Source organism: Adiantum capillus-veneris, chromosome 27 (genome assembly GCF_014529385.1).
Source record: "Adiantum capillus-veneris isolate H3 chromosome 27, ASM1452938v2, whole genome shotgun sequence".
NCBI classification, from domain to species: domain Eukaryota; kingdom Viridiplantae; phylum Streptophyta; class Polypodiopsida; order Polypodiales; family Pteridaceae; genus Adiantum; species Adiantum capillus-veneris.
The window spans coordinates 20,157,368-20,301,546 of record NC_140957.1 but is presented as its reverse complement, the minus strand read 5'-3'; the positions used below and the strand labels follow the sequence as shown (position 1 = coordinate 20,301,546).

The window sequence follows — 144,179 nt, the reverse complement described above, 5'->3', positions numbered from 1 at the left end:
TCAATTTTGTTGCAAATCCTCTTGGCCTATTAGTGAGTCCATGTTTGCATAGCCAAGGTATATAGACTCTCTCTTGTTTTGAAAATTCAAGCCATACCTATGTACACTCATGAAAAAAAGGCTAAGTTCCAAAAAGAATGTGTGATATTTTTAATTTGAATAAAAAAGAGAAAGGGAGAATGATCATTCCATATGGGGAGCTTGTGGGAAGTTGCAACAAACTCTCCTATAACTTACCATGCACGAATCTTTTCCAAACCCTCTTGATTGGGCATTTCTTTCTCTTAGTTCCTGGCTCTCTCTATTGTGAATTCTTCCTAGCTATTGAGGGAGAGAGCGAGGTAGGATATATTTTTGTGTGCATGGATATGGCCATGTGTGTGTGTGTGTGTGTGTGTGTGAGAGAGAGAGAGAGAGAGAGAGAGAGAGAGAGAGAGAGAGAGAGATGTCTGTGGTGCTTGGAAGAATGTGCTTCATTGATGCATTCATGGAGAGGAGTTCACCATGAAGCTACAAGAATTGGGACAGATGCTTGAAGTAGGTGGGATAAAGATCAAGAAAGGAATAGAATAAGCATAATTTGGATAGGGGAGGCTATGTGGAACTTTGGGATGGAAGAAAAAAGTAGGGCCACCATTGTCAGAGAAGCAAAGAGGGCCATATGAAAAGAGGTAGCAGAATGAAGCAGTGAACGTGTGCTAAGGGTAGTAGGTTGAAGGAAGTAAAGGAGTCTAGAAAATGAGATTTTGGCCATGTTAGCAGCAAGCAACACCAAGGAGAACAATACTGAATAAGTGAGTAGAGGAGGTAATTCTGTATGCAAGCGAAGAGGAAGTAAAAGCTAGTCTAAGCAAGTGTTGTTGTGTTGAGGCAATGGGACCTAAACATAGGAAATTGAAAATGCACACACCATGAGAAAGATTATGTCAGAGACATGAGCCAATGGACCTAGGATGGAGAAAATGTGAAGAGGCATTTAGAGATCTATCGAGAAAGCTAAGCTTGAGGAACAAAGGAAACCAAAAGATAAATGCAATCCACATATCCAAATATCTACAAAACCGAAAGATATCTTTGTTAGCGGGTCCTCTAACAAAGAAAAGAAGAGCATGAAAATAGTGAAAAGAAATCACCTTTTACACTATTCAAAGGGAAAAGCCTCAGTCAAGTACTTATATAAATGATGCACTAAAAGGGCAAACCTCAGGTATCAAATAACATAGACTAACAGTCAAATGGAAAACCTCAACATCAAACTCCACTAAATGAATTGTCAAAGAGTGAATCTCAAGTATGAATACCACAGTCATCAGCCAAAGGGCAAACCTCAGGTATGAAATACCACAATCATCAGCCAATAGGAAAACCTCAAGTAAATAGTAAAAAAATTCATCTTCTAGAGGTTTGACATGCTTTTAGGATAGTAGGAACAGAGTGGGAAAATATCTTTGGCATCCACTTGGCACTTTCAAGCCATGATTCATATAATTAATCAAATACTTGCCATGCAACATACCACTGTGTCTCAAAGTGTCTTGATGATCTATGAAGGTATCAGGTACAAGGATGTCAGAATATTCTTCTAAAAAGTGTGGATCATCAATGATAGGGAGTGATGGTAGAGAATCACTGAAAGGATGAAGAAGACTTATGTGAAATGGGTAATGAATTTTCCAAGAGTTAGAGAGAACTAATTGAAAGGAATTCACATTAATATGATAAGTGATTTTAAGGGGACTATAATATCGTGGTGCTAGCTTGATAATAGGACTGGTCTTTATGCTCTTAAGACGTCTTTTTTCGATGAGAAGCATCACAAAATATCCCTCTTTTAATTCCATGGGTTGTCTCTTTTTATTTGCTTGTTTAATGCATGCATGTTGTGCTTTGTGAATTTCTTGTTTTTCTTGCTCCAAGATTTGGGTCTGTTGTTGAGCAATGTCATCAATATGTGGTACTTTATGAGAAATGCAAGACAAAAGAGTAAGCAAAAAGTATTAAGAAAGAAATGGACTCATTTTTGGGCCTTTTAGCTCTAGTGAGAGAATGCTCCTTAGCCAATAGGAAGAAGGTTAACGTTACGTTGAAAAAAACTTTTTCCTCATTTTGAAAATGTCCATGAAATTTTTTTTGGTGAAATTGTCACTATCACCAGAAAAGTAAGGCGTTTGATAATGACATTTGGCACAAGCACCGAACGCCTTTTTATGACCCGCTGTTGCTATCCTATAAAGTGAACTACTTGTACTTGTGCATCTCGCATAAGTATCAATCACCTTTTTATGAAGTACTCGCAATTTAAATTCGAACAGATTGTACTTGATAGTGATTAATAGGTACTATTTAAGACTATGAAGGAGTTAGAACCAAGCGAATAGAGGCCCTTGAAGGGTCTCTGGGACCTCTATTCGCTTGGTTCTAACCTTATGAGGCCCTAGGATTAAGATATAGCATTTTTTAAGCCCACGGATGCATTTGGAACGTCCAAAAATCATAGGATAGCTCTTTAAAACGCTGAAATCTGACGTCTCTAGCTCAAGATATAGCATTTTTAAGCCTGGGGCCTCATGAGGTCAGTACCAAGCGAATAGAGGCCCTTGAGGGGGTCTCAAGGGCCTCTATTCGCTTGGTACTGACCTCATGAGGCCCCAGGCTTAAAAATGCTATATCTTGAGCTAGAGACGTCAGATTTCAGCGTTTTAAAGAGCTATCCTATGGTTTTTGGACATTGATGCATCCGTGGCATTATTTTTGTATTTTGAAAACAACTCTTATGTGTTTTCTCTCATCACACATCACATCACTCATTAAGATTCACAGACATGGATTTTGTGTACACTTAAGTTGGGCTCTCGAAAAGCATTTTGTACAAGCATTCATTTAAGTGATTGATCAAACTTTTACGTATGTACTATGAGAAATAGAATTCTCAAAAAAAACTTTTGTATTTTTTATAATTACCTCTCTCTATGCTGAGTTGGCATTTCTTACGGCGCCCAAAATTGAGTCCAATATTTACCATTGGCAATTTGAAATGGTGATTTTCCTATGGATAAATGAGGAGTGTTGTTCTATGAAAATTGAAGTAAGTGAATGTATGTGTCCCAAGATCCTAGCCTCTCATGAGTATATGTTTGTAAGAGATCTAAATGGTGCTATTTGTCATTTTGGTTTGTCTATTAGATTCCAAATGAAATGCACAAGTGAATTCTATTTAAGAGCCTAAATTTGTGAAAAGTAACACCCAAAAAATCATTGCAAAAAAGTTTATCTCAATCAAATATGATAAATTTAGGCATTCCACGCAAAACAAAAATATGCTTAAGAAATAATTGAGTCACTTGCTTAGCTCAGAGAGTCTTCTTACAAGGTAAGAAATAAGCTTGCTTGCTAAATCTATATAAGGTGGTCTAAATCATATCATTTTGTGCACAATTGAGTGGAAATCCAATAATAAAATCCATAAAAATGTGTTTCCAAGGAGAGTCAAGAATAGGTCAAGGCATCAATAGGCCATATTGCTTACGATGATGATGTTTGATTTGTAAATAAACATTTTGCAACATATATAACAACATCTTTTCAAAAGGAGGGCCAATAAAATTGAGATTCTACTATGTGAATAGCTATGGCAATTTCACGGTGGCCTATATAAGGTGATTTATGACACTCTTTAACACTAGGACTGTGTGAGCATGAGCCACTTTTGTGGCTAGAGCAACTCTTTTGTAAATTCTTATTCTCATGGACCACAAAAAACCTCATCAAAACCTTTAAGGGATTTGCTCTCAAGACATGTAGGGAGTTGAAAAAAAATAAAAATAAAAAATTTCATGTGAAATTAGTATTTTTTAAGGGCCATCTTTTAGGTACAATCAAACAAAAATCACTCAAAAGTTTTGATATTCCATGTAGACCCTTTAAAAACCTTCAAAGCACGTTGAAACTTTTTGGAAAATACATAAATATGTATACAGTGAGAATTTATGCATATACTATTTTTAGAAAAAAATTTGCCAACTTGTTTCAGGCCTCAAATATGTGTATGCTGTTAAATTTAAAAGTGGCTTGTTAATATTTTTAGAAAATCAATTTTTTTAATTTTACACTTTTCGAGAATAACTGGTATACTAAAATTTTCCTCTATGTCATAGGATCTTAGTGGTATCTTATGATCCATAGTTTCTTGAAAAATAGACAATCATAGAGTCAATTTTATAGAATGAGGTGGGAAGCCACTAAAGTGGCGCAAACACAAACCTAGTGTTAATCAATGACATGCAATTAAGTGTATTTGCAACCTTATTTTTATGCCCTGGTTGATATTGAATAAGTGGATGAAAATTTTGAATGACTGATGCCCACTTGATGTAACAATCCGAGGTAGTTGGTTGTGAAAGAAAATGATGAATGCTTTGTTGATCAATTTTAATCAAGAATATAGATCCCATCAAGTAATGTTTCCACAGTTTCAAAGTATGCACAACATCTAGCAATTCTTTGTCATAAGTTCCATACTTGAGGTCATTGGGTATCAACTTTCTACTTTTATATACAATGGGATGATTATCTTGCATTAATACAAAACCAATACCACACCCACTAGCATCACTCATAACAAAAAAGAAGGGTTTCTTGAAATAAAAAAATTTGTAAAATAGGGGCGTGTCTCAAAAGATTTTTGATGTTCATTCCAAGTGAAAGTTGTGTTCTTTTTCAAACCTTTGTGAGTAGCAAAGCCAAGTATCATCTATAATAACTACAAAAACCAAGAAAAGAATGAATCTCATGAATATATTGAGGTCTAGGTCATTCTTTTATGCATCGAGTCTTCTTGGGATCCACACGGATTCCTTTGCTAGAGACAATGTGACCTAAATATTCAATCTTAGCTTTGAAGAATGAGCTTTTCTTAGGATTCAAATAAAGTTGGTTTCCATTTAACAATCTAAAAACCAAATCCAAATGTGCATATAAAGGTCTATTATATCCTTACTAAAAACCAAAATATCATCAAATAAAACCACAACACAATTTTGATGCTTGAAAAAAATATAATTCATCATGCATGAAAATGTAGCAAGTTCATTTGTTAAACCTAAAGGAATTACAAGGAATTCATAATGACCAATTGTGTTTGAAATGAACTTTTATAAACATCACTTTCCATTGTATGCACTTGATGGTATCCAAACTTAAGATCTATCTTACTAAAAATGGATGCACCACGCCAAGAATAGGAAAACAATTATTTATCGTGATTTTATTAGGTTCTCTATAGTCAATGCATAAACTATAAGTATCATTTTTGTTTCGGACTAAGAGAACTAGTGCAGCAAAAGATGAAATACTTGGCTTAATTAAACTACAATTTAATAATTTCTCAATTCGACAATTTTTATTTGTCTAATTTGATTTGTATGACATGGTGCTCAATAGAGTGGTGCACTTCCTAATCTTCCACTCTAAAGTGAGGTAATCTTGAAGGTAAATCTTCAACAAAAGGTTCTTATATTTCATAAAAAAAATTTCTTGAGAAAGAGGCAATTGGTCTTCGTGTGTTTCAATTTCATTGATTAGAACCAAAAATTGTTTGTTATCTTTTCAAGCTAACCTTTTAGCACGAGTGGACTAAGAAGAAATTCTAGTTCTACTACTTTTGATTAGCTTGTATTGTGAAAGATTTTTCATTATGTGTAGCAATGAGTGTATTCTTATCATAGTCAATCTTTAAATTAAAATGATGTCTTCAAGGTATATCCAAAATTAAATCTATGATTTAAAATGGTACTACTAAGAAATTTTGTGATTCAATGAAGTCTTCAAATTAGTATTGCAAATATTTTACCATATAGACAATTTATTTTGGTTTCTTGGAAAGTGGCTTTTACTTTATAATTCATGAGAGTCATATGCAATTTCAATTTTTGTCATCTTCATGATTGCGCTCATGAAAACTTTGCTTTTGTAGCTTGTCAAGATTTTGTTGAAGAAGAAGACGTGCAACGTGCTCCTTTTCAAGCTCTTCAAACTGAACATCAATGGTTAACTCAAGCAAAAGAAAAGCTAAATTATAGATGTGAATCCAAAATATATGAAAGAGTAGAATTGAAAAAAAAGAAAAGAGATGACAAGAAAATGAATAAGATGATATTTGTGTATGTTGAGTGAGCCAAAAAAATTCCAAGAAACTTCAATTGAATATGCAAAGCCTTTGAACAATCCAAAATGGTGGATAGAAGTAGTTGAGGGAGCATCTTGTTACTTTGTTGATGATTGAAGGCACTTTGATTGCTAAATTTAAACACTTTGTGATTGAGAATTTAAGTGATACTTGAAGTGTCTTTGCTGCTTTTTTTCAATTGTCTATGTCATAATAATCAATATCTAATTCTCCTAAATGATTTTCTCATATTAAACTGATCATTTAATGTGGGGAAGTGCCAAGGGAGAAAAAGCTAGAATATTGGTTAAGTTAGCAGACCGGCCACAGTAGGGATCCAAAGGAGGGAAAATAGGGATCCAAAGGGGGGGCCATCTGCAAAAGAGCCATGTGAAATAATGGGCCAAAAAGACCCTAAGGTTCAGCCCATTAAGACTTCCAAAATGCTAAGGTTCCAAAATTCAAAGGTTGTGTCCAAAGGTCAACCCTAGGGAAAATTGGATGCTTAGTGTGTGCCCAAAAAGTCTTTCTACATCCCTACATGGGAGGGGGCGAGCCCCAAAGCTAGGGGATGAGAGAGAAAGCCACACACACACACACACAGGCTCCCTTTACACAAAGGGAATGAGGGACACATGTCAGCTCCCTAGGCCAGATGCCCACAAGGTATGCCCAATTCCTATTGGAAGACCCTTGAAGTGGACCAATGAGAATTAGGCTAGAGTAAATCTAGTTTAATTAATTTAAAAACATTTAATAAAAGAAACCAATAAGAATTAAGTGTCCTAGAAGACTATTGGGCAGTCTCCCAAGGGGTCCAATGAGCATTCAGGAGCCCCATGGCTTGCCTGATTCCTATTGGCCAGGAGGCAAAGGGGTCCAATGAGAGTTTAGTTTAATTATTTAATTATCTAAAGCTTTCACAAAAGGGGAAAGGGGGACACATGTCAGAAGGCTATCACTTATGCTGCTTAATCCCTATTGGCTTGACCTGGGGAGGTCCAATGAGGCAAAAGCCAGACTAACTTAGCAGCTAGGGCTCGCCCAAGAGAGAGAGGGGGCTGATTTTTGCTTGGCATTGACACACACACTCTCACACTTGACCATGTGTGAAGGGAAAATACTCTATCTCCTCCCAAGCTTTAATGGAGAGCTCATCACCTACTCCAAGCTTGTGAGATAGAAGCCTACATCAACACTCTCTTGGCATGTGGATGCAAATCCAACCAAGAGCCAAGCTTCAATGCATGCTCATCTTCTCTACCAAGCTAATTACTAAGCTAAGCTATGCTAATATGAGTGATTATGTGAGGAGATGTACTTCTTTCTCGTAAGATACTTCTTTTTCCTCTCAATCTACTCTCATACCCTGCTAGCTCTCACCATCTTCGAAGGTGTGTGAGGTCTTGGGTCTGAGAACGGGGATAATTCAAGTTGTGTTTGATTAAGTGTTTTGCTTGGTGTATGAAGCTTCCATCTTCATTGCACTAGCTCGTCTTGAAGGAACACAAAGAATTGTATTGTACAATGTCTCTCTTGATGGGAGAAACCATAATACAAAGCCTTTTGGAGGGGGGACCGGCTCCATGCAAATCCGGTCCTCAACTGTTGTCAATAGCTTAATTGCTCTCTCTTTTGAAAGTATTGTCGATGCTATCTAACTAGGTGTTATGCTTTTTGTTGCTCTCTCCACCCAAGCACTCTTGTAATTCTCATTAGGAATCAACTCTAATGAAATGCTCACTATGTTCATGCTAATTTCCGCTACACATAAGATTTTAGGCCATTAAATGTTACATCTACTTCATTTTCTTTGAAATAGGTTGCTCATAGTTGTGATTGAACTTATTGAGATAACTGTTTTCTTGCATTTTTAGCGAAGAGAGAGCCTTCAAAAAGTGATCTTCTTGACAATATTCATGACATAGTTTGTTTGATTTTCCCATAAGAAGCACTCTTCTTTGTTTTTACATATTATATGGAGCGTTTTTAAAGCTTTGATACAACTACTAGCTTCCTGAAATCTTCTCAATACTATCAACATAAATTTTATTCATTAAATAAAAATAACTTTAAGAAATGATTGATTGAATAATCACAACACACAAAGAGAAAGGCATAGACAAGAATCAAAACACAAGACACCATAATAGGTACCAACCACCCCCCTCAATCAAGATGATTGAGTATTTACCTTCCACCCATTTATTCATCTCATGGAGCATGAATTACAATAGTATAAATACATGACATATAAGAGAGTATGAGCTACACAATCAAGGGAGTGTATGACATGATTAACAGAGAATAACTCAAAAATTAGCATAAAAGAGAGTAAAAGTTCTCTTTCTCTCTTCATGCATGCACCCAAAAATGGAAGTGGTTTCTTTTCAACTAAACTCCTAAGAATAGTAGGTAAAGGAGAGTTCTATTTACATTAATTCTTTCGAATGGTTTTTGAGAATAAAGCATAAGCAAGGTTGATAAAATTTCCAAAAGTCATAATAGTGATAACATCGATAGAAGGCTGCAAAATACCAAGATATTACATATTATTTCATTTTTGTTTTCACTTCAAAAAAAGAATTTTCTATATTCAATGACCCTTGAAATCTAAGATGCCGGTCCTAAAGAGTGGTCTCCATTGAGAAACACGTACAAATTCATGGGTGGTAGTAGGTGGGTATATTCAAACACGCTAAAGAATTTGAGCACAACAAGGATGATGTTGTGGGTGTGTGTGGTTTATGGTAGATTTTGTGTGATGAAATTCTTCAATGTTTTTATCTTTCATTGGATTTGTTTTGGTGATCGGAGTCATGAGTTATTATTTTCGTACATTATGTTCATGAGTTTTTGGTGGATGATTCTTTTCTCCTTATATAATGTTAAGGGAGAAGAAGGTTTCCTTTAAGTAAGAAAGAGTAATTAGGAGTTCAAAGAATAATCGTTGCAATTTAGAGATGTTTTGTAGAAGTGTTGAAGTTTTGGGCTTGGTTTGAGTTGGAGTAGTTTGGAGAGACATGCAAATTATATTAAGTATATGGAATGGGGAGGGTCTTTGTTAATTTTTGTTCACGGAAGCTCACATTATAAGTTGGGGAGGAATGACAGCCTCAATTTTAATACCAAAAAGGCTACCAAGATGCAACAACAAATTTTTATGTTTATGAAGTTCTTAGGGATACATCTATGCCAAATGTACAAGCTTATTTTCATATTGTTTGTAACATCTTTTGTAAATCCTATTGGCTTTTATTAGCAGGTTTTTCTATCCAAGACAATGCATAAAATCATCTCTCCTATTGCTTTGGAAACTCAAAATCCATGGTTCATGTACATAAGTAATTGGAGGGCTAAGCTTAAGATTGAAACCATTCAAACCATGTGTAAACCTATTTAATTTTTGGAATAAAGCAAAGGAAGGGAAGTGGGTCACGAAATTTGAGAGGTTGGGAAGTTAGAGGTGGTTACAACCTCTCTCTACTTTTATCTATTATCTTGCACAAGGTATTTTTTTGAAATCATGTGTGTGTTTCTTGAGGGTTTGAAAGAGTACTGCTTGTGATTTTGCGGCTAACACATATCAATATTCTCCTCATTTTCCTTGACACAAGAGTGCCTACTTGGACACATTTTGACCTAGACTTTGCACCTCACCTAGAGCACATGGCTCGATTTCAAACACCTTCTTTCACTTTATAGATTTATTACAAAGGCTTTTCATTAAATTTCATGTGTCACTTTCAACAACAGTTTTTGATATTTAGGGGGGATTGAACATGACAAAAGATTGAACCTAGAGAGAGGATCCTCATGTTTTTGCAACATGTACACATCTTGGACTAGAAAGGCATGTGAATGTTAAGACAAAGTTGATAGGTTTGAGGTTTTGGTGCAACATAGATTTTTTTTTGAGAAAGTTGAATTGAGTTGACAAAAAAGAGAGATTACAAAAGCCTTTATGAAGGGGAATGATGGTGACTCATCCAGAAGATACATCTTGACAGATTTACCTGAGAGTGTGAAAAGAAAGAAAATGGTAATAAAAACGACATCCCATAAAAGATAGTGAGAGACTAGGCACAATCACTCTCCCAAGAGTTAGAATCTTAAAGTACAGAGACGTGAAGCTCAAACACCTTTGGAGACGAATAAAGGTTTTGAAGAATGAAGACGCTGCTAGTTTGGAGAGGCATAGGGCTAAGCTTTCCAGCTAATTGATGTACTTTTAAGGTAGTAAGAGGACTAATCTTAGGATCATAAGCATCTTGGATGGATCTTTCCTATTGGTAGAGGATTGAAGTGAATCTCCATATGAAACATTAACCCGTGTTGATAGGTTTTCTTGTCAAATAGACATCATACATCATGAGATCTTGCCAAAAAGACATGTGTTCAAGTGGATCTAGATTCTCTGTAATATATGAACTCTAACAATGTGTTGAAGGAGAATTTCTACATTATGGCATTGATTCAGTAAATTTCCCTTCCAAGTGAATGGTTGAGGATAAAATTAGAATAACCTTGTAGGAAAAACTATATTGAATGCTTGTTAGTAGCACATTGGAAAAAGAGGTCCATGTTAGCAGTGGGGCTAACACTTCATTGATTGTGCACAATCAAGGGATGTGCACTATAATCTTTTCCATTTATTTTGGACAGGTTTTGGATTCATTTGAGTTACAATTTGTATAAGCTATAGGCTAAATGACTCAATTTAATTCTATTGTAAAAAGGTTTGGAGTCCATGCCTATACAAGTAGTCTATGTTAAATGATAAGGCATTCTTGGGTGAACTTTTATCTTTGTAGCATGTTAGAGGAGATGAGCATGCATTGAAGCTTGGATCTTGGTTGGATTTGCACCCACATGCCAAGAGTGTGTCGATGTATGCTTCTATCTCACAAGCTTGGAGTAGGTGATGAGCTCTCCATTAAAGCTTGGGAAGAGATAGTCTTCTTTTCTTCACACATGAGATTGTGTGTGTGTGTGTGTGTGTGTGATAATGCCTTGCCAGAATCAGCCCCCTCTCTCTCTTGGGCGAGCTCTCTTGTTATTTGCTCTTGCTATCATCCCATTGGACCTCCCCAAGTCAAGCCAATGACTATTAAGCAGCATAAGTGATAGCCTTCTGACATGTGTCCCCCTTTCCCCTTTTGTGAGAGCTTAGGTAATTTAATAATTCAACTAAACTCTCATTGGACCCCTTTGCCTCCTGGCCAATAGGAATCAGGCTAGCCATTGGGTTGCTAAATGCTCATTGGATCCCTTGGGAGACTGTCCAATAGTCTTCTAGAGGACTTAATTTTCATTGGTTCTTTTTATTAAGTGCTTTTAAATTTTCTAAAATAGATTTACTCTAGTCTAATTCTCATTGGTCCACCTTCAAGGCCATCCAATAGGAATTGGGTACACCTTGTGGGCATCTGGCCTAGGGAGCTGAATGTGTCCCTCATTCCCTTTGTGTAAAGGGAGCTTGTGTGTGTGTGTGTGTGGCTTTCTCTCTCATCCCCTACATGTAAGGCTCGCCCCCTCCCAAGTAGGGATATGAAAAGACTTTTTTGGACACACACAAAGCATCCAATTCCCCTATGGTTGACCTTTGGACACAACCTTTGAATTTTGGAACTTTAGCATTTTGTAAGTCTTAATGGGCTGAACCTTAGGGTCTTTTTAGCCCATTGTTGCACATGGATCTTTTGCAGATGGCCCCTCCCTTTGGATCCCTATTTTCCCTCCTTTGGATCCCTAATGTGGCCGGTCTGCTAGCTTAACCAATATTCTAGCTTTTTCTCCCCTGGCACTTCCCCATATTAAATGATCAGTTTAACATGAGAAAATCATTTAGGAGAATTAGATATTGATTATTATGATAGTAGGCGTGTTAATTACACATTAGGAAAAATATGAACCCTCTAGGGGCCCTTTGGAATTAAGGTTATTTAGAGGCCAGCCAATAGAAAGAGGGTGATGGACACACTCTATACCCTCAAAAAAGTAAGGGGACAAGGTAGCCTTACACCTTTTAATGGCCTCTTACCTAGTGAGAAGGTAAGGAAGGTGGCTAGGGGGGGGGGGGGGGGGGGGGGGGGGGGGGCTCGTTTATAAGTGACACGGGGTGTCACTCGAGGGATCAATAGTGGGGAACGCGATCGGCGGGGCGGGGGGGCTTTAGGCCGTTGGATCTACGCACCCAGAGGGGGCAGGTTTTTATATGCTTAAAGGCGTAATGCCTGCATGGACGCGTGATAGGCGAGATGGATGAGGTGCGCGAGTGTGTGGGAGGAGGTCGCGAGCTCGAGTAGGGAGTGGGACGATCGACGCGTTTTTTTAATCCACCCACAACGGTGGGATGCACTCGGGCCGTTGATCCCTTGAGCACCTCGTGTGCTTTATGAACGGGGGGGGGGGGGGGGGGAGGACCACTTTGACCTCTTTTCCCCACTTTTTGGCCCGGATTTAAAAATACAATAAAAATGTCAATTTTTCAAAAAAAATTCAAATTTCAAGTTTTCCCTCCTTAAAAGGTTCCCTAACCTATTTTATGGTCAAAAAAGTATTTTTGACCTCCAAAAGTAAAAAACGTGCACTAAAAATTTTCAAAAAAATATTTCTTTCCAAAAAAATTCAAAACATTATTTTTTTCCACCCTCTTAAGTCTTTCCAAACCTACTGTATAGCTAAAAAGTGATTTTCTCTCTCTACAAACCCTTTTCCAAGCTCTCCATGGCTGCAACAACCACATGCACCCACTATAGTGCAGCATTATCTCTCTGCTAGCTTTCTCCCATCTCCATTGTAGCACCAAGCAAGCTTCTCCTCCATTCCCTTGTCCACCACATAGTTTCACACCAAGCTAGCTCCTCTCCCTTCTCTCACCTCCATTACAGCATGGAACAAGATTCTACTCTTTCTACTTTCATTCACTCGCACTACATGGAAACCTCTACTCCCAAAGGTGGAAAAAGCATGAGCTCACATGACTTGCATAACACAAGAACAAGAGGTGTGAATAGTGCGTGGGCATTGCAAGGGTTCATCTCCAACATAAAGATAGAATGGTGAGAGAAAACTATCCTTGTAGCTTACATTCAGAGCTTAACATCATCTCCATCTTTGAGTTTATCATGCTGGACAGAATTAACCTCTTTATGGTTTTCAATGTTTAGGCTTCACACCTCATAACACTGGGTGGTGCTATTTTGTTGATGGCTTTGGTACGCCATCTATAGTTGTGTAGCATGTGATTGAGTCTCACAATGCAAGTAAGTTGTGATATCTATGGAGAGTCATCAAAGTTTTTTCTTATAATTTATTCTTTGTATAGTTGTCATTAGATTATTAGAATGATATCATTTTGTACTTTATAGCTTTGTGCTCACATAATCTGTTGGTTATTAATGGAGTCAACTTGTTTTCAGAGGACATGAGCAAGAAACCATGTGCAGAGATGGAAATCACCCTACTTTTGTTCCATGAGAGGAACCTTTCACTACCATGTTAAAAGATTTTGATAAGAATAGTAGGATGTTTGTAGAATCTTGAAACAATAGGTACTCTCTAGGAGCTCTTAAAAAAGCCATCCATATAGCACTACTATCTTTCCTAGTGTCATAGACACACAAATACTCAAGTGTATATGAATCTCTAGATGAGGAAGACAAATACTTGTAAGAGAAGCCTAGCAGCAACAACATTGTCTCCGTTTGTAATTATTTTTATGAGACTGGATTCCTCTATAAATGAAATATAAATATGTCTTTTTGTTAAATGGTGTCGCATTGAGTGAAAGTATTTAATTTAGATTATTGGAGTTTCATACAGATTTGTGAAATATGTTGATCTTTATGGATATTTTGATTTTCCTGCGACATGTATCAAGTCTCAAGTCTTAATAATTCCACCATGAAGAAATTCATGCAATATTTTGATTTCAGTTTAATCATTAATGTTTATTCTTATTAAAGTGGATCAAAACCTTTGTCAAGATGTCCTCATTTGGGGATGTTGAATATATATCATGAGCAGCATTTCAAAAGTTGAGAAAGATAAATTCTTGCTTTCCAACGTGTTATTGTTTCCATACTATGTCTATGCCAAGCTTGACTTAGAGAAATGACAACTTGAGATGGAGGTGTCGATGTATAGGGGTGACTTATTATTGATTCATGTTTCATCATACATATATTGTAAAGCCTTTGAGTTTCCACATTTTTGAGTAGTGTGGACAAGTATCAAATCTTCTTAAATATCTCTATTCATTTGCTATTGGTAACTATTTCTTTGGTATTTCTAAAGATGATACCAATAGCTATCACCTTGTGAACTTAATTGTTAAATTGCGAATTTGATTTTTACTATGTAGCTCATTTGGATAGAGAAAGTGTAAACATAAACTATAGATACATGCATTGTTAACATAGAAGATATATATCACTCGAGCCTATGTACACTGCTAATGAATAAACCTTTGGTTGGATACTATAATAGTAGGGGCCACATGTAGTTTCAAATACCAAAGAAATGGATTAACCAAAACATTCCCAAGAACACGAGGTGAACACAAGGAAGTAAAAATTGGCTCCTTGTTTGGTTGATTTCTAGTGCTAAATGTTTAGTGCAAAGAATTTGTGAGGCCTTTGACCTGGGGAGTTCACTAAAGTATATGTAACATAGCACATGTGTTCAACAGAAGGGAATTTATATTCTTGTAAAGCTACAATAACATGTGTAGGTAAGGCCTATAAGGGATACTATTAATCCATTGTGGTGAACACACATGATATAGGAAAATTTTACATAGTGAATACTCCGGACATCAAACACTATTCCACTATCTCATGGCCATGCATTAAAACAAAGCCCCTATTTATCATTTTAAAACCCCAGGGACCCTCAACAAGAGGGGCCACAAGGGCGCGCAAAATGGTCTTCCAGGGACAAATAGGGACCAAGAAATTGCCAAGAACAAGGGATGGACACAAGGAAGTAAACAATGGTTGATAAGCATGATACAAGGCTTAGGTATTTGTCATTGGGGGGGGGGAGGGGGGGAGTTTGCTATGAACACATTAAACTGCCCACTTGTATCTCATGGCCATGCATAAAAAAAGCCTGTACTTGCCATTGTGGCCCCTCAACAAGAGGGGCCACAAGGGCGCGCAAAATGGCCATACAAAAAATTTTGGATGGCCATTTTGCGCGCCATTGTGGCCCCTCTTGTTGAGGGTCCCAGGGGCCTTAAAATGGCAAGTACAGGCATATTTTTGACGCATGGCCATGATTCAAGTGTTGAACTTTTAGGATGTTTTCAAGAGCTTCTAGCTTCCAATCGGCTATGAATTTGTATGGGCTTGTCTCACATAAATTTGTTTATCTCTTTGCACTCTTCGACCATTGTGTGATGCGAAAAAATCATACCTTCCTCGAATTTTCCAAAAATCAACGTGCAAGTTGACAATTTCTAAAAAAATGATGTAAAACAGACATTTCTTACTTTTCTCTTAATCTACGGGCTCGAACGAGCATTAAAACCATGGAATCTGAAAATACTCAAAGAACCAATGTTTTATATTGTGTTAAGGACTATATTTCCTACATACAAAACTTTCTCAAAATCTCGCCCTAACACCTTCAAAAGTGGCTTCCAAGGAGTGCCCTCGGTTAAAAATTGAAACTGAAGGAAAACAATCAGAATGAACTCCTAGATTGTGTACAAACTTTAAAATAACCAAAATTTAAAAAAAAATTATTGCTAAAAATTTGAAAATAGACCACCCTTGGACTTCCTACAGCGATAGAAATCAAAGGGTTCAAGGAGAGGCCTGGTGTCACAAGTGCATGGTAGGAATCTAATCGAGGTTTATTCCGTCAAGATCTCTTGTACTTTATCATGTCTTCATGTACAATCTTACCAAACAAAAACAAATCTACATTTTAAATGACTACAAATCTTATTTAAATTATCAAATAATCTAAAATATGGTAGACCTAGAGTGCTCTTACAAATCAACAAACAAAAAAGTCCAAATTTCTTCTCATTAACTTTGATAAACATACATTCGTTAACAACTTCCAAGGAGTAGTGCGGTCATAGTTCTTACATCCATTCCATGACATGGTATGCTCATGGGGTGACCTATCACATAAAAATATATTTGGTAGGAGTGCCCTCATGTTAGGAAAGGGTGTGTTGTTGCTGATGAAAAACTGTTGCATTGTCCTACTAGGGATCTCTCCATATTAGCATAATGATTTTTGGTGTAGTGGGAGCCACATTTCCACTAAGGAGAGCTTTGTGCCATCGTAAAAGCTTGATGTTATGCCAGTTCTTTGAGCCATTCTTGCAAACAACACCACTCAGCTAGCATAGTAAGAGGTCACCTTGTAAGAAAAACATATATGAATTCAATATTTGCAAGACACTTGTTAGGTATATGTTGTACAAATTTGCAAGTATTTCCATCCGGCTGGGAATAAACAATCCTAAAATATACATTAGGATGAGATTACCCACCTCTAATATAGTAATATGCATGGATTTGAAGCATCTACCTCCAAGATGTAACAAAGAAGACTGTTTTAGAGGAAAAGTGGTGACACTTGGCCTCTCTAACTTGCAGCCTTTCACTATTTGTGCACAAAAGCAACCTTTGTGTCAAGCACTACAAAACAAGTAGAGGCAACACCTTAGACTTCAAAGTCTATGATAAGAAGAACACAACCAAAAGTAAAAAGTATTGCTACCTTGCACAAAGAGGTGTTTTATTCAAATATGTGATGGTATTGGCAAGCTTCATAATGTACACATCCTTTTCCTGCAATTGTTGTTAGAGAGTTTCAACCTCCCTCTTCAAAGAGGCAATAATTTCTTTTAATGCCACTGTTTTGAGCTGAAGAGCTTGACATTCGTGCATCCACGAATGCAAAGAAGCAAATGCATCCATATACAATCAATTGTAATAGCCTAACAAGCCTACTTCTCCCCTCCCAAGATATTGAAGAACCACCAACATTCGTCTCACCGACGGTACGACGTTCCTGGGATGACCTTTGCTCACCTCATGTGCGGCCTTCGGTGCAAACGCCACGGACAAGTAAATATGTATGCATACGATTTGTGATGTCTGTGAGTACCATGGCAGTTGTCGCGTGAGGAAGCAAAGGATGAAAAGAGAGAGGGGGGAGGGAGAGGGAAGAACATGGGAGGAGAGAAGGGGGCAGTGGGGGAGAGGGAGAGAGAGGGAAGGAGGAGGAGAGAAGGGGGCAGGGAGGGAGAGAGAGGAACATGGGAGGAGCGAAGGGGGCATGGGGAAGAGGGAGAGAGAGGGGAGAGAGAGGGGAGGAGGAGGAGAGAAGGGGGCAGGGAGGGAGAGAAGAGGGAGAAAGGAGGGAGGAGGAAGAGAGAACAAAGGTTTTTTTTTTTGGGGGGGGGGAGGGGGGGGAGTTTTTTTTTGAAAATTTGAACTTTTAGTGCTTGTAGGTTTAAAAAAAGGTCAAAAAATGATGTTTTGATATGTATATATGTTGGGGGGAGTTTTAAGTAAAAAATAAGTAAAAATAACTTTCTTGAAAAAAAGTCAAATTTTGGCTCTTAGTGGCCCACGTTTTTGTTGATGTGGCCACACCTCTTTACTCCCTTCACTTTCAAAAAGCTAGAGAGAGAAGGTGACCTCTTAGGTCCACATCCTACATGTGTTTAAAAAAAAGGTTAGAAAAGCCTATTCAAAACTAGCTTCTTGAATGCCCTTGTCCCCGTAACCCTACACAACATTATCCTTAATCCCTAAATATTAGGATTCCTTACAAGGCCATGCAAGGTCCATATTTCTCCTAATGATTGCTTCTTTATGTGTGTAATTAAGGGTTGTGAATAGTGTGATTAATATAAATGCTAATGTATGCAAAGTGATCATTAAGTAGGTTTACATTTTTTATTAGAAAAAGCCCCTTCCATCGCTTCTCTCTGCAATGGACAGAAGGATCCTTTGAATCCTCTATTTTGATGCATCCAATGATGCTCATGCCTCCAAGCCCAATCAGGGTTGTCCCTCTATGGATTGATATATATTTTTTGGTTGGTGGGTTGCAAGAAGGCCGAAGCTATGATGCCTCTCAATATTTGGCATCACTATTGGAGATCGATAACCCGATCTAGTGAGAAGAGGATAATGAGAATAGAGTAATTTCACTACTAATTTCATTGGTTCTGATTGTGTGTAACTCAAATTAGTGTGACTAGATTATGTGTGTGCAAGTAATAAAAGCTCATACAAATTTCACTCATTTCATACTAACCATTACTAATCTGCTTCATTTCCATGCTAATTTTACTAACATGCTAATTTTCATCAACTTTTGACTAATTAAACTAACATAATTGCTAACCTTTGAAGTGTAATCTGTGTGTAATTCTAGAATTAGAGAATGGTTGATCACTTGATCAAGTTTTTTTGTGATAATCCATGCTTAATCTTTTGATTTGAGTGATTGATTTTTTGACCTATATGGGTTAATTTTGGAATCAATTTTATGGTGCACACAAGTGTGTGCCATGATGTGTCTTTGCGAGGAGCAAAAATGCTTCAAATGCATTGATAATATAAGTGAACTAACTTGCTCATTTGAATTCTTGATTGGTTAATGTGTACTAATCATTTGTTAAAATTAGGTGTATAAATCAAGTAACCTACACTTTGAGCCGAATTTGATTGAATTGGAGTGAAATTGATGGTCAGTTTTGACTAGTGAATCATATGTTGTCAAAATTTAGCCTAATTTCCAACAAAAGTTCATGTATGTATAAAGATCAATGTGTGCATAGTGCAAGGAAAAAAAACTGCCATACATTCAAGTGTGTGTGCACCTAATTTTGAGTGTGTGCATGCATAGAAATTGTGAGAATTGATTATATATGAGTGTGAAATCATGTAATTGATGTGAATGATAGAAAATACCAATGAATGGATATGCCTATTTGCCAAAAATTTGGGCAAAAAGTGAGTATATTTGCCTATTCAAGACCACTTGATTTTCAATGGTTGATGGTCAATTGGGACACTCAAATTCTTTTTGATTGTTGAATGTGTATCAATCATTAGGGGTAAGCTTAATTGCATTCCAATTGAGCCAAATTTTAACTTTTGTGCTTAATGTTGGAGTGTATGCATTGCTTGATTATGTCAAATTAGGATTCTTTTTTAGAAATTAAGCATGCATGCATTCATTATGCTTGATTAGGTATGCAATTTGAGCAATGAAATGTGAAATTGATGGATTGATTGCATAAAATTTGGATCTAAACTTGGGCGTGTGCCTTTTCTATGCCATTATCTATCCAATTAGAGGATGAATGGTTGGTGTCCATCACTAATCATGATGATTGCTAGACCTAAAGATTGGTGTGCACATGATTAATTGATTTGGGATTTGAGATAAATGACTCAATTGCACACAGTTGATGATGATTTTATGTATTCCAATTGGTGTGTATGCCTATTTGATTGGTAAAGGTAATTTTTTTGTTAATTCATGCATTTACAAGTGCCGTAATCAATTGTGAGTAGCTTTATAGACAAGAATGACAAATCCAATTGGGTTTGAATGATTAGGCTATTGGATTCCAAAATTGAGAAATGTTGACATATGGTTTGAAGCTTAGGCTTAGCCTTCCAATTGAACCATGGATTCTTAATTTCCAAAGAAATAAGAGAGATAATTCTATGCATCTTCTTGGGGATGTGGGGACTTGCTAACATGAGCCAATAGCAATTACTAAAGATGTTACAAATAGTATGAAAATAAGCTTCTACATTTGTCATAGATGCCACCCTAGAAAATAGATAAACATAAAAAAAAAATCAAAAATTGTATCTTCGTTAACTTTTTGGTGTCATCATTGGAGGGTTTTGATACATATGTGGTGGAAACCTATTATACAATATTCAAAGCACTTCTAGTGCTACATATGGATGTAATCTTGCTCATTTGGTAGAGCTTTAGATAATACAAATCCATTTTTGGTGATTATTTCTCTCTCTACAATCTCTTATTAGTTTAGCACATTTCATTATAAGTTTTAAAGTATGTCATAAAACCCCTTAAATATCAACTAGTATGGGGCATTTAGCTATTGGTTGAGTGTAAAGTGGTTATCTAGGGTTAGATTTAATGTGAAATGTATACCTTTGTTGCAATAGATTACCTCTATAATGTATTGTTTTGAATATAGCATTCTAAAAATCAATACATTATGTTTATTAGAAGTATTTTAATTTTGTATCTTGTAAAATTACTACGTATTTTAGAGAGAGAGAGAGAGAGAGAGAGAGAGAGAGAGAGAGAGAGAGAGAGAGAGAGTTTTGAGAGAGTGACCATAGGTAACAACCTTTTAAATTAAATAAGATATTTTTTTAATAGATAATAGTACTTTTTAAAAGAAGAAGGATTATTGGAAAAAACATTATATCCATTTGGAGTAATTGACATAAATTTCTCAATTATAAGTGTTTTCCAAGTGATTTTCTTTGTCTTTTTTTGTTGTGGATCTATAATTAGACTGTGAACTTTTTATTTAGAACAACTTGTATCTATTAATGTCAGTTATCATCAATTTAGTGGATTGTTTTTTATGTTGCAAGATCCTTCTTTTTAGATTATTTATTTGTCCAATATATAGTTTTTTATTTCTTATACATTGTAATTTTAAAATTAAAAACTTTACTTTACTTTTATTTTTTGGAGTTGTTGATATTTGATACTTAGACTCTATTAAAATGATTTTGTAGGAACTTTTATGAGTTTTAGTATAAATATAAGAGGTATTTAAAATCTATGTAAATATTTTGACATGTAGCTTATTATTTTAAAGTAAACAATAGATTCATATTTGGAGAGAGAGAGAGAGAGAGAGAGAGAGAGAGAGAGAGAGAGAGAGAAACTTGTGAGAATGTATTATTTGACTTTATATATTGAATTTGTTGGTATTTGAGTAAAATGTGAACTTTTGAAGTAGTGATTGTACCTTCACTAGTGGATGAAATATCTATAGGTATTAAATTTGTTTGCAAAGATGATTCTGCTCTATTACCTATATTCATAGCTGTAAACAATGTTATGTAATTTTCTTAGCTTGATGAATATTATGATTTACAAATAGAGAAGAAATTATGATTTTATACCATTGCTTTGATTCAGAGTAATGAAATATTTGCAAGTAGTGTCATATTGTCTTTGTGCAAAGTCCATATCTAGTGATGATGTAATGCTCTCCAAAGTGTTTGGATCTTTTTTGTTTTTTACGTTGTATAGTTTCCCGTACTCTTTTAGAATGATTGAAGCTAGTCTATTATCAAGAGTTTTTGAATATTGTAACCAAAATGCATAAGTTCATAGCCTATGCAAAAATTCCATTGGTGTGTTTATCTAATAAAGCTTGAGCTCCGTGTCGCTCAAGCATTATATCTTTGTTTAGTAAATCTTCTTTGAATATCTTAAGAGTTTGTATTGTTATACCTGCAGATTAAGTGTAGTTGAATTAATTGTATTGAAATTATGAACAATATAAATAATTTCCTTTAAACATAAGTTGTGTAATATGAATAATATAAATAATTTTTTAAAAAGAAAAGTTGAATTATGTACCATTTGCAGGAGTTCCCTAGTAGTATGTGTTTTTTCCCATTTTTGAAACATATTGTCGGTCGCATCCATATATTGTTTTAGCTCATCATCAGCCATAAATGTAATTTATTGTATCACATCTTGAGATATTTGCATATTTAGGTTGTTTGATTCTTAAGGGGAAGTTTTATTTGTGTTTCCTTCTTGATTTTTGTTGCTCTTCTTGTTCTTTTTCTTGTTGGTCTATTGTGGCTTCTGTTTTAGTTTTGATGGAATTGAAGACCTAGTATATTTTTAAACAATTTATATATTTAAGGTTATAAATATTGAAGTACGTGATTAGAGATATAGGCTTACCACCATATTGCTTATCTTTAAAACAAGGAAACATAAAAACAAATTTATTACTAGTTACTTTTATATTAATTTAGTAATCAATTACAGGATGTTAAGTTTGGTATAAAATAGTTAAGCTTATATTATCTTTGAAGTATAATTTTGTAAGTCAATGATATAATGACTTATTACCTTCGTTTAGAAATCCTTGATTATAATTAAATTCAATAATTTTATGTTCTTTTGGTCAGATGATCGAGACAACATGACATATAATATTCCAGGAGAAAAACATTTTTAAACTATTAAACATGACTTACCAAAGATAGTACAGCCCTTGATTTATGTCTAGTCATTGCATATGCTAGTGTTATTGGAAAATATGTTTTATGGTACCATGTTCCATTGTATGTCTTTTTTTTATATTTATATCTTCTAATAGTTATATTTTGTTGTGTATGATTTACACATACTATAATTTTTTTATAATAGATGTCATATTGTTATACTTAATATCTTCAATTGTTCCAGAAGTTCCATTAGCTATACCTGATCTATGTTCTGTGTAAACATTGCTAATGCACCTACTTCTACTTTTGATAGGGATTGTCATGTATCCAATGTTGTAGTTATGGTATATGATGTGCTGTTGTAGTAATATTTATATTGATTATTTTGGAATGATTGAATATCTTTAATAAGACGAGGTCATTACAGTATATGACATATTTATTATGTGTATATAATATAGTTGTATTTGTATCTAAAAATTATTTTAAATATTTCTTGTGTATAAATGTAAGTTTTAAGAATTTATCTAATTGTTATTTAGATGGTTTATTTTGTCTGATTATATTTAAGAATTCAATGAACTCTGGATCTGAACAATGCCGTATTGAGGTATTTAATGTGTAGTCTATAGCTAATTTCCAAAACATGGAATTTGTTATTACACATTTTTGGCATATTAAGTCTTTATTTTTACACTTACATATTGCAAGCAGTTGCGCTATATCTCCAAATAAAAGTAGTTTTTTTAGTGTTAGATATCTCTAGCATAGATAAATTACAAGGCTTTGAATGTAGCATTTGTGATGTCATCATTGAGAATTCATCAACTATAATTACATCAAAAAATCTTATTTTAAGTGAACGAATATCATTTGGTTCTGAATTAGAACGAAATAATTGATTTTTATTGGGTAAACAAAAAAAAATGGTGCAATGCGTGCTAATTGACTAAGTATTGTAGCTACAACTCATGTGGTTGCTGTAAAAAGGACTCTTATGTTTTTGGTTATACATCTAAATGTGAGATATTGAATTAGAAAAGTTTTCCCAGATCCAAGTGTTCCATTTATTATATGCAACCCACCCAATTTTTTGAAGATTTTGTTGTATATTTGTTTCTTGCACTCTTTAGTCAAAGTTGTATTTTCTATGTATTTAAGCTATTCTAAATGTATTATTGGATCATATTGATTCTCTCCTAGAGTTTTATATTGGTCTCTTTTTCTATAAATTTTTTTGATATTAAATGTTCTTCTAAATTATGTATAGGATGCATTTAAAGTATTTGATTTGTAATTTGTTGTTTAGATTGATCAATTAATAGATGTAATTGAGAATAATTTCCAACTAGATTCTATATCTTCATTCTTTAGTATTTGTCGTATTTGACATTCTAACAAGTAATATTTTTCTATGCTGTTAATTGAGATTAATTCTTTTTCATCACAAAAATGTATATGTTCTAGTAGAATAGTAGAAAATAATTCCTCCATTTGATGGACATGGTGAAAATCGATAAATCTTACTAATTTTTTATGCTCTTCTATTTCATTTCCAAATAAATCATGCATTTTTACATATCTTCTTTGTTGTATGCTTGAGTATTTTGTTGATTCTATAGTGACAAAAGTATGTATAAAATGTTAAGATTTTGATGCTAATGGTCTTGATGTATATAGATCAATTCGAGGTGGTGTAGAGGTTTAAATTTTAAAAAAATATTTTTGCCTTTTTTTTAGGAGGTGAAAAAATTATATAATTTATATTTTGTGATTTTTTAATGATTGGTATCTCTAGACACATCATGGCTGTTTTGATTACAATATCAATTTATTAATACATAAGTAGATATTAGTTTGAGTTTTATATTATTAATATTATTTAGTCTTAATGTTTTTGTTGTTTCTAAGTCGATATCTATGTTTCCTATAGGTTTTGATTTCATTACATATTTTAGTAAGTAATATGATAATCATGTATTGGTTACTTTTTGAATATACACATGGACTTGCCATAACAATAATACTTGTGCGTGATAAGGGACTACATTTCTGTCTTCTAATGTTGGTCTATAATAAATCCGTCGTTGAAGTTTTTCATGAATAATTGGCTTAGGATCACTTTGGATATAGTATAAAAATCCATATTTACATTTAATTTTTTTAATTTGTAACTCTATTTTACAAGATTCTCTATAACTATATATTTCATTTTTAAAAACTAAGTTATGTAATATATATTCAATTGATGTTGGAGCAAATTTATTTATTGTATGTAAATAAGTTATATAGCTATCTATTTCTAAAGATATTTGATGGATATTGATTGAATCTACCCATAGCATTATATGTGCATGTGGCGACCCTCTATTTTATATCTCATATCGTATTAGATAGTGATGCTACCTAATAATCCATTAGGAATAAATAAGTATTTACTAAAAAATATAAGTAATCGTTAGTGAAAAATTATTATGCACTCTATTGGACAATCTATCCAGTTGAGTTTTAAGTCTATCTTTTGTATAATGTTTTCTAAATCTACTATTTCTACCCATCTATTGGAGGATACTTCATCACATGTTAGGGTTAAGAATAAGTTAGGTAACTCAAATGACTCTACCATGCATAATAAATCTTTTAAATTCTTACGATACCATGATGGAAAGCCTAGCATTAAATAAGAGATATTGTGTTTTATGATATAAAGTATGGTATCTAGATCAGATGCATGCATGTGGATTTTTACGTTTGAGTCTGCCTATATCTGATTGTAGCATTGTTAAATTTGTTGAATTTGCTATTATCAAAGCTTGACGTTATTGGTACATCATCAATAAGTATGGCTTGTATAAAGTGATATTGAGAAGAATGAGTCTATTCTCATTTTATGATATACTGTATGAAACTTTCTCTATTGTGATATCTTCTAAACTAGATACTTCGTATAAACTTGCAAATAAGTTAATGATTTTTTTGTTATTCAATCTTTCATACATAACCCCACCATGAGATAACTTACCTATTTTGTATTGTGTATTTTTTATTTGATGTAAGATATGTAAATAATTTGTATTGTGTGTTATTATCATTAAGTCGTAAGGAGAAGATGATGCAGTAAAGTAATAATTGCATTAGAAGGAATTATAGAAAATGCCAAGGCTTTTTGTGGTTGTTTCATGTATAGTATATAATTTATTTACTAATGGATTATTTTTTACTAAAAAGAGCAATAGTGAGTTTATATCAAATGAGTTTCTGGTTAGAATATTCAATAAATCATTACTATTTTGGTATGAAATTAGAGGATTATCTAATAATGATCTTTTTTCTATATTACCTATGGCTATAGATGTTATCTTTTTACTAATATTTAAAGAGATATCTAAAGTAGATAGCATACTTTGTTTGTAGGTAATAGTTTATTTGTTTTCATATTTAGGGTGCCCACTGATTCAAAGGCTTGGAGGCACATTGAAGATACCTGGCCACATTTTAAGAGTGAACCACACAATTTGCGTTTGGGCATGGCAATGGATTGAGTCAATCCATTTGGCTTGAGAAGCTCGTCATGGAGCACTTGGCCTTTGTGCCTTGTCACTTACAACCTCCCGCCGTGGCTTGCCATCAAGAAGGGTCATTTGATATTAGGCTTGATTGTGCCAGGTAAGTTCAAGGCAAAAAACATGGATGTTTATCTAGCACCAGTAGTTGACGAGCTTCAGGAGTTATGTCATGGGATCGACATAGCAGATGCGGTTGAACCAGCAGGACAACAGCATGCAAGGATCCATGGACTTCTTATGTGGACTATGCATGATTGGCCTGGATACGGTGAAGCTTCTGGTAATGGTGGATGATTTACAAAATTTTCGCTATTCGCAAGCACTTTGTGTAGTACTGAATCATGCTTTAATATATGCAGGGCTTACAACTTCGGGATACAATGCATGTCCAATTTGCGGGCCGTCTTTGGATGTGCGGTATTCTATCTCGCTTCGAAAGACAATTTATCAAGGCCACCATTGTTATCTTCCAGATGGCCATCACTTGCGTGAAGGTCAGCTTGGTCGCGTTGAATGTCGTCCTATGCATGTACAAGAGTGGCGTCGCCGATGGGAGCAACGTGAGGGGCAACCTGTTCTAGGAATGAAACGTTTGTCCATTCTCCATACGTTGCCGTACTGGGATGATCTACTAATTAACCATTTGTTGGATCCAATGCATATATTCAAGAATGTGGGAGAGCTCCTTTGGAAGACAATCATGGGAATGAAAGACAATCGAGCTTCACGAAATGATTTGCAGTCAGTTGGAAAGATGCCAGAGTTGTGGCCTTTCACTAATGCAGCGGGCCAAACAAAGCTTCCAAGAGCGCCATGGGTATTGCTAAAAAGCGAGGAACGACAAGTCAAAAGGGTGATTTCAGAGTTTAGGACGTCAACAGGATGCATGTAATGTCTCAAGATAGCATTCACCCATGACGATCAACTGTCAGGACTGAAATCGCACGACTGGCATAAGTTCTTGCTATTTATTCTTCCAATTGCGATCAAGGGGTGTTTAACGGAGGAAGTGCAGTCCTGCATATACAAGATTTCAAAGCTAGTGCAGTGGATCTCTTCCAAGGAGATACGAGAGGAATCCATTACAGTCGCAAGGGCTAACTCCATTGAGGCAGTTTGCATGATTGAGAAGTATCTACCCACGAGCTGCCTAACTATCCAAATGTACTTGCTCGTCCATGTAGTAGATGAGGTTGCAGTGTGGCAGGTACAATCCACAGCCGTTGGATGTTCTTTCTAGAGTGGTTCATGAAAACACTTAAGGGTTTTGTTCGCCAAAAAGCGCGTCCAAAGGGGAGCATGGTAGAAGGATGGCTGGTGCAAGAGTCTCTTGTCTTGACGACCGAATTTCTATCCGTTTCTGACCCAGAAATTCGTCGACTATGGAGCGATGAGGAGGATGCAAGATTGGTGGGAGAGGAGCCGTAGGGGCAAGGGGTGCCAAAGAAAATGGACGACGCCATGTGAGAAAAGATCATGAAGTTCTGTATACTAAATTCAGAGCCGATGCAAAAACGGCTTGAAAGGTACGAAGAAGAGAAAGAGAGACGCAATAGGGAGCGACACAATTTTAGACAAAGCTGAACGACAAGAGGCTTACCCTTGCCAGACTGTCTTGCTCCTCTACCTGAATTCCCTACAATGGCATGGTTGGACAAGACAGTGAGAGCAGCTCAACAGATCAGAGAACCCATATCTCCAGAAGAGGAAGAGCTGGCTATTGGATGTAACTGGAGGTATCATACATGCATGGCATTGTGGTCTCATGGAAAGCATTTCAGAACACAACAAATTGACAGCAGAAGAAACACGTTTGACAGTGGGGTAATGGTTAGTTTCATGCAAAAGAGCAGGGCCAGTGCCAGAGACACTAATGAGAGCCCTAGCAACCTGGATTACTGTGGTCTGGTGTCAGATATCTTGAAAGTTAGCTTCAGATGGTTTGAGATGTTTTTATTGGATGTGAAGTGGTTCAAGGTGATAACCATTGGTCGCAATGCAACGGTATGCAGAGATGAAAAAAAGCTTGTGCAGATAGATTCTACAAAGGTTTGGACAGATGCGAGCGACACGTTTGCTCTCCCCGAACATTGCGAGCAAGTGGTCTTTGTACCGGACCCTCGAGAGTGACAATGGTGGTTTGTGGTTCAGGTTGCTCCAAGAAATAAACAAGTATTTGAAGGGCAAGAGCTCCTAGAGGAAAGTCGGCCAGACGACGCATATACTACTATGACATTAGATGAGATGGACGAAGGTATGGTAGAGGAAGCTATACGAGGGATGACGCAGACGAGGCACATATGACACTTGTAGATGAAGATGCAATGGATGAAGACAATCTGCCAGAACGAGTTGGGGCAGAGTTATGTCTGCAGTTAGAGATAGACAATGATACGGTGCAAGATCTTATCGATGATGCCTCACTAGTCGAGGCCTAAGTGTTTGTGTGAAGACGTTGATTTAAAATTAAGCTCTTTCTTAATTTAAACAAAGGTGTTCTAACGCTTTCTTTTACTTTATTTGTGAAGGACTTTAGTATGGCAGACCAGTATCCAGATCCCGCTTCTATGAGTGCGGATGCATTTATGGGCTTCATCACACGGATGACGCCCAGTCAGATGGCAGATGCGTCTCAGTATTGGATAGCCAGAGGCACGGGTACCACGCCTCCGGGCTTCACACCTGAGGGTCCGACGCCTATGGGGCGGGGGGGGGGGGGGGGGGGGGACGTCTATGGGTACGACGCCTGCGAGGTCTCCCATCACGGACGCTTCGACACCTAGGGGTACGGCAGAGACGGGTACGTCATCATCTCCGCAGCACAGGCGCACTCGCCGATCTCGGTGATCGTCAAGTGGAGGTGGTGGTTGTTGTGGAGGAGGGTCCACAAATGCTTCGACCCCTCCTCGCTTATGACCCCCGTCCTACCCAGGCACACCTCGGACACCTTGGGGGGCACACTATCCTAGTGCCTCCAAGGTCTATATTGTACAAGCAGATGGACAGGTTGACATGGATAGAGTCGGACTGAGATGAGACAACGGGTTCGCCAGCTCGCGGAGCTACAATTTTCGACCACCATTATGACGCCTTGGCCTGATCAGAATCGCAACAAAGTCAATTATACAGTGGAGACCATCATGAGAGAGTATCAGCCTGCTTCGGGTTCAGAGGAGCTTCCGAGGAGGTGGATCACGAGTGTTGCACGGGACATCGTGAAACATTGTCGAAATGCAGTTCGTCAAGCTTTCAGGACCGGCTCGCCGAAGCCTTCGGGCATCTCACACGAGACGTGGCAGTAGATTAGGGATGATGAGCAGACAGCGGACATGCGGTTTAGACAACAGCGTCAGACCGCGGAGGTACGACGGATGACCAAGGGCACATCTCATCTTGACAACAGAGGCTTCGACACCTTTTGCTATGAGTTTGTGAGTTTCTTATCTAATCTTAGCTATGGCCTTTTTTTTAAAACGCGATGAATCATGTATTCTTAATTACTTGGGTTTTTGTATAAACGCAGAATCTTGCAATGCATCAAGCCCCGACACCCCAGGAGGAGACAGATGGATATCGGAGAGGCATTTATGAAGTATTGAATGTTCTTGCTGCCGCCGCCGCAGGAGAGCCTGTAGACTGGGAGGCCTTAGAGTCTCGCCGATCGATTGAGGTGAGACGTTAATATGTGTGAGTTGATTTAATTAATTAAGTATATGTGAAGTAATATCATACTAATTTTGTGACTTGTCCTTTTATGTGCAGGTTGTGACGCGGAGTCATCAGTGGATTTTTATATATGTTTTGTGAGACACAGACACGTCTCTGTGTTTCTTTCTTGTATAGACATGGTTATGGTTATTGTTTATTGTTTATGGACGTTATGGTTATGGTTATGGTTATTGTTTTGTTTATGGTTATGTTTAACTTTATGGTTATGGTTATGGTTATGGTTATTGTTTTGTTTATGGTTATGTTTAACTTTATGGTTATGGTTATGGTTATTGTTTTGTTTATGGTTATGGTTATGGTTTTAATTTGGTTATGGTTTTGCACAAAGTTCGTTTCATTTCTTCTATCAAGTTGTGCCTTAAATCTCATGTGAGATGCTACATGGATATCATGTAGGAGGCGTATACATATGGTTTTTTTGAAAAGTTTATGTTAAAACGAAGGGAACTCTGCCGAAATTTTTTGCGGGAGCATGGTTGATTTTGGTGCTGCTCGCTTTCTTGGGCAGAGGATAGGCAGTCTGGCTGTGGCTGTGTCCATCTTTTCACTGGGCACAGGCCAGGCTGCCTGTCCTCTGTCCAATATTTTTTTTTTCTGATATGGTCGTCGAAATAAGCATCGATAGGGGCGTCGAAATATACGTCGAAAACAAAGCCTTTCAACACAGACATCTACGCGTATTTCGACGGTATCACAGGGACGAAGATTTCGATGCATTTTTCGACGTCTTGCGTCGAAATCTGCGTCAAAGGCACCTGTTTTTGTTGTAGTGTCTTTCCCAGGCCAATAATAGTCACTAAGACCAGTCACCAGCTTATATCCACCTAGGAAGTGGAAACAACAAGCCACTCCTATATACCAGCAGGAGTTAAACTACGTATAAACAGTAGCACGTGTGTGTGTGTGTGTGTGTGTGTGTGTGTGTGTGTGTGTGTGAGAGAGAGAGAGAGAGAGAGAGAGAGAGAGGAGAGAATTGTATGTGGCTTTCCTCTAAGAGCAGAACAGATTGCGAGAAGAGCAGTTTGAATAAAGTAGAAGCAATTGAACATCGGATGCAAAGAAAGATTGAGAAAGTGGGAGAGAGAAAAGTCACGATGCCTTTTTGCGCCTCTTTGTTGATGTGGCATAGCTAGCCTTTGAGATTCTAAAAAAGGTTCCTTGGGCTAGCTACCCTAACTAGATCCCAGAGGAGGTGAATTGCCAAGGGGGGTAAATTAATGATGGTGAGAATTGGGCGGGTAGTTTTTTACCAATCTCATTACGACCGAAGGAAGTTGGGTGAAAAGGTATATGGAAAGGAAAGATTATGTGAATTAAATGTGTTAGACCTTAAAGGTAGAATTTATATCTATTGATTTACCCCCGTCAATGGTAGAAACGGGGAGAGGGAAGAGAAGATAGAGAAGAAGAGAAGTAGGAGATAAGGGGTAGAGAGCAAGAGTGCGCAAGAAAAAGAGGGGTAGATTTACAGAGTTCAAGGCTAGAGAGAAAAATGTATCGATTTTGATTTACGTTGGTTGGGAATCATCAATAAGGATGGAGTATGTAGGGGTGTTGTGAAATAACTGCCAAAAAAATGGGGGAAATTGTGTGATAATATCATGGTGGTCAAAATTTTCTAAATCGAGACGTGTAATATCAAGGGGGTTTGACTTTATATAGGAAACAACAACAAAAAGATACAACCCAAAAAAAGGTGGGTGGTTGTTGTTGTTTTTTTTGGGGGGGGGGGGGGGGGGGGGGGGGGGGGTCAACTTTAAGTACACGGGTCCCAACCATGGGATCACGGGCCTTTGTGCAAAATCAAATGCGTTCACTTGTCTCGATCGTCGGTGCGTAAAATCTAAACTCAAGATCTCGAGTTTAGTTTTCATGTCGAGACCTCGAGTTAACCTTCAAATTGATGTTGTAGAAGTACATCAATAAACGGTAAGCTTGGCCCAAGGTCCTCTCCAAAGTACCAAGTCCTACTTTATTGAGAAGGTTTCTGTATCCCAAAAGGGAGCTTCAAGTCTTTGTATCTTGAGGGATTGACTCGCCTAATCTGTCACTATCTTTTATGGGGTGTCGTTTGTATTTAACTGTCTTCCATTTTGCACTCTCGGTGAGATTTTCTACATGTACCTTCTTGATGAGTCAACCTCATTCCCCTTCATAGACGCGTTCATAATAAGTATGATTTGCAGATTCTTAACTTAGCATCTCTTTTTGACTAATTCACGAAAAATTTCTCCCAAAATATGTTATGTTGCATTGAAGCCTCACACCTATCAACTTTGCCTTTGCATTCACATGTCTTTCTAGTCCAAGATGTGCACGTGTTGTGAAACATGAGTGACCCTCTCTACGTTCAATCTTTTGTCAAGTTAACTCCCCAAAAATACCAAACAATGTTTTGGAAGTAACCCCTCTTCCAATCTAGTGTAGGAATAAGCTCCTACCTGATTGCTAGTGAAAGGTGTGTAGAATCTATAACAATTCTATATAGTGAAAAGCCTATGTAATAAATCTATACAGTGGAAGGTGTGTAGAATCTAGCCATGTATTTTAGGTGATGTGTAAAGTAGAGGTCAAAAGGTGGCCCTTTCATAAAATGAAGAGAATCATAACATGTGTACATATGTGGTGGCCACCTATTATATAATTTTCAGAGCACATCTATTGTTATATATATATACGAGTACTGTCGGTCGTCTTTGGCGGCCTCTCTCGCTCTCTTTTCTGCTCCCCCTTCATTTCACTTGGTGTTTAGCCTTCATCTCGCAAAGAGAGACACGTGTAAAAGGTTATGTACTCCGTCATATTATGTTAGTGGATGGAGGCAATTTGGCTCATTTGGTAAAGCTTTAGCTAACACAAATGTATTTTGAGTGATCAAAATACATTTTGAGTGATCAAATCTCTCTCTCCAATCTCTTTCTAGTTTAGCACATTTCATTATGAGTTATAAAGTGTGTTCTAAACCCTGTTAAATTTCAATTACTTAGTACTACCTTGGCCGTTAATCCAAGAGTGGTATCAACCTAGCTACAAATGCAAGTACACTTTAGGTAATGTATCTCTATCTTTGTAATCATTTCAATAAGAGCATCAAATTATTAAGTTTAATATTTTGCCTTTATCCACCTTAGCATGTAAACTCTAATTTCTTCAGTTGCTCACCAGATTTTTCACAATTGGTATCAAGTTGAGGATTGGTTTTATGGCTAGAGAATGCGCATAGGATTACTTGAGAAAACCCAATTCAATGATATCATGCGACAAAGCAGAGAGGATACTTATAATAGGATCAAGAGTAGGGTGTAATGCACATGTAGAAGAATGGAATCATGCACTAAGTTGCATCAGTAACTCTAGCTGATGAATTATATGTCCTCATTTGTGAAAATGTTGTCCCTTCAAGGCACATGTAGTGCTTGAGGTATACTGTGTGCATTGTGCTTGGGTGTGCAGTCTGAACGACCCCTTACTTATTATCACCCTAGTTGGAGGCCAGCCTAAACTAAATGACAAAGGCTGATTTTTGTCTCATAGCTTTGGAGGTGTTCACATCTTTGGGGCATATTTTGAAGAGACAAAAAGCACAGAAGAACCTCTGTAAAAGGTTCTATTCTAGAAAGTTTAGGTAGGACACTATCACAAATTGGGTACACTATACATGTACTCACAAGCTATACACCAAAATTGGAGCTTTTGAATATTTTATTTATATCAATTTGGAAGCTATGTCGTTGTTGCCAATAATACTTCCTGATTATTTTGGATGTTTTAAGAGATTATCCTCACTTTGAAGTTGAAAATTTATGTAAAATTAGTGTAAAATTGTGTTCCTTGCTTATGAAACATAAATTTTTGCCTGTGAAATGTGGCAATTACTTGCTATTACTTTGGTTTTAAATGTTTATTTGAAGCGTTTAGTCGTCGTGATCGCATTGTGCAGATTTCTTGCATTTAGTCACTTTTGAGATAACTTTTTTTTATGGAGAAAGTGCTTGCAAAAAAATGGGGTTTAGTGTATTTTTACCTGGTAAAAGTTGCAAAATGTCGACTAGATTCCAAGCTTGCCTTGAAGGAAACCGAAAGAATTTACGAGTGTTAGTGTAAAGAGTAAAAAATGCTTCAAATTTTGCCTTAAAAATTGGAAGAGTTTTAAATGTGGCTCTATTTCCTTGGGGTAGAAAAACTGTTTTTGGCAAGCCCTGCGGGCCTCAGGGCTACTTTTTGCCATGCAGTTTACCCATTTTGGGATATTTTGGCCACCTTATATGGGTGAAAATGTGAGCCACCCTTCAAAAAATACACTAAATGCTTCTTAAAAGGCATAAAATCTTGGAAATTTCAAAAGCAAGGGTGCCCCTCAAAAATCAACCCTACCTGCCCTTGAGATGCTCTGCCATAAAGAAACTAAAAGCAAAAAGCTATCACAAAGTACTTCAAAGTCCACACATGTTTGTCAAGAGACAAAGCTATGAGTGTCAAGTACAAAAGTTTTTGGTTCTTTGCTCTTGGACATTGGCTGGAGGCCATAGTCTACTATGAAAGGATTCAACATCTATTCTATAAATTTATCATAGCTCTTCCTTTATAAAAGAGCCTTCAAAGGCTGATTTGTGTCCTCACTTACTCCATCAGTAGCTTGTCATGACAGTGAGGAATTTTATCCTTTTGGGTATCCTTTGAATATAGCAAAAGACTAAAGTCTAGAAGGAATTATGTAAAAAGAAAGCTCATGTGTAAGGATTTATAGACAGCCACCCTCAAAAAGCTAGTGATACTCTCTATAAAACTATCCATTCACTTGATTTCAAGAACAAACCTCCCAACAATTGAGTGCAATGTACAATGTCACGTCTAAGGCTGAATTCAGACTGAGCCGACGGAGGAAACAGGCCTTCCTAAATGTACCGCCGCCTATTGTGAACAGTGTGGAGGAGGAAAAGTGAAAAAGTGAAGGGGGCTGAGAGAGGCCATCAACTCTTCCGAGACGGGGGAGGGGGAGGGGGGGTCGGAAGAAAAATGGAGGGCCCAGCGGAAGAGTGCCTCAACTCCAACCTATTAGATTTTGCCATGGAGGATAGACGCCCCTTTGCATTTTTCTTCCGCCGCCTAGTGTGAACCCACCCTAATGCACTCTTGCTATAGAGTCCCCCTAATCTATAGGATTTGGAAATTTTAGAAAATAAGGGTTCCTTAGAATTATTTATTATTTTGACTATGAGCGCAAACGAGGTAGTAGCGTAGCTCAGTTGGTGAAGCCTTTGTGATGCAACCCCAAGGTTCACAGTTGCATTCTCGAAGGGTGTATCCTCCTTCCCCATTGGAGAGCTGGTTCCCATGGTATGGTCCCTTGTGGGTGTTGTATAACAAGCCCGGTTGTAAATACAAAGATGTATAAAGTTGTTCCTTTGAGAATTTTGCCTTTCCCCAAAAAAAAAAAAAAATTACTTTTTTTAGTGCTAGTGTGAAAATTTTTACACCATCTTTTATTAGCATTTGAGACTGCCACACTATGACAGAGGATGTAACATTGAACATGATTTTTTAAAATAAAAAAATCCATACTCACTCAATTGAGTTAAAGAGGAAGTGAGGATACTCGTTCCTATGGGATATTCAGGTCTCAACCAAGGATAGTTTCAATCCTCATGAGCAAGCTGTAAACTCAAATTCCTACTGCATCTTTCAAAGAAGATTGTCAGCGGTGGTAGAGCTTAGCACTTTTTTGTTCCTTGTTGCGAGGGTAAAATAAGCATGCTTATCTTGCTAGGCTTAATAAGCACGATCATTAAAAGAATCTTTAAATTAGACCTTGGGGACAGGACTTGTTCTCACCGGGCTAAAGCCTCGAGGTTTAGTGGCCGGTGAAGCAGCTTGCTAGGCAGTGCAGGTATGATGGAAAATACGGCTAAACCGTTGTATGTTGAGGCAGTGGTGGAGGTTAGGGGTCGACCAAGGGCCAACAAATCGAGGCCCAGTCGTCCGGTCCTAATGGAGGTGATTAGGAAGGCAGCAAGGCACAACAGGACAGCCACCTCAAGAGATCTTTTGAGGAGGCAAGGAGAGGTGTGTCTGACTATGTCTTGTCAATTGGAGACTTTGTCAACTTACCAATCTGGTTGTAGGATAATCTCAAAGACCTTGCAAGTACCTTGGGTATTCCTATGTTTTTACCAATACACAGAAAGTTGGGTACCAGGCAAATAAAGTGTGCATCAATTGGTATGTATGTAGGCCTCCTCCAGAGAGCATAGTTATTAATGTAGGTGTACGTCTGAAAGTGATTCCTCTTAGATTTGGGATGTTTTCTGGAGCATATTTCAAGTGCAATGGGTTTATCCACTTTGCTAGAGACAACCACCTAAATGGTACTAGTGTAATTGAAGAAGGTAAGGCAAATTAGGCACAAACAACCACATGTAAAGAACCGAATATGTTCAACGTGGAAATTCAAGTTGCAAAGCAAGGAGAAGGTGGGAGAAGTAAAAAATGAAAATAAACTACTCAAATTGGGAAAGATGGGCACTCGTGAGGACACTCCCCAAGACCATTCGATTGCTGAGTCGAGCCCAAATGTTAACAGCATTCGTGTCACGCCAAGAGCATAATTCTTGGCATTCCCTATGACCAAAACTCTAGTGAAGCCTTGTCAAAAAATTGCCATGGTCTCAATCCCAAAGAAAATGGATGCGGGTTGGCAGCAAGTCTCTATGATCAAGTGCAAGCATGTTAAAATCTTGGCACAAAGCTCGCATGAAGCAATTACCACCGCAAGGAGAACCTCCCAGATAGTTAGGAGTCCCCCCATTAAGTTGGATAACTTCTTCAAGTCTCTGCAAGCCAAAAATTTGAAGGGTCTATTCACCTTAGACATGTCTTCCTCTTGGCTGATCGTGGTGAAGGAGGGAAAAATTGGACACAAGGGCAGTCCTCAGGGTGAAGTGGAGGAGGGTAATTAAAGAGAGCCAGCTATGGATGTCTCTCTAGATACGGAGGATTATGTCCACTCTCGACTTAATGAACAACCTTCAGATTCAATCATGGAATGTGAAGGGCATAAAGTCAACCCAAAAGAGCACTTTGTTCTTGGAGGAGATCATAAAAACTACTACAAATTATTGGCTAATACATGAGCACCATCTTGATTCTTCCACTTGCAGGAAGCAAGAAATACGGAATAAGCTGGTGTTTTACGGTGATGGCGCTCATGGGTTTAGTGGGGTGCTCTCCATTACTGATAGGGAGTTGGAGCCACAAGTAGTGTTGAACCATGCCTCGAGGAGAGTCCTTGGGGTAAGAGTGAAGTGGGCAGGACACTATATTACCATTATCAACTTTTATGCTCCGTGAGATACTAAGGGGAGAGCCAAAATCTGGGTGGATCTGAGGAATCAACTTCTGGAAGGAGAATGGTGCATCATGGGGGATTTCAACATGGTGGAGGCTCAAAAGGACAAAAGGGGCTCGAGCAGCATATCGACATGTTCTAAAAAGCCTAAATAGAAAGCATGTCGTGAGAAATGGCCATTGCTTGATTTGTGGATTGTTGTTCCATGGAGCAGCTCTCTTGGTTGGACATATACGAGCCTATAGTATGCTAACATGGTGTCTTGTCTAGATAGATGCTACATCACCCATCATGCCGATTGGCTTTCCCCTTCCATGATGTTGGATACTGATAGCTCCAAAAGCTTGTCTAATCACTTCCCTTATAAGCTTCCAATAGTCAGGGCCAGTAATGACGCTTGCTTCTTGGAGGGGAAGAAGAAGAAACTAATCTCTAGGGAACATCTCTTTAAGAACTCCTTCTTCGGTCCCTAGCTAAGAAGGCTCTCTCCAAACTAGAGCGTGATGTGGATGTTGCCGACCCCCGCATCTGGTCCTCCCTAGTGTATAGCATACAATCAGCAATCAAATGAGCAGGGCGTCTAGTGAAAATTCTCAAGAGGATGCAAATAGGGAGTTGAAAGAAGAAGTTGAGGAGCTCTCCAAAAATTATGCAAAGAGGGAGAGCCTTTGATGGCTTGAGGCGAAAGTGCTACTGGCTGAGTTGCAAACTGAGGGGATTAAAAAGACCCCGATGGTGTCTAGAAATCTCACCCTCAAGATCTCCCTCAAGCTCAACTCCGCCAACCACACTCATTTCTTTAGATCTCTTAAGGTCAAAAGCAAAAGGGACTCTATTACAACAACCACTTACCTCTCATTGTGACTTGTTTACCTCTCTCAAGGCTGTCTCTCATGGACATACAGACACTTGTGCCAACAATGCATCTTATTCGGTCAAGGGAGTTGAAAATATTGTGATAATTGCTATGAATAACAGTTCTTTCACACTTGTTGATGCACTTTATGTACCTAGGATCAAGAAGAACTTTTTGTTTGTATCTGCACTTTCTAGACTTGGTCTTGTTGTCAAATTTGTGTATGACAAGTGTACAATTCATGATCTCAGTTTTGGTGATGAAATTGTTGCCATATCTACATCAGCAAAATGGTCTTGCTGAAAGAAAAAACACGTCTCTTACAGAAATGGCATGATATGTGTTCAAAATTCAAGCGTTGCCACAATCTTTTTGGCTTGAGGCTATCAGATGTGCCACTTATGTACTTAACAGGTATCCTACAAAAGCTTTGGAGTCTATGACTTCTTATGAAGCATGGCATGATAATAAGCCATCTATTGATCACATGCGCGTTTTTGGTTTTTTGGCTTATGATTGGTGCCACAAACGCAGCGCAAAAAATTGGATGATAAGACTATTAAATGCACTTTTGTTGTTTGCATTACTGAAAGCAAAGGTTACAAGTTGTGCCATCCGCAAACAAAATGTATCTTGGTTTCACAAAACGATGTGTTTGTGGAAGATTCTGTTCATCCCTTGCTGTCATGTACTAGAAACAGTAATGTAAGCTCACATGACATATATGACAGTCTATTGCCTCTTTTCAGTGGTGAAAACTTGAATGTAAATTCTAATGAGGCAAATGTGCAGCCTATGGGAGTTTCAGAAAATGCTACAGATCAACCTATTACTGATACATATGTGCATGATGTACTTGATGTGGAAAGGGTTGAGAATGAGCAGGTTAGAGGTACTATGTCAAAATGGTTGGTGCATACTTTGCGTGACAGTAAATTGGATGCATCTTTGTCTAGTCGTACTCGTTTAGGTTCTCACCATGCATTTTATGCAACAAATTGTTATGTTTTGGTTGTTTCTAGCTTATGTGATGTAGAAGAACCTTTGTCTTTTAATGAAGCACAGAATTTTGAAAATTGCATGGCTACCATGAAATCAAAATATGATGCACTTATAGAAAATGACACATGGACTTTATGTGATTTGCCTCCTAGAAAAAAGGCCATTGGTACAAAGTGGATTTACGAGCTGAAATATAAGCCAAATGGTGAGATTGATCTCTATAAGGCTCGACTTGTTTTGCAAAACGTTATGCACAGCAAAAAGGCATACATTATGAAGAGACTTTTATTCCCACTTATCGTATGACTACTGTGCGTTTTCTATTTGCATTAGCACCTCATTTTGGATGGGATGGATGCATATCAATCAGAATCTGTTACCGCTTTCTTTAATGGTGACATATTTAAGGAAGTTGCAGTCTCGCGGTTTTTTCATACAAGGATAAGAAGATGAAGTGTGAAAATGTAAGAAAGCTTTGTATGGGTTGAAGCAGTCTCCCCATGCTTGGTATGAGAAAGCTGGCACTCATTTGGTTAAACGAGGCTTTCGTAAGAGTCCAACAGAATCACTTTGTAAAGCATGAGAGTGATGTACTTCTCATCGTCGTTCTTTATGTTGATGATTTGATGACCACTCGACCGAATGAGACACATAATGTTGAGTTTAAGACTAATTTGAATGCTACTTTCAAGATCAAAGATTTAAGGCTATTGCACCATTACTTGGACATATAGTTTAAGTACACAAAAATATTGCTTGAACTTGAGGACTGCAACCTATTGCTACTCCCATGGAAACAGGTTTGAAATTGATTCTTCATTATGCTGGTGATCTTGTCGATGTCACTCTTCACCAAGCTATTGTTGGATGCCTTATTTATATATGCAACACAAGGCTTGATATTCAGTTTGTAGTCTCACAAGTCAATAGATTTATGCATAGCCCAGGGACTAAGCATTGGCAAGCTGTCAAAAGGATGTTTCACTACTTGTGTGGTACTTGCATCTTGGCTTGTTTTATCCCAAGGAGGGATCATTGCCGCCAAATATTTATTCTCTTTTGAACTCAAATTGGACTGATTGTTTTCATACGCAAGTGTCCACAAGTGGTTTTTGTTTCATGCTCCAGTTCATGGTTGAGCAAGAAGTAACCTATTGTGACTAGTTCCAGTTATGAGGCTGAGTACAGGAAAATCTTCACAGCTATAATTGAAAATCTTCACAGCTATAATTGAGTGTGTATGGCTTAGATGCCTTATGGCTGATTTGGATGTTGAATAGGACACTGCCAACATCATCTACACTGACAGTTAGAGCGCAGTGGGGTAGTTGTGAGGAACCAAGTTTTTCATGCTTACACAAAGCATATTGAGGTGCATTATCACTATGTCAGGGAGAGACTCTCAACACGAGAGATCAACTTGGCTTATGTACCAACACAGGAAAACCTTGCAGATCTGCTTACAAAGGCCCTGCCTCATGAGAAGTTCGCTTCTCGCAAATCTTTGGGCTTATCCTCCTTTGTGGATTGATCATGCACTCAGGGCATGGCACTTTTCTATACACTATGTGCAAGCTCTTGTTCACCGCATCACTCCCAGAGGGGATTTGTTACCATACAAATGTGGTAGTGATGTGTGTGAACACACTTAGGACCATCACGGTATTTTTTCCTTCACTAGGAGGTTTTTCCCCCTTGTGCATTGTATATACGCCCATCACTCTAGGACTAACTAATCTTTCCATTGTGCACTTAGCAATAACACTCTCTGTTGTGTGCCCTGAGCTTCTTCATCTTCTCCAAGGTGTGTGTGTTTCCCTACGACCCTATTTCCAACAAGCTACAGAGGAGAGAGACAACAGATTCTACCATATGTAGTGGTAAACAGATTAAAATATTTTTGTTCTTAGACTTAAAATTTATTTATATATGCTTAGATTCATTCATTGTCATACATAAAGTATGTATTTTATCCAGAATTTTAGTAGATTCCTTCAATCCCTTGTTTTCAACGTTTCCCATGGCAAGGAGTCCAATGCCATCCTTACCTACCCAATAATCAAGCCATGCTATATTTGTGTTTGATATTTGATATGTAGCAGATGAGGTCATTAATAATCCATACTTTCAAATTTGCTTTAGACCCACAGTGATTCAAAGAAATCAAATGTACTAAGTAGGTGCTCATCACCTCCCTTTTAGTAAATTTTCCGGTTTCAAAACCAAGTTATAAATTCCACTACAACAACTAATATAAAAACTACCCTTGAAAACCAAGCAACATGTCACAACCGATAAAGTATGTTAGAGAAAAGCCTGTTAACAGTCAAAATTGAGGTTGAGCTTAAGAGCCATAAAGATAATAAACTGTAAATGTCCATTACATAGACGAGATGTAAATTTGATATCAAAACACATAACATATGGTAATTTGAAATCATTGTTTGGATAAAACAAAAAATCCTATGTTTTCAAAGCCATAGAACTTGTTTGCCAACAAATTATGTATTTCAAAGAAAAGAGCAATGAAAACCATTATATACCACCAAAAAATCGTGTTTTCAAAGCCATAAAACTTGTTTGCCAACACATTATGTATTTCAAAGAAAAGAGCAATGAACAAAACCATTGTGTACCACCAACCAAAGCTTAAAAGAAGAAGCTCCTTGTCTCTTTTTTTGGAGTTTTACCAAACACTGAGCAAAGTATTTCGAGCAGCCTATAGTCCAGCCTATAGTCCAAACGAGTCTTTTAATTGGTAAGCCTCCTACATAATGCCATTATGCTTTTACACTCCCATCAACCTATTTAAACATTTTGTTGGTAAGCTCACGCAAGATCTCCCTCTAAGTCCCAACCTCTTGCAATGTAACGTAGTTCATGATGACAGCTTACCTTTGGAAGATTATGAGCTACAATTAGTCCCACACATCGTTTACAAGGATTTGAGATGTAATGTATTTCTAACCAGCTAAACTTGAGAAATTCAAAGGCTATATTTGAGCTTTTGATTAAGAAAACATTCAAATTTTACATGTTTTAGTGTAAAAGTCAGCTAATGTTTCAAATTTAACCTAAAATCAAGAGGATTTCTAGCAATATTTGAAAAAACTAGTGGTGTACTATATTTTCAATGGCCTCAATTGAGAAATCCCGAGTGGACTTGAGCTTGCCTTCAAGAAAATTACTAAAATTTTACGCGTTTGTACAAAAACAGGAAAATGCTTCAAATTTTAACTTCAAACTTGGAGGTTTTCAAGTGTGCCTTTTCTATATCAATGCGGAACATGTCTTCTTCTAACCCTACAACTTTGAAGCGTGCCCTTTTTCACATTGGTTACGGATTTTTTAATGGAAAATTCTAGAACTACCACAATAGTTTTAATCAAAACTATCTTTAAAAGTGTGAGGAGATGTGCGTTGCTGGAGAGAGAGAGCACTATGAGAGATCGTGGTGTTTACCGCGGACCATTACCGCAAAACAAGAGAGAGGAATTCAAAATGAAGAGAGAGAAACCCTTTTGTTGATCAAGCGGCATATTACCGCACGTATTACCGCGTATATTACCGCACCCATTACCGCTAAGGCCATAGACCCCCTTCCCCCTCCCTCTCCCGCGGGTTTCCATTTAAATCCAATACAACTCAAAATGTATTTACACACTACAACTCCTACACTCTCCAGAATGCTTGCTCACTTCACTTAATCTCTCTTTCACTCTAAAAATTCTATACATAAATCATTGAACTCACAACAAAACCATTACAAATACTATTCATAAGCACATAACGAAACATTTGCAAATTAATCATATACTACACCAAGTGAAAGAATGGAGAGTTTTATTAATTCTCATCTTGTATAAGATCTCTATAAGCACTAGGATCCATATTTAGACCCATAGTATTCAAATCAATAAACAAGTTTAGAGATTCTTCTTCCTCTCCATCACCTCCTGTAGAATCATCATCGCTTTCTCCCTCTTCCTCCTCAAGATGACTATTTGCAAGGCTTGGTTGACCTTCTTCAACTTCTACTACATCTTCCTCTGCATCTTGTGGTGATGGTATGATGGGATCAATTACTAGCTCAATGTCCGTCTCTGCAAAGATAGATCTACCCCGCGGCGTGACAGGAATGACATACCAAAGTCTTCTTTGATATATACATGGCACATAAAAGACCTGTACGTCACACACAAAGAATAAGCTGATATACATACATTAAATTTTTAATTTAAGTTAATTGCACATAGCCTAAATTACCTGCTCGCAACTACTAGGATACACCAAGTTGTCAGTTTTTCCCCGATGGAATTGGGGAAATCCACCATAATGAGCCCATTTTCATGTCTTTTGACCTCACCCGGAAACCATCGGCACTCAAAGAGGAATTTGTGAAAAGATCTGAAATCCACTTTGATTATTCTCTCTATAGTACCAAAATATCTGACCTCATCTGTTGTTGTGTCAAAGTTTCCCATCACGCCACAATCATTAGTGGTCCGACGCTCATCTATCTTACGGGTGCGAAAATGTCGGCCTTCGGACCAAATGGAGTTGAAAATGAAACCCTACAATCACAATGCATAAGAGGTTACATCGCATTTCATTAAGTGATTTGCATACATGCATACATAACATATACGCACTCACCTTGCGCAAGCATCCTCGCGCATACTCCCATTCTTTAGGGCTTATTTGTTCTCCTTGTGCTTTGACATTGGTCATGGCGTTATGGATCCACTCTACTTGAATCAAATCAGGATATTTTGCAAGCTCTTAAGGAAAAGGAGGTGCACGTCTACCTCCATTGGACCTCTTCCATACATCTCTATCCCTTTCTCTAGCTGCGCGGGCTTCCAAGTACATAGTGACCCATTTGGTCATGATAGTGGCATTGAGTAAACAATAGTTGTTGACTATGGCATGAAACTCTCTATCCATGACCAAGAGTGAGCCTTTTCCACTGGGAATGGTTGAGTGCTTCCTAGGATCCTCTTCTTCACTCCACAGACGAGGCAATGATGGATCCACTGTAATGAGATACTGTGAGACATACACAAATGCCTCTTGCACCACCCAACCTTCTGCCATGCTCGCCTGAAAACATTAAAACCACATATTTTTATTAGTAACTCCATAGCGTATAAATGCTATCTATATTGTATTGATTTTGCATACCTCCGGTTGTGACCTCAATCTAACAAAATCCTTTAAAGTCTTCAAGAATCTCTCTAAGAAGAACATCCATCTAGAGTGAACCACCCCACAAATGGCAATCTCCTCAACAAGGTGAAGCAATAGGTGTATTTGGCTAACAAGGATTGTACGTGGAAATGCATCCTCAATAGCACACACTGCCTCTACTGCTAGCTGATGGGCTACTGGTATGGCTTCTACTTCTATCTCCTTGGAGCTCACAAATCTAGAGGGCACAAATAATATAGTAGATGAAAAAAAATTCCATTGTTCATGCATGCACAACATGATATAGTACTTGAAAAAAATCCATTACCTCACAATCTCACCCACTTTGAATATTGTAGCCTTCACCTTAGTGTCCCCATAACCACTAATAGTTATGGGAAGTACAAACTACAAACAATAAAATATCTTAGTGAATGTCAACCTATATATAAGGACACATAGACACCACAAACCGTTCTACTCTTACCTGAAGGATTTTATGTCAATCATGGGATTTCAAACCATACAATGGAGTGAAGCCACCCTTTTTGGTTTTTGTGAAAGCACCTTTGAGTGACCGTATATATCCCGTTGGAGTTCTGATGGATGCAATAACTTGCTTTGTCCGCTCTTGGTTTGTCTTTGAGAGTATCCACGGTGCTTTTGGGAGAATCATCTTTCCCCGCTCCCCCATGCGGGGCATGGCTGAAGGGGGGAGACGTCTCATGGCTCTTAAATCTTCCGTAGCACCCAATGAATCCTTCTTGCCAATTATGTGATCCCATATAGCTTGCCCAACATTTTTGAATACATGCATAGGGTCCAATAAGTGCTGAATTTTCAACGAAGCCCAACAGGGGAGCGACAAGAAGATTGAGTACCTCGACATACTCTTTGGCAACCCATTGGGAGGCGGTGAGGTACCATGATGCTCCTCCCAATGCTTCGCCCAATCAACCATGTTCCAATGGAATGGCTGCACTCCATTGATAGGGGGAGCATATCTACGATGTGAAGGAGGTAGGAAGCGATGGTTGTTGGGTTAGATCACCTTCCCAAGAAGAGGAGGTCTCTCTGTCACAAGGGAAGGGCCACAAGTGGGACACGCACTATGTCCAGATGTTGCCAATCCTGCCAAGAGGTAAACAAACGTTACACATGAGATGATAAACCTAAAGCAAAGAGTACAATTAACATGTGCATACTTACCAGATACCTCTCCGAATCTTGGGTAATCATGCATGGTCCACATGAGGATGCACTTGATGACGGCTTTGCGGTCTCGTGGTGGCCGTGAAATGTCAATGACATCTATGCCTCTCCATAGTTCTTGAAGCTCATCAATAAGAGGCTGCAGATATACATCCATGTTTTTTACCTTGTGCTTTTCTGGAATGAGAAGTGATAGTAAAATGTTTCCCTTTTTTGTTGCCTCCCAAGGAGAAATATTGTAGTTTACAACCACCACCGGCCAAGTGCTCCATGAAGTAGAGCGGTGCCCAAATGGATTCACTCCATCACTAGCTAACCCAATCCTCAAGTGATGAGGCTCATCCCTAAACTCTGGCCATGTGTCCTCTATGTACTTCCACGCTGGTGAGTCAACTGGCACTCTCATAATACCATTTGTGGAGCGATTTTTTGCATGCCAACTCAAAAGCTCGCTCGTATCCTTCTATCTAAACATGTGTTGGATGCGAGGGATGAGTCAAAAATGCCTCAAAACTTTACGTGGAATTCTGTTACTCTGCATTCCTTCTTTGAACCTAGGCTCCCCGCACGATGGACATATGTCACAATCGGCATGCTCATTACGAAAGAGCACACAATCGTTCACGCAAGCATGAATGCGATCATAATCCATCCCTAATGCAGTCACCACTTCGCGTGATTTTCGTCTATTCTCTGGCTTGTGATTGCCAGCTGGCAGCATCTTTCCTAGCAACCTATCACAAGAAGAAAGTACATTAGAAGCTAATTTATGCACTCCAAAAGCATCCTTCACAATCTGTATACATACCTCAAAAGTGCGTCGACACTAGCATTGCTCCGTCCAAACATCGCCTGAAGGTTAAGGACTTCGAGAGATGCCCTTAAAATGGAGTAAGAGCATCTATCATATAGTGCGGTGTGTGCCGAATCGAGTAGCTCACTCCTCGTTCTTTCGGAAGCTTCTTCGCATGCACACTCTGGTTCATGCTCCTCCTCTCGTGCAAGGAGATCCTCAACCATTCTATGCAAATGGTCGTCTTCTGCATCCATGTAAGGAGATGGGATGTGTTCACTCGTAGAGGGAATAGCAGTTGGCTGATTTGATGTGCTTCCTCCCTCTCTAATGGATTCCTGGTGCATGCGCTCTTCCACCCTCCTTTTCCCTCCTCCACCAACCACACGTCAATTAGGGGTGACATCAATAGCCGCTACAATTCGCGGATCGTTTGCTTCCATCCGTGCACGCTTGCGAGGATCGTCCCATAATCCATAATCTTCTACATGGCTCAAGCATATCCGTCGAAGTCGAGCAATGACACATTTGCACCGCACGCATGGGCATGGTAATCGCTCGGCCAACCATCGTGATCTATCCGGTTCAGTGGACGGGCCAAAATCATCCCAAGAAACCTACATTAATAAATTACATACACTAATTAAAATCAAATTATCAAAAAATGTTAATAAAATATCAGTAAAAAGTAAAAATAAATAAATTTAACATGCATGGTAATTAAAACTTTTAGGTAAAAATGTCATTTTCAAAGTACTAAGAATACTTTCATTTTATATATATTTTATAAAAAAACATAGTATCAATAGATTTTGAGGATCAATAGTAATAATGTCAGAACGTGGCCATCTGTGTGTATGGGCCGAAATTGCGCCGCGGTAATAGTTGAGGTAATAAACGCGGTAATGCAGCCGGTAATGCTCGCGGTAATATAAGCGGAAATTCGGATTTCAAATTTTTTTATAAATAGGGGCACTCGCGTGCCCTGCGAAGTTCAAAACCCTAAAATTCGAATTTCATCGTCTTCTCCACAGAAGACGAGAGTGCGAAACCTCACAACCTTGAGCTCTTCCTCCATCTCTACTATCCTACTCTCCACCATCTCTACTCCTTCACCCTCCTACCTTCTCCTACCCTCTCCCAACAAGCTCTTCAATTCCATGTAAGTTTTGTTGTTATGTTTTTTTGATTTTTTCACACGGCGCATACACACACATGCATACACACACACATGCATACACACATGCATACACTCATACACACGCATGCACACACATGCATACACATGCATGCACACACACACACACTAATTAGTGCATGTGTTCTTTACACACTAATTAGTGTGTGCATTATTCTAATGCACACACTAATTAGTGTAAGTAAAGACACACCAAAACCTAAATTTGTTAATTATTAGTTACTTGCAAAATCTAAACGTGTTAAATTTGTCAAATTTGTTAAATTTATTACTTGCAAAACCTAATATGTTAAATTTGGGATTGGCCATGCACACACTAATTAGTGTGTGATTAGTGTGTGCATTGGCCAATGTGATTGGTCAATGTACACACTAATTAGTGTGTGCATTGGTCAATGGGATAGGCCATTGCACACACTAATTAGTGTGTGTTAACACACACTAATTTGTGTGTGATTAGTGTGTGCATTGGCCAATATGATTGGTCAATGCACACACTAATTAGTGTGTGGTTAGTGTGTGCATTGGCCAATGTGATTGGTCAAGGTACACACTAATTAGTTTGGGATTAGTGTGTGCATTGGTCAATGGCATTGGCCAATGCACACTAATTAAGACACACTATTTATTGTGTGATTAGTGTGTGCATTGACCAATGTGATTGGCCAATGCACACTAATTAGTGTGTGCATTGGCCAATGTGATTGGTCAATGTACACACTAATTAGTGTGTGATTAGTGTGTGCATTGGTCAATGGGATTGGCCATTGCACACACTAATTAGTGTGTGTTATTTATTGTGTGATTAGTGTGTGCATTGGCCAATCACATTGGTCAATGCACACACTAATTAGTGTGTGCATTGGCCAATGTGATTGGTCAATGTACACACTAATTAGTTTGGGATTAGTGTGTTAACACACACCATTTATTGTGTGATTAGTGTGTGCATTGGCCAATGTGATTGGTCAATGTACACACTAATTAGTTTGAAAATAGTGTGTTAACACACTATTTACTGTGTGATTAGTGTGTGCATTGACCAATGTGATTGGCCAATGCGCACATTAATTAGTGTGTAATTAGTCCAATTACACAAGCCAATGCACACACTAATTAGTGTGTGCACATTAAGCCAATTACACAAGCCAGTGCACACACTAATTAGTGTGTGTTAACACACACTAATTAGTGTGTGCCCAAGCCAATGCACACACTAATTGGTCAATTGGTGATTGACCAATGCGCACACTAATTAGTGTGTGCATTGGTCAATTGGATTGGCCAATACACACACTATTTAGTGTGTGATTAGTGTGTGCATTGGTCAATTGGATTGGCCAATACACACACTATTTAGTGTGTGATTAGTGTGTGCATTGACTAATTAGTGTATGTATATTAGTGACCAATGCACACACTAATTAGTGTATGTTAACACACACTAATTAGTGTGTGCACAAGCCAATTACACAAGCCAACACTAATTATGTTAAATTAAACAATAATCAACACAAAAACATAAACATACTTCCATGATTAAGTCGTAGGTGACGTATTAGGCCCCAATGGCTGTCCAAGTGATCGCGCAATCGATCACACTAATCATAAAAACAATAATCTCTTATTAGTCAATACACACACTAATATCTTATTAGCACTCAAGGCTTTGCAAGACTCTTTTATAGGTTGTAGACACACCTTGGATTCTTTCCACATTGGATTCTTTCAACATTGGATACTATAGAGAATCCAATGTTTGAAAAAAATCAATGTGTAAATTTTTAATCATATATTCGAATTTTTAAACCCTAGTTTAATCTTTGTCGTAATAAATGTAGACCATGTCTTCTTCTTCCACACCACGCTTTCGCAGCATTGAGGATTTCATGGCGGACGAGATGTCATATCCCGACGCTCTCTCTGCCTATCATTCACAACCGTCGCCTCAACAATCATCATCAGGGTTCGGCTGGTTTCGGGACGCTTTTGGCGGGTCCACTGCCGTACCTGTGTGACCGATCCAGATGTGGAGAGGACATTGCGTCTTCGGGTTGAGTGGTTAGGTTCGCAGCAGACCCTTACGCAGCGCTATTCACCGGCGCAGCTAGCAGCTTTTGGATTATCAGAGGTCTCTACTCCGACTGGTGGCACTCTATACCTGCAGAGTTTTCCAGCTACAGCTTCAGGTTCATCTTTTCCTTCACAAGGTCCAACACCCCAGGGTCCGACGCCGTTGGGTGCGACGCCACACGGTCCGATGCCACGGGCGTCCACCTATCCATCACCTATCCCACCTTCTGCCCCAGATTCACGTTGGCGCTCTTCTGGCAGTCAGCGCCAGGGCAACTCGCGCACTAGCGCCGATCGATCTCGACGAGGGAGCGGAGCTAGTTGTTGTTTTGGGGGGGGGGGGGGGGAGAAGTACTACAGATTCTCCTCCACAGTCACCGCTCCCTGCTCCAGCAGAAGATGAGGACCATGACATACCTTCACCAGATGCTCGCGGGTTATACTACCAGGTTCATAGAGGAGGTATGGTGGATCTCGGGACAGCGTAGGGCAGGAGATTCCGCACACACGTCAACCAATTAATCCACTCCACATATATCAATTGTTTTCTCAAATTTGATCAGCAAGATCCCTACAACCTCACATATATAGAGACAACCATGCACATGCGTTTCCCCAACCCTGAGGGGCAACAATTCTCAAGGCAATGGTTGTAAGAGCATGTCAAAACATTTCTCAAGAACAAAAAATCTAGTGTGAGGAGAGCTGCAAAGAAGACAATGGAGTCTCCAGAGCATAGCTATCGGCCAGAAAATGTCCATGATGCGGAGTGGGAGACAGCTATGGAAGAGAAAGGGCAACGGGTGCGAGGATGTATACGCGTCAAGTTGAGGCGAGATCCCATCAGACTCCTACGCATTATGGTTCGGGAGGAAAAACGGCTTGGAAAGACAAATATGTGAGTAAAAATATTAGTTTTATTGTAAAAAATCTAATGTTTTTTATTTAATTAATTGGCTGCTATTTGTTGTCAGTATAACATTCCCATGAGTCGCCCGACCAGAGATGTGCAGAGATATAGAGAGAATCATATCGAGTATCAAACTTGGTGTTGGTTTTTTGAAAATCAAATGATCTCTCGAGAGGAGTTTGAAAATGCGTGCAAAAGTCTGCAACATGTAAGTTTAATCTTATTTAAATGATCAAATTGTTGATTTTATATCAAATATTAAATAACAAAGTGTTAATTGTTTCTTTTTCTGGTTTTGCAGAGTCAAGGAGTTCCACGCAAAATGCTGCTATCTCCCCCATGAGCATCCTCTATTTTGTATACGCGGGCCCCATTTGCCCTATCCCACATGACCATACTCTATTTTGTACACGCGGGCTTTTTTTGCCCTTTATGTAAATGCAATACCTATCATTTTTTGGCTCAATACCTCCCCCAATTGTAATTCCATTTATGTGAATGAAATATCAATCTTTTTTTGGCTCAATGTATTGTCCAATTGTGATATTTTGTTGTAATTAATAATAATTTTGTAAAATATCTTAAATAAATTAAAAAATAGATGACCTTTTGGATGGTCCTGCAAAGGACAATCCAAACGATCATCTGTTTTTTTATAATAAACACGCCCGCGGTAATGCCTGCGATAACATCTTTGCGGTAATTGTTGCGGGTATCTTTGCAGTAAAGGTCGCGGTAATTGACGCGAAAAAATAGCCGCAGGCATTACCACGTAAGTTACCGCTAGACCATTACCGCAAATGTTGCCGCAATCTTTTCCGCATACGAGAATTTTCATATTACAAATTTGTTTGTTATTTTGCGGTAATGTGAGCGATAATACCGCGCATATGTTATAGTGGAGCACGTGATATATATATATATATATATATATATATATATATATATATATATATATATATATATATATATATATATATATATATATATATATATATATATATAGAGAGAGAGAGAGAGAGAGAGAGAGAGAGAGAGAGAGAGAGATAATTTTGATTCCAGGGCTCATGAAAAGCTACATTCAGTTTATTCAAAGCCTGCTCAAGCTTGCTTGGGGCCGTCTCAAAGTTAAGGGAGAAGGTTAGTGAATTTTTTTTTACCCAAAAGGCTTTAGGCATGTTCACTTCAGTTACAAAGAAAACAATAAGCTCTACTTACCTTGAGCACGCTTTAGGGTTTGACTCAGCAAGACTCCATGGTCAAGCCTTTTTACAAAGTAATTGTCCAATGGCATGAGGCCTGAATTTTGAATGCATCAAAAATCCTTCAATCTAGATAACGTACACTGTGTGTGTGTTTTCTCATGTTCCTTGGGAGGTGTTCACAAGATGCGGCGGCAACAAACCTGCACACTGCCAAGTTATGGTAGAACGTGAGGCGATGTCCCTTCTACTTTGAATAAACTTTCTTGTGTCAAGTTGTGTGGCTTTGCTTCTGTGGGTTTTTGTCCTCAAACCTTTATTTAAACATGCGCTTTTATTCTTTTATGCTAGATGTATTGAGTTAGTACTATTGCCCTTGTGTGAACAGGAGGGTGGAACGCAAGGAGAGAAAACCTCATCTGAACAGGGCCTTGAACTGCCTTTAAGGGCGCACATCGGCGTGTGATGAGAGAGAGAGAGAGAGAGAGAGAGAGAGAGAGAGAGAGAGAGAGAGAGAGAGAGAGAGAGAGATGTTGAAGCATCTAAGCAAGGTGAAGATCGAGTCTGCATCAGCCGTGGAGTTTCTAGCACAAATCTAGCAACCCCAACTGCCAAATTCTCATCAAGCACCGTATAGACAAGACCCCTCCCCTTGTCTATGTTACTTACACTAACAGCAAGGAAGAGATCAGCCTCAATGGCTCGGTCCTCAATGCTCAAGACATCCGCAAATCCATCCTTGAGCAATCGTAGGCCATTGCAATCGATGAAATGTTCAAGGAGGCTGGCATCCTCTGACATGTCATCATCCCTCTCGAAGAGGTTGTACTCGCCAAGAATACTCCAAACATAGGTCAAATCGCCAATTTTCTTATGTGCTATGTGAGACATAAATGTCTCAAATCATTAGGAAGAGAATTGGGTTTAGGAGGGCCTCTTTATTCGGCAGTTTAAAGAAGTCAAACCTTTTGTATTAAGAAATTAATCAAAGGACAACTTTTGAATTTAAACAGGCAAAACGGTTAGTTTATTTGAATTCAAAGTTTTCCCCCAAAATGGAATTTAAAATCTAACGGGTAAAACCATATCCTGTAGCATATCTATGGAAAGATCTCGACGCGTAGATTGTAGATCTATGATCTACACTCAATTGGAGATCATATGCGGGAGTTATGGAAGGCCGAAAATCATAAAACTTTCCACCTCCTTTTTGGGGAGAAAAGTGCATCCTTTGACCACTCTTACACATCTCTTACACGCCCACCATTCTTGCACACATGACGTATACCTATTTGTCAAAATGTTAATCACCTCCATAAGCTCATGGCAAATAAAGAGGCCCTCATACACCCCATCCTCTTCCTAATGGCAGCCTTTGAGGGAAGAGAGAGAGAGAGAGAGAGAGAGAGAGAGAGAGAGGGAACCAGTTCATTTGAATAGGGCTTGCATTGCCTTCACAGGTGCACATCGGTGCGCGGAGAGAGAGAGAGAGAGAGAGAGAGAGAGAGAGAGAGAGAGAGGGGGGGGGGGGGGAGGGAGGGAGGGAGATAATGTTGTAGAAAACTATCCTAAGAGACCTTAAGAGTTTCCTCAAGTGCCTTGAACTCCCTTTAAGGGCGCGTGCAGGCGCTCGGTGCTAGAGAGAGAGAGAGAGAGAGAGAGAGAGAGAGAGAGAGAGAGAGAGAGAGAGAGAGAGAATCTCTCGTTCTCATAACTTCAGCAAACTTTCATTATCAATTCCTCTGGGCGCTGGCCACTCTGCTTCTTCTGCGCTTGTTGTGCATGATGAGCTTCAAGCGTAGAGTCTGAAGCGAGTTGTGAGCTTCAAAAGCTTTGATGAGTTTCAAGTGGTGTCCAGCCACGTGGAGGGCCTATCTGATCACGTTCTATGTAAGGCTAGCGTGGGCGCAGGCGACTACATTGCCCAACTGCTTGTGTGCAGGCCTTCTAAGGAGGTAGCAACGGGCGTGGCTACGGAGGATATGGGTGCGGGTACGGGTATCAACCAAGGTATGGGTATGATAGGGGTACATGCCTGGGTATGGCAGTGGAGGCGGCGGGGCTGGGGAGGAGGTGGTGACGGTGGTGGCGGCGGAGGTGGAGGAGGAGGTGGCGATGGTGGATTTGCTGCATCTAAAGTGTTGGTTTGCTCCTATGATTGCTTCCAGCTGCAAGGCTTCTTGTTAGAGCTTATCAAGCTTGTCTCTCTTTCTGTCTATTATTAGTCACCCCGTTTGAGAAGTTTCTACTCACATGTACACATTGGCATCCATTATATATAATAAATTGGTCATTGGTCGTGAGAGAGAGAGAGAGGGAGAGAGACAGTCTCCAACATGACATTCAGAGTAGCACAGCAGCATGCCGGTGACTTGCCTCGATGTATGCTCATCCACCAGGAACATTGTGAGAGATTTACACTATTCAGATTATTCATTCCTAGAGTGATCGTGATCACACAATCTCAACACACTGAGCTTTGAAGAGCTCGGCAATAGGTGATAGCACTATTGTGGTTTTGGAATGATATCAGGGGTTGATGAAGTTGATGAAGTTTGCATTACTTTGGTTCCCACAAACTGTAGGTGCGATGATGGTGACAATGATGGTAAGGCCAATTACCGTGTGTATTCACGGTGTATATGCAAAGTAGCAGTAAACATTGGACCCTTTTTATTAGCAGCCATGACTTTTGAAAGTGAAGATAACATAAGAAGTTTAGAATTGCATAGTACAGATGTATCTATCTCCAAATCTAGCTCTAGCATGAAACAAAGGAGACATGCAAAGTGACTCCATTTTATTCACCACATTTCACAATATCAACTGGTGCATTTGAAGGTAGGCGCACTTAGAGAGCACCATCCTGAGATTGTGGGAGCTTCGCAGTCACACATAGATAGGTGAGAGACTAACACTCTAGCCGTATATGCCTCTTTTGACGCATATGAGCTAAAAATTGCCCCACCTTTTCTACCAATAGGTACTCCTAATGGATCAACTACACAATGTGATATGTCCTTTCGTACAGGAACATCCCCACACCATATCTCATTCTCTTAGTGAAGTATTTTTACTGTCATCCCTTACGCTAATACGGATGGTTCTTATAAGTTGAAAGATACAGAGAAAATAAGAGACATGATTCTTGCAATGTTTCCCATTGTAAATTCTAGATGGGCAAGGTGGATAGGTTGAAGCAATGGATAAGAGAACTCATAACTTGGGTAAGTCAAGGAGGCCAAAGCATAGATGAACGGAACCTCCTAGGCCAACAATATTGTCTCAATCTTTTCATTGCCCTTGTAGCCTCTACCATATTTTCCCTTGTAGACTTTACCTACTTCCCATCATGTCTACCTCTCCCCTCTCAATTCTATAACTTTGCGGATATTGGTAGGGATATCTATACTCATGCCTACTGAAAGCGTTCACTCACTGTGCAAGCTTACTTTGCTCTCAAATCAACTAGAATTCATATGAAACCCCTCTTACATAGTTGACTTTCAACCCCTCTTAGACTAGGGCCCTAAATACCAACGACATTAACCTGGGCCAATCAAAACTGCAACTTGAGAGCAATCAAGTCACTGCATCATGGGCAACTGCGACGGCCGTAGCTCATCCCATGGTCTGTGTTTCCCAGTTCTAAAAGCTCCTTTAGCTCTACAAAACTCCGGTCGCCCATCAAAGCGTAGAGCAGTTGAAACGTCATCAAAGGGTGTTGCAAGCTCTCCGTCCAAATGAACACCCTCTCCACTGCAGATACTGACGGCCATGCCAAGAAATTGTGCTGCCATTGCGCACGAGCTTCTCTTCCAATGAAGTCATGATAGTGTTGCACAACCCTGTGCAACTGCCTAGGGGGGTGTCTCATCATCCTCTGACAACCCCTGGCCGTCAACACGCAGCCCCTCCAGCCACTGTGTGTACTCTGCTTCCAGGACGTCATGGACACTGGATCCCGCCATGTACAAAGCTGCCCCTGTGCATCCGCTTAAATTTTGATACATGGGAGGAAAGAGAAGGTAGAGCAGATCGTGCAAAGCATCTGAAAAGTTTGAAATGCCAAAGGGTGTATGAGAATTGGTGAGAGTGGGGGTTGTGAAAGTTTCCTGTCTACCCGTTTGGGAGTAGCCGCAGAGCTAGAAATACGCGTGAAAGGACATGGATGTCTGCACGCAATGCTAGAGAAGACTAAAGTGCATACATGGATGCCGCAATTTGCTAGAATAATTTCTCATACAAGTGTTAGAGTAGACTCGAGATACAAACGCCAGCTCTTTAGATTAAAAGCTGCTTGTAGCCATCCGCGTCGGCGCGGATGGCTACAGACAGAGTTTTTTTTTTGTCAAATTGGTGATAACTGATTTCACTTCAATTCGCAAGGGGGAAGATAATAATGCTAGGCTACATTCACTATTATCTTGGACTCGGGATGCAATTGCTAGCTCCTTCAATTCAAAGTTGCTTGTAGCCATCCGCGCCGGCGCGGTAGCCCGCGGATGGCTACCGACAGTTTTTTTTGTCAAATTGGTAAGAAATCATTCCACTTCAATTTGCAAGGGAGAGATAATAATGCTACGCTCATTACTTTCTTGCTTAGGTCCATGTCACATTGGGACAGACAAAACGCAACCCATCTTAGATGGCGAGTCCACGTTGACTCCACGAAAAGCAAAAGGTGGTCTCTTGTGCAACCCTCCTCCAACAGTGGGAACGCGAATGCAGCTCATTGGATTTGAGCTCTAATAGTATTCAAGAAACGTGGATGCTTTACCACCCGCCACAGGCCGTTCGCTAATAAACTTCGCGGATGCCCCACTTTGACATGGGCCATAGCTTTATTTTGGGGTCAACATTGTTTTCCTTGTCTAGTATGGAGTCAAAGCCGTGTAGGTCATTAACTTGCTCTAATATCTCCTTTAGCCCTTTTCTAGCATGGGTTCAAAGCCATGTATGTCATTAAATTGCTCTAATAGCTCTTTTAGCCCTTTGATAGTTACATGTAGTCATCCATGCCAATGCGGATGGCTACACGCAATTGTGGAAGGGGAGCCAAATCACCGAGTTATGTTGGTGTTTTGGATATTACTGTAGCTCTTAAGTTGAATATTCTTGGTGAGGTGGTTGACCCAATATAGTTTTTGTAAATTGAGCTTTAGGTGATCATTTTTTGCATTGTTATGCTTCACAAGTCCATGATTGTGTAGCACCTCAAAAGGCTTCAAGATTAGTTGTTTCATTTTGAGCTTAAGTACTTGTTATGAAGATCACGTGCTAAAAGAACACAACTTATTCCTATCATCATCATGCTTGATGTATCTAATTTCATGTAATGCCCTTTCACTTTCTTGGCAGATATCCATGATGCTTATGCTATTGTTGTAGCTTTATTAGATATCTTGAGATTGGATAGGGTAGAGGAGCGAGTTTAGAGGCGTTGAAATCTTGGCACCTTTAGCTCGAGCTACATAGAACCATTTTAGACGGGGGAGGGTTCATCTAATCCATCACGACCTCGCGCATCTGTAGCAAAAGACGGCAGTCGAATGCTACTCCACAGCTCAAGCACGATAGCATTTTCAAAATCCTTTGTAAAAAAAATGGGGACAAAATAGAAGATTGTTAGGGGAATAATTAGGGACGTGAGCGCCAACAAGGCTTGAAGTGCTGCCATAACGAATGAGGCTCCACCACATCTGTTATAAACCGCCCCAACAGGTGCTTGTGCACCTAAATTGGAGCCTTATGTTATTAAACAAATGGGGGGGGATGGGTCCTTAAAGAAGCACCCGGTTTTTTACTAGCTCCTCTACCCTAGTATTTCCATGAGATAAACAAGTGCAATAGGAGGGTTTCAAAATACACACAAAATTCAAGAACTCTAAAGGATCAACTTGTTGACCTATTCTTACAGCATTCCCTCTAGCATGGATAAAGAAATGAAAAGTTTAGTCTGAACTGGGGGGAGAGAGAGAGAGAGAGAGAGAGAGAGAGAGAGAGAGGGGGGGGGGGGGGGGGGGGGATTATTATTTTGTGGAATATGTTTCTTTTGCTTCCCTTGTTCCACCAATGCACAAGATGCTAGCTAGTTTCCACCCTTATCACTACAATGCAAAGATAATGTAAGGTTTAAAAATGTGATCCTTGAAGTGTGAGTCTTTCCAAGCATGGAAGATAAATTGAGGGCGCATTCCATCTTGTGTATAAGTATATTGTCAGGGAATGGTTGGATCTTGAGCAATAAACTAGGGTAGGTATAGAGGTTATATGGATAGTAGATTGTATCTTGTAGTCCTCTTCATAACATGGTTTGTGCTTAGGATCAAGTCGCTCAGTTATGGACTTGCTCGAAGATATTCGCTCACCAATCGGTAGGACTCCATAAAAGCCACTTGAATACTAACACTCCTAAGCACCTCCAGTTCATAGTGAAGCCATTTTAGAACCGCATCATGAGCTAGTGACAAATTCCTTGTCGTAATTGGCGGTTGTGGCATAATTTTCCTATTATCTCATTTGATATGTTGCATCATTTGGATAGCTAGGAATGTAGTCTATGGAGAAGGAGCTTAGGGACCTCTATCCTTGAGTGTTGGCTTCAAGCTCAATTTTCTCATGAAATGTGGTCGTTGTCTATTCTCTTCATTAACTAGTTTCAAGCTATAACTATGTTACGATCTACTCCCATGACGTGAACGAGGGATTAAGGGTGCATTGAGCAATGCTTAAAGAAAACTTTTGCTAGTTTTATTGATACTAGCAGCAATGTCATCCAATGCCTATAGATGCTAAGGGCAGTCACATGAACCTTGTGTCATCATCATCTCTCTCTCTCTCTCTCTCTCTCTCTCTCTCTCTCTCTCTCTCTCTCTCTCGGAGTGGATTACATAGTTGAAAAGGCTTGTCCAAAACCTAATGGGAGTTAAAATGGTCAAGCCATACACTCTTGCTAATAAACTTATTTCTGCAACCATCTAACATATGTTTTAACTTAATACTAACTTGAAAGACACTTTTGTTTCTTTGCAACAACCCTACCCCAATTAGAAATCATGTCGAAGATAACCCATTGTCAGATTTATCAGGGTCGGTAATGTGACGAATATTAATTATACCATGCGATGTCCAGTTGTTGATCATGTCTTGACAGACATGTTACCCCAAATGCATACACTTGATTGCCTTCATTGCTAGTAAATGTATGTGGTAGCTCAAGGGACTCTCTTTTTTTCTTGGGCCATACTCACAATTGTCAATAGAGATGTTATATTAACTCAGCAACAAAGGACATCAAGCACTACATGTGCCTTGAGAGGACAGCTTTTCCAAAAAGGGGCTGTACAATATATAACCAGGATACCTTGAATTTTCCTTAACCAACTGTTCCTACCGTAGACCAGCGGTTTATTCCCCCCTAGAGGCCATAATCTAAGTAGATAATGCGACTTTTCTTTTTTTGGCAATGCTCGCTTGCTTGTGAGCTATATGTAAATTAATCAAAAAATCACATTACAAGCTATCCCCATATTACACAATACTAGTAGTTGATAAGGGAGCCACCCTATCAAAAAAGATCAACTGCATACAAGTAAACAGGAGAATATCATCGCAATATGGGAGGAGCCTAAGAACTCCATCACCAAATGAGAGGACTCCGTCAATCAAGCACCACTGCACACTTAGATTGAAGACGAGACCAACAAACAGCATTGTTACAGCACGAACCAGGCTTTTATGGGGAGCCATGCACCATCATCACAGCCTCACGATGCCGAGCTCCCGGCAAGCACATGCGAGACAAATCTGGCCAAAGGGGGGCCAAGCCCCTTCCCGGCGTCGAACTTTGCCACCAGGAAGTTGGAACCTGCCAGGCACCAAAGTCCTGCCAATCCGGAGTTGGGAGGGAAGCTTCTCCTGTTGCCCAAAAAAGAGGGGGCAGGAGAAAGCGTCAAAGAACTAGGTCAAGGCGGCTGAGTGCCCCCCTTCAGGTAAAGCCCCATCCTCTGGGGGTTCAGGGTGGCTCAGGAAGTGATGATGCACCTAAAAGCGTGTGTGTGTGTGTGTGTGTGTGTGTGTGTGTGTGGCAAGAATGTTAGTCCAAGAAACACACTTCACAGCATCTCCATTCCAAGTGTACATACATAGTATACCATTGTTCCTACTGACTTGAAACTAATAACACCAATGATGTTGAGGTAAAAGCTGTGGTACTTCAATCATGAAATAATATTGTGAATATTGTTGTCTGATCCATTACTCTCAAGTCTTTAGTACTGTGGTTTCAATGTTGTTATACACTTCCACATCACACACACACAAAAAGGCACAAGCTATTGTCACTTGTAAATTGAGTGTCAACAATCTTGCACAGTAATTTCCTTTCATAAACAAAACTTACATATTCAAGAACAAATGATCTTGATAATAAAGGGATTTGAGTTCTCTATCCAAAAAAATAAATGGCAAATTTCTCAAATTTTAGAAAATTCCCGAGGTGTGTTCAATGAGCAAAATTGATGAATGTCCTCTTCAGAAAATTGAATGAAATGTAATGTGCTTGCAAATGATCTTGGAGACTCCAAGCTCATTTTTTGTGAATTAAACAACTGAGCCTCCACAAAGCAATGGAAAAGCTTGAAAGATATTTCGGTCATGATATGCCTGCACGTTCTTTGTAAGGAAGTTCACAAGATGCCATTTCAGAGCCCTTAACCTTTGCAAGGGAGATGCCTAAAGTTTCACCTACCGTCTTGCATTTGCATTGAAGGCCAGGACGAATCACATTTCCATAAACTGCCATCTCAATTATATCCAGCTCCTTGTCTGCAATCAACAACATATTGTTGGTTTTACATCCTTACCCGTCAAATGAAGCTCACACTCTGCACAGCTACGATGAGGTATGCAGACGTAAATCATTATATAAGTGTAATGCAATAGGTTTGCGCACATACTTTCACCACTTAGGGATTGAGAAACCTCATCTATCCACTCTCATTTGTTGTGACGTTGCCTGCAACTATTGACTAACCTAATGCACCTTGGTTCTGCCCATGGTCACCCGGAACGCGGAACGGGAACGGCGATGGGATCCCTGCGGAACGGGGGAACGGCTAGGGGTCCGGAACGGGAACGGCACGGAACGGGAGGTATAAAAAACACCCAAATAGTGCATTTTTAGCTCCTTGTGTTTAAATACAAGGAGTATTAGAGTGCTTTGACTCTAATACTCACAAAAAACTCGTTTTGAAGACCATTCAACCTTGCTATGACTAGATGATGATGTGAGAGAGAGAGAGAGAGAGAGAGAGAGAGAGAGACTCGAGAGAGTGAGAGGGAGAGGGAGAGATTTGAGAGAGTGGGAGGGAGAGGAAGAGAGCTTGAAGGCGTGAAGCCTTGAGCCTTGAGAGAGTGAGTCTTGAGAGGGAGAGATCTTGAGAGTGTGAGAGGGAGAGAGCTTGAGTTGAGGATTAGCTTGTGGAGAGAAAGAGGGAGGGGGGTGCATTTTATGAGTCCTTGAGGCCTTGCACACTTCAAAACAAAGCCCAAACATTTACTTCAATTTTTTCAATTTCTGCCAAATTTGTTTGTAGCCGTTGGCCGTTCCAGGGGCATTCCGGAACGTTCCTGGGGCGTTCCGGAACGTTACGGAACGGCCGTTCCGGTTTGCACTGGCCACCCGGAACGTCAAACGTTCCGGGACGTCTCGGAACGTTCGGGAAGGGAATTGCCCCCCGGAACGCCGGAACGGGGGCTAGGGGGCGTTCCCCGGTAACTCTGGTTCTGCCTCTCTACCAATGTCCTTGTCCAATGATCTAACCTCTTGAACTTTTTATCCCTCACCCGTGTGCTGAGCATTGCAGCATGCACATTGCACTTGTACATCACTTGGAGTTCGTCATTCACTTTGATCGTTTCACACAGCCGTCCCTAATCCTTTGAAGAAATTGTTTTTTTCCAAAAGTCCTGACTTCTCAACATAGGGTTGTAGGTTCAAATCCCCTGTTGGGTCACACTCTAGAGGGACACCTTGTGCTCACCTAGAGTTCACCTTGCTAGGCCTCTTGCCCTTAAGACACTCGAGTGCATCCTCCTCTTGGGGTGGGTCACCCAAGGAGGTTCCTAGCTGGTTGCTACGAGTTCTCTTCGTCGTTCCTAGCATGTGGTGCATCAATTAGGTGGCCATGGTGATGCCTATGCATGGTCATGCCCGATGGTGCGCGGCCCTTGCCCGACCATGTAACATGGCTAATATTTGGAAGGGATAAACACCTCCCCCTGTGGGTCCTTTGGTGTGTCGGAAAAAAAAAAAAGTTTAGTGTGTGGGAGAGAAAGAAAGTGGGCAATGAAGTCAGTAAATTTTAGACTATTTCAGCGCTATAAATGAATGTGTAGCTGTGTACGGGGATTACACCCAGCCAGAACTATCTGCAATAGTCCCCAGCCATGTTTATGACTGTTTAACATGATGGAATAAGGTCAGTCAAGAAAAACCAAACGGTCAGATTGGACAGATACATTCCTGTCTACTGTCCCCGCACAAAGAGGGCACCTTAAACAGCCTGGAACCAGGTTTTATGTAGAAAAAACCAACTCAGTGTGACAAACAAATCACCACAGTTATTCTGTAAAGTAAACAGAGTATATATCCCTACAAAGCAGACATCATAGAGACTCAGACAACCATACCTTCCAGTCAGATCAACTTCATATGGTCCTACCCAACTGTGAGGTGTTGCCAGAATACAGCCCAATATCCAATCAGTCAACTATTCCAATGCCTTTGCCATCAGCACATATCGAGATTCGACTCAAGCATTGTCATGTGCAAGTAGTCATTCGCCTCAAGCACTGTCGTGTGCGAGAATCTTCGCTTCAAGCACTGTCGTGTGCAAGAAATCATTCGCCTCGAGTACTATCGTGTGCAAGAAGAAAGTAGAATTAGCCTCTTCTGACTCTTCAGTTTGTGGATGAAAACTTGAGCGTGGTGCCCATGCCTCTCCAAAACAGGCTTGTCATATGAGGATCACGATCACTGACAATAGACTGTGGCATACCATGGTACTTGAACACGGTCAGATTTTATCTTCTTCTTGACAGGAATAAAATGCGCCTGCTTGTTGAACGTGCAAATAATGGTCCATATACCATCATTCCCTGTCGGCGTTCTTGGAATATCAAAGATAAAATCCATAGCAATGCTTTCCCATGGCTTATTTGGAATAGGCAGTGGCTGTAATAACCCTGGTGCCTTTTGCCCGTCAAACTTGACCTTTTGGCAAACCACGCATGCTCGCACAAAGGCATCCACATCTCTCCTCAAAGTAGGCCAATAAAAGAATGCCTGGACCGCTTTCACTGTCACATCTATACCACGATGCCTTGCATACGGTGGGACATGGCTTTCTACCATAACCTTATGTCGCAATGGCCTAGTGACACATAATCTGCTATGCATCATCATAAAACCATCCTTGAGGAGGTAGTGCTCATGGCGTTGCCCATCTTGCAACTGTTCAAAGATCCTTGCAAAATCTTCATCAGTAGCATATTGTTTCTTCGTGTCATTAAGCTCATGATGATAAAGAATTGACACAGCTGAAATTTGTGGCTTTCTCGATAACGCATCTACCACAACATTCTTCTTGCCTTCCACATGCAAAATCTGAAAGTGGAACATAGAGAGAATGTATGCCCATCGCATGTGCTTTCTGGATAACTTTGACTACGTCAAGATGTATCGCAAGGTCTGATGATCTATCTGGACAACAAAATCAGCACCTAGCAGGTAGTGCTTCCAACTAGAAAGTGCATGAATCATGGCCAACGGCTCTCTCTCATAGATTTGCATCGTCTTTTCTGGCCCTTGCAAGTTTCTGCTCTCGTAAGCTACTACCCGACCATCTTGCATTAACACTGCCCCAACATTATTGCCACACGCATCACACTGGACCACATATGACTTCCTAAGGTCTGGTAGGACAATTACCGGATCTAAAGTCATCTTTTCCTAAAAGAGATTAAAAGTTGAAATCTCTTTTTGTGTCCACTTGATCGTGACCTCATTCTTTTGCAAAGCATGTAAGTTCCCGATAAACCTTCTGTAGTAAGAGCATAAGCCTAAGAAGCTACGGACATCATGCACAGTCTTCAAATGTGAAATGTCCTGATGGCTTCAACCTTGGCAAGATCAATTCGGACACCATCCTTTGACTCTATGTGGCCAAGAAAGTGAATCTCTTCCAAGAAGAACTCACTTTTCTTAGGATTGACAAGCAATCTATGAATGCGTAGCTCTTTGATCGCAATGGTCAGGTGACACCTATGCTCCTCTTCATTCTTTGAGTAGACTATCATGTCATCAAACAATGTGTCGACAAACTTTTGATGTGGGCAGAAAATCCGATCCATCATCCTATTGGCCGTAGCAAGAGCATTTGTAAGACCAAACAACATCACTAAGAACTCATACACACCAAATGTCATCCTAAACGCAGTCTTGTGCACATCCTCTGGCCTGATACGAACCTGATGATACCCACTCTTAAGGTCTATCCTGCTGAAAATTGCAGCACCCTCTAGTCTCTCAATGATATCATCAATTCTTGGAATAGGAAACCTGTTCTTGATGGTATTCTTATTCAACGCACGGTAATCAATACACATGCGCCAAGAGCCATGCTTCTTCTGCACTAGAAGCACTGGGGAGCAAAAGGGTGAAGAACTAGGTTAAATCAGCCCTTTCTCTTACAGCTCCTCTACTTGGGCCCATAATTTCTTTATGCTGAGCTACACTAACCCTGTAAGGAGGCCTATTTGGTGGGCTACAACCTGGCACCAAATCTATCGCATGATCCTCAAGCGTCTCCGGCGGCAACAGGGACGGTAATGAGTCTGAAAAACAGTCATTGAACTCTCGCAAAAATGTTGACCTTTCTTTACCTAGCACAAATAAATTTGACTGACAATTATCTAAAACATCACGTGCAAAAATCAAATACGCAGAAAGATGATTCTTAATTACAGAAGTGATAACCGAAGAAGATACTATAGGGACAGACTTCCCTTTAAGCTTTACATCAAGGCATTAGGAAGAGAATGGGATGTAGGAGGGCCTCTATATTTGCCATGAGCTCATGGAGGTAATTAACATTTTGACAAATAGGTGTACTCCATGTGTGCAAGAATGGTGGGTGTGTAAGAGATGTGTAAGAGTGGTCAAAGGATGCACTTTTTTCCCCCAAAAAGAAGTGGACAATTTTATGATTTGTAGTCCTACAGATAATCTCCAATTTGAGCGGAGATCATAGATCTGCAATCTACACATTGAGCTCTTTCCGTAGATATGCTACACAAAATGGTTTTATCCACTAGATTTTAAATTCCATTTTGGAAAGAAACTTTGAATTCAAATAAACTAGTCGTTTTGCCTGTTTGAATTCAAAAGTTGTGCTTTGATTACTTTCTTGATACTAAAGGTTTGACTTCCTTAAACTACCAAATAAAGAGGCCCTCCTAGACCCCATTCTCTTCCTAATGGATGTGAGTCTTGCCCCTATGCTGAAGGGTGATCTTTTTGTTGAAGACATCCAACACTCCATGTATACGGAACATCCACGGGATTACCAACAGCGCATCGCACCCTTCCAGTGGCATGATATAAAATTCATCTGTCATATGACTGGATATGCAGACGCAACTTTCCAATGATACGAGTAACAGTGAACACACTCTGAGTGGCCAGAACATGCCAACCCTGCCTCTGTTGTGTACCCCATCTCTTCAGCTTTGATGCCCAGCTTGATGGCCAACTCTAGTCAAATAAAGTTTGCTTTTGCACCTGGATCAAAGAAGATAAGTGATGTCTGGTCTCTGACTTTAGCCCACTCTCTGCATAGCTCACTGGCATCTGAACTTGGCCTATCACCCACCATATATGGCACTAGACCTACCGTGGGTTTAGGCTTTTTGCCTTTCCGGTCCTCTTTATCATCTGAATCAGCTGGTCTTCTTCTTTGTGGACAATCTGTAGCAAAGTGACCAGGCTGTCCGCATATGAAACATTTGTTCTCAGCCATTAAAGCCTTCTTTTCCTCGAACGACTTGCGCACAAAAGGCTTCGTTGTGAAGATCTCTATATTACTTCATATGTATTTATTATTTTTCAACACAAGACTAGAATTAGAATCACTAGTGAAAAGGCATGTCTCATGGTGAAGAGACATGACTTTAGATGTAAAGACACATCCTTTCGGCGAAGAGCTGCAACCATTGGGCGAAGAGTCGCACCCGTAAAGCGAAGGGGTGTGACCAATCGTCGCAGGAGTGTGGCTTTTGGCGAAGAGGCATGTCTTTTAAACGAAGAGTCGCAACCATCCAAGCGTAGGGGTCCTCCTTGGCATGGCACTTCGCCTATCTGCATTCATGAGTATATGTATATGATGTGTATTAGTCACAATCATGACATTCCCCCCTCTTTAAATAAAACCCATGTGTTAAATGAAAATCTGCCGTTTGTCAAAGAATTCTTGAAGTAGGTGAGGGTATTGTTGCATGTCTTCATCTGTTTGCCAAGTAGAATCCGACTCATCCAAGTCTATCCACTTAACAAGAAACTCAGTTGTAATCTTTTGTCTTGTTTCTTTTTTACGAACATTGAGAATCTTTTCTAGAACCAGAATAATATGTTCATCTTCAATTTCTAGCACATAAGAAGATAAGTCTGCAACAGGCGAATCTCCTTGAATATCTGTTTGAGCCAAGAAATGTGAAAAGTTGGATGTATCTTTCCCCATGAAGGTGGAAGTTCCAACTTGTCACTAACAGCTGAATTTTTCTTGATGATCTTAAAAGGTCCATAGAAGAGAGGTCGTAACTTGGGAAAGACTGATTTGATTGTTTTGTAGCGATGGGGTGCCACATAAAGTAAAACCAAATCTCCTTCTTTGAATTCTGCATAACAACGATGCTTATTGGCTTGCTTTTGGTATTTTGGTTGAACATGAACTAGTTTATCTCGAATATGTATAAGAACTGCACCTGAAGCTTGATCAGAAGCTCTTCTATTGCTAAGACCGGTGTTATCGTCAAAGCATGTTTAAGATCATTGAACGACTTGTCTGCTTCAGGAGTCCAATGTAGCTTATCCTTCTTTGTGAACTCCGTCAAAGGAGAAGCAATATCCGAAAACTTGTGAACTATGGTGTGATAAAAATTGGCAAGACCCAGGAAAGAACACACATCTGAAATAGTGAGAGGTAAAGGCCAATCTACAATGACCTAAATCTTCTTGGGGTCCACTGCAATCCCTGTAGCCGAAATCACGTGTCCAAGATACTCCACCCGATCCTTGAAGAATTCGCTCTTTTTCTTGTTAATGTACAGCACATTTATACGTAATATCTCAAAAACAATCTGCAAGTGTTCGTTGTGATCTGCCATGGTTTTGTTGAAGACAAGGATGTCGTCAAGGTACACGATTTATCCAAATGAGGGCCAAAGATCTCGTTCATCAAAGTCATGAAGGTAGCTGGGGCATTGGTTAACCCAAAAGGTATGACTAGAAATTCGTAATGGCCATATTTGGTATGAAAGGTTGTTTTGTGCTCATCGCCAATTCGAATGCGAATCTGGTGATAGCCTGACTTGAGATCAATCTTTGAAAATACCTTTGAACCCAATAACTGATCAAAGAGTTCGTCGATGCGAGGCAAAGGGAACTTGTTTTTAATTGTCAACTTATTGAGAGCACGATAATCAATACAAAGGTGCATAGAACCATCTTTCTTCTTGACTAATAAAATTGTGGCTCCAAAAGGACTTTTGTTAGGACGTATGTGACCCTTATCCAATAAATCTTCCAACTGCCGCTGTATTTCTTGAGATTCTGAATACGAAACTCGATAAGGAGCTCGAACTGGTGGAGGTTGTCCTAGGATTAAATCAATGGCATGATCCACGGGACGTCGAGGAGGCAATGTAATTGGGAGCTCATCAGGAAATAAGTCCAAGAATGTTTGAAAGAAGGGCCTGTCGCAAATAAGCAGTGGGTGATGGTGAAGATTCTGACTTTTCTTCATTTTCAGCTGCTTTTCTTGCAACATAACCAAGGCCGTTGCACAATCACGCTTGCGGACCAAACGTTTAACTTGTAGAGTTGAGACCAATGTGACAAGCTTTGCATAAAAAAGACCACGGAGTTCCGCTTCTCGATGATCATGATAAAGTCGAATGGAATGATCTCTGAAGCTGATAACACGATCATACTGGTACAACCAAGATTGACCAAGAATCATGTCGTAGTGTGACAAGGGCATTACTGAGAATTTTAATTGATCCTGGTAATCCTGAATCTAGAACTGTAACTCCTGAAGTTTCCTGTTGCACTCCAAAAATGATCCATCTGCAAGTTCAACTTGAAAAGCTTCCAAACTCTGTTGTATCGGTAGCGGAGCTTGCTTACAAATGAAGTGCTCATGAAATTTGTAGAACATCCACTATCCACTAGCACATTGATTGGATGTTGACCAATAAAACCAAGAAGACTGAGAACCTGGTTGGACAGATCAATAGGAACTGAGGTTCAATTGTGTGCATTCAGCATCAATGCGCTGACCACTTTGGAAACCCGAATCGCACGAATAGCCTGTTTGCCTTTGTCCAGTACAGGAGGTGGAAAGTGTTCTGCATCTAGCCATGACTCCATATTTGAATTTTGCCGAATGTTGGAAGGGTTTGGGCGCTTTGGACATTCATACCACCTGTGTGAACCACCACATATTGTGCACAATCGTGTGCGATTGGACTGAGAGGTGGAGGGAGTGTGACAGACTGCTGACGTGTCAAAGCCTTAAAGAATGGAGCCAACTTGCACATGCCGGCCGAGGGGCCTAAACCCTAGAAGAAGCAGAAGCAACACAAGAAGAAAGCATCAGATTTCCGCCGGCGTGCTAACGTGGCAGATTGTACGAATTTCCAGATTTCACGTTGAGTTGATGACGTGGAAAACTGTAGGGATTTCCGCGTTATGCACTAACTGTTGACGTGGTAGCTGTACGGAATTCCGTGATTTACGCTGGCAGCTTTTTGGCATTGCTTTTGGACCAGAAGCTTTTGAGTTTTGAAGGCTTTTCACTGTAATTGCTTTTTAGGCCAAGGGCCTTTAAATATGAGGCTAGGGCTCATTCTCTGGCATGCTTCCTAGAGAAGGTGCAGAGTCAAGAGTACCGGCTTGTACTGTGTTGATGCAATATAAAGAAATACCAAAAGGGGCACCAAGGTTTGGGGCCAATACTCTCTAGGGTGGAAATCCGCCACTCCGTGTCGCGTGTGGTCTCTCTTTCAATTCAGTTGTTATTGAAGTGCTAAAAGTCTGTTCAGTCTGTTCTTTAGAGCAAGTCGAATGGTGGGCTCAGCGGGGTCGGGCGAGGGGACTTCATCAGAGTCCCTTTGTGGCGGAGCTGGAGCTTCCATCCCTGTCTGCTGCTGTGACGAAAGGGCAGAGAAACGTCGTCGAAAAGAGAAGCTTTTGCTGGACCGAACCCGTCAATGGTACTGGCGAGGCCCGACAAGCAGAAGAAGGTGAAATGCAGGTGAGCGGGGCACTGGGAAAAGATAGTGTGTAGGTGGGCGGACGCGGGAAAGGGTAGGCTGGCGGCGGATAAGGTAGAGGCAAGGGATGTGTGGAGCTGGCGTTGGGCGGCGGAGAGGACTGGTGACGGGGCAGTGTGAGGAGGGAGAGAGGGGGCAACGTGAGCGGGTGGTGGGCAGCGAGAGCAGCAGCAGCAGGGCAGGGCAGGGCAGGGCAGGGCGCACAGGGGCGGGTAGGGGGCTGCGCGCAGAAGAGAGGGTGGCGGCGCTACGCGAGGGCAGCTAGGAGAGGGGCGCAACGATGGGGAGGGGAGAGGGGGGGTCTGCTGGCGAGGGGGGGTGCGGGCAGCAGCGAGCCGTGTGCAGCTTGCGTTTTCAAACTTTTAGCACTTCAATAACAACTGAACTGAAAGAGAGACAACACGCGACATGGAGTGGGGAATTCCACCCCAAAGAGTATTGGCCCCAAACCTTGGCGCCCCTTTTGATATTTCTTTATATTGCATCAACACAGTACAAGCCGGTACTCCAGACTCTGCACCTTCTCCAGGAAGCATGCCAGAGAATGAGCCCTTTAAATATGAGGCTAGGGCTCATTCTCTGGCATGCTTCCTGGAGAAGGTGCAGAGTATGGAGTACCGGCTTGTACAATATAAAGAAATACCAAAAGGGGCACCAAGGTTTGGGGCCAATACTCTCTGGGGTGGAAATCCCCCACTCCGTGTCGCGTGTAGTCTCTCTCTTTCAATTCAATTGTTATTGAAGTGCTAAAAGTCTGTTCAGTCTATTCTTTAGAGCAAGTCGAATGGTGGGCTCAGCGGGGTCAGGCGAGGGGACTTCATCAGAGTCCCTCTGTGGCGGAGCTGGAGCCTCCATCCGTGTCTGTTGCTGTGAGGAAAGGGCTGAGAAAGTCGTCGAAAAGAGAAGCTTTTGCTGGACCGAACCCGTCAATGGTACTGGCGAGGCCCGACAAGCAGGAGAAGGTGAAATGCAGGCGAGCGGGGCACTGGGAAAAGATAGTGTGTAGGTGGGCGGACGGGACAAAGGGCAGGCTGGCGGATAAGGTAGAGGCAGGGGACGTGTGGAGCTGGCATTGGGCGGCGGAGAGGACTGGTGACAGGGGCAGCGTAAGGAGGGGGACAAGGGGCAACGTGAGCGGGTGGTGGGCAGCGAGAGCGGCAGCAGGCAGGGCAGGGCAGGGCGCGCAGGGGCGGGTAGGGGGCTACGCGCAGAAGAGAGGGCGGCGGCGCTACCCGAGGGCAGCTAGGAGAGGGGCGCAACGATGGGGAGGGGAGAGGGGGGGGTCTGCAGCGATGGCGAGGGGGGGTGCGGGCCTTGCGTTTTCAGACTTTTAGCACTTCAATAACAACTGAACTGAAAGAGAGACGACACGTGACATGGAGTGGGGAATTCCACCCCAGAGAGGAGTGGCCCCAAACCTTGGCGCCCCTTTTGGTATTTCTTTATATTGCATCAACATAGTACAAGCCGGTACTCCAAACTCTGCACCTTCTCCAGGAAGCATGCCAGAGATGAGCCATCTCTGGCATGCTTCCTGGAGAAGGTGCAGAGTCTGGAGTACCGGCTTGTACTATGTTGATGCAATATAAAGAAATACCAAAAGGGGCGCCAAGGTTTGGGGCCAATACTCTCTGGGGTGGAATTCCGCCACTCCGTGTCGCGTGTCGTCTCTCTCTATCAATTCAATTGTTATTGAAGTGCTAAAAGTCTGTTCAGTCTGTTCTTTAGAGCAAGTCAAATGGTGGGCTCATCGGGGTCGGGCGAGGGGACTTCATCAGAGTCCCTCTGTGGCGGAGTTGGAGCCTCCATCCGTGTCTGCTGTTGTGAGCATGCCAGAGAAAGCATGCTCATGCTGTTGTGAGCATGTCCCTAGGAAGCATGCCAGAGAATGAGCCCTAGCCTCATATTTAAAGGCCCTTGGCCTAAAAAGCAATTACAGTGAAAAGCCTTCCAAACTCAAAAGCTTCTGGTCCAAAAGCAATGCCAAAAAGCTGCCAACGTAAATCACGGAATTTCGTACAGCTGCCACGTCAGCAGTCAGCGCATAACGCTAAAATCCGTATAGTTTGCCACGTCATCAACTCAGTGTGAAATCCGGAAATCCGTACAATTTGCCACGTCAGCAGGCCCGCGGAAATCTGATGCTTTCTTCTTTTGTTGCTTTTGCTTCTTCTAGGGTTTAGGCCCCTCGGCCGGCATGTGCAAGTTGGCTCCATTCTTCAAGGCTTTGACACGTCAGCATTTTGTTACAGGGAGCCGATGAAGAGGTTTGTTGTCCAGAGGAAGGATTGGGCCGAAAATCAAGGCGGCCATTTTGACGTTGATCTGGCCGAAATCTGCCTCGATTCCGATTAAAGGCTCGTTGTCCTGAGAAGGGTTGTCCAGAAGATTGGTGAGAGCTTTGAGAGGAATGTTGCTGTTGATTATAGCTCCTCTGCGATCACGTTGGAAAAGACGAGCACTATTGGAGAATTGGTTTCCAGGAGGAAATTCCGCTGAGTACACCAATTATGACCAAGGCATTCCACATAGGCAATGGCTTCATCCAGTGTGGCCGGGTCGTATTTGTGCACATCATCCTTCACGGTGGGTTCAAGCCCATCGACAAAATTGTGGAGTTTATCAGAAGGGCTAAGGGTCTCTATCTCCAGAGTCAACCGTTGGAACTCTGTGATATACGCGGCCAAGGAACCAATTTGGTTCAAGCAGCGGAGAGAGGACCAGGCATGAAAATCCATGTTGGCAAGCTCAAAGGCCTTGCAAATTGCACGCCGGAATTTATCCCATGAAGGGGTGTGTTTGTTATCTGCAACCAATCGTTGCCATCAAAGGAAAGCGGTGTCCTTAAGTAGAGAACTTGCTAGTGCAACCTTTTTGCTCTCGGCCAAATCCGTATTGGCCAGATAATCTTCCATCTTAAACAGCCATTGGTCCAACACGCGTTTGTCGTGGCGACCATTATAAGGCTCCGGCAATTTAACGTCAACTTTCTTTTTCTGAGCAGTATTAAAGATTTTATAAAGTAATTGGAGTTCATGATTATCTACCTCGGCTGTCGGATCTGGTCCATCGTTGTTGTCCGCGGAGGCTTCTGAAGAAGGTGATGTAGTAGCTGCATGTGGAGTCCGCAAAGTAGTATGGTGACACTGAGAAGAGGTCTGCATCTGCATCTAGTCCAAGCGAGTGGAAATGGACGCGAGGCTGGCCGTAAGTACTCCCATCTGTTCCTTGAGAACAGCCAAGGTGTCCTCTGCTTGGCTCCCATCCTGTGATGTCGGCATGGCTATGTCTCAAAGGGAATAACGAGGGGAAGTTGGCGAGGTGTGAGGTAAATAGTCAGGAGAAGCTGATGCAAACTCGTCGCCAAACTCTGTGAAAAACTCTGAGCCAAATGAAGAATCTGAGATGTCCTCGACCTCGTCGACAGGAGGTGTCTCTATTGGAGCGGGCGACAGAGGTGTGTAATCCGGAAGTCGTAACTCGCTGTGAACACGTCCCAGGGGCTGAAGGGATAGAATATTGCTAATAACGTCTACTCTGCACTCTGCCAGTGAGTAGGCAAGATGGGGGTACCGCCCAAGGATATACTCGTAATGTTGAAGGTGCTGAGAGTCGCAGGAGAGAGAAATATGCCACACCACCCAAGTCTGGAACTGTGTCGTGTGGCAGTGGGTGACGTAAATCAAGTAATCTAGGGGGGCCGGCACAACCTGAGGTGCACGAACGGGTACCGGTTCAGGAGCAGGTACTGGTTCGGGAGAATCAGAAATGAGGATATATTCCGGTTCCGAGTTTGGCTCTGCAACCTGGACAGGTGCTATTACCGGCGATGCCCTAGCACCTTATGGGGACCCCGTCCGATGGGGCCCCAAGTGACATGAAGGATTAAAATAAAGCAGGACCCAGGTCCCACACACACAAAAAGAAAGACTTGCGCCAAAAACTGATGACGTGGTAGCTGTATGGGCAGTTTTCGGATTTTGCGCTGACAATGCTGACGTGGCAGATTTCCGCAAAACGCGCTGACAGTGCTGACGTGGCAGTTGTACAGAATTCCATGATTTACGCTGGCAGCTTTTTGGCATTGCTTTTTGAACCAGAAGCTTTTGAGTTTGAAAGCTTTTCATGTAAACTGCGTTTGGGACCTAGGGCCTTTAAATATGAGGCCATAGGCTCATTCTCTGGCATGCTTCCTGGAGAAGGTGCAAAGTCTGGAGTACCGGCTTGTACTTTGATGATGCAATATAAAGAAATACCGAAAGGGACACCAAGGTTTGGGCCAATACTCTCTGGGTTAGAATTTCGCCAGTTCGTGTCGCGTGTCGTCTCTCTCTCTCACTTCACTTGTTAATGAAGTGCTAAAAGTCTACCACAAAGTGATGACGTGTCTGCCCAAGAGCATGCGGGAAACCCTAACCGTGACTACTGCTGAAAACCCTCCCTAATTCTGGAAACCCTAACCCTAAAACCTGCAAACCCTAAAACCTGCAAACCCTAAAATCTGCAGAAACCCTAATCCTAACCCTAATCCTAAAAGGGCAGCAGGCTGAATCCCGAAAATGCGCAAGCATGTTGACGTTACAAAATCCCGAAAATTGCGGAGGTGTTTTTTGCTCCTAGCGACGCAAATTGAGAGGGATTTTTGGCAGTTGCTTTTCTCTACGCCAGTATGAGAAAGAGAGGGAAAGAGAATACTTTTGCTTTATTTTACAACTCAAGAGAGCTTGAGAGAGGAAAAAGAGCCTTTGCTTTTATTTAGGCTTTTGATCTGAAGCTTTTGGGGCTCTGCTTTTGGCAACCCTTGTAAACAATAAATAAGTGGCGAGGGCTCCCACTTTGCAGAGCATCTGGACACAGAGTCTGAGAGTGAAACCCCAACCACTCTCTTGTACTTCGAACTGATTAATACATAAAGAAATACCGAAAGGGGCGCCAGTCTTTGGGGCCAATATCTCTAGGCACAGAACTCCGCCGGGCCAGTGCAAATCTATTGTGAATTGTGAACTGTTTTGAAGTGGTTATATGGTGATGTCGTGATTGATTCTTGACTTGGAGTGTCCAAGTCTGTTACAAAGTCTGTTCAGTCTGTTCTTTTCTATTGGCACGTGGTGCTCGTCTTGTGACACGAGATGTAGAGAGTAGGTGCAGGCAATCCGTCGCCAGCCACTGTGGGAAAAAAAATGCTAACAGAAACTTCAGCACTGGAAAAATGCAAAAGATCATTCAAAGTGGGTGACGGAGAGCACCCACGATGCAGATCGTTAAAAGGGGCCATTGCGTTGAAGTTGTTGGATTATTTATTTATTTTTCAACTTTCACCAAAGGGTGCCCACTGAGTTAATAAGTTGGGCGGCCGGCCAAATGAACTTACAGGTTGGCCACTTAATAATAAAATCGCTAGCTAATAAGTGGGTTAAAAAAAAACTATACGTTGCTGCTTAAATGTTATACGTAGACTTTTACGAAGAGCTGCCAGCGTTGGCTGCATTGATTGATGAAGAGGCGCAAGGCTGAAGCACACGATAGGGGAAGGGGCATACGCCAGGGCCATGAATCTTAAGGCGGTGCGACCCTTCATCTGCAAGAGGGGCAACCCTTTAAGGAGGTGCATGCCAGGATTGGCACCTATTCATGAAGAGGTGCTCTTCTCCTATGAAGTGTCCAAAGATTCGAAAGGGTGCCAGCCGATGAAGAGCTGCTACCCGTGTAGGCAAAGAGACACCACTTGATGACGAGGCATACGTTGAGAATTTCAGTAAGTATTCCGCATACACACATCTCCTTCTCTTTAGTTATTTATGTTTTTTTTTTTTCAGAGAAAAAGTTCCTTCTATTAGTTAATGAAAATTGCCCGTAGGGCTACAACCACCTCTGCAAGAGAGGGCTACAACAAACATGATGGGGAGACTCTCCCAATGAAAAAACAACATATATACAATGAGGCTAAATCAAGGGATGGGAGGAGGGAAGAGCCACACAGGTGGTCGGTAGTGCCATCTGAGCACACCCTGGACAATGGTGTAGAAAGGCCCGGGGGCCAGAGTCGAAGGAAAGCCTTGCGGCGCTCCCGCATGTGGTCGGAGCTGCCCTGTAGTCCCTCAAGCTGTCCTCTGAGAGTATGGATCAGCTCTAGCCAAAAGTCACGAACAGTCTCTGCTGGTGGCACAGAGCGAGCCTCAAAAATCCGGAAACAGCGGGCCTGCCAGATGAACCAAAGTGTCAGGCCACTAATGAGCTCCCAACACTCCTCTCTCTCACTGCACCACTCCTGTGGAGTAAGCTCTGTAGCAGGCTGGAGTGTAGGTCGTCCCCCCTGTATCACTATCATCCTACTGGTGGAAGATAGCTCAAACTGAAGTGCCGGGCCCGTGAGAGTGAACCAAGCCGCTGCCCCCCAAGTGTATTGTCTAGCCGTGGAGAGAGTAGGCATCAGCCGAAGAACTTGTAGCCACACCTGCTGGGCCGAGGGATAGTCCCAAAGACAATGACACTGACTCTCCACCAACTGGTCACAGGCTGCACATGCGGCCGAGAGACCACTATGCACAAGCCAGCTCCCTAATGCTGTAGCTCTTTGTGCAACCAGCCACTGAAACAAAGTGACGCGCCTCGGCTGTCTGGAGTCCCACAGCCTTTGCCAAAAGGCTGCCAAGAACTCGACTGTGAGGCCCTCCTCCTGCCAATGACGTGCTGCAGCAGGGCGGGCCTCTCTCTGTGCTACAAGTATATGACGTCCAAGCCGAACAGTGTACTGAAAGAAGGGGACTCCTGGGTGGTCTGCAGAAGAGAAGGGGTCCCTCCATAGCCACTCACCAGGATCCCACTGTACGCGTGCCAGTGGACAACACTCCCAAGCCCATAGCCTCCAGTGTCCAGTCTCAAGAGTTGCTGGGTCAGGGTCTATGACACAAGTCCTCCCACAGATGCCCACAACTCGGATCCTCTGGAAACAGAACTCTGCTACCTGCAGGGCCTCTACTGCAACTCGTTGTAATCGTCCCCCACCCTGAAGCTCGAAGAACAGGGCTGGGACAGTCTCTGAGCAAGCCCTGACTGAAATGAGAACCTCCAGTTGTGTGAAGGCTCCCATCCACCGGGGTGCTACTGGCTCAAGAGGCGTGAGCCACTCAGCTGGAACTGACTCTGAGATTTCCTGACACATGCTCTGCACCCCTCTCATGCCCTGTAGTAGCTAGAAACCCTGTACCTCCTCTGACAAACCTGTGAACTCTAGCCAATCACCTAGAGAGCGCGCTGGACCTGCTGCCATGGGACCCTAGGAAACATGAGGCCAACTACCAACCAAGTGGCCTCTCTGAGTGCTAACCATGGGGTTCCAGACGAGAGGCTGCCGTAGGCGCTCCTCCGTGCACATCGGCTGTCTCTGCTCCAGGCCACGCCGTAAGAGCTCCCAAGAATGAAGCAAACTCACAGCGAAGCGGTCCTCCAGTCTCCTGCTCAAACCAACTCGGCGCATCTCTGTAAAGATCCATCTGGGCGAAGGTTGCCAAGGGCCTCCTGATTGAGGCACCCTGGCACGAAGCCTCTGCAGCAAGAACTCTTTCCAGGGCTCCTCACCTGAAAGAAGTCCTCTGACTATGAACTTCCCAAGAAGGGCTCTGCTCTACTGTGCTGGATCGGTGATCCCAAGCCCTCCCTGAGAACAAGGAAGCGTGATGACCCACCAAGCCACCTTGGCTCAGGCCATTTGAGTGTCACGTCCTGACCGAAGGAAGTTCGTGATCAGCCTCTCTACCTGGCTGATACAAGAACTCGAGAAGATCCAGCAGGAAGTGATGTACCACATAGTCGCCAACAGCACCTGGTTGGCAACTACTACTCTACCAGCCAGCGAAAGTCGTGCTGAGCTCCAATGTAACAGCTTTCTCCTGATGGACAGGAGAAGAGGAGCAATCTGCTGCTCGGAAGACAAGTCTAAACCAACCTGACAACCCAAGTACTGAACTGCAGTTCCTGGGGGAACCCACCTGAAACCATCTCCTGGCATCCAATCTGGCACAGGAGCACTACCAACCGAGAAAGCCACTGTCTTTCTCCAGTTGATCAGTGCGCCCGATGCACAACAGAAGGTCTCCAAAGCCTGCTCACATCTGTGAAGATTGGCCTCCTGGCCATCTAAGTACAAGGCTGAGTCATCGGCAAACTCAGCGTCCAGTAGCTCATCTCCCCGAATAGGGAGTGCTAAGCCCCGAAGACCAACCTGCTGTGACACCAAAAATCTGCTCATCGCCTCCGCATAGAACAGAACGAGAAAGGGGGCAAGAGGACAACCCTGTCTGACTGAGCATGTGAGCATGAAGCGCTCACCTCTCCTGCCAGAAGCACCTGACTGTGAGCCTGTCTGTACAAAGCTGACACCCCTCTGATCCAAGCATCTGAGAAGCCCATCCTGCGTAGAGTACCCTCTAGAAAGTCCTAGTCAACTCGGTCGTACGCCTTCTCAAAATCGAGAAGAAGAATCACAAGGTCCTCACCACGGAGCCGTGCCAGGGTAGAAGCCTCCCAGAAAGTAAAGATGTTGTCAAGGATACTGCGTTCATTGACAAAATCTGTCTAAGCCCATGTATAAGGCTCTCTAAAAGTGGCTGAATCCTCAAACTCAAAGCCTTGGCAAGAATTTTGTAGGCTGAGTTGAGGATGGTGATGGGGCGCCACTGTCGAATCTCATCCAAGGAGCCACCCTCCTTGGGAATGAGGTAGATCAGGCCCTCACTCATGCTGTCAGGCATCACTCCCGTGTGCAAAATGTACTGAAAAGCACTACAAAGATCTGGGCCAAGCAGGTCCCAGTACTTCAAGAAAAAGCTGGGAGTCAACCCATCCTCACCTGGACAGCTACCACGAGGGAGGGCCCTAAGAGCCGTGTGCAGCTCCTCAAGCTGAAGTGGCATCTCTAGCCTCTGGCGCATCTCCTCTGTCACAAACATGGCATCTGTGCCCAAACCTGCTCCCTGCATGCATCCTGCCGCTCTGACTGAGGCTCAACCGACAGTAACTCACGGTAAAAGTCAGTAGCAACTGCACGCATATCCTCGAGCTCACAAGCAACTTACCCATCGGGCCTCCTCAATTGAATGACCTTGGCATGCGAGTGCCGAGGTCCCACTGTCTCAAAAAAAGCACCAGTCACTCTGTCACCCACCTGAGTCCACTGAGATGTCTGTCGGTGAAAGGCAAACTCATGACGCCTCTCCTCTGTGCTAGCAAGCTCCTGTCGAGCCTACTGTAACTGCTCCTCCAACCATGGACTGTCTGGATGCTACTCCTGCATCCTCTGTAGTGAAGCAATGCCTCATCTGAGACGCTGCTCCGCCTCTCTCGCTGCAGCCCGGCGAGCCAGAGACTCCTGAAGAAAAAAGTGGCTAAGTTGAGCTAGGCCTGAGGCCACTCTGTCTACGGGTGAAACCTGGCTGTCCATGCCCTCTGTCCAAAGAGCCTCTACCCTCTCTCTGAGTGCTGAGTCCAACAAGACCCTCTCTGAGATGTGAAGCATCGTGCTCCCACTCCTCTGCCTGTCTGCCACTGTGAGGATCACTGGTGCATGGTCCGAGAAGGATGTCCCTGCCAGGATGCCCACTGATCCCCCCAAGTCACTGAAGTGGTCACTACTGTAGAAGCGATCTATCCGCGATAGATTCACTCCTCCCACTCTGCGGTCCGATCTAGAGAAGGCAAGACTGTCTGGGGGCCTCACAAAACCAGAGTGCTGCCATGTATCCGAGACCCTCAAAGTCATACACAACCTCTCCCAAGCTGCCAACTTATCTCCATGCACAGTAGCATGGCTGCCACCAATCCTGTCAGAAGGGTCCTCCACTGTGACCAAAACTCTGCACGAGCACTCGCCACATTGGGCGCATAGATGTTCAGGAAGCCCACAAGGCCACCCTGAACCTGCATAGTAATCCACTGAGCCCTGCTTGGCACAATAATCCCTCTGCCCACAATGGCCTGCTGCAATGAGTCTGCAATAGTCATATATACCCCACCCTGGATGCCTCCAGGTCCAAAAGCAGCTGACCAAAAGGTATTATATCGTCCACGCAAAATCTGACCACATCGCCGAATGCGGCTCACACAGATGGTGTTCCTGAAGCATAAGAAGATCAATCTCTCCTCCCACAAGGCAACGTTGAAGCTCCTAACGCAATCGACCCCGCTGTCACTGAAACTGGGGCCCACCTAGTCCCTGCACGTTCCATGAGACGATCCTCATGGGGAGCGAGAGAGAACAGATGCTTCCGCAGCAGCAAGACGGGCTATCTTCGAGGCTGGCTTGGATGGGGAGTAATCGGCATCCAAGCGTCCTCTAGATAGGCGTGACTGCAGTGAGTGCCTAGCCCAAGCCCAAGCAGAGCGAGCCGTGCGTAAAGCAGCCTCCTCTGTCCAGGAGTCCTCATGAATGTATAGATAACAAGGCAAACACTGCGTATCAGCAAAGTAGTACACCACAATGTGCCTACATCCTACTGAGTCTGGGGGTGTCACCGCAAACTTGGCCAATGGCCACAAAGTCTGTAGCATATCTGTGACTCCAAGTTCTCCCATGTGGTGAGAGAACTCTAGAACCTGTGTATGCAACCATCCCACCATTGAGTCGAGGGACCACTCTGTCTCGGCCCTACCACAGAGGGGGAAGGAGAAACCAACTGCCGAGTCCAAGGCCTCTGTCCCCCTAGCGGCGAGGAACAAAACATGGACCTTGAAGCAAGCTGCCTCATGGTCTGCTATGGAATCGCCGAGAAAACGAGTGAACTCGTAGTCAAAGAAGTCCCAGCGCGTCGGATGTCAATGCTCGTCAGACCACGAGGGATAGCTGGAAGGGAAGATGTCTGAATCTGCAAAGGGGGCTGCAGGAAGGGCTGACCCTCTCTTGCTAGGCGACTCGTGGCAAAGGCGCTGCCAAGAGATCTCCTAGCCGCCGGAGAGGGACATGTCTCCTGAGTAGACTGTGAAACTGGAGCAGGAGGGGGGAAGAAGGAGCTGGGGGGAGCGGAGGAGAAGAGGGGCGGGATGGGGCGACAGAGGTAGAGGGGCGAGGTGGAGAGGCGACGGGAGCAGAAGGCGGGGAGGATGAGGAAGAGGGGGGGAACTCTGGGGGGGAGGGGGGAGGAGGAGCGGCTGTCGAGGGTGAAGCGGAGGTGGGGGCTGGCACACGGATCTCCTCCTGCTCAAGAGGACCAAAGCGGTTCCCCGTGGGAACCCACTGCTGCTGAGTAGGCACCTGAGGGCCACTCTGAGTGCCAGGCTGACGCTGTGGCCCCTGGCGTCGTCGGCCACGGGCCTGCTGCCACCCCTCCTCCGCTGGAGCCCCAGGCTCGGAGGGTGGCTCTGCATGTGTGCACTGTGCCGCTCGCTGTGGCTACGGGCCAGCCCTAGCAGGCTAGGGCTGAGGCTGTGGTGCAGGTCGTGGCCTCCTCCGTGGACAGGCCTTCGCTAGATGGCCCATCTTTCGGCAAATGAAGCACTGGTTCGGGAGGCCTGAGTATTCCACACTTTGTCTAAACCAACCCCCACTCACCCGAGGTAGAAGGATAACCTTCGGGAGCGTGTGGGTATCTCTGACCAAAACTCGAACTGAGGGGATGCCTGCCTTGGCAACTACTAATGCTGCCGTACGAGGTGTCTCCAGGACAGTCCCAATGGCGGAGCCAATCCTAGAGAGAAGTGGTAAGTACTCCCTCCGTAAACCCGAAAAGCAGACTGAGATGGGATGTCTGCCTCCTCTACTAGAACATCCGAAGCCGAGTCAAAACCATGTCGCCACTATCGAAAGTGGGCGCGTGATGATCGGATAGCCAGTGGACTCATAGCTATGACCTTGGACGCCATCTCGGAGGTCTCAAGCTCGATCTGATAGTAACCCCGTCCGAGAATCTGGACATCCAAGATCTTGCCCACCTCTGCGAGAAGGCGGGCCTGGAGAAGGTCTCGCAGCTCTCCTCTGCTAGGTCGGGTGCCGAGAATCTTGCAAATGACGGAAGTCGCCTGCAATCGCTCTACCTCTGCGGCAAGGCTCGCTTGCTCTGTCACGGCGAGAGAGCAAGTCGAATGGTGGGCTCAGCGGCGTCGGGTGAGGGAGCTTCTGGCGAGTCCCTCTGTGTCTACTGCTATGTCGTAAGAAGATGTCGACGAGAGGATGCTGCAATCCGGCGTAGAAAGCACCGCCCCAAGAATTGAAACAAAGCTAAATGGGCCGAATTGCAGGGCTGTCGGGGTGAAAACCAAGCGGGCGGACAGACGGGCCGGGAGGGGGGGCAGCGGGTTGGGGCAAGTGGGAGCGCTGGCGGCAGCAGGAGGGGGTGACGAGGGCGGCAGTGGCAGGAAGGCAGCGCTGGGCAGGCATCGCGCGGGCGGGCAGGCAAGGGGCGGTAAGGCGGGCAGGCAGCGCGAAGGCCAGCAGCGCTGTCAGGCAGGCTGCGCGGCAGTAAGGGCAGCTGGGGGGAGCAGCGGGCAACGTTGGGGGGGGGGGGGGGGGAAGCGATGGCGTGCGAAGCAGCAACAGCGAGCTGTCAGTTAGTTATTTATGTATTTAAAAGAGAGGGTTTCAGATTACCTCATACTTGTCTGTGTGTATTCCATCTTTCTGCTCCTTCCATGCAACTTCGAGAGAGGTAGAGTGTAGAAAGGGTGAGAGGCTCACAACCTTCGGGTTCCGATAAAAATTTTGCTTTGATACCACTGTGAAGATCTCTATATTACTTCATATGTATTGATTATTTTTCAGCACAAGACTAGAATTAGAAAGATAACTCTGACAAGAGACTCAAGAGACTGTGTTTGATTGAATGATGAAAACCGAGTACAAAGGGTTCCTTTTATAGAAAGTGAAGAGTCACTAGTTAGTATATATATATGATGTGTATTAGTCACAATCGTGACATTCCTCTTCTTTTTCTTTGCCTGTCCGTCAGACGTCTCGGCTAAGTCCTTGCCTTTGTTTGCCTTTTCTAACCCCTGGGACGCTTCAGGAGTCACTTTTACAACCGGCTTTTTTGCTAAATTTTTCTTTTGCTGACACCTTTCATGTTACCCTGAAGCCCACTGTCCTCTCCCTTCAACAAGAAAAGACCAGTGTTGGCGGCTTCCATAAGCTTAGTGAGGGTAGCCACTCTGTTCTTTGTACAGTAGTCTCGAAGCCCTCTAGGCAGCCCACAACAATATTTCTCAATCTGCTTTGTCAGAGGCACAAACCTGTAGGAGGTTTGCCACGTGACACATCCAACCCTATGTGTCAGTGGACAAGCTACAGCATGATCAAGGTTCAGTTCTGTCAAGTCAGTCTAGAATAAGAAGTGATCTGGCACTTTTGTGAGTCTGTTCGCAGACTGTGCATGTCCAGACACATGCATATCCTCTGATTGCACACAACATGACCATCAGATTCCAGTCAGATCCCATCAGTAGCATTTTTACAGTGCATAGGCCTATTTTCCCTATTTTTGACATGTTTCACTTATTATTTTTAAATGACTTTTGTTGGAAAGTAGGTAGGGCAATTTTGCTAAGTTTGTATATAAGCAAAGCAGAGCTAGCACTTTCTGGCAGAAGAGGCAGCAGGAGCACCTTGCTCAACGGGCAACTTCTCAGCAAGACCAACCCCCGCGACGTTTTCTTCACAGAAGACCTAGCGTTTTTGCATCACATCAGCCTTGGCGATTTGTGCACAGCAGATCAGCCCGGCGTCACCACGACACAGCAGATCAGCCTAGCGTTTTGCATTTGCAGAACAACCGGCGACAGCGGGACCCTTTTCAGCCCTAGCGTTTTTGGTTTGTAGCACAACCTCAGCGTTTTTGCAACTCATCACGACGGAACATCAAGAACCACCAGCGTTTTCAGTTTTCAGCCTTTAGACACCGCAGATCAAGTCCTAAACCTCGCAAATCTCACCTTCCCGTAGCAGTTCCTCGCCGCACGGTCAGTTTTCGCAAGGTTTACAGTTTCAGCCCGGAAAACGCAGATTTCAGCATCTGCGTTTTCAGCGTATCGTCGTCGCATCGTCGCCATCGACATCGTCATCGACATAGAGTCAGAATTCAACAGATACAAGATTTGCAGATTTCAGCCCTTAGCGTTTTCAGATTTCAGCCCATCTCGTCGTCGTCCTCATCGTCGTCGACATCGTCGGCAAGTCCAAGCATTGTAGAGATTTGTGCAATCATAAGTAGACCGCTCTCGCCATAGAGAGTGGGGCCTTCGCAGGAGGGTTTTACAATGTCTCTGGTGTCGTATTCTCTTCTCTATCTCTCAGTCTCATGTACCTTCATTCACAGGGTTCATCCACTTTGTTTGTGTCCATTGCACTCTCTCACTAAAGGAATGGAAGGCTCTCCCTTCCATAAGTAAAAAGAACCTTGAGCACAGTTTGGAGCACTCATATTGAGCAAAGTTCAAACATTCATTCCGCTGCACCTTACAAGGTTACTGAGAGCAACGCTTTACAAAACCTTCTATTGTACTCCTGAAGGCTCTTGCAAGTAGCCGCAGTGAGTTGGTGCCAATCCGTCATATCGGCTTCAAATTCATTTGATAGCCATGCAGATGCAAACATTTGCTTGAAGTATACCCATGTGGCGGGTGCCTGTCCTTGCATCAACAGTGTCGTCCACCATGAAGCGCATTGCCTTTCAAGAAAATGGCAGCTTTCCTAACCTTAGGCCTCTGTAAAATTCCCCCTGCATAAGCTATATCAAAGTGCTGGAGGAAAGTAAGAGCCTTTGCCTTATCCTCAAAGCCGTTGAAAGTATCAAACTTTACACTTGCACCACCTTCTTTGTATGCTTTTGGCTTTTCCAATGCTCCCCAATTGTCATAGGGAATTGTTTGCAACATGGGCACTGTAATAGGGATCATCTGCGCCCCTTGGCCATTTCCATTTTGCGTCATTGGTGCCATATGTGGCTGTTGGTCGGAAAAACCAGCCATACCAAAATTGCCCTGTGGCACCCCAAACTGGCCCGGATTGCTTTGAAACCCTTGCTGCATGCCAATGTTACCATACATGGGGTTTGCCATCATGCCTTGCATACCCCCAAACATTGTTCCTCACATGTATTGCTAGTTTCCAGGCGCATAACCAGCCATACTCTGAAAGACTAATTGTCACAAAGTGATGACGTGGCGGACAGCAGAAACCCTAATTTCTGCCAGAAACCAAAAAAAACCTGCAAACCCTAATTTCTGCCACAAACCCTAATTACTGGAAATCGCGAAGGACCTTTTTTTTTTTTTAATTTGGGATATTTTTGAGCAACGCAAATCTTAGCTTTTGGCCAAAAAAGCATAATTGCTTTTTATTGCTCTCATTGACAGAGAGAGAGAGAGAAAGAATTTGCTTTTGCTTTCAGGAACACTCTGTGAGAGAGAGAAAAGAGCTTTTGCTTTCAGGGCTTTTGGTTTTGAAGCTTTTGGGGCTCTGCTTTTGGGCATCCCTTGTAACCTTTAAATAAGTGGTGAGGGCTTCACTTCTCAGAGCATTTGGACGCAGAGTCTAAGAGTGAAACCCTAGCCACTCTCTTGTACTTTGATCTGATTAATATAAAAGAAATACCGAAAGCGGCGCCAGTCTTTAGGGCCAATATCTCTAGGCACGGAACTCCGCCGGGCCAGTGCAAATCTATTGTGATCTGTGAATTGTTTTGAAGTGGTTATTTGGTGCTGTCGCGGTTGATTTTTGACTTGGAGTGTCCAAGTCTGTTACAGTGGTATCAGAGCACGGCCGATTTTTCTTCTATGGGAAATCCGATCCCCAATTTTTTTTCCGCGGCACCTATGGCTTCACGCAAGGATCAATCAACTCCCTCTGCATCTGGAGATGCGGACTGGGATCACAACGAAGATTCAGGTAGAGAGTATGGCCCGCCTCAGCTGTCACAAAAATACGGAAGCGTAAACTGACGTTTAATTGCACTTCAAATACTCAAGAGAATTAGAGGGAGGGAGAAAACTTGACACTTCATTGGGGACCAGAAGATGGGTTGGTCCCCCCCCATAAAGAGAATATCTTTATTACTAAGGGAGAATCTTTACAAGCACAGGAACGGGGCATACGCCCGTCCTCTATTCTTTCTTCTATTCTGCTCTGACTACTGTCTAAGAAAGTGTTTCCACTTTCTTTCTGCTTAGGGGATTTCCCCTCTTCTGCGAGACTGGTTGGAAGCTCTCGAAAAGAGAGTCTATCTTCCAAAACAGCTCCTCGGAAGCTATCACAGAGGAGAGTCCATCTTCCGTTACGTGTTGCCTTCATGCTCATTCATTCATGCATCGAACACAAAAGAAAAACAAGCAAAATGCACACGCACATGCTTGCTATAATTTTCTGCACATAACCTGAAATTCTTACCTGTGCACACCCCTACGCCGAAACAGAGGTCTTCTTCGCGATGGAATCGCACCAAACTTGATATAGGCTTAAGATAAGGAGAGAGAAGAGAATTTCTATGGTTGATCTACTGAAAACAGCCCTAATCGAGGTGATTAGGGGCTGAAAACAGACAATTACAGCCGCCGCACTCTGCTAGGAGAGCGTCTACGACAGCTTCTCGCGATGAAATTTTACCAGAAGGTGTCTATGACTGTGAGATCCCTTGTTCTTGACAATGGGAGCACAAGGCTACCAAATATGTCGCAAGGGGCTACTCTCAAGCTTCAATGGAGGGCTCCACCGCGTAGAGCATGCTCACATTAGGGGGGGGTAGGTGCACTGCCAGCCCTTGTGAAGGGGGCGCTGATGCTCTTAAATAGGCTTCATGCATGAAGAGGGGGCGCTAGGAGATAAGGGAGAGTGAGAGTGAAAGCTTGCATTGGTAAGTGTGCCACTTGGCACACTTACTTTAAAAACTTAAAAACCATTCAACTTTTGACTTTAAAAACTTCTAGCTCATTAATTAAAAATGTGCAACTAACTAACAAATGCTACCAATGATTCTTTTGTGAGAACACCAAAGGTCTGCCGGCGCAATGCCGCACTGGCACTACACCGCCTTTACCTGTTCACACTTATCCGGCCGCCCGCCCGGGCACTGACCGTTAAATTTAATTTAACAAAACTTACCCTAAGGCTTTATTAGCTTTATTAGCCTTAGGGTCACTGTTCTAAGGACCCCATCTCATTCATGTGCTTGTACTGACGCGCGTATTTTTCTGAGCCTAAAATCTGAGGCTACTGCTTACCCCTTTCTGAAGACCCGATTTCCCAATCACTAGGGCTTCGGGGTAATTTCTGCTAAGGTCCCTTTGAGGTGTTCTCGCCCGCATTTAGGCTCACCTGAGGCCTTAGAACTGCTAGGTCTATTCTGGTGTGCACACAACTAATTAGATAATTCTTTTCTCGTAAATAAATTAATTATTTACAAAGTTTGACTTAGTTACATCCCTCTTGGTTCTAAACAGTTGACCTCAACTGTAGAGCGTCAACATAATTGTGCAAGATGTCGGGGTAGTCCTTAAGATCGGACTCAGTCATCCACTTTGCATCTAAAGGAGTGTAATTCTTGAACTTGACTAAATACTTTCGATGTAGACTCCCCGAGGAGGATCTTCTTGTACGGGTGCCACTGGAGGAGGTCCAACATATGGTCAGAGAAGACTGACATGAAAAGCATTATGGATGCGTCAGTGAGAAGGCAAATCCAATCTGAAAGTCACGTCATTGACTTTATCTGTAATTTTGAAAGGGCCGTAAAATCTATGGAAAAGTTTGACAACTTTCCCTTTGCTGACCCGCTTTTTCAATCTAGCTTTCTCAAACCGAAGCAGGACATATTGTCCTTTTTCAAGATTGAGATTCCTTCTGTGCTTGTCTGCTTTTCTCTTCTGTTGCTCTTGAGTACGAAGAATCGCTTGCTTTACTTGTTGATGGGCAACATCAATATTGCGCACAAATTCATATGCGGCGAAGATGTTTTCTTTGGTTACCATAATAGGAAGTAAGAGTGGCTTCCCATAAATAATTTCGAAGGGGGCTTTACCACTTGAGGAATGTATGGTATTATTATACGCAAACTCAACTATTGGTAAGTACTGTTCCCATTCGGATTGTCGTTCTGAAACATAGCACTTGAGGAGATCTAAAACAGTGGCATTAGCGATTTCGCTTTGACCATCTGTTTGAGGATGATAAGCTGATGAAAAATCAAGCTTAGTTTCCAAGTTTTCGAACAATGCCTGCCAAAATAGACTAGTCATGCGGGGATCTCTGTCGCTCACAATAGTCTTTGGCAATCCATGGTGTTTAAAAATCTGAGCTAGAAATATTCTAGCCATGTGATCAGCTTTGATCGTCTTCTTTACTGGAAGAAAATGGGCTTGCTTACTGAATCTGTCTACTATAGTCCAGATTGCATCATTTCCATTCTTGGATCTAGGAAGATCCGTAATAAAATCCATGGCAATACTTTCCCATGGCATGTTAGGCACAGGGAGCGGCTGAAGCTTGCCATAAACTTTTATGTCTGTCATATTTCACTTTTTGGCATACTAAACACTCACGTACATGTTTTTCAATGTCCGCACAGAGTGTTGGCCAAAAGAAATACCTTTCGAGGGCACTAGTGGTGGAAGCAATTCCCCGATACCCGGCACAAGGAGAATTATGTGCTTCATCCATCACCTTCTGTCGTAAGGGCTGAGCTATGCATATTGCTTGTTGACGATAGAGCGTAGTATCCCTAATGGAATAAGGTGGCCTTGAGTGACCAGCTTGAAGATCTGCCCAAATTGTGGCGAAGTCTAGATCTTGAGGATACATCTCGCTAAGAGATTCTAGTTCCTCATGATAAATTGTTGTTAGTGCATTGATCTTTGGACGCCTGGAGAGAGCATCTGCAACTGCATTCTTTGTTCCAGAAGTGTGTAAAATCTGAAAATGGAACATTGAAAGAAAGTTGGCCCATCGCATCTGCTTTTCGGATAACTTTCTTTGTGTGAGGAAGTAGCGAAGACTTTGATGATCTGTCTTGATAATAAAATCAGCTCCTAATAGATAGTGTTTCCAAATGGAAAGAGCATGAATTACTGCCATTAGCTCTTTCTCGTATATGGAGACATGCAACTCTGCATCTTTAAAGCACCGACTTTCATAGGCTATCGCGTGACCCTCTTGGTTCAAAACTGCTCCTACACAATCTCCAGATGCATCGCAGTATACCTCGAAAAGTTTGCGAAGATTAGGGACGGTGAGAACAGGTCCGTGACTGAGTAGATACTTAAGCTTTTCGAAAGCTTGTTTTTGTCCAGACCCCCAATGAAATGGAATCCTCTTCTTTGTCAGGTCATGGAGGGGACCTGCTATCACGGCAAAAGCTCGAATGAAACGCCGATAATAGGAACAGAGGCCGAGGAAACTTCGTACATCATGTACTGTAGTTGGCGTAGGCCATTCTATAACTGCTTGAATCTTATCAGGGTCCATCCTCACCTGATTGTGAGACACTATATGGCCCAAATAGTGGATTTCTTTTAAAAAGAATTCACTCTTCTTAGCATTCACAAATAATTTGTGTTTGCGTAATTCTTCAAACACTAAGGCGAGATGCTTATAGTGTTCGTCTTCCGACTCTGAGAAGATTAAGACGTCATCAAAGAAAACGCCTGTAAAACTTCTATATGAGTGGAAGATTCTATCCATCATTCTGTTGAATGTAGCTGGTGCATTAGTGAGCCCAAAAGGCATCACTAGAAATTCATACAACCCGAAGGTTGTTCTAAATGAAGTCTTATGCACACCCTGAGGAGCTATGCGGATTTGATGATAACCGCTCTTCAAGTCTATACGACTAAAGACACTTGCTCCTTGTAACTTGTCAAGAATGTCATCAATCTGAGGGATTGGAAATCGATTCTTGATTGTGATCTTGTTTAGGGATCTATAGTCTATGCACATGCGGAATGTGCCATCCTTTTTCTGTACTAGCAAGACAGGTGAACAATATGGAGAAGTACTAGGCCTTATTAAGCCCTTCTCCAAAAGTTCGTTAACCTGCTTGAGAATTTCCTCTTGTTGCATTAGACTAACTCGATAAGGGGGCTGATTTGGAGGAGAACTTCCTGGGATCAAATCAATTGTATGATCCTCAGGTCGCGAAGGTGGGAGTTCATTTGGAAGTTCATCTGCAAAACAATCTTTATAACTTTCTAATAGCTTAAGTCTTTTTTTCTCTAAAGAGGAAAAAAGTTGTGAAACAGACACATCTCTCTCTCTTGCAAAAATCAAGTACGCTGAAACACACTTTTTCATTTCTTTCTTGATGGCAATGTGATTGGCGATAGAAATACGCCAATCACCTGCATCTGCAAGTACAAGATACTCCTTTCCTTTATGAGCAAAAGATAAGGTTTTCTGAACATAGTCAGGAATGGGATGCATCTTGTAGTGCCAAGGCATTCCCAAGATAACATCGCATCCTTCAAGTGAAGCTAGTAAAAAAGACTCTTGATCCTTGTAGTCGTCGACCTTTAGATTCAACTTCCCTATGATTGGAGTAGAGTTTGAGTTCTGCCCTTTGAAAGCAGATTGCGCTTGAATAGAGACTCCAAAACGATTGGGCTGCAAGTTCAGGTCGTCAGCTAGCTTGGTAGAGATGAAGTTGTCTGTACTACTAGGGTCAAACAAAATAAGAGCCCGTTGGTTGTTGATACTACCCCATGCTTTGAGAACAGCTCTTTCTTTTCCATCCTTGGTTGTATTTCCCTGTACATCTGGGACTGCATTGGAAGAGGGTGGTTGTGGAGGTTTGGTAGGACAGTCACGCTTCATATGACCAACTTGTCCGCACTTGAAGCATCTTCCTTCACTAATGTAGGTTCGCAACTCAGCAAGAGAGAGGTATCTCCCCAACTTTTGACTTTAAAAACTTCTAGTTCATTAATTAAAAATGTGCAACTAACTAACAAATGCTACCAATGATTCTTTTGTGAGAACACCAAAGGTCTGCCAGCGCAATGCCGCACTGGCACTGCACCGCCTTTACCTGTTCACACTTATCCGCCCGCCCGCCCGGGCACGGACCGTTAAATTTAATTTAACAAAACTTACCCTAAGGCTTTATTAGCTTTATTAGCCTTAGGGTCACTGTTCTAAGGACCCCATCTCATTCATGTGCTTGTACTGACGCGCGTATTTTTCTGAGCCTAAAATCTGAGGCTACTGCTTACCCCTTTCTGAAGACCCGATTTCCCAATCACTAGGGCTTCGGGGTAATTTCTGCTAAGGTCCCTTTGAGGTGTTCTCGCCCGCATTTAGGCTCACCTGAGGCCTTAGAACTGCTAGGTCTATTCTGGTGTGCACACAACTAATTAGATAATTCTTTTCTCGTAAATAAATTAATTATTTACAAAGTTTGACTTAGTTACATCAGCCTACTCAGGCGGAGAGACAAGAGATGGAGCGTCGTCAATTAGTCGGCGATGCAACGAAGATGATCCTCAGTTTTGCGAAGGATCCGAAATTAGCAAAATATATCAGCGAGACTTCTTTTCAGAAACTGCATGAACAGTGGCAGAAAACCACTACACCACCACTGAAACCCGCTCTCAAGAAACTTTCTGATCACAAACAATATTCAGAGAAGGAATTACAAGAGGTGGTTGATGCACGGATTGCTCAGCTTTTTGACGTGCAAAAGAAAACCAAAAAGCACGGCAAAAAGCAGAAGAAAAGCACTAACTATCCCGGGATATTTGGGTCGTCAGTCGACATTTGACAAGGCAAAGAAACAGAAGAAGCGTGTTCGATTTGAAGGAGTACCCAGTTCTTCTTCTTCTTCTTCTTCTGACAGTTCTTCTAGCTCCTCGGATTTGAGCGAAGAAGGCAGAAAAGGTAAAAAGCGAATCAAGAAGCAACGCTTCGGAAAGGGCAAAAGAAAGGCAAAGAAGTCTAAATCTCGCCCAAAGACTGACAATTCTACTGAGGACTCGTTTACAGACAGCTCAGATTCTAATGACGGAAACTTTTATGCGAACAAGAAGAATTTTTATAAAGCCAACCAGTATGACTTTCTGGAAGATAAAAGCAAGAAAGTCCGAGAGTTTAAGGAAGGTGGACAGTCAATTAAATTTGACATTTTCTCAGGATACTCAGATGCTTCAAGGCTTTGTCTTTTATACAGCAGTTTAACATCGCTTTCGCGGAGGACGCTACTCAGAGGACTCCAAGATTCGGAGAGCTGCCTCTTGCTTTAAAGGGAATGCTCGCACTTGGTGGTCCACTCTTCTCTTAAACAAGACTGCGCCAGTTACATTGCTGAAATTTAAGAAGCTTTTTATTTCTTCTTGGTTGACGCAAGAATATGAACGAGATGTACGAGTTGCTTGGAACCATCTTCGGATGACCAAGAAAGACACAATCAATGCTTATTGTGAAAGATTTTGGAGCTATTTTCTACCCGCCTCTTCATTCAAGAAGATCTCGTTCAGAGAACAGATTGAGCGGTTTACCTTGGGTCTACCTACAGAGATCCGAGATCACTGCTTGGAACAGAAGTCAACTTCTATTCAGGAGTTGATGAGTCATGCGAAGCGAGGCTTTGCCATTCACTCTGGCAGTCTAACCTACCCCACAGATGAGGCCATGACACAACGAGCCGAACAGACTTCTCGGAATGAAAGTAGAAAGAAAAAGAGCAACCCAGAGAAAAAGGATACACGACCCAAGCTTACTCCTGAGGAGAGAGCTCGCTTCATTAGAGAGGGGAAGTGCTTTGGATGCGGGGAACAGGGACATATCTCCGCGAAGTGCCCTAAAAAGACACAGAAAGAATAGAATGATAAAGATGATGACAGGCCTGAGAGTTCGAGAGCAGTTGAGGAACGTGGCAGAAAAGGCAGATAGAAAAGTAGAACTGGTACCACATGGCGTGGGACCTGCACCGAATCTAATGAATGAAAGTACAAACTTTGCCGCTTTTGGGGCAAAGTGAAGGGTCAGGAAGCTCTTTTGAAGGAGCCAAGGCTAACTTCTTTTCACTTGGAATTGGCGGCTCGATTTGGAATTACGCTCGACAGACTGACGCCACAGGCGAAGGTAGTTCGACTGGCCGGATGGGATGTTGCTATTACACCGAGCATTGGCAAACTTCGTTTGCAATGACAGGGGTGCTCAGGGCACGCGAGTGACGTTCTACTCATGATCCCTTGGTACCACAAGAACTACGCCGTGGTTGACTACCGGGCCGAGAAAGCGACTTTGATAAATGAAGGGCTTAGAGATTGTACTTGATGAACTTCAGTTTCATACTCACTCTTTTGGGAGAGAACTGAACGATGGATAAAGGTTGAATATGTTTTGACCTGATCAAAAGAACGCCAAGATTTTTCTCCACACTCATGCCGATTGCTTTTTTAGAGGGCCTGAAGATCATACCATTGATCTGATACCTGGAAGCACACCACCGAACCGGCCAACTTACCGTGTGAGCCGAGTACAGAATGAAAAGATTATGAACCCAGTGAAAGACCTCTTGGAAAAGGGTCTTGTCCAGCATAGTACTTCACCGTATTGCTCTCCACTGTTGTTGGATTTGAAGAAAGACGGATCTTGGAGACTGTGCATATTATAGCGCTCTCAACAAAATCACCATCAACAACAGATTTCCCATTCCTAGGATCGATGATATACTCGACAGGTTACAGGGATCCTCGTGCTTTAGCAAGATTGACTTGAAGAGTGGATATCATCAGATCCGAATCGCGCCGGGAGACGTCTACAAGACAGCCTTTCGAATGACTTTTGGGTTATTTGAGTTTTCGGTGATGCCTTTTGGCTTAACCAATGCTCCTGCGACATTTAATCGGATGATGGACAAGATTTTTCAAGAGTACAGGCTATTTGTTAGCACTTTCTTTGATGATATCATTGTTTTCTCCAAGAATGAGGCAAAACACAGAGATTATTTGCTTCAGAGATACACTTTTTTTTAGGATACTTGTAGGAGTGCAAGTGGATTCGGCCAAGGTAGAGACTATACGTGATTGGCCCGATTTGAAGAATGTCCATGAAGTTGGAAGCTTCTTGGGACTGTGTTCGTACTACAGGCGGTTCATACGAAAGTTTGCAAAGGTTGGTTCCCCTTTGCATATCTTGACACAGAAAGGAGTCCCTTTCTCGTGGGGATCCATAGAGGTGACTGCCTTTCAGACTTTGAAAGAGAAATTGACTACAGGACCAGATCTTTGCCGGACTTGCAAAAGTCATTTGAAGTATTTTGTGATGCTTGTGGTCGTAGTCTGGGTGCGGTCTTGATGCAAGAAGGCCATGTCATTACTTACGAGAGCCGATTGTTCTCTAGGCCGGAGATGACAGCACAGATATATGAGAAAGAGCTTTTGGCAGTGATCCATGCTCTTACTCAGTGGCGGCATTACCTACTCGGAGCGGATTTTACTGTCTTTACAGACCATCAGAGTTTGCGCTACTTCTTGTCACAGAAGCAGCTTTCGGAAAAGCAGATGCGGTGGGCGAACATCTTGTCACAGTTCCACTTCTAGATTGTCCATGTGCAGAGATAGAAGAATGTGGTGGCAGATGCTTTGTCTCGGAAGCCGTTGGTTCTGGCTATTTCTGCGATACATCATAGGAGCTTCGAGGATATGGTCGATCGGTATGCCACAGATACAGATTTTGCTAATATTTTTCACACGAATACGGAATGGGGAGACAGTAGCTCGATCCTCCTTTCGGGAAGGCTACTTGATAAAAAAGACTATGTTGTGCGTTACACAACCGTTGAGGGCAAAGGTTATGACTGAATGCGACTATCCACCTTTTATGGGTCACCGCGGCATTGCTACCACCATGAAGGGGGTAGAGATACTTCTTTTGGCCGAGACTCAAAAAGGATGTGGAAGAGTTGTGCGCAGTATGCCAGAAGGTCACGTTTAACAGGCATAAGGCACAGGGATTGTTACAGCCTTTACCCATACCCACCCGCCGTCCCTGGGAAAATATTGAAATGGAGTTCATTTTTGATCCCCCGAGAACACAGAATGATCACGATGATTTTCCGATTATATGGCACGTCTGAGACGATTGTCTCCGACAAAGACCCCAAATTTATGAGTTTGTTTTGGAAGGCAATTTGGGAGAACATTGGCACGCGGTTGCAGTTCTCATCATCGTTCCACTTGCAGACTGACGGGCAATCTGAGATTGCCAATTCAATGGTTTTAGATTTATTGAAGTCTTGTATCTCGGATCAGAAGACTCAATGGGAAAAGAACTTACCTTTGGTGGAATTTGCCTACAATAACACGATACACTCTTCGACGGGGAAGACGCCATGTGAGATCGTTGAAAGTGCTGCGAAGGTTCCATCCTTCCTGAGCACGAAAGATTAGATATTGGAAGCGGATGAATATTCGCGAGATTTGGATACGGCTTTTGCCAAGCTTCGCGAGACTTTGCAGAAGTCTCAAGAACGACAGAAAAAGGCAACGGATCGCCATCGTCGCGACTTGAAATTGAAGGAGGATGATTGGGTGCTCTTACTTTTGAGAAGGCACGCCTAAGAAAGAAAAAGGGAAAGGAGAGGCTTTTTCCAAAGCTTAGTATGTGATACTACGGACCTTTCCAGATTACTGAAAAGATAAATGATGTCTCCTTCCGATTGAACCTGCCAGATACTTGGAAGATTCATAATGCATTGCATGTGAGTCTCTTGAACCCTGTTAAGGGTGATGTGCCTGATGATGGGGAGCCTGATGAGCAACCCGAAGTGGAAGAAAATGAGGAGATCCTTGTTCCTGAACAGATTTTGGCACATAACGATACGAACAAAGGTAAAGTCGGAAGGCGGTTCTTGGTTTAGTTCAAGAACTTTCCTGCATTTGATGCCAAGAAGATGGAGGAGGAGGACCTAGCAGATACTCCTCAGATTGTGAAACTTTACCTCGATGCTTTTGGTTTAGCATAGTCTACTCCAAATGGAACCCAGAATTCAGCATGGCCGGAGATCTGGTGCAGTGGGATGCACAAGAGGGGAGTCACTCCACTCCTTTGTCAACAGATGCCTTGATTTTGATACTAAAGTCACTGATGTCTCTTTGAGCTTCAAGGATACTGAGAGTTGACAGTAACACGATAACACGATACACTCTTCGATGGGGAAGACGCCATTTCAAATTGTTGAAAGTGCTGCGAAGGTTCCATCCTTCCTGAGCACAAAAGATTAGATATTTGAAGCGGATGAATGTTCGCGACATTTGGATACGGCTGTTGCCAAGGTTCGCGAGACTTTGCAGAAGTCTCAAGAATGACAGAAAAAGGCAGCGGATCGCAATCGTCGCGACTTGAAACTGAAGGAGGATGATTGGGTGCTCTTACTTTTGAGAAGGTACGCCTAAGAAAGAAAAAGGGAAAGGAGAGGCTTTTTCCAAAGCTTAGTATGCGATCCTACGGACCTTTCCAGATTACTGAAAAGATAAATGATGTCTCCTTCCGATTGAAACTGCCAGATACTTGGAGGATTCACAATGCATTGCATGTGAGTCTCTTGAAACCTGTTAAGGGTGATGTGCCTGATGATGGGGAGCCTGATGAGCAACCCGAAGTGGAAGAAAATGAGGAGATCCTTGTTCCTGAACAGATTTTGGCACATAACGATACGAAGAAAGGTAAAGTCCGAAGGCGGTTCTTGGTTAAGTTCAAGAAGTATCCTGCATTTGTTGTGAAGTGGATGGAGGAGGAGGACCTAGCAGATACTCCTCAGATTGTGAAACTTTACCTCGATGCTTTTGGTTTAGCATAGTCTACTCCAAATGGAACCCAGAATTCAGCATGGCCGGAGATCTGGTGCAGTGGGATGCACAAGAGGGGAGTCACTCCACTCCTTTGTCAACAGATGCCTTGATTTTGATACTAAAGTCACTGATGTCTCTTTAAGCTTTAGGGATACTGAGAGCTGAGAGTATTCTGCTGGATGACTTTATGAAATGGAATTCCTGATAATGATACTGATTTGTTTCTTCACTTCTTTTGAGTGCAGGAACTGATAGACAAAATGACTACAGCATTTTGGTCTACTTGATCTCGAATAGACATGGTTGCAATAGGGGTTAGTCAATCGGACATCGATGAGGTCCCGATTGGACCTAGATGTGATTGCTAGCTACATTGCCGATAAATCATGGTCTAAGATCCGAATGAATGTTGAATGTCATGTGATGTCTGGTGATGTCATGTGATGTCGTGTGATGTGACTGTCGATTTGGTACATGTGCTAGATGTGTGTCCATAGTACGTAGGTACTAACAGTCAGTGTCTGCTAAGACGGTTTATGGCTTTTGTCGGTTTTGCAGGCGTAATCGCGGTCGATTACAATGCTTTCAATTGGAGGGTATGTCACAAAGTGATGACGTGGCGGATAGCAGAAACCCTAATTTCTGCCAGAAACCTAAAAAAACCTGCAAACCCTAATTTCCGGAAATCGCGGAGGTCTTACAAAATAAAAATAAAAATTTGGGATATTTTTGAGCGAGGCAAATCTCACCTTTTGGCCAGAAAAGCATAATTGCTTTTTATTGCTCTCATTGAGAGAGAGAGAGAGAGAGAGAGAGAGAGAGAGAGAGAGAGAGAGAGAGAGAGAGAGAGAGAGAGAGAGAGAGAGAGAATTTGCTTTTGCTTTCAGAAACTCTCTGTGAGAGAGGGAAAAGAGCTTTTGCTTTGATTTTGAAGCTTTTGGGGCTCTGCTTTTGGGCATCCCTTGTAACCTTTAAATAAGTGGTGAGGGCTTCACTTCTCAGTGCATCTGGACGCAGAGTCTGAGAGTGAAACCCTAGCCACTCTCTTGTACTTTGATCTGATTAATATAAAAGAAATACAGAAAGGGGCGCCAGTCTTTGGGGCCAATATCTCTAGGCACGGAACTCCGTCGGGCCAGTGCAAATCTATTGTGATCTGTGAATTGTTTTGAAGTGGTTATTTGGTGCTGTCGCGGTTGATTTTTGACTTGGAGTGTCCAAGTCTGTTACACTGATCCACCCCCAAAATACCCAGGATGTACCGTAAGTGGTGGAAAAACCTGTTGCATAGCCTTTAAACTAGTTCCCTGTCCATTTAATGCAACATGCGGACTTTGAAAGGTGACTAACTAAACTGGTAAAGCCCGTGGAATAGGCGTCCTAACCACTTGTTCGTGGATAGAAGGAACTTGTCTTGGAGCCTCACGTGACTCCGCAACATGTGAGTGCTTCCCACCCTACTGGGACGCACAAGGGACCTGGGCTTGAGCCTCAACAATCTCTACTACATGAGACGGTTGCCTTGTCTGATGTGGCACTGGCGGCGCTTGCAAAAAATCCATAAACCTAGGATTTTGCACCAACCGAGAAAACACATTCACAGCGGCAACCAATCGTGTCCTGAACGCATCCTTGTCTAGTTGCCCAATTATATACCCTTGACCTTGTGGAGCATTTAAATCATTCAAATCAACAAAGGTACAGACAGGGGTGGCCATGAACTCTCGCCAACCTCGAACACTGGAGGAATAGCTTGTCTGTCCTGTGAAGAGGAACCCTCCTCCCTGGTGTCGTTTGTCCTGTCACCATAGTGTAATTCCAAGTTCCTGTGCTATGTATCTTCACCGCAAACCAACCAAGACTCACTCTTTAAGGAAAAAGTGATCTGTCCCGGCAACGGAACCATGAAACCGGCCCATAGGGCGGTAGACTTTAGCTTTCACCCGAATCTTTACTTGATAAACTTTACTTGACTTTGCAACACAGAGGAGAACTTCACGAATAAACATGTGGCTAGAATTAACTCTTCACACAAACCACGGCTTGGTACCTAGAGCGCTCCCAAGTAGACAGGGACACCATGTAGGCCCCAAAGACCGGCGCCCCTTTCAGTATTTCTTTATTCTTATAAACTTGGGAGAAAACCTGCAAGTTCCTACAAGCTGTCCTGCTTTTACTGGGCTGAAAATGGCCTACTCTAGCCCGATTTCGGCAACATAACCGGAGTAGGAGACAAAATTCCCATGGCAAAGGTGACTTTCCCGGCGCATACGGACGCTTTCCCAAACCTGGCGAGAATCTGCAGCATGCTGAATTCTCTGTTTTCTGCCTTGAAAATGCACCAAATCACTTGTAAAGTGAACCCAACGCTTCCTGAAGCTCCTAGGGCTATTAGGGATCAATTAGGGTCAAAACCCTAAACCTGCAAAAATACACAACACGCTGTAATTTACTGTTTCCGGCTTCGTTTCGCGTGCCGGCCACACTTGTAGCAAGACTTCGAGCACCCGCCCCTGTAGGGCTACTTGCCCTTTGAATCAGACGAGATTTCTCATGTAAAATCTCTCCGAATTCACTTGTACTTGCGAGGGATTAGCAACTAGCTAATCTAGTACCTGTGCAAGAGGCTCTTGCCTCGGCAATCGCGCATGAACCCACACAACTGTACATCCAGATAAAAACCCCTCGAGCGGGGCATCACATTTCTGTATTCAAAGGGGGAGAGAGATGCACGAGAGCAGAATCATCGTGCTGCATAGAGCAAGGGAGAAAGCAAGCTTTCCATTAAAGCTGTGATCACTTGCATCCACTACTCACACCCACACTGTAGTCACTTATTCAGTAAAAATCAGCCTCCTCTCTCAAAATGGGCACCCCCAGCTGGGATGAGTCTAGCAAATAGCTCACAGACCGCCACATGTCCAGTTTGCCTCTTTTGAGTTAATTCCTAGTACCCACCGACTTATTAAGTGTAGCGAGGGGCCTAAATGACTTTGAATTGAGCCTAGACACCCTTTTACTGCTCAGATTCCAGTGCCGACCGGCCCGACCATCTCGTGGCGACCTGCCCTTCCCGACTGCAGGTGAAACTCTCGGCCGTCGACCATTTCACACTGTCCACACAACGTTCGGCCACTCGTGACTTCAAAAAGAGGGTCCAAAAAATCAAATAAAAATCAAGGGAAAGAAACCAGCAACTAAGGTTAGTGGTTGCCACAGCCTCGCGACTCTAATGTGTCCCAAGTTTCTAACGATCATGTAGATGAGTCTCTCATGCAGTGTTATGGTCATGTGAATGGTCAACGCATGGTTACCTTATTTGATTCTAGTAGTATACATGATGTGATTAGTCTCTCTCGTGAAGAGCCCATGTTTGAAGCTCTTCCAATACATCCCATTGTGATCTCTGGAGTTTCTCCTGGCATGCACTCCTCACTCACGCATGAATGTCCTACTATGACAGTCTAAGTTCAAGACGTCGGTTTCGTCGTACGCTTGTGGTTTCTTCTCTCAAAGGATGTGATTTGATTTTTGGCATCAAGTGGTGTAAAGACTATAATCGTTAGTTGGAAAGAAAACACTCTCTCGTGCAGTCAAAGGTGCCGCTCCCGTGGTTCTTCGCTGTGACAAGAATATTCCGTCTTTGTCATTAATCTCTCATTCTCATGTTTTGAACCAAGATAAGACACACAATCCCCTAGTCTCTCTCAGTACACAGTCCCACAGTCCAGGAAAGAACCAATCATTGCACCTCTATCTGTCATTCATTCTCCTAAGCATGACACGCATTTTGGACATGATAGAGATTTGATTGTTTGTAATGTCACGTGACACATCCAACCCTGTGTGTCCGTGGACAAGCTGCAGCATGACAAGGGTTCAGTCAGTCCAGTCAGTCTAGCTTAGGAAGTGTTCTGGCACTTTTGTGAGTCTGCTCGTAGACCGTGACATGTCCAGGCACTTAGAGTAGATGCATATCCTCTGGTTGCACACAACATGATCATCAGGATTACCATCAGAATCCATCAGGAGCATTTTCTAGTGCACAGAACCTATTTTCCCTATTTTTGACATTTTTCACTTATTATTTTAAGTGACTTTTGTTGGGAACTGGGTAGGGCAATTTTGCTAAAGTTATATATAAGCAAACCTAGGACTAGGCTAATTTGGCAAAAGAGCAAGGAGAATACAGGCACAAGTGCAGCAGGTTCATCCCTCTCTCTCTCAAGCAAGATTCCCCCCCCCTAGGCTGGCGTTTTTCCATCAGGAAACATCAGCGTTTTCAGCCCTATTGTAACAAACTGCTAACGTGTCAAAGCCTATAGAATGGAGCCAACTTGCAGATGTGGGCCGAGGGGCCTAAACCCTAAGAAGAACAAGTAACAGAAGAAGAAGTCCTACCAACTTATGGGGACCCCGTCCAATGGGGCCACAAGTGACATAAAGGATTAAAATAAAGCAGGACCCACACACAAAGGGGGGGGGGGGGGGGGGGGGGGGGGGGGGGGGGGGGGGGGGGGGAAGCTGGCAGATTTCTGAAAATTGCGCTGGCATGATGACGTGGCAAGCTGTACGGATTCCGTGTTTTGCGCTGACTGATGACGTGGCAGGCTGTACGAGTTTCCGTAAATTACGCGGGCAGCTTTTTGGCATTGCTTTTGGACGAGAAGCTTTTGAGTTTTAAAGGCTTTTTACTATAACTGCTTTTCAAGCCAAGGGCCTTTAAATATGAGGTTAGGGCTCATTCTCTGGCATGCTTCCTGGAGAAGGTGCAGAGTCTGGAGTACCGGCTTGTACTGAGTTGATGCAATATAAAGAAATACCGAAAGGGGCGCCAACGTTTGGGGCCAATACTCTCTGGGGTGGAATTCCGCCACTCCATGTCGCGTGTCGTCTCTCTCTCTCTCTCTCTCTCTCTCTCTTTGTTCAATTGTTATTGAAGTGCTAAAAGTCTATTCAGTCTGTTCTTTTCTATTGGCACGTGGTGCACATCTTGTGACAGTGGTAACAGAGCATCAGGCATGTGCTTTTCTGAAAGCATACCGATCCTACAAAAGAGCAGACAGATTTTATTCGAGGTATCTTCGACCGCCAACCTGGGCTCACTAGCCACTCCCACCGTTACTTCATCGCGCATCGGGCGCGCTCATGTCTTACAGTGCATAAGCCATTAAGATCACTTGCAAGAGAAGGATCCAAGATTTGTTTCAAGCTGCTGTTTTTCTCAGAGACAGTACCATGCAGATGTTGATAGCTACCAAGCAGTATACTCCAAGTACTTGGCAAGCTTTCAAGGAAAAAAAATTGCCCGAAGTTATATGGTTTCTGACATCTTCCTTCGAAGTGCAACTTCTCGCAGAGTGCGGTATCCTGAAATGCTTGCAATGGAAAACCCTAGCAGATTATAACTTGAAATTTCTCGACATCTCTCAGTAGATGTCTCTTCACGAGCAGATGACCTTGGAGGTTTAGTGTGATTGCTATCTTGGGACTACCATCGTCGCCAAAGAAACACTATTTGTCCAAGAGCTGATGGGCCATGCTGTGCTCGGCTACGACCCTATGGAATGAACCTAACCCTAATTTTTGATGCAGGTTTCAAGATGAAAAGTCGGTCGACTTTTTGAGCTCGACTAATGTCGAGGTTGCTTTTTAAGTTTAAAATCTGTTTGAGAACTTGTTTGGTGATCCTGTTTCAAATTTGTTTGGAATGGATGGTATCTGTTTTGGACCTGTTTTGGTGCCGGTTTGAATTGTTTGATTCTGGTTTGATACTGGTTTCAAGGATTGGTGATTTTACTCCCGGGTGGAGAAGTGAGAAATACTATTTTGGTATTGTATGAACCTCGGAACGACGCAGGCCGATGCCTGGGGAGCGTTTGGTTGTATGCTTATAAAATAATTGTTGTTGTGACTCCCGGCCCAGACCTGGATGGTTATGCGGGAGGAGTATTAAGAAGTCTGAGCACTGGTTACTCTCAGTGTCACAAAGTGATGACGTGGCTACCGACAACAGAAACCCTAATTACTGCCAGAAATCCTAAAAATCTTGCAAACCCTAATTTCTGCCAGAAACCCTAATTTCTGGAAATCCTAACCCTAACTGCTGGCTGAAACCCTGAGTGGCTGAAAACCCTAAATTTTGGCGCCAGTGCCACGTGGCAGCAGTGTACGGAGGATTCCGAAATTTACGGCGGAAAAAGCGGAGCTGGAAGAAAAGCAGCTATCGACGCATTCCTGCTAGCTTTTTGCTACGCTTTGAGGGAGAGAGAACATGCTTTATTTTACTTGCTCTCATTGAGAGGGAGGGAGAAACTACTTTTGCTTTCAAGCTTTTGGGGCTCTGCTTTTGGGCATCCCTTGTAATCTTTTTATACGCGGATTAGGGCTCACTTCTCAGAGCATCTGGACGCAGAGTCTGAGAGTGAAACCCTAACTGCTGTTTGTACTTTGACATTGATTAATACATAAAGAAATACCAAAAGGGGCGCCAATATCTCTAGGCACGGAACTCCGCCAGGCCAGTGCAAATCTATTGTGATCTGTGAATTGTTTTGAAGTGGTTATTCAAATCCGATCCCCAATTTTTTTTCCCGCGGCACCTATGGCTTCACGCAAGGATCAATCGACTCCCTCTGCATCTGGAGATGCGGGCAGGGATCACAACGAAGATTCTTATAGAGAGTATGGCCCGCCTTGGCCTACTCCGGCGGAGCAAAGAGAGATGAAGCGTCGTCAATTGATCGGCGATGCAACAAAAATGATACTCAGTTTTGCGAAGGATCCGAAATTGGCAAAATATATGAGCGATTCTTTTTTTCAGGAAGTGCATGCGCAGTGGCAGAAAACCACTACACCACCCCTGAAACCCGCCCTCAAGAAACCATCTGATCACAAACAGTATTCAGAGAAGGAATTACAAGAGGTGGTTGATGCACGGATTGCTCAGCTTTTTGACGCGCAAAAGAAAACCAAAAAGCAAGGCAAAAAGCAAAAGAAAAGCAATGACTTCCCGGGATATTTGGGTCGTCAGTCAACTTTTGACAAGGCAAAGAAACAGAAGAAGCGTGTTCGATTTGAAGGAGTACCCAATTCTTCTTCTTCTTCTTCTTCTTCTTCTTCTTCTGACAGTTCTTCTAGCTCTTCAGAAGACAGAAAAGGTAAAAAGCGAAGCAAGAAACAAAGCTTCGGAAAGGGCAAGAAAAAGGCAAAGAAGGCTAAATCCCGCCCAGAGACTGACAGTCCTACTGAGGACTCGTCTACAGACAGCTTAGATTCTGATGATGGAAACTTTTATGCGAACAAGAAGAATTTTTAAAGAGCCAACCAATATGACTTTCTCGAAGATAAAAGCAAGAAAGTCCGAGAGTTTAAGAAAGGTGGCCACTCGATCAAGTTTGATACTTTTTCAGGATACTCAGATGCTTCGAAGGCTTTATACAGCAGTTTGACATCGCTTTCGCGGGAGGACGCTATTCAGAGCACTCCAAGATTCGGAGAGCTACCTCTTACCTTAAGGGGAATGCTCGTACTTGGTGGTCCACGCTTCTTTTATACAAGACTGCGCCAGTTAAATGGCTGAAATTTAAACAGCTTTTTATTTCTTTTTGGTTGATGCAAGAGTATGAACGAGATATACGAGCTGCTTGGAACCATCTTCGGATGACCAAGAAAGATACAATCAATGCTTATTGCGAAAGATTCTGGAGCTCTTTTCTACCCGCCTCTTCATTCAAGAAGATCTCGTACAGAGAACAAATTGAGCGGTTCACCTTGGGTCTACCTACAGAGATCCTAGATCACTGTTTGGAGCAGAAGTCAGCGTCTATTCAGGAGTTGATGAGTCATGCGAAGCGGGGCTTTGCCATTCACTCTGGCAGTCTCACCTACCCCACATATGAGAACATGACACAACGAGCCAAACAGACTTCTGGGAATGAAAGTAGAAAGAAAAAGAGCAACCCAGAGAAAAAGGATACTCGATTCATCAAGGAGGGGAAGTGCTTTGGATGCGGGCAACAGGGACACATCTCCGCGAAGTGCCCTAAAAAGGCACAGAAAGAACAGAATGATAAGGACGAAGACAGGCTTGAGAGTTCGGAGCAGCTGAGGAACGTGGACGAAAAGGCAAGATGAAAACAGGATTGGTTCCAGATTGTGTGGGTACCGATCCCGACACTATGGATGAGAGTACAGAACTTTGCCGAGCTTGGGGCAAAGAGAAAGATCAAGAGGCCTTGATTTTCTTTGATGGAGAAGCCAAGGCCAACTTCATTTCACCGGAATTGGTTGCACGGCTCGAGATTACTCCCGATCGGATGCGACCACTTGCGGAGGCAGTTCTAGCGGCACCCGGCAGGGACATAGCCATTACACCTGTCATTGGCAAACTTCGGTTGCATTGTCAGGGGTATTTGGGGCATTAGAACTTCTTCATAATGCATTTGGAGGGTTGTGATGTTCTCTTGGGGATTCCCTGGTACCACAAGAACAACGCCATGGTCGATTATCGGGCGAGAAAAGCGACTTTGACTACAGAAAAGGGCAGAACAATTGTACTTGATATTAAGCTGAAGGGCGAGTCTGTCCCTATTGTCGGCTTCCGCCATTTCAAAATTAATGAAATTCAGTCTGTTTGTTTACTCGATCTTTATGAAACAATTGAGCGATAAGGATAGGACAAATATGTCTAAACTTGATAAAGAACGCCAAGATTTTCTCCACTCTCACGCCGATTGCTTCTCAGAGGGCCTACCAGGAGAGTTACCACCTGCTCGTCCTGAAGATCATACCATTGATCTGATACCTGGAAGCACACCACCCAACCGGCCACCTAACCGTGTGAGCCGAGCACAGAATGACAAGATTATGAACCAAGTGAAAGACCTCTTGGAAAAGGGTCTTGTCCAACCTAGTACTTCACCGTATTGCTCTCCAGTGTTGTTGGTTTTGAAGAAAGACGGATCTTGGAGGTTGTGCATCGATTATAGAGCTCTCAACAAAATCACCATCAAGAACAGATTTCCGATTCCTAGGATTGATGATATACTCGACAGGTTACAGGGATCCTCGTGCTTTAGCAGGATTGACTTGAAGAGTGGATATCATCAGATCCGAACCGCGCCGGGAGACGTCTACAAGACAGCCTTTCGGACTACTTTTGGGTTATTTGAGTTTTTGGTGATGCCTTTTGGCTTAACCAATGCTCCTGCGACATTTAACCGGATGATGGACAGGATTTTTCGAGTGTACAGGCTATTTGTTGGCACTTTCTTTGACAACATCATTGTTTTCTCCAAGAAGGAGGCAGAACACAGAGATCATCTGCTTTAAGTCTTTCAGGCATTACGAGATCACAAGTTAGTGATTAATGCAAAGAAAAGTGAATTTTTCCTACAAGAGATACACTTTTTGGGACACATTGTCTCAGCAACTGGAGTGCAAATGGACCCGGCCAAGATAGAGACTATCCATGATTGGCCCGATTTGAAGAATGTCCATGAAGTTAGAAGCTTCTTGGGACTGTGTTCATACTACAGGCGGTTCCTACGAAAATTTGCAGAGGTTGCTTCCCCTTTGCATGTCTTGACACAGAAAGGAGTCCCTTTCTCGTGGGGATCCACAGAGGTGACTGCCTTTCGGACATTGAAAGAGAAATTGACTAAGGGACGAGTTTTGACTTTGTCGACCTTACAGAAGTCATTCGAAGTATATTGTGATGCTTGTGGTCATAGTCTGGGTGTGGTCTTGATGCAAGAAGGCCATGTCATTGCTTACGAGAGCCGATTGTTCTCTACGCCGGAGATGACAGCACAGATATATGAGAAAGAGCTTTTGGCGGTTATCCATGCTCTTACTCAATGGCGGCATTACCTACTCGGAGCGGATTTTAATGTCTTTACAGACCATCAGAGTTTGCGCTACTTATTGTCACAGAAGCAGCTTTCGGAAAAGCAGATGCGGTGGGCGAACATCTTGTCACAGTTTCACTTCCAGATTGTCCATGTGCAGGGACACAAGAATGTGGTGGCAGATGCTTTGTCTCGGAAGCCGTTGGTTCTGGCTATTTCCGCGATACATCATAGGAGCTTCGAGGATATGGTCGATCCGTATGCCAGAGATACAGATTTTGTAGATATTTTCACACAAATACGGGATGGGGAGACAGTAGCTGGATACTGCCTTTGAGAAGGCTACTTGATGAGAAAGACTATGTTGTGCGTTACACAGCCGTTGAAAGAAAAGGTTATGACTGAATGCCACTGTCCACCTTTTACCAGTCACCACGGCATTGCTACCACAATGAAGGGGGTAGAGAGATACTTCTTTTGGCTGAGACTCAAAAAGGATGTGGAAGAGTTTGTGCGCAGTTGCTTAGTATGCCAGAAGGTCAAGTTTGACAAGCATAAGGCAAAGGGATTGTTACAACCTTTACCCATACCCACCCGCCCCTGGGAAAGTATTGCGATGGATTTCATTTTTTATCTCCCGAGAACACAAAGTGGTCACGATGGTATCTGGATTGTTATTGACAGATTTAGCAAACAGGCTCATTTCATTCCAGTGAAGAAAACAGTCAAGCCGGATCACTTAGCGAGACTGTTTGTGGCCCAGATTTTCACATTGCATGGCATGCCTGAGATGATTGTTTCCAACAGAGACCCCCGATTCACGAGTTTGTTTTGGAAGGCAATTTGGGAGAACATTGGCACGCGGTTGCAGTTCTCCTCATCGTTCCACCCACAGACTGATGGGCAATCTAAGATTGCAAATTCAATGGTTCTAGATTTATTGAAGTCTTATATCTCTGATCAGAAGACTCAATGAGAAAAGTACTTACCTTTGGTGGAATTTACCTACAATAACACGATACACTCTTCGACGGGGAAGGCGCCATTTGAGATTATTGAAGATGCTACAAAGGTTCCACCCTTCCTGAGCACGAAAGATAAGATCTTTGAAGCGGATGAATATATGCGAGATTTGGATACGGCTTTTGCCAAGGTTCGCGAGACTTTGCAGAAGTCTCAAGAACGACAGAAAAAGGCAACGGATCGCCATTGTCGCAACATGAAATTGAAGGAGGATGATTGGGTGCTCTTACGTTTTGAGAAGGCACGCCTATGAAAGAAAAAGGGAAAGGAGAGGCTTTTTCCAAAGCTTAGTATGCGTACTATGGACCTTTCCAGATCACTGAAAAGATAAATGATGTCTGCTTCCGATTGAAACTGCTAGATACTTGGAGGATTCACAATGCATTCCATGTGAGTCTCTTGAAACCTTTTAAGGGTGATGTGCCTGATGATGGGGAGCCTGATGAGCAACCCGAAGTGGAAGAAAACGAGGAGATCCTTGTTCCTGAACAGATTTTGGCACATAAAGATACGAAGACTAAAGGCAAAGTCCGAAGGCAGTTCTTGGTTATGTTCAAGAACTATCCTGCATTGGATGCGAAGTGGATGGAGGAGGAGGACCTAGCAGATACTGCTCAGATTGTGAAACTTTAACTCGATGCTTTTGGTTTAGCATAGTCTACTCCAAACGGAACCCAGAATTCAGCTTGGCCGGCGATCTGGTGCAGTGGAATGCACAAGAGGGGAGTCACTGCGCTCCTTTGCCAGCAGATACCTTGATTTAGATACTAGAGTCACTGATGTCTCTTTGAGCTTCAGGGATACTGAAAGCTAACAGTATTCTGTTGTATGACTTTAATGAAATGGAATTCCTCATTATGATACTGATTTGTTCTTGACTTCTCTTAAGTGCAGGAATTGAAAGACAAAATGACTGCAGCATTTTGGTCTGATTGATCTCGAATAGACATGGTTGCAATAGGGGTTAGTCAATCGGGCATCGATGAGGTCCCGATTGGATCTAGATGCGATTGCTAGCTACATTGCCGATAAATCATGGTCTAAGATCCGAATGAATGTTGAATGTCATGTGATGTCCTGTGATGTCTGGTGATGTCCTGTGATGTCGTGTGATGTGACTGTCGATTTGGTACATGTGCTAGATGTGTGTTCCTAGTACGTAGGTACTAACATCCAGTGTCTGCTAAGACGGTTTATGGCTTTTGTCGGTTTTGCAGGCATAATCGCGGTCGATTACAACGCTTTCAAGAGGGGGGTATGTCACAAAGTGATGACGTGGCTACCGACAACAGAAACCCTAATTTCTGGAAACCCTAACCCTAACTGCTGGCTGAAACCCTAAGTGGCTGAAAACCCTAAATTTTGGCGCCAGTGCCACGTGGCAGCAGTGTACGGAGGATTCCGGAATTTGCGGCGGAAAAAGCGGAGCTGGAAGAAAAGCAGCTATCGACGCATTCCTACTGGCTTTTTGCTACGCTTGGAGAGAGAGAAAGAATATGCTTTATTTTACTTGCTCTCATTGAGAGGGAGGGAGAAACTGCTTTTGCTTTCAAGCTTTTGGGGCTCTGCTTCTTGTCCCGTTCCAGACCCTCCCGTTCCCGTTCCCCGTTCCCGTTCGGGGTAACTATGCATGATCATGTCCATCATTGTCTTGACCAAAGCCTCCATAGGATTTGGTGCAATCCCTGGCGTAGATGGCGAAGGGGGAGGGTAAGGAAAACCTCCATGGTGAGGAAATTCTTCTTTACTGCTTTCATGCCCATCACCTCCATGCGAAGTATCCATTCCGCTTCGGGTGATGACCATACACTGTGATCTTTGGTTCTTAAGTTCACGAGGAACTTGTGTTCTTGTGGGTCTTGAGGTTCTTGGGAGTCTTGAGGTTCTTGAGTTTCTTCTTTCGCTTGCAATTTGTGTTAGAGAAGGATCTTCTCTTCACCCGAGTTCTGCTCTTTTCCCCGGGCGCACCCCTTGGCGGCCTTGCAATCACACCAAGGTTGCTTTTTCCCACCTCACGTCGATTGGCCAGCCGCTAAGTGGACGGTCCGCTCTCAATGAGTGAAAAGAGGCACAAGGGGAAGCTGGACAAGCCCTTCTTTCTTGGGATTCTTGTCACTCTTCAAAAACACGATTAGGAATCGACATGCCCAAGAAGTCTTGGGTTACATGCGACCGCAACAAGCAAAAAAAAATTATTGTGATTCTTGTGGTTCTTTCCTTGAGTGATACAAAACACTGCCAAAGCTCTAATACCAATGTAAGGCGCAACGGAAGTGAATGTTGAACTTTGCTCAAGATGAGTGCTCCGAACTGTGCTAAGGTTCCTCTTTCTTAGGGAAGGGAGAGCCTTCCGTTCTTTAATGAGAGAGTGCAAGTGATCACAAACAAAGTGAATAGAGAGAGAAGAGAATACGACACCAGGGAGTTGTCAAACCCTCCTCCGAAGGCCCCTCTCTCGATGGCGAGACAGGTCTATGCTATTGATTGCACAATCTGGTACAAGACAGTGATGCAAACTTGGAAAGCTACTATGCAATGAGCGGATACGATGACAACGACGACTTGAATCTGTATCTTCTGCTGTACAAGATGCTGACAAAAAATGCTGACCTTGCTGAGTCTTTTTCGCTGAATTTCTGCTGCTTCAAAACGCCACTTGCTGCCCTCTTAATCGCTGCTGAAAATGCTGATTGCTGCTGCCTGGAAACGCTGATTATGGCTGTAAAAAACGCTGGGTGATGCTATCTATAGGCGCTGCCCTGCTGGTCCTGAAAACACTGATTATGGCCTGCTCGGAAACGCTGTTGCAGGGCTGAAAGGATTGCTGCTGCACAATGCTGAAATCGCCAAAGGCAGGTGTCACAAGATGGGCATCACATGCCAATAGAAAAGAACAGACTGAACAGACTTTTAGCACTTCAATAACAACTGAACAAAGAGAGAGAGAGAGAGAGAGAGAGACGACACGCGACACGGAGTGGCGGAATTCCACCCCAAAGATTTCCATAAAGCCTGCCACGTCATCAGCCAACGCAAAACGCGGAAATCCGTACATCCTGCCACATCATCATGCCAGCACAATTTTCGGAAATCTGCCTCCTCTTTTTTTTTCCCCCCTGTGTGTGTAGGTCCTACTTTATTTTAATCCTTTATGTCACTTGGGGCCCCATCGGACGGGGTCCCCATAAGTTGGTAAACTTCTTCTTCTGTTACTTGTTCTTCTTAGGGTTTAGGCCCCTCGGCCCACATCTGCAAGTTGGCTCCATTCTTTAGGCTTTGACACGTCAGCAGTTTGTTACATCTCCCCTTCTTGAAAGAGAGTAATCGTCCGCGGTTACAGCATATCTGCAAAACAACTCAAGTTAGCTCAAAAATTTCCGAGGGACAATCAGTTTGCTCTTTTTATTAAGGAGTTAGCTTCTCCTTTCTACTCTTTTGATCAAGGAGTTAGCTTCTCCTTTCGGCTGTTTTGATCAAGGAGTTAGCTTCTCCTTTCGTCCAGATCGGAACTCTTGATATTCCGGCGTAGTAAAATTAGCCATCACACCCAGACCGTGCTCATCTTCCACGGGTGTCTTGATGCACTAAAATTACATACCCAGGTAATCTCATCCAATTAGGAATATTCAGTAGTTGGTACATCACAATGCAACACAAATGCTCACATATGCATGTTACAAGACATAGAAACATAAAGTCGCCGATGAACACTCCTCCCGCATAACCTAACAAGGTCCGGGCCACGAGATATTCAACGACTCCCTCATCACTCCTCCCGCATAACCTAAAAAGGTCCAGGCCAGGAGATATAGAGGCCTTTTACAACCAAACGCCCCCCAGACCGTAGCCTGCGTCGTTTGGAGGTGCTGAGTGTAACAGACTTGGACACTCCAAGTCAAGAATCAATCGCGACAGCACCAAATAACCACTTCAAAACAATTCACAGATCACAATAGATTTGCACTGGCCCGGCAAAGTTCCGTGCCTAGAGATATTGGCCCCAAAGACTGGCACCGCTTTCTGTATTTCTTTATGTATTAATCAATGTCAAAGTACAAAGAGCGGTTAGGGTTTCACTCTCAGACTCTGCGTCCAGATGCTCTGAGAAGTGAGCCCTAATCCGCGTATAAAAAGATTACAAGGAGAAGGAGGGGGCCCGAAACGGGAACGGGGCCAGAACGGTCAACTAAAGTAATGCTTGAGTTACCTCCATTCAACTTAGGCCCAAATCAACTCCTAAACAACCCCAAAACTATCCCCAAATCTGCCCTCAAATTACCCCAAATATGTCCCTCAAACAGCCCCAAATTTGACCCCCAAATCTCTTTTTTTTGCCCCCAAATGCCTACTTTTGCCCGTTCCGCCATTTTGCCTCACGTTCCCCCCGTTCCGGAACACCGTTCCAGTTACACCCTATTCTAGAATAGTGTTCCGTTCCCAACTCCGTTTCGGGAACGTGACTCGTCCGAAACGCCGTTTCGAAACGTTTGGGCTGAGTTCCGCCCATTTCCTGTTACACTAACATGATGGCACAACAACAAGAAGCAAATCGCGTTGCGCCCGCACAACAAGAAGCGGATCGCATTGCCTTGGAGTGTGAGCGTGATCAAGCGCACTTGGCAACCGAAGAAAGACAGGCAGAGCGTGCAGCACGGAGTGAGCAACGCATGCAAGAGTTGGTCCAACATGTTCTCGCCTCGAAGTCCGAGCCAGCCAAAGATGTTGGTAATTCATCAAGTGGCGCAAGCCGAGATTCGGACTCCAACAACCCAGTCACAGAGAAGTTGACTTTCAGTAAGTATGATGGTAAGATGGATGCCACGGTTATTCATTCTTGGTTGCATCAATTTAATGCTTATTTTGCGACAACTAAGAAGACAAGAAATAGCAAGGTTTTGACGGCAGCCATGTACCTTGCCGACGATGCCATAAATTGGTCCCACGCATGGCAAGAGGCACAATTGGCCGCGCACCTAGAGGAAGCCGACGAATTCACGCCCCTTTCCTTCAATTGGGCCGATTTCCAAGACAAGCTCAAGGCGCGGTTCATGCCACCTCAGTACCTTGCACAATTGAAGGACGATAGGCGCGCTCTCAAGCAAAATGGTATGCCAGTTATGTCTTTCTCTAATCGTGTTTTGCAGCTCGGCACTCAATTACGCAAATCGGATGCGGAGCGCAAGGAGGCATTCCTTTATTGATTGGACAAGTATATCAAGTTTGATGTGGAGGTACTTGATCCAATCGATCTCAACAAGGCGGTAGCGATTGCTCTCGCACAGGAGATGAAGCACAATAAGGGAAAGCCTAAGGAGAACAAGGCTTCTCAAGGAACCTCTCAAACTTCTCAGAATCCGCAGAATGGTAAGAACGGTAAGAATGGTAACTCTTCTAGCACATCTTCCTCTAATCCTTCGCAAAAGAACTCTAACAATGAATCTAAGGGTAAAGCTAAAGCACCTGCAAAACCTAAGCTAACCCCGGATGAAAAAGCTGCACAAGGAATTATAGGAGGGTACATCACGGCTGAAGAACACGTGATTTATGCTAAGGAAGGTAGATGTTATCAATGTCACGTCAAGGGTCACATTAAGAAGGCTTGTCCTAAGACAGCCCCACCCAAAGAACCAATGGTACCCACAGCAACCACAAGCACTTTAATGAACCAAGTTGAATCTTCTCATGTTTCTGACATACACATTGATGAGTGTTGGAATTAGGGTTGCAGAGAAACACACACCTTGGAGAAGACGAAGGAAGCTCAAGGCACACAATAGAGAGTGTATTACTTGGTGTGCAATGGAAAGATAGATAGCCCTAGAGTGATGGGCGTATATACAATGCACGGGGGAAAAAACCTCCTAAAGAGGGAAAAAATGCCCCAGCGGTCCTAGTGTGTTCACACACATCACTACCACATGTATATGGTAACAAATCCCCCCTGGAGTGATGCGGTGAACGAGAGCTGGCACATGAGTAAAGGGAAGTGCCATGCCCTGAGGACAGGATCAGTCCACAAAGGGGAGTAAGCCCAAAGCTTTGCGGAAAGCTTCAAGCTTCTCACGAGACAATGCCTTTGTGAAAAGATCAGCAAGGTTGTCCTGTGTTGGCACATAAGCCAAGCTGATCTCTCCTGCTGAGAGCCTCTCCCTGACATAGTAGTAATGCACCTCAATGTGCTTTGTGCGAGCATGAAAAACTGGGTTCCTCGCAACTGCCAATGCGCTCTGACTGTCAGTGTAGATAGTGTTGGCAGTGTCCTGTCCAACACCCAAATCAGCCATAAGGCGTCTGAGCCACACACACTCAACCGTAGCTGTGAAGACTGCCCTGTACTCAGCCTCACAACTCGAAGTGGCCACAGTAGGTTGCTTCTTGCTCAACCATGATATACATGAACTGCCAAGCATGAAACAAAAACCACTTGTGGACACTCGCGTGTCAAAACAACCAGACCAATCTGAGTCCGAAAAAGCATGTAAGTCTGGCGGCAATGATCCCCCCTTGGGATAAAACAAGCCAAGATGTAAAGTGCCACTAAGGTAGCGGAAAATCCTCTTGACAGCCTGCCAATGCTTAGACCCTGGGCTATGCATAAATCTGCTGACCTGTGAGACTGCAAACTGAATATCCGGCCTCGTGTTGCATACATAAATGAGGCAGCCAACAGCAGTTTGGTAAAGAGTGACATCAGCAGGATCGCCAGCATCATGTAGACTGAACTTCAAACCTGTTTCCATGGGAGTGGCAATAGGTTTGCAATCCTCAAGTCCAAACTTACATAGCAATGTCTCTATGTAACTTTTCTGACACAAGGCAATACCACCATCACACTGCTTAAACTGTATACCCAAGTAATGATGCAACAGCCCCAAATCTTTCATCTTGAAAGTAGCATTCAAATCAGTATTAAATTCAGCAATATGTCTCTCATTTGGTCCAGTGATCAGCAAATCATCAACATAAAGAACCACGATGAGAAATACATCACCCTCACGCTTTACATACAATGTGCTTTCTGTTGGACTGTTATGAAAGCCTTGTTTGACCAAATGAGTGTCAGCTTTCTCATACCAAGCACGAGGAGATTGCTTCAACCCATACAAAGCCTTGTTACATTTACACACTTTGTCCTCTTGTCCTTTTATGACAAAACCGCGAGGCTGCGTTACATAAACTTCCTCAAATATGTCACCATTCAAGAAAGCAGTAACAATGTCTGATTGATGTACATCCCAACCAAAATGAGCTGCCAATGCACATAGAAAACGCACAGTAGTCATACGACAATCCAATTTTCTGAATTCTGTGCTTCATCAAAAGATAGAGGCTCCTCAACATCATGTAAACTAGACACAGCCAAAGCATAACAATGTGATGCATAAGATGCATGGCGAGAGCCTGAACGAGTACGACTAGACAAAGGTGTATCCAATTTACTGTCACGCAAAGTGTGCACCAGCCATTTTGGCATACCTCTAGCCTGCTCAATTTAAGCCCTTTCCTCATCAAGTACATCATGTACATCTGCATCAGTAATAGGCTGATCTAGAACATTTTCAGAAACCCCCATAGGCTGTACATTTGCCTCATTGGAACTTACATTCGTATTTCCACCACTGAAAAGAGGCAACAAAGTGTCATAAATGTCCTGTGAGCTTACATTACTGTCTCTAGTACATGACAGCAAGGGCTGAACAGAATCTTCCACAAACACTACATCCCGAGAAACGAGAATACGTTTTGTTTGCGAATGATACAACCTGTAACCTTTGCTTTCAGCACTATAACCAACAAAAATACATTTGACAGCCTTATCATCCAATTTTCTGCGCTGCACTTGTGGCACCAAAGCATATGCCAAACAGCCAAAAACACGCATGTGCTCAATAGAAGGCTTTCTTTCATGCCATGCTTCATATGGAGTAATAGACTGCAAAGCTTTCGTAGGACACCTGTTAAGTACATAAGTGGCACACATAATGGCCACAAGACAAAAAGAATGCGGCAAAGCTTGACTTTTGACCATACATCGTGCCATTTCCGTCCGTGACCTGTTTCTCCTCTCAGCAACACCATTTTGCTGAGGTGTATAAGGCACTGTACATTGGTGTTTTATCCCACGACTAGCCAGAAATGCATTAAATTCATGAGACATATACTCCCCCCCTCGATCGGAACGGAGGGTGCCCATAGTACATTTCGAGACATTTTCAGCCATAGCCAGAAATTGTTTGAAGCACATAAAAACTTCGGACTTCGCTTTAAGCGGAAATACCCATGCATGCCTGGAGTAATCATCAATGAAAGTCACGAAGTACAAGTAATTGCCCAAGGACGGAGTTTACATGGGCCCACAAACATCACTATGCACAAGCTGCAACCTGCATGTGGCCCGAACTGAACCATCCTTTGGAAATTTAGAACGTTGCATCTTACCCAAAATAAAGCCTTCACAAACATGTTTGACAAGTGCTTCAAGAGGCGGCAAAGAAGCAACCATATCAGATTTCTGCAAACGCAGCAAACTGGCAAAATTCAGATGACCAAAACGTGCATGCCAAAGTTTTGCATCTGAAATAGCCCTTGAATCTGTAACAGCATTTGCAAAATTTTGTCCACACTTGTCATACAAAGTGAGCTTATACAGCCCACGACACAAAAGGCCAGATGCAACAATTTCATCACCAAAACTGAGATCATGAACTGTACATCTGTCATTCACAAATTTGACTACAAGTCCAAGTCTAGCAAGTGCGGATACAGACAAGAGATTCTTCTTGATCCCAGGTACATAAAGTGCATCAACAAGTGTGAAGGAACTGCCACTAGCAGCAGTGAGCACAATCTTTCCAACTCCTTGAACTGGATAAGAGGCGTTGTTGGCACAAGTGACTGAATTCCCATGAGGGACAGACTCGAGAGAAGTAAACAATTCATGATGTGAGGTAATGTGCTTTGTAGCACCACTGTCGAAATACCACACATGTGAATCTGCAACAACTGACAAGCATGCATCATGGACAGCAGGATTGTAAGTGCACTCTGCGCTAAACGCCCATTCTGCATCAACATCAGCAACACAGTCTCCTTTCACACAAGACTCAACAATGGCTGCATTTGTAGTGGAACCAGCATTTGCAGTGGAACCACCCTCTTTCTTCTTAGCCTCTTTGGCCTTCAACTTAGGACACGACTTGATCAAGTGATCATTGGCTTTACAATAATGGCAACGCATCTTCTTTTTGCCCTTATCACCAGAATTTCCAGACGAATTGCTGCCAGCAGAAGCATTAGGAACATAACTTTTGCTACTCGCAACAGAACCATAAGAAGTGGCTGCATTACTGTTACCACCCTTTCTTTGAGAAGCAATAAAAGCCTGTTCAACTGCACGCTGCCTAGTCCTGTTTTTTCTAGAAAGTGACTCTTGCAACAGCAATGTGCATAATGCATCAAACTTGACAACTTCGGGATTTCCTTGGGTCATCAGTCTCCAAGTACTAGCAAAAGTCTGGTAGGAATCTAGTAAGGCATCAAGAACAGTCTGCACAAGGGAACTGTCTGAAATGACTTCACCTGCAGAAATAGGCTGCTCATTGATATCCTTGACACTAGCAAAAAAAGTGTCCATATCATCTTCCTCATGCATAATCTTCGACTCCAGCTCTTTACGCAGCAAAGCAATTTTAGCCTCATTGCGGCTTGCATAAAGACCTGCTAAAATATCCCAAGCTTGTTTTGCAAATTTTGCTGAACGGATGTGAGGAACAATGGTGCGCTTCACAGACAACGCAATCAATGCATGAGCCTGCGCATCCTTAACATCCCAACGAGCTTGTTCTACCGTAGGCAAAACAACTCTAACAGCTGCAATCCTTGCAGCAAGACCTGCAACATCCTCAATATCGCCTACATCCTCAGAACCAGGACGTACATCAATGCCCAGCACAATGTTCCAGACACCCTTTGACACAAGAACATGTTGCATCATAAGCCCACATAGGGTAGTTGTCCCCATCCAACCTGTCCTCAGCAGCAAACATCTTGAACACATCTGTGTTGTTGTTGTCAGCCATGGTAAATGGTGCACCTGATGTGAAAACTGCCCGAAAATAGGAGAAACGGAGCGGGAACAACATGTGCTATATAGCACAAACCGTAGAAGACTATAAGGCACCTGTTATGCAGAAAACGGCACTGACAGAAATTCTGCACAAAATGACGAAATAGCCTGTGTAGTACTGTCTGTAGTGGAAACGGAGGCCAAAATGAGTCCAAATTCTGAGCAGACCTAGCTCTTCGAGCTCTCCCAAAATTTTTGTCGACCTCCGAACGCTCACCAAAGCTCACTAAAATCGGAGAAAGTGAGCAGGCGTGTGCTGGAGCAGCTGGCGACTAAGCCCGGGAGGACGTGACCTGCTCTGATACCAATTGTTGGAATTAGGGTTGCAGAGAAACACAGCTTGGAGAAGACGAAGGAAGCTCAAGGCACACAATAGAGAGTGTATTACTTGGTGTGCAATGGAAAGATAGATAGCCCTAGAGTGATGGGCGTATATACAATGCACGGGGGAAAAAACCTCCTAAAGATGAAAAAAATGCCCCGGCGGTCCTAGTGTGTTCACACACATCACTACCACATGTATATGATAACAATGAGTCTCTCATGAAGTGTTATCGTCATGTAAAGGGTCACCGTTTTACCATATTGTTTGATCCAGGCAGTATGCATGATGTGATTAGTACCTCTCTTGTTGAAAGAGCCCGCCTAGAGGTTAGTCAGAAATCTCCTCTTGAGGTCTCTAGCTTCGCTCCTGGTAAGGACTCTCTCATCACGAAAGAGTGCCTTGATGTGTTGTTTACCGTTCAACAAGCTGCTTTCCGTAGGAAATTTCTCGTGTCTCTTCTTTCAGGATGTGATATGCTTTTGGGCATTAGATGGTTTCGTGAGCATAACCCTCTCATTGATTGGGAGGCCAACACTCTCACATATAAATGCCAAGACTAACTCACCCATCATCATTCGTGCTGAGGAAGGTCTGCATTCTTTGCCTCTCATTTCTCATGTGCAGGTAAAGCGTGAATTACGACGAGGAGCACAAGCGGCATTCATCTATGCTGCTCCAGTTTCCCAGAGCATTCAGGCTCCAAACAAGTATTCAGAGTTGTTTACCAAGTTTAAGCATCTCTTTTTGCAAGATGATCTTCCACCTCGTCTCCCACCCGAGCGACCGGAGGACCATCGCATCGAGCTTATGGAGGGGACCCAGCGTGTCAGTAAGGCTCCCTGCCGTTTGAACAAGAAACAGGAGGAAGAGTTATAGCGATAACTCACGGAGTTGGTGGCTAGAGGATTCATACGTCCTAGTGTAAGTCCTTTTGCTGCTCCTATTTTGTTTGTTTGCAAGAAGGATGGTTCGTCTCGTTTGTGTGTTGATTACAGGGCATTGAACAAGATGATCGTCAGGAACAAGTTTTCGATGCCTCGCATTGAGTATATCCTTGATAGGCTCAATGGGGCAAAGGTTTTCAGCAAGGTCAATCTCAAGAGTGGATACCATCAGGTACAAGTATTCAAAGGCAATATCTTCAAAACCGCTTTTCGCACCGAGCGAGGGCAATGCCTTTTGGATTGACAGGTGTCTTGGGTACATTTAATCGTCTCATGGTAGGCCGTTTCGGCGATATGGTCGGTGTATGTGTGTTCATCTTTTTGGATGACACTCATTTTTTCTGCATCGTGGGAACAACATGAAAAGGATGTCGAAAGGGTACTAACCCGTTTGGATGAGTGTCAGTTATACATTGCAACTAAGAAATCTGAATTTTTTCTTACTGAAGTCACTTCTCTGGGTTATATCATTTCTGCAGAAGGCGTCAAGCTAGATCCCGTGAAGGTGGAACAAGTACGTACGTCGCAATTGGGATTTGCCCAAAACTGCATATGATGTGCCTTCTTTTCTTGGTTTATGTCAAGCATATAGTTCGCACATAGAGAATTTTGCACGCATTGCCGCACCTATGACTGATGTTTTGAAAGGGGTAAAGACTCGCCGTCAGCGAGTAGACTTGCCCGAAGCAGCCATTGAGGCTTTCGTAGCTCTCAAGGTTGCGGTGACAGAAGCACCGTGTCTTATCCTTGCCTCTTGGGATGACCCCTTTGAGGTATGGACGGATGCGAGCAATGTCGCCATAGACGCTGTGCTTCAGCAGCATGGTCGTCCTGTAGCTTTCCTTAGCCGGAAGCTCAATAGTGATGAAAAGAACTATTCAGTTTATGATAAAGAACTTTTGTCTGTCATTCACTCTTTTAAGCATTGGAAGCATTTTCTGTATGGTAGAGAGTTTACAGTTCGCACAAATCATCAAGCCCTCAAGTGGCTTCAGTCTATGCCTAGTGCACATTGGAGTGATCGCCAGGCACGGTGGTCACAATTTTTTGAGCAATTTGGAGGTTTGATTGAGTATGTGCCTGGAAAAGCTAACCCTGTTTGCAGATGCGTTGAGTCGCTAAGGACAGACTTTGGCTCTTGAGTCAAGGTCCACATTTTCTATTCAGGGTGTGTCTTTCGACCGCATGAAGAATCAGTATACGAATTCCAAGTTTGGTAATCAATGGTTGCAGGCTCTTGCTTCCCAAGGACCAAGCAACTATCTCATTCGTGATGGTTTCTTGTATTTTCGTCAACGTTTATGTGTAATGCCCTCTCTCAGGCCAACCATATTGCATGATGCACATGATTCTCTCATGGGTGGGCACAGGGAAATGAACACCACTTTGGAAAAAACAGAAAGATTCTTTATTTGGCCTAAAATGCGCAAAGATGTGTTTCATTATGTCACACAGTGCACTATATGTCAAAAGGTAAAAGCTCCTCGGGGTAAGTAGCAAGGCCTCTTGCTTCCGCTGCCTATTCCCGATGGACCCTTTCAAGATATTTCCATGGATTTTGTGACTAACCTTCCACCAAGTTTGCATTCAAGGAACACTCAATGTTTATTGTTGACCGTTTTTTAGCAAGTTTTGCATGTTGTGTCACGTGACACATCCAACCCTATGTGTCCGTGGACAAGGTACAGCACGACAAGGATTTAGTCAGTCCAGTCAATCTAGATTAGCAAGTGTTCTGGCACTTTTGTGAGTCTGTTCGCAGACCGTGCATGTCCAGTCACTTAGTGTAGATGCATATCCTCTGGTTGCACACAACATGATCATAAGCATTCCCATCAGAATCCTTCAGGAGAATTTTCCAATGCATTTAACCTATTTTCCCTATTTTTGACATTTTTCAAATATTATTTTTAAGTGACTTTTGTTGGAAAGTAGGTAGGGCAAATTGAGTAAGTTTGTATATAAGCAAACCTAGGCTAGTACTAATTGGCAAAAGAGGCAGAAGGAGCACCATCGCTCAACAGGCAACTTCTCAGCAAGAACCCTTGGTGGCGTTTTCTCCTCCAAGCAAAGACTTCTCTAGCGTTTTTCATCAGCATCGCATAGCCCTAGCCCTAGCGTTTTTCATCAAGGCTCCACCGCAAGAAGACCCACAGCCCTAGCGTTTTCTAGACCCAAATCGCCCCCCTTTTTGATGGCGTTTTTCAGCAGATAAGCACCGACAAAATTCAGCCATAAAGACCAGCAGATTTTCAGCAGTAAGGGCCAGCAAACCTGCGTTGTCCATAGCGTTTTCAGCAGTAGCAGAATTCAGCCAGCAGTGTTTTTGGACAGCAGTACAAGAACAGCAAAATTCAGCCCTTAGATCGTTCTCGCCATCCCCGTCGTCATCATCGATCTAGCCTAGATTTGCATCAGTCACATGCATCCACTTTGTACCAGTTTGTGCAATCAATAGTAGACCACTCTCGACGACGAGAGTGGGGCCTTCGGAGGAGGGTTTTACAACGTCTCTTGTGTCGTCGTATTCTCTTCTCTCTCTATCTCTCAGTCTCATACACTTGCACGCACAGTGTCCATTCACTTTGTTTGTGATCATTGCACTCCCTCATTAAGAACGGAAGGCTCTCCCTTCCATAAGAACAAAAGGAACCTTGAGCACAATTCGGAGCACTCATCTTGAGCAAAGTTCAAACATTCATTCCGCTGCACCTAACATTGGTATCAGAGCTTTGGTAGTGTTCTGTATCACTCAAGGAAAGAACCACAAGAATCGCAAGAATGTTGCGGTCACACGAACCCAAGTTCACTTGGGCGTGTCGATTCCTGAACGTGTTTTTGAAGAGTGACAGGAATCCCAGGAAAGAAGGGCTTGTCCAGCCTCCCCTTGTGCCTCTTTTCACTCATTGAGAGTGGACCGTGCACTTAGCGGCCGGCCAATCAACGTGAGGTGGGAAAAAGCAACCTTGGTGTGAGCGCAAGGCCGCCCAGGGGTGCGCCCGCGGAGAAGAGCAGAACTCGGGTAAAGAGAAAATCCTTCTCGAAAAGAGATTGCAAGCGAAAGAAGAACCTCAAGACCCTCAAGAACCCAAAAACCCAAGACCCGCAAAAACCCAAGTTCCTCGTGAACTTAAGAACCCAAGACCACAAGAACCCACGACTTCAGTGGATGGTCATCACTCGAAGCGGAATGGCTACTTTGCTTGGAAGTGCTGAGCATGAGAGAGGCGAAGAAGAATTTTCCCCACCTGGAGGTTTTTCTGACCCTCCCCCTTCCCAATCTACCTCAAGGATTGCACTAACTCCTATGGAGGCTTTCGACAAGATGGTGATGGACATGAAGTTAGACCGCGAAGCACGAAAAGCAGAAAGAGAATCAGACAGAAAGGCCTACGAAGAAGAAATGGCAGCCATAAAGCGTCAATACGACTTGGAAGAAAAAGAAAGTCAAGCCAAATTTGATCGCAAGAAAAGAAAAGAGCGACCAACAAATGAAAGAGTTCTTGCGACTCTTTTCTCAAGTGTAGGCACAGATGCAAGAGATTCAGGAGACGAAGACTCTCTCAGTCTCTTCTTCTCCCAAGCATGACACACAGGATTTGCATGATGATTTGAATGACAATGATAAGCATGATGATCTGGATGATAATGATGAGCATGATGATTTGCATGATCAAGATGTGATTTCTCACAAGCAAGATGAGTTGCATGAAGAAGATGTGATTGTTCACAAGAAGGATGATGGGTTTGTTGATACTTTCTCTAGTGAAGCTAACCTCATTGCAGAGACGATCAATCACGAAGACCCGATCTTGGCTTTCGAGTCGAGGTCCAAAGAACCCCTTCAGGAAGAACCGATCTTGGCTCTCGAGCCTAGGTCCAAAGAACCCTTACAAGAAGTACTATGTGTTCGAATGATTTGTCAGCACGCATTGTACGAGTGTTTCATTCGTGATCGTTTCCTGTACTTTAGTCAGCGTGTTTATGTGATCCCTTTTACTAGGCATGACATTGGACGTTGAGCACGTTTCACTCATGAATGAGCACGAATGTATGCGGATTGTTCATGAAAAGCTGAAAAGTAAGCATTCAAGGAAGTCACATTCCATGTCTCTTCCTTGGCACGACACGGTCGTAGAAAGAGCACATGAAAGTATGAGCACCCAGCATGGGCATTTCCTGCCACAGTTGATTGATTTAGATCAGCAAGGCAAGATTCGATCACATTGTTTGCGTGTGTGTGGTGACCGGTTTGGCACTCCGTCTATTGGTTCATTTGCATTGCATGCACAGTCTTTGAGGAAGACGAGATTTTTTCCAGTCACTTTACATGGAATGGGTATGTTTATGTTTTTGCGTTGGAAGTGGTTTCAGGAATTTTCAGCCATGGAGATTCTTGAAGAAAGAAGCATGACTCTAGACCAAGTTGAAGCATTGAAGTAGCCACAAAAGACTTTGTGTCGTTTTCGGTACGGCCCAAAGAAGCAAGCGTTGCAGACCTTTATGAAGTTCAAGTACCGCAAGACCCACACATCAGAGTGGGCCGATGAAGAGTCCCTTCCAGGATTGCGGATGCTATTGGCGATCTCCCTCGATGCCATACAATTCGGTACCAGTACCTCACTTTGAAAAGGAGGGGATGTCACGTGACACATCTAACCCTATGTGTCCGTGGACAAGCTACAGTATGACAAGGGTTCAGTCAGTCCAGTCAGTCTAGATTAGCAAGTGTTCTGGCACTTTTGTGAGTCTGTTCGCAAACCGTGCATGTCCAGTCACTTAGTGTAGATGCATATCCTCTGGTTGCACACAACATGATCATAAGCATTCCCATCAGAATCCTTCAGGGGAATTTTCCAGTGTATTTAACCTATTTTTGACATTTTTCACTTATTATTTTTAAGTGACTTTTGTTGGAAAGTAGGTAGGGCAAATTGAGTAAGTTTGTATATAAGCAAACCTAGGCTAGTACTAATTGGCAGAAGAGGCAGCAGGAGCACCACCGCTCAACAGGTAACTTCTCAGCAAGAACCCTTGGTGGCGTTTTCTCCTCCAAGCAAAGACTTCTCTAGCGTTTTTCATCAGCATCGCATAGCCCTAGCCCTAGTGTTTTTCCTCAAGGCTCCACCGCAAGAAGACCCACAGCCCTAGCGTTTTCTAGACCCAAGTCGCCCCCCTTTTTGTTGGCGTTTTTCAGCAGATAAGCACCGACAGAATTCAGCCATAAAGACCAGCAGATTTCAGCCCTAAAGACCAGCAGATTTTCAGCAGTAAGGACCGACATACCTGCGTTTTCCATAGCGTTTTCAGCAGTAGCAGAATTCAGCCAGCAGCATTTTTGGACAGCAGTACAAGAACAACAGAATTCAGCCCTTAGATCGGTCTCGCCATCCCCGTCGTCGTCATCGATCTAGCCTAGATTTGCATCAGTCACATGCATCCACTTTGTACCAATTTGTGCAATCAATAGTACCACTCTCGCCAACGAGAGTCGGGCCTTCGGAGGAGGGTTTTACAACGTCTCTGGTGTCGTATTCTCTTCTCTCTCTATCTCTCAGTCTCATATACTTGCACGCACAGTGTCCATTCACTTTGTTTGTGATCATTGCACTCCCTCATTAAGAACGGAAGGCTCTCCCTTCCATAAGAACAAAAGGAACCTTAAGCACAGTTCGAAGCACTCATCTTGAGCAAAGTTCAAACATTCATTCCGCTGCACCTAACATGTTAATTCCTTGTAAAGCCACAGTCACACCACAAGATGTAGCACGGTTATTCATAAAGCATTGGTACCCCCTCTGTGGTTTGCCAAAATCGATTGTTGCAAATAGGGATGTTAAGTTCGCGTCCAATTTTTGACGCACACTCTTTGAAAATTTTGGCACTAAGTTGAATTTTTCATCGGCTTTTCATCCACAGCCAGATGGTCAGACAGAGATTTACAATCAGTTGGCTTTTGATGTTTTAAAGTCATATGTGCATGATCAGTAGTCTCATTGGGAGCTCTATCTCCCATTAGTTCAGGCTATTTTGAATGACTTTTTCCTCTGTCATTGAACTCCGAGGCAGCTTTTGGCCGTCCGTTCCAGTCACTTTTGACTTGCTCGGTCAATCAAATGCCTGATGCCAATGCTGAAAGTCAGTCATTGGATGAGATTTCTGAGAGTGTGAAGCTTCGTCTAAGCAAGGCTCAGGAATCTTATTCACGGCAGGCTAATAAGCATCGTCAGGATGTTTCAATCAAGGAAGGGGATTGGGTGTATTTAAGAATCATGAAGCAACATCTAAAGCAAGTTGGAAAGAAGTGTCCCAAGTTGTCTTTTTGAATGTATGGTCCATTTCCAGTCATTAAAAAGATAAATGAGGTTTCGATGAAATTGCAATTGCCTAACTCATGGTCAATGCACAACATTTTCCATGTTTCTTGGTTGAAACGTCTCCAAAGGACATTTCAGAAACAGAGATCATCGATGAAGCTGAAGTCATGGAGCCAGAGCAAGTGTTGTTGCATCGGTTTCGATATGGTTCAAAGAAGCAAGTGAGACAATACTTTTTGAAGTTCAAAGATCGTGGAACCCACGAAGCAGTGTGGATAGATGAAGAGTTTTTGAAGGATTACCCAAGAGTTGTTGGCAGACTACAAGGAAGCCATGGAGCTCGGTACCAGTACCTCACTTTAAAAAGGAGGGGATGTCACGTGACACATCCAACCCTCTATGTTCGTGGACAAGCTACAGCATGACAAGGTTTCAATCAGTCCAGTCAGTCTAGCTTAGAAGTGTTCTGGCACTTTTGTGAGTCTGGTTGCAGACCGTGCATGCCCAGGCACTTAGAGTAGATGCATGTCCTTTGGTTGCACACAGCATGATCATCAGCATTACCATCAAAATCCATCAGGAGCATTTTCCAGTGCACAGAACCTATTTTCCCTATTTTTGACATTTTTCACTTATTATTTTAAGTGACTTTTGTTGGGAACTGGGTAGGGCAATTTTGCTAAAGTTATATATAAGCAAACGTAGGACTAGGCTAATTTGGCAGAAGAGCAAGAAGAACACACGCACAAGTGTTGCAGGTTCATCCCTCTCTCTCTCAAGCAAGATTCCCCCCCGTAGGCTGGCGTTTTTCCACCAAGAAACATCAGCATTTTCAGCCCTGCCTTTGGCGATTTCAGCATTGTGCAGCAGCGATCCTTTCAGCCCTGCAACAGCGTTTCCAAGCAGGCCATAATCAGCATTTTCAGAACCAGCAGGACAGCGCCTATAGATAGCATTACCCAGAGTTTTTTACAGCCATAATCAGCGTTTCCAGGCAGCAGCAATTAGCGTTTTTAGCATTGATTAAGAGAGCAGCAAGTGGCGTTTTGAAGCAGCAGAAATTCAGTAAAAAAGACTCAGCAAGATCAGCGTTTTCTGTCGGCATCTTGTACAGCAAAAGATACAAATTCAAGTCGTCATCGTCGTTGTCGTATCCGCTCATTGCATAGTAGCTTTCCAAGTTTGCATCAGTGTCTTGTACCAGATTGTGCAATCAATAGCATAGACCTCTCTCGCCATCGAGAGAGGGGCCTTCGGAGGAGAGTTTGACAACTCCCTGGTGTTGTATTCTCTTCTCTCTTTATCTCTCAGTCTCAGCACCTTCACGCACAGTGTCTATTCACTTTGTTTGTGATCACTTGCACTCTCTCATTAAAGAACAGAAGGCTCTCCCTTCCCTAAGAAAAAGGAACCTTGAGCACAGTTCGGAGCACTCATCTTGAGCAAAGTTCAACATTGACTTCCGTTGCACCTTACATGTAAGGATCATCAAGCCTTCAAGTTGCTCCAATCTATAACAAGTACACCTTGGAGTGACCATCAAGCTAGATGGTTCCAATCTTGTGAGTAATTTGGTGGTTTGATTGATTGTGTTCCTAGTAAAGCTAACCCAATTGCAGATACGATCAGCCACGCAGGACTGATCTTGGATCTCAAGTCAAGGTCCACAATACCCATTCAGGAAGTATCTTTTGTTCACATGAAAAGTTAGTATGTATTGTCGGAGTCTTTCATTCGTGACGGTCTCTTGTATTTCTGTCACCGTCTTTGTACATTACCTTTTTTAGGAAAGCTATATTGCACGATGCACATGATTCACTCAGGGATGAGCACAGAAGCATGAACATCAATCTAGGAAAGGTAGAAAGTTTGCATTCAAGGAAAAGAGAATGTTCCACGATTTCAATCAGTTTTGCATCTCATTCTGTAACAGACTTGGACACTGCAAGTCAAGAATCAACCGCGACAGCACCAAATAACCACTTCAAAACAATTCACAGATCACAATAGATTTGCACTGGCCCGGCGGAGTTCCGTGCCTGGAGATATTGGCCCCAAAGACTGGCGCCTCTTTCGGTATTTTTTTTTGTATTAATCAATCATCAAAGTACAAGAAAGCGGTTAGGGTTTCACTCTCAAACTCTGCGTCCAGATGCTCTGACAAGTGAGGCCCTCACCACTAATTTAAAGGTTACAAGGGATGCCCAAAAGCAGAGCCCCAAAAGCTTTTAAAATAAAAAGCATCAGTTCTCTCTCTCTTAGAGAGTCTTTTCTCTTTTTTTATAAAAAAAAAAAAGCAAAATTCGCGTCGCTCATCATTTTCAAATAAAAAATAAAAAAATTGAACCTCCGCGATTTCCGGAAATTAGGGTTTTTGGCAGAAATTAGGGTTTCTGCTGTCCGCCACGTCATCACTTTGTGACATACCCCCCTCTTGAAAGCATTGTAATCGACCGCGATTACGCCTGCAAAATCGACAAAAGCCATAAACCGTCTTGGCAGACACTGACTGTTAGTACCTACGTACTAGGAACACACATCTAGCACATGTACAAAATCGACAGTCACATCACACGACATCACCAGACATCACAGGACATCACATGACATTCAACATTCATTCGGATCTTAGACCATGATTTATCGGCAACGTAGCTAGCAATCACATATAGGTCCAATCGGGACCTCATCGATGTCTGATTGACTAACCCCTATTGCAACCATGTCTATTCGAGATCAATCAGACCAAAATGCTGCAGTCATTTCGGCTATCATTTCCTGCACTCACAAGAAGTCAAGAACAAATCAGTATCATTATCAGGAATTCCATTTCATAAAGTCATCCGGCAGAATACTGTCAGCTCTCAATATCCCTGAAGCTCATAGAGACATCAATGACTTTAGTATCAAAATCGAGGCATCTGTTGACAAAGGAGCGGAGTAACTCCCCTCTTGTGCATCTTACTGCACCAGATCTTCGGCCAAGCTGAGTTTTTGAGTTCCGTTTGGAATAGACTATGCTAAACCAAAACATCGAGGTAAAGTTTCACAATCCGAGGAGTATCTGCTAAGTCCTCCTCCTCCATCTACTTCGCATCAAATGCAGGAAAGTTCTTGAACTAAACCGAGAACCGCCTTCGGACTTTACCTTTCTTCGTATCGTTATGTGCCAAAATCTGTTCAGGAACAAGGATCTCCTCGTTTTCTTCCACTTCGGGTTGCTCATCAGGCTCCCCATCATCAGGCACATCACCCTTAACAGGGTTCAAGAGACTCACATGCAATGCATTATGAATCCTCCAAGTATCTGGCAGGTTCAATCGGAAGGAGACATCATTTATCTTTTCAGTAATCTGGAAAGGTCCGTAGTATCACATACTAAGCTTTGGAAAAAGCCTCTCCTTTCCCTTTTTCTTTCTTAGGCGTGCCTTCTCAAAAGTAAGAGCACCCAATCATCCTCCTTCAATTTCAAGTCGCGACGATGGCGATCCGCTGCCTTTTTCTATCGTTCTTGAGACTTCTGCAAAGTCTCGCGAACCTTGGTAAAAGCCGTATCCAAATCTCGCGAATATTCATCCGCTTCCAATATCTAATCTTTCGTGCTCAGGAAGGATGGAACCTTCGCAGCACTTTCAACAATCTCACATGGCGTCTTCCCCGTCGAAGAGTGTATCGTGTTATTGTAGGCAAATTCCACCAAAGGTAAGTTCTTTTCCCATTGAGTCTTCTGATCCGAGATACAAGACTTCAATAGATCTAAAATCACTGAATTGGCAATCTCAAATTGCCCGTCAGTCTGCAAGTGGAACGACGACGAGAACTGCAACCGCGTGCCAATGTTCTCCCAAATTGCCTTCCAAAACTAACTCATAAATCTGGGGTCTCTGTCGGAGACAATCGTCTCAGACGTGCCATGTAATCGGAAAATCATCGTGATCATTCTGTTTTCTTGGGAGATCAAAAATGAAATCCATTGCAATACTTTCCCAGGGGTGGGTGGGTATGGGTAAAAGCTGTAACAATCCCTGTGCCTTATGCCTGTCAAACTTGACCTTCTAGCATACCAAGCAACTGCGCACAAGCTCTTCCACATCCTTCTTGAGTCACGGCCAAAAGAAGTATCTCTCTACCCCTTTCATGGTGGTAGCAATGCCGCGATGACCCGTAAAAGGTGGACAGTGGCATTCAGTCATAACCTTATCCCTCAACGGCTGTGTAACGCACAACATAGTCTTTCTCATCAAGTAGCCTTCCCGAAGGGAGTATCCCGCTACTCTCTCCCCATCCCGTATCCGTGTGAAAATATCTGCAAAATCTGTATCTGTGGCATACTGATCGACCATATCCTCGAAGCTCCTATGATGTATCGCAGAAATAGCCAGAACCAACGATTTCCGAGACAAAGCATCTGCCACCACATTCTTCTGTCCCTGCACATGGACAATCTAGAAGTGGAACTGTGACAAGATGTTCGCCCACCGCATCTGCTTTTCCGAAAGCTGCTTCTGTGACAAGAAGTAGCGCAAACTCTGATGGTCTGTAAAGACAGTAAAATCCGCTCCGAGTAGGTAATGCCGCCACTGAGTAAGAGCATGGATAACCGCCAAAAGCTCTTTCTCATAGATCTGTGCTGTCATCTTCGGCCTAGAGAACAAACGGCTCTCGTAAGCTATGACATGGCCTTCTTGCATCAAGACCGCACCCAGACTACGACCACAAGCATCACAAAATACTTCAAATGACTTCTGCAAGTCTGGCAAAGTCAAATCTGGTCATGTAGTCAATTTCTCTTTCAATGTCCGAAAGGCAGTCACCTCTATGGGTCACCACGAAAAAGGTACTCCTTTCTGTGTCAAGGTATGCAGAGGGGAAGCAACCTCTGCAAACTTTCGTATGAACCGCCTGTAGTACGAACACAGTCCCAAGAAGCTTCTAACTTCATGGACATTCCTCAAATCGGGCCAATCACGGATAGTCTCTATCTTGGCCGGGTCCATTTGCACTCCTGTTGCTGACACAATGTGTCCCAAAAAATGTATCTTTGGTAGGAAAAATTCACTTTTCTTTGCATTAATCACTAACGTGTGATCTCGTAATGCCTGAAAGATTTGAAGCAGATGATCTCTTTGTTCTGCCTCATTCTTGGAGAAAACAATGATGTCGTCAAAGAAAGTGCCAACAAATAGCCTGTACTCTCGAAAAATCCTGTCCATCATCTGGTTAAATGTCGCAGGAGCATTGGTTAAGCCAAAAGGCATCACTAAAAACTCAAATAACCCAAAAGTCGTCCGAAAAGGAGTCTTGTAGACATCTCCTGGCGCTATCCTGATCTGATGATATCCACTCTTCTAATCAATCCTGCTAAAGCACGAGGATCCCTGTAACTTGTCGAGTATATCATCGATCCTAGGAATCGGAAATCTGTTTTTGATGGTGATTTTGTTGAGAGTGCTATAATCGATGCACATTCTCCAAGATCCGTCTTTCTTCAAAACCAACAACACTGGAGAGCAATACGGTGAAGTACTAGGTTGGACAAGACCCTTTTCCAAGAGGTCTTTCACTGGGTTCATAATCTTTTCATTCTGTACTCGGCTCGCACGGAAAGGTGGCCGATTCGGTGGCGTGCTTCCAGGTATCATATCAATGGTTTGATCTTCAGGCCCTCTGAAAAACAATCGGCATGAGTGTGGAGAAAAATCTTGGCGTTCTTTTGATCAGGTCAAAACATATTCAACCTTTATCCATCGTTCAGTTCTCTTCCAAAAGAATGAGTAAGAAACTGAAGTTCATCAAGTACAATCTCTAAGCCCTTCATTTATCAAAGTCGCTTTCTCGGCCCGATAGTCAACCACGGGGTAGTTCTTGTGGTACCAAGGGATCCTGAGTAGAACGTCACTCGCTTGCCCTGAACACCCCTGTCATTGCAAACAAAGTTTGCCAATGCTCGGTGTAATGGCAATATCCAATCCGGGTGCCAGTCAAACTACCTCTGCCTGTGGCGTCAGTCTGTCGGGCGTAATTCCAAATTGAGCCGCCAATTCCAAGTGAAAAGAAGTTGGCCTTGGCTCCTTCAAAAGAGCTTCCTGATCCTTCACTTTGCCCCAAAAGCGGCAAAGTTTGTACTTTCATCATTAGATTCGGTGCAGGTCCCACGCCATGTGGTACCAGTTCTGCTTTTCTATCTGTCTTTTCTGCCACATTCCTCAGCTGCTCTCGAACTCTCAGGCCTGTCGTCGTTCTTATCATTTTGTTCTTTCTGTGCCTTTTTAGAGCACTTCGCGGAGATATATCCATGTTCCCCGCATCCAAAGCACTTCCCCTCTCTGATGAAGCGAGCTCTCTCCTCATGAGTAAGCTTGGGTCGTGCATCATTTTTCTCTGGGTTGCTCTGTTTCTTTCTACTTCATTCCCAGAAGTCTGTTCGGCTCGTTGTGTCATGGCCTCATCTGTGGGGTAGGTCAGACTGCTAGAGTGAATGGCAAAGCCCCGCATCGCATGACTCATCAGCTCCGGAATAGAAGCTGACTTCTGTTCCAAGCAGTGATCTCGGATCTCTGTAGGTAGACCCAAGGTAAACCGCTCAATCTGTTCTCTGAACGAGATCTTCTTGAATGAAGAGGCGGGTAGAATAGAGCTCCAGAATCTTTCACAATAAGCATTGATTGTATCTTTCTTGGTCATCCGAAGATGGTTCCAAGCAGCTCGTATATCTCGCTCAAACTCTTGAGTCAACCAAGAAGAAATAAAAAGCCTCTTAAATTTCAGCCATTTAACTGGCGCAGTCTTGTTTAAAAGAAGCGTGGACCACCAAGTACGAGCATTCCCCTTAAAGTAAGAGGCAGCTCTCCGAATCTTGGAGTGCTCTGAATAGCGTCCTCCCGCGAAAGCGATGTCAAACTGTTGTATAAAAGACAAAGCCTTCGAAGCATCTGAGTATCCTGAAAAAGTATCAAACTTGATCGAGTGGCCACCTTCCTTAGACTCTCGGACTTTCTTGCTTTTATCTTCGAGAAAGTCATATTGGTTGGCTTTGTAAAAAAAATCTTCTTAATCGCATAAAACTTTCCGTCATCGGAATCTGAGCTGTCTGTAGACGAGTCCTCAATAGAACTGTCAGTCTCTGGGCGAGATGTAGCCTTCTTTGCCTTTTTCTTGCCCTTTCCGAAGCTTTGTTTCTTGCTTTGCTTTTTACCCTTTCTGTCTTCTTCGCTCGAATCTAAAGAGCTAGAAGAACTGTCAGAAGAAGAAGAAGAAGAAGAAGAACTGGGTACTCCTTCAAATCGAAAACGCTTCTTCTGTTTCTTTGCCTTGTCAAAAGTCGATTGACGACCCAAATATCCCGGGAAGTCAGCGCTTTTCTTTTGCTTTTTGCCGTGCTTTTTGCCTTTCTTTTGCACGTCGAAAAGCTGAGCAATCCGTGCATCAACCACGGTCTCTAGTTCCTTCTCCGTATATTTCTTGGAGGCAGAAGGTTTCTTGAGAGCGGGTTTCGGGAGTGGTGTTGTGGTTCTTTGCCACTCCATCTGTACCTTCCAAAGAGGCATATATTTTGCAATCTTCGGGTCCTTGGCAAAATTGAGCATCATCTTTGTTGCATCGCCAATCAATTGACGACGCTCCATCTCTCTTTGCTCCGCCTAAGTAGGCCGAGGCGGGCCATACTCTCTGTCTGAATCTTCGTTGTGATCCCAGCCCGCATCTCCAGATGCAAAGGGAGTCGACTGATCATTGCCTGAAGCCATAGGTGCCGCGGAAAAAAAAATTCGGGGATCGGATTTCCCGTAGAAGAGAAATCGGCCGTGCTCTGATACCACTGTAACAGACTTGGACACTGCAAGTCAAGAATCAACCGCGACAGCACCAAATAACCACTTCAAAACAATTCACAGATCACAATAGATTTGCACTGGCCCGGCGGAGTTCCGTGCCTAGAGATACTGGCCCCAAAGACTGGCGCCCCTTTCGGTATTTCTTTTTGTATTAATCAATCATCAAAGTACAAGAGAGCGGTTAGGGTTTCACTCTCAGACTCTGCGTCCAAATGCTCTGAGAAGTGAGGCCCTCACCACTAATTTAAAGGTTACAAGGGATGCCCAAAAGCAGAGCCCCAAAAGCTTTTAAAATAAAAAGCATCAGTTCTCTCTCTCTTAGAGAGTCTTTTCTCTTTTTTTATTTTTTTTTTTAAAAAAAATCAACCTCTGCGATTTCTTGAAATTAGGGTTTCTGGCAGAAATTAGGGTTTCTGCTGTCCGCCACGTCATCACTTTGTGACACATTCCTTGGCAAAACCCAGTCACAGCAAAAGCACTAGTATGTTTGTCCATAAAGCATTGATATTCCCTTTGTGGTTTGCGGTTTCAGTCGAAAAGTCAAGTTTATATTGCATTTTTGGCATTTACTTGTTGAAAGGTTCGGCACTCCGTCACAGTTTTCATCTCCATTCCATCCACCGTCATTTAGGAAGCGTAGTCGTTTTCCAGTCACTCGACAAGTAATAGATGTGTCTATTATATTGTGCTTGAAGTGGTTTCAAGGAAATCCCCCAGAGGAGATTCTTGAAGAATTTTAAAGAAGATGACCCCGAGATAGGGGACAAAGTTGAAGACATGAAATCGAGGCAGATTATTCTGCATCACTTTGGCGCGGCACAAAGAAGCAAGCATTGCAGACCTTCTTGAAGTTCAAGTATCATGGGACTCGAGAGCTTATGGCATGGCTTTGTGGCAAATGTTAGTGGAGAGTCCGTTAAACATCACGCATGGAGTCACTTCTTCGTCGTGTCTGTCCTCTGCTCCTCTCCTTCACGCAGCAGAGTGGACTAGCGAAGAGTTGTTGACGGACTATACGGAAGCCATACAACTCGGTACCAATACCTCACCTTGAACATGGAGGATGTCACATGCACATCTAACCCTATGTGCATGTGGACAAGCTGTAACTCCTACTTATAGGGTTTAGGTCACCCTAGGAAGTGTTCTGGCACCCTTGTGAGCCTGTACGCAGGATGTGCATGTCCAAGCACTTCCATACCCTCTCATTGCACAAGCCATTAGTACCCTAGCATAAGCATTTAGCACCCAAGCATAAGCATTCACAGCATACGAACCACCTTTTACCGCGTGTGAGCCACCACTTGTAGTGCACTTAACTAATACGTGACTTTGGGGCTGATCTATAGGCTGCTCGACCCAGAAATTTGGAGAGATATATGCAGCCCCTTGGACGCTAGAGAAGAGCAAGAAGCAAGAGAAGAAGGGGTTAGTACCCGCAGGATCCGCAGCATCAGCAGTACCCTCAGCATTTCTAGAATTCAGCCAGCGTTTTCAACATCAGCCAGCCAACGTTTTAGCATCAGCAATTCAGCAGCACTCATCAGCATTTTAGCATCAGAAAATGCAGTATTCAGCCTATCCATAGCCTCGTCGTAGTCGCAAAATCCTCGGTTATCATTAACGTTTTTGGATTTCAACCGTCACTATCATTAGCGTTTTCCAGATCCAGCATTTAGCCTCGTAGTACCAAGCATCCTGCACAACAATCGTCAAGCATCTCAGCATCTAAAACCATTGTACTAGATTTGTGCAATCTAAAGCGAATACCTCTCTAGCAATAGAGAGGGGGACCCTTGGAGGGGGGTTTGGGACCCCATCTGGTGTCTCTCTCTCTCTCTCTCTCTCACACACACACACACTCATAGTTTGCATTCTCTTGTTTTGGTCTTTTACACAACTCTCATGAAGTAAAGGGGGGCTCTCTCTCCCCTTCAATAAAAGGAAACTTGAGTACACACTGGGCACTCATCCTTAGCATACACCATCATTCATTGCCGCTGCACATTACATGGACAGTCATCAACAGATTTAGCAAACAGACTCATTTTGTTCCGGAGACAGGTCAAGAAGACAGTTAAGCCCGATCATTTAGCTAAATTGTTTATCTCACAGATTTTTTGACTACATGGTATGCCTGAGTCTATAGAATCAGATAGAGATCCCCGTTTTACCAGTTTGTTTTGAAGGGAAATCTAGGAGAATATTAGTACACGGTTACAATTCTCATCCTCTTTCCACCCACAGACAGATGGGCAATCGAAGATAGCAAATTCAGTGGTTTTGGACTTGTTAAAGTCATATATCTATGATCAAAAGGCTGAAGTATTTGCCTTTGGTGGAGTTTGCCTATAACAACACAGTACATACGTCTATGGGGAAGGCGCCATTTGAGATTATCGAGGGTGGTAAGAAGGTTCCACCTATTCTAAGCACCAAGGATAAGCTTTTTGAAGCAGATCAGTACGTTCAGGATCTCGACACTGCTTTTGCTAAGGTGCACAAGGCTCTCCAGAAGTCTCAAGCATAGCATAAGAAGGCGGCGAACAAGCATCGACGTGACTTACAGTTGAAGGAAGATGATTGGGTGCTTTTACGATTTGAGAAGGCACGACTACGGAAACGAAAGGATAAGGAGCGACTTTTTCCAAAGGTGAGCATGCGGTACTATGGCCCTTTCCAGATTCAAGAGAAGATAAATGATGTATCCTTCAGATTGAAGTTACCAGATACTTGGAAGATTCACAATGCATTTCATGTGAGTCTATTAAGACCTTTCAAAGGTGAGGTGTCAGTGAACAAGGAGCCAGAGGAGCCACCTGAGGTGAAAGACACAGAGGAGATTCTTATTCCAACACAAATCCTAGCCCACAGGGAAAGGAAAGTGAAAGGTAAGCTGATTCGCCGAGTCAAATTTAAGAACTATCCTAACATTGGATGCGAAATGGATGGAGGAAGACCTAGCAGATACTCCTCGGATTTTAGAGCTTTACCTTGAAGCTTTTGTGGTCTAGCTTCGACTATTCTGAGAGTTACCGATGATCAACAAGTTGAATCTTGTCTGGTCGGATTGCACAAGACGGGAGTTACTCCGCTCCTTTGTCACAGATTACCCTAATGGAATAAAGTCATTGATTTCTTTTGTGATTTCAGGGATACTGACAGGCTCACAGTATTCTACTTTATGACTTTATGGAAAGAAGTACTTTGAAATGAGTTCCTACAAAGAATCTGTTATATGTGCTCTCTCATGTGTGTAGTGTTTGAGTGCGTGTTTGAAAGACAAAATGACTGCAGTATTTCAGTCTTGTTCAACTGAGGAGTGATGTGGATATGATAGTAACAAGATTTAGTTAATCAAGACATCCGCTAGAGATCAGTGCGGTCTGGATGTGATTGCTAAATACGGTACAATAATCATGATTCTCACCTAAAATCTTGGCAAGGATAATGATGTGAATGTTCGCTGATTGTTGTCTTCGTGTATTACTAAATATGTGTCGTTTAGTACGTCGATACTTAGAGTCAGTGTCTATTGAACTAGTTTTGTGTCCTATGTCTGTTTTTGCAGGCATAATCGAGGGAAATTACAATTCTTTCAAGAGGGGATAGTCACAAAGTGATGATGTGGCAGGACCTAAAGGACGGACTTTGGACAAAGAGGGGGGTCAAATCCCTAGCGAAAGATGCAAAAGAAGTTTTACAAACTTTCAAGTCTTGCCGAGTGGCCTAATTTTAGAAGTTCAGCTCCTACCAACTTATGGGATCCTGTCTAACGGGGCTACCAACTTATGGGACCCTGTCTGACGGGGCTACCAACTTATGGGACCCTGTCTGACGGGGCCTAAAGGAGACAGGATTTAAAAGAATTGTGTGGAAGACTGATGACATGGCAACTGCACGGATACCTGCGTTTTACGCTGCTAACGTGGCAGACCGCATGGATTTTCGCAAATTGCGCTGGCATCTCTAGCGCTAGCTTTTGGAATCCAGATGCTTTTAGACTTGAAGTTTTTCATGTACTTTGCGTTTGGAAGGCCCGGGCCTATAAAGTGATTGCAAGGGCCTCAGTCTCAGGCAGGTTAGCTTGGGAACGATGCTAAAAAGAGGACCCTTGGACATTGTACTTTGTGAAGCATTAATAACAAAGAAATACCGAAAGGGGCACCACTCTTTGTGACCAGTCGCCAGTTGTGTCGCCTCTCTCTCAGTTTTGTTCAGTTCTTTCAGTTTTCTCACAAGTGTTCTGGTAGATTCTTGGCTTGGAGTATCCAAGTTTGTTACAACGTGGTCCATGGACTTGAGTTGCAAATAGTGTGCTAGAAATAGCATATTACACACTGCCAGGGAAAAAGCACAACTACAAACAATAACATTAATGAGTGCCCATTAAGTATAGGAAAGCCTTTCGTCTTTCATTTGTGGTGATCTTGCCTTCTTTTACGGGTTGCTCCTTACCGTTATGGGTTTGATTGAGTCTGTATTCTTTATCTCTCTCTAGCAAGCTCATATCGCTGGAATCTTGAAATCGTGCGTTCACTTGATGACTGTACATAGGTCCCCCCCCCCCCCCCCCCCCCAAAACACCCCGGAAAAAAACCACCTCTCACAGATGTTAATTCCATAGAAGGTCCTTGTTGCTGCTTGTTGTATGACAATGTGAACTAACAAACAAGTGAGCTTATGGTTAACAATCTCAATCAGAAACACAACTAACCTGTGAATTTTAGATGACAAGAAAATTGCTCAAGTTCCTCCTTTCCCAAATGTTCTTTGTTACTCTTGTAAAGATTGACCCGAGATTGAAGTATCTGACAGTTCTTTGCATCTGACTCTCCACCTGTGCATATAGATTGAAATTGCAATAAGCGCTGTGTCTTCATGTTACACATGGGGGCAACAATGCTTCAATGAAATAACACATCAACCCGTTTACAATTCTAGCTTCTTAATAGAACTAAGGATTAAAAAGCAATTTTAGAACAAGTGATTATGGATTAATAAAGGGTCTTATCACTTTCCTTTAAAATTTATCTACATCAAAATCATTTCTTTTGGCACAGTTCATCAACCCTAATACTGGCAAGTATTCATTTGAGCTTCAATTTGAACCAATCAAGCATGCTGTGAATTTCCGTATACTTCTGCAAGAACTCAAGCATACATGGTAGAAAAAAATTAGGGAAAGCATAGAATCTCAGCTTAATGAGTTTGAACACATCAATAGGGCTCTGAACATGTTTGTGGAAGCAGCAAAAGAGTATTCAATGGGTTACTGATTTGAATTGAGAATATGGTCTAAGATTTTGGCTTTGACTGCTGTACACAATCACTCTCAAAACACTGCCAATCTCAACTCTCGACTGGACTCGCAAGGCTTGACAGCCCAGCAAACAAGAGTCTAGCCCAAGCTACTGAACGGTAGAAGAAGCTGAGACGGAGTATAATACCTTTGGAGAATGGAACGACGTGGTCGTATTGATGACACAGACAGCCGCTGCAATTGGTGAAGAGGCGACAGACTATATTACCAGCCGGGTCCTTGCGCCAGCGCTCAGGGTGGCGCCCCGCAACCACGTCTGCATTCTGCCAGCATTGCTGTCTAGACTTCTCATCAAAACTGCGCATTCGCCTCAACTTTCCCCCTGTCTCCTCCCGCTCCATGGCAGCTGTATACCTTCTCTACGATGGACTCCTTGGCCAAAACGAGCGTGAGACACACAGCAAGACGGAGCCTTTGTCGATGTGCAACTGAAATTATGACGTGCTCGTCGTTAATTACCAACTCGTCCTTCAGAGTTCGGACCAAAAGGCAGTAGCCTAGGTAGATGATATTACTAACTGGGTAGGCTACACTTGGAATTGCCATTCTTTCTCCACAAATCCGGAGACTAACAATCCTCTCATGAATTTGATTGCAATGATCACGTTTTGGACATGCCCTCAAGATGAGAGCATGGGTTATCACATTTTCACCATAATCTTTGCTTCAAATTTATTAGCTAGTCTTGCTTGGTGGGCAGTGCTATAGAACATTACAGGACATATGCAGTTTGACATCAAGCATCTAGCACTAAAGTAAACAAGTACAAAGTGCATTGGTGAATTTTTTAAAAGTAATTGCATATATGATGATTGGTTGTCTCTATAGCTATCTGTAAAATGGACCAATTTCACGCTTTCTCTACAACTGCTTGAGCAATGAGACCAAGGCACTACTCTTTGTCGTACATGTTCTAATAGATTTTGGAGCGCAATTGGTTACGTACTTAGTTGGTTGTAATTGTTGTTGCCTCGGCTTTGGTTGTGGAACACGAGCGGATGAGTAGAACCAATTGATAGGCAACAACAATAGCTCAGCTTGAGTTGATGAGCATTGGGAAGAAGCTAGTTGTGTCCCATAGAGCTAGCTGACTATACAACAAAGGGATACTAAAGGGGTTGATTGCATCGAGCAAAGGGTTGTAGCTTAATCATTTTGCTTAAACCCTACTCCTTGACCTACTTTGGTAGTTGTTTGCAAATTGCCATTCAGCATAGTAATATTGGCCATTTCGTATCTAGATCGGGGATCCATCATACTGTAAATCAAGTGTAATCATTTTTTTCTTATTTCTGAGAGAGAGAGAGAGAGAGAGAGAGAGTTACGTGTATTCTTGGTTGTCGATCATGCAAAACATGTCTGAGGAGGAAACGTTGGGATAAAGGGTTATCCTCGTGCTAAAGAATAGATCTGTAGAGTAGAATGTTGGGCTAAAATGCATTGCCAAACAAGGACATATGTAGATTGATATCAACCACCTGGGATTAAAGTAAACATGTACAACGTGCATTGAAAACCGCAATACATACGTTGAGTTGCCCAACTATGAGAAAAGAAGAGTGTGTCTATTTGATATATAGATATGATGATCGAAATTGAGCATATACTGGTAAAAACATGTAGCTAAACTAAACTTAAGGAAGCATTTTGACAAACTCAAAAAATATAGAAAGCATCAACACACTATAAAAATTAAACTACACTATCGACCTAATAATCATGTACAGGTGTCGTCCAATTGTCCAAGCCGGAGAACAATGTTTGTGTCAAGCTACATAAAACCAATGTGAATAGTTAAACATTTCATCTTGCAATGAAGCTTCACAGAGTGAAAATGCTATTTATATAGTGCATGTCATGCAAAAGTGTCATACAAAAGTATGGTGGAGAGTTGGCACCGTGGTCTCTCCGAAAATGATAACAAACAGAAGTCGTGCCCTACCCCGTAGCATTTATGTGTTGCACCATGCAAACGTATAGGCATGGGGGATTGGATGTAGATAATGGACCTTGCAATATTGTTGAGTTGGAGTCGTGGTTGCATCTTGATTGCTCTCGCTTCGATCTTTGAGCTCACCATTTCCATGCTTTCAGCAAACCTATTTGTGAGTTCCCATCTCTTGCCTTCTATAATCATGAGAACTATCTCCAAATCTCTCTCAATCTCTCTCTCTCTCTCTCTCTCTCTCTCTCTCTCTCTCTCTCTCTCTCTCTCTCTCTCTCTCTCTCTCTCCCCAGAGGTGGACATAGACAATAGCGACTGATGCAATACTTTCTCTCGAACAACGCTCGATGTCGGGCATCCTGGGACATTGATGATGCGGATGATTTTATTTTTTCACTTCATTTTTATTATGTACCCTTAGATACACCAAGATTGTATCAATTCACTACCAGATTTTGGTGCACGCTATAGTCCAAAATGAGGAAATGGTTTTAGAAGATTAGATCGGAATCAAAGTGGAGACAAAATATGCAAAGATTCCATCTAATACAGAGGTGAAAGTGGAGCCAGAGTAGGGAAAACACTCATATATGTAATTGCTTGGAATTGAACTCATGTATGTAATTGCTAGAAGAGATCTTACAAATTCATTCCATGTAACATTCTCTTGGGATCCTTGGTGTAGCAAATGCAAGTAGGGGCTTAGTCTTGGGGATAAGGAAGGCAAACTTTTCTAACATGTCATGCTCAAGATCATGTGGGCTCCAAGAGAAAGCATGGAGCAATTGTGCGAGGATAATGTTGACGTTGAGCATGCCTAAGTTTTGGCATGGGTGACGACGCCAATTTGATCCAAAGGGTAAGAGCTCAAAATGGTGTCCTCGCACATCTATATCGATATCCAAGAAGGAACTCATTAGGATTATCCCAAACCTTGGGGTCTCTCCAAGTTGCCCATGTATTAAAAAATGCTTGTGTCTTGCTAGTATTTCATATCCAAAAATGTTGCAAGGTTGTTGCGACTCCCTCGGTACGAGAAATGCCACCATGTGTAGCCACATGGTCTCCTTTATTGTTGCCCATAGATATGGCATGTTTGGGATGTCATCGTCTTCTACAATTTTCTCCTTGCCAATTTTCTTCCATCATCTACACCTTGGAAGGACTTGCCAGCAACTCTACCATTGCCCACTTTAGCACTATTCCACATGTGTCACTTCCTCCTCCAAATATGTCCTAATATAGATTGTTATAAAATCTAATATCTAACCAACCCAAATGATTTTCTCATATTAAATCAATCATTTAATGTGGGAGAATAAACGGGAACAAGGATTAGGATATAGACATGTGCTTATAGATCTATCTCAACACGGAGCCAATGGTAAAGGGGCCCAAATGAGAGATGGTCTATCAAAGAGCAAGGCTAACCAATGGAGCATAAAGACCTTAGGGTTAGCTTCATTGAAGACCTCCAATAGTTAGTGTTAAAAGTCCTTTAACCTTAGGTAAGCTAGGGTTGTGCTTGAGGTGGGAACCCGGCCCAAGCTTGAGGTGCTTGTCATGCCTGATGACGAAGATGCTTGAAGTGCTTGAGGATTGAGATGCTTGAGGTGCTTGTCATGCTTGAGATGCTAGGGATGTACTTGAGGTGAGAACCCAGCCCAAGCTTGAAGGGCTTAAAGGCCAAGCTTGTGGTGAGAACTAGGCATAAGGTTGAGGGGCTTGAGGTGGCACAAAGGTCAAAGCAAAGCCCTACAAGGAGGGGGAGAGCCGTGCAAGAAGGGGGGGTGGTTTCTTGACCACTCTCTCTCCCAAAGGGCACCCCTTGCCCAAGAGGCAAGTAGGACACATGTCAAGCCCCTAGCTAGGTTACCCTCATGGTATGCCGAAAGCCTATTGGCTGGCCTTCCAAGGGGCCCAATGATAATTTCGTGGATTTAATTAACTATTTTAGCATTTATCAATCCCTCTCTCTCAAAGGGGAAAGGGGGACACTTGTCCCAAGGCTACCATTGTTGCTTGGTATGACTCTTGCTTGTGATTGGCTAGGCCTGGAGGGGTCCAATGAGCTTCAAGCATGAGCTACAAGGGGAGGGTCGCCCAAAGCAAGTAGGGGGTCTGCTTGAGGGGTATACCCCCCCCCCCCACACACACACACACACACACACACATACTCATTGTGTATTGTGCAAAGTGCAAGAGCTCCCTCTCCTTCTCCAAGCAAGTGGAGAGGTTAAGAGCCTACACCAACTCTCTTGGCTATGGAATGCAAATCCAACAAAGAGCCATGCTTCAATGCTTAAGCTTTCCATCTTCTCTATCCTCATTACTATACTATTATCTATGCTAGCAAGAAGAGTGATGATAAGTGAGGAACTAATTCTTTCTCCTATGAAATGTTTCTTCTTCCTCCTCCCTACCCTCATTCCCTGCTAGCTCTCTCCACCTTTGAAGGTGTTTGAGGTCTTGGAATTGAGGCTTGGGATATTTAATGCTTTCCACAAAGTTTATGTTATGCTTGTGATGCATGAAGCTTTCCATCTTCATTGCATCACCTAGGTCACAAGGAACACAAAGATTGTACTGTAACAAGTCTCTCTTGATGGGAGAAACTATAATACAAATGCATGTTGGAGAAGGGATTGGCTCCACATAAATCCGGTCCTCAACTGTTGTCATGTTCTCTAAACTCTCTCTCTTGCAAAAGTATTGTTCATGCCAAGTTAACTAAATGCTATGTTTATGTTGCTACCATCAATTATGTTCACCCGCAATGCTCACAAAGTAATTTCACAAAAGTACTCTCTCTAATTTCCGCTACTTTCAAGTTAAAAGGCCAATTCCATTACATTGATATCAGAGCATTTTGTTTCTCTTTTCTTGCTTGAGAAGAGAGCTCCTTAAGTAGCCTATAAATGGTTGATTTTGTTAATTATATTAGGATAAGTGGGACTAGGATCTATTATTGATTTTGTTGAGCCCACTATGTGGGATATGGTGCACACCTCAAGAGCTTTGGACTTAATAATGGAGTCTTTTTAGACTTGCCTACGGCTTTACCATTATTGAGCCATAAGAAGTCCAAAAGGAGCTAGCCCTTGGCAACTTTGCAATATTATACCCACTCCACTACTCTTGATAATTAACCACTTTGAGCCGTGGGTGTAGATACTTAAGAGCCAATTTTCAAAAGCTAAGAGGAGTGGCAACTAAGGTTTTGAATTGCCAAAGCATACACTAAGTACGTACATAAATTTTATTAACATGAGTGACAATAAGCAAGAGAGTAGAATGAACATTGATAGCTTTGATTTTGCATATGAAGGTGCTAATGATGATGCCCCCATGTTTGTCAATTATCTCATTACTAGGTTGCAGCAAGCTATGGGAAACCCTGCTTTGCAAGATGAAGTTACTCAACAAATTCGCGCTTATGGGATTTCTCTTCCTCTCCAAGAGGAGAGAGAGCTTAGGAGGCCTCTTGAAGAGACCCCCAAAAGAAGACTCTCTCCTGGATACGAGAGGAGGAATCCAAAGAGCAAGAAAGCAATGAAACTTTAAGTTCCTTTGAAGATGTGGCTCCACGAAGATGGCGGTCTAGACGATCGCCAACTCCTCCCAAGAGGAAAAGATTAACACACAGTCCTTCTCCTCGTCATTCCGAAAGGGAAGAGAGGAAACAAAGGAAGAAAAGGGCAAGAAAGAGGTCACCCTCTTCTCCTTCTTCTTCACCTTCCTCCTCTTCCGACGAAAGCTATGGCTATTCTCCTAGAGAATACAAGAGGGGAGGACATCGTAGATCATACCCTGCATGATGAAGGTCACAAAAGCTAAATAAGTTCAAGGATGGAGGAAAGAGTATCTCTTTTGTCACCTATGATGTCACCTTTGGTGCTATCGACAAAGTGTTGGCCTTCATCCAGCAATTTGATGCGGCCTTTGGAGACGAGGGCTTCACAAAGTCCTCTAATCTATGCCATGTAGCTATGCACTTCCAAAAATCGGCTCGTCAATGGTGGACTAGCCTTCATGGCAATGGCGAACCCCTAAAGACATGGAAAACTCTACGAGTTTCCATCATGAAGCAATTCTTTGCAAGCGATGCAAAGGACAAAGTGCTTACCAACTGGTGCAACTTGAAGCTTCTCTCTCATGAGTCTATCCACAAGTATGTAGACAAGTTTTGGGATTTACACCTCAAGGCTATTGTCTCCAAAGATAGAATTTGCCGAGCAAAAGCAACAATTTTGTGCAGGATTACCTGAAGAGATGGCCGAATGCGTAAACTCTCAATGGCTTGGTTCTATCAGTGAAGTAATCCACCATACCATGGTTGCCTCGCGCATTAACTTCCATCAAGGGGCTAGACAAAATATCAAGCCCATGGAAAGTAAAGACAAAGGTGATGCCAAGGGGAATACCAATGCCCAAAATTCTTCCCAAGGCACTTCCAACAACAACAACAATCAATCCAAGGAGAAGGGAGTTTACAAAACAATCGATCCAAGGAGAAGGGAGTTTACAAAGGCAAAAACAAACTCTCTCCTAAAGATCTTGAAGCTTTTCACAAGGACCATAAGTGTTTTAAGTGTGGGGAGCAAGGACATGGTTATAGTTGTTGCCCCAAA

The 144,179-nt window shown here is 42.8% G+C and overlaps 3 protein-coding genes across 3 annotated transcripts; all 3 read right to left on the bottom strand.

Moving 5' to 3' along the window:
* Positions 1-42,692: 42,692 nt before the first annotated feature.
* On the bottom strand, positions 42,693-45,221 carry LOC147421602 (uncharacterized). The gene is made up of 3 exons (XM_086503365.1): positions 43,568-45,221; positions 43,178-43,485; positions 42,693-43,096 (listed from the first exon to the last, which is right to left on the bottom strand). The coding sequence occupies exons 1-3, from the start codon at positions 43,640-43,642 to the stop codon at positions 42,997-42,999; spliced, it is 483 nt and encodes a 160-aa protein (XP_086359491.1). The 5' UTR covers positions 43,643-45,221; the 3' UTR covers positions 42,693-42,996.
* Positions 45,222-45,233: 12 nt separating this feature from the next.
* On the bottom strand, positions 45,234-46,709 carry LOC147421601 (uncharacterized). Its single transcript, XM_086503364.1, has 2 exons — positions 46,122-46,709; positions 45,234-46,047 (listed from the first exon to the last, which is right to left on the bottom strand). Exons 1-2 carry the CDS (start codon positions 46,451-46,453, stop codon positions 45,810-45,812), a joined length of 570 nt encoding a protein of 189 aa, XP_086359490.1. The 5' UTR covers positions 46,454-46,709; the 3' UTR covers positions 45,234-45,809.
* A 13,140-nt stretch (positions 46,710-59,849) lies between these two features.
* Positions 59,850-138,105, bottom strand: LOC147421600 (uncharacterized). The gene is made up of 3 exons (XM_086503103.1): positions 137,731-138,105; positions 136,998-137,120; positions 59,850-60,318 (listed from the first exon to the last, which is right to left on the bottom strand). Exons 1-3 carry the CDS (start codon positions 137,942-137,944, stop codon positions 60,146-60,148), a joined length of 510 nt encoding a protein of 169 aa, XP_086359229.1. The 5' UTR covers positions 137,945-138,105; the 3' UTR covers positions 59,850-60,145.
* Positions 138,106-144,179: the final 6,074 nt, after the last annotated feature.

What these genes read in the sequence shown, in the direction of transcription:
- LOC147421602 (XM_086503365.1), bottom strand. Translation starts at nt 43,642, where the DNA reads ATGACCAATGTCAAAGCACAAGGAGAACAAATAAGCCCTAAAGAATGG. An exon ending in CGCGAGGATGCTTGCGCAAG is followed by an intron (nt 43,486 to 43,567) that starts GTGAGTGCGTAT and finishes TTGTGATTGTAG; the next exon opens with GGTTTCATTTTCAACTCCAT. An exon ending in ATCCTAGTAGTTGCGAGCAG is followed by an intron (nt 43,097 to 43,177) that starts GTAATTTAGGCT and finishes TGTGACGTACAG; the next exon opens with GTCTTTTATGTGCCATGTAT.
- LOC147421601 (XM_086503364.1), bottom strand. Translation starts at nt 46,453, where the DNA reads ATGCACCAGGAATCCATTAGAGAGGGAGGAAGCACATCAAATCAGCCA. An exon ending in AGTGTCGACGCACTTTTGAG is followed by an intron (nt 46,048 to 46,121) that starts GTATGTATACAG and finishes TTCTTGTGATAG; the next exon opens with GTTGCTAGGAAAGATGCTGC.
- LOC147421600 (XM_086503103.1), bottom strand. Translation starts at nt 137,944, where the DNA reads ATGGAGCGGGAGGAGACAGGGGGAAAGTTGAGGCGAATGCGCAGTTTT. An exon ending in CGTCGTTCCATTCTCCAAAG is followed by an intron (nt 137,121 to 137,730) that starts GTATTATACTCC and finishes CTATATGCACAG; the next exon opens with GTGGAGAGTCAGATGCAAAG. An exon ending in TTGTCATCTAAAATTCACAG is followed by an intron (nt 60,319 to 136,997) that starts GTTAGTTGTGTT and finishes TGTTGATTGCAG; the next exon opens with ACAAGGAGCTGGATATAATT.